The sequence below is a fragment of the Equus quagga genome, chromosome 7 (genome assembly GCF_021613505.1).
Source record: "Equus quagga isolate Etosha38 chromosome 7, UCLA_HA_Equagga_1.0, whole genome shotgun sequence".
Lineage (NCBI taxonomy): Eukaryota > Metazoa > Chordata > Mammalia > Perissodactyla > Equidae > Equus > Equus quagga.
The window spans coordinates 82,380,461-82,524,639 of record NC_060273.1 but is presented as its reverse complement, the minus strand read 5'-3'; the positions used below and the strand labels follow the sequence as shown (position 1 = coordinate 82,524,639).

The following is a 144,179-nucleotide window of genomic DNA, read 5'->3' as shown; positions in this document are numbered from 1 at the left end:
TCACTTGAGAACGTCATTATTTTGCTTTCATTTCTGAAGGATAGTTTCACTAGAAAAAGAATCCTGGGCTGGCACTTCTTTTCTTTCAGCACTTTAATGACGTCGTTTCCCTCTGTCCAACCTCCATGATATAAAATCAGCCTGTTCTAAGTAGTTGTTCTCCTGTCCATGATATGCTGTTTTCTCTAGCTGCTTCAAAGTTTTATTTTTCTTTGTCTTTGGTGTCTGGCAGTTTGATTTTGATGTGTTGGTGTGCTGTTCTTTGCATTTACTCTGTTTTGGATCTTTTTGACTTCTTTATTCTAGAAATATATGTTTGTTTGTTTTACCAAATTTGCCAAATTTGATATCGTTTCTTCAAACATTTTTTTCTGTGCTAATCTTTATTTCTTTCTCAGTGACCCCAGTGACCTGAGTGTTAGACCTTTTAAAATTGGTATACAGTTTCCTAAAGCTCTGTTCATTTTTTCCCTCAATAATTTTACCTCTGTTCTTTAGTTTGAATAATTTTTACTGATCTGTATTTAAGTTCACCAGACCCTTTTTTCTGCCATGTCCATCTAATTATTGAATGTGTCAAGTGGGGTTTTTTTTTTTTTTTGGGTGAGGAAGATTGGCCCTGAGCTAACATCTGTGCCAATCTTCCTCTATTTTTTATGTGGGATGCTGCCACAGCATGGCTGATGAGCAGTGTGTAGGTCCATGCCCAGGATCCAAACCCATGAGCCCCAGGCCGCTGAAGCAGAGCACACAAACTTAACCACTACACCACCAAGGCAGCCCCAAGTCCAGTGGTTTTTAAATTTTCAGATATTGAATTTATCAGTTCTAAAATTTCCATCTGATCCTTTTTCATAATTTCTATTTCTTTGCTGAGCGTGTCTAGTTTTCCATACGTTTCAAGAATATTTATCTTTACCTCATGGAGAATGAATATCTAGCTACTTTAAAGACTTTGATAATTTGATTCATCTTGGTGTCAGCATCTGTTGATTGTCTTTTCCCTTGGGAACTGGTCAGATTTCCTAGTTCTTGGGATGCTGAGTAATTTTGTATTGTACCCAGGGCATTCTGTATATGAAGTTGTGAGACTCTGGGTCATGTTAACATATTCTGGAGAATGTTGATGGTTTGTTTTAGCAGGCCATCAACCTGATTAGGTACAAATGACAAGTTCTGTCTCACCTCCTGTGGGCAGACTTTTCTGTGCCATTTGAGTATGTTCTGCACATATGCAGCCTGGGGAGTGAGCTGGGGTTTTGTTGGTTTACATACGCAATTAGGGATCACCTTTCCTGATCTTTCCTCCATAGGGTTTCCTCCATGCTCTCCAGCGCCCAGGGGCTCTCTGTCCTGGTCCCCTGGCTAGAAAGCTGGGGTTCTCTCAGTGTTTGCTGACACTGTTGCACAGTTTTGCTTGACTGGGCCCCTAGAAAAGAGTGAAGTGGCCATAGAGATGAGAGGGAAAAAATAGTACTCTTTGCACAATGGGATTCCTGTTTCCCAAAGGGACAGGTTTTTGTCAGGGGTTTTGGGTGTCTTTATTGCCACCACTGCTCTGGTAGTGCACTTCTCGCCCTGAAGCTGGCTCTGACTCAGGGCCAGAAAAGAAAAAGGAGGCTAACAACAATGGGGACTCCTCCACACTCTCTGGCTTGTAGAGGCTACATTGGTCCAAAAGGGGCGTTTCTTGGAGTTTCTGCTTCCTGAAACCACTCTGCGTTTCCAGTTTGACTCACCCTTGGATTAAGGCTGCGAGATAAAGGGAGAAAAAATAGGAACATATAACTCATTACCCGCCTCCTGACTGTACTTTGAGTTCTGACTTCCCTCGCCTTCCACTTGCTGTCATTTACTTTTCAGGATCCTTGAGGTAGCTGCTTTCAGAATTCTGTATGGCATTTTTAGTTGCCATCAGTGGGATAGGCTGCAGTAGGCTTACTCCATCTTCGTTGGAGCTGGAGTTAAACTGGTTTTTACTTCAGTGCCTTAGCCTGTAGTTTCTACATTTCCCAGCTCACATTTGGGCCCAGACACCTGCGTGGTTCATGCAGACTCAGGAAACACAGGCAGGTAGGGAGGAAGATCCCGTTTCTATACAATAAGCAAGTACGTCCTTGCCACCTAGATTTGTGCAAGGTTGGTTCTCATCTCATAAGTAGACTGTTGCTTTGATCTGTTTGTGTCAGGGCCTTAGAAATTAATTGGCATAGATCTCGTTGTTTTCTGGGACAGATCGAGCCAGGAAGACCAAGTACAAGTCTAGCCTCTGCCACCGACTAGCTGTTTGGCCTTTGAAGGGCTGCTTTACTTCTCTGAGCCTGAATTTCCACATCTATGCAGTCTTAAATGAAAATGCCTGACTTGAAGGCTGTTAATTCATTTAACAATTATTTAGGATCTGCCATGTGCCAGGCATTATTCTAGGCACTGGGCATATAGTAATGAAAAAAGCAGGCAAAAAATTCCTGTCTTCATGCAGATTATATTCCAATGGTGGCTGGTGGACAATAAAAATATGAGTGTGGGAATAAAACGTAATTTATTAAAAGCAAGACTAGTAAGGGCTCAGTAGATGCTCTCCATCTAGATGTGGAGTATTAAATGGCACATTCTTCACTGTGTGGGTGCCAGTCAACTTTCCCTAGCGTTAGTGATGAGAATTAAAATAAGCCCCAATTAGGCTTGACTTCTCTGACCATCCCAGTCATGCACATACCTCCTGCTTATGTCCAGAAACGGAAGTGCTCCAATACTGGACAGACACCCACTGGCAGCACTGCCTGGCTGTAACTATTCCAGGCAGAGCAGTTATGTGTAACAGCTGAGGCTTTCCTTAGAAAGAGGGGCCTGGAATAAAATCAGAGATCACTGGGGACAATGGGCTTTTTTAATCTCAAGACTGACTGAAAGGTCATCCTGGGTCCATTCTTGTGGCACCTGTAGCTGAAGAATAGATAACCTGTGTTCACTGATTTCTAGGTAAGGGCAAAATTACAGTAAGTTAACATAAGTCATTTGCTGTGTATACAGCAGCTTTTAAGGCACTTTCCTATCCATGATCTCCTGGAGTGTCTACAATATCCCTGGAAGGAGAAGGAGAAGAAAGAGAAGAGGCAGAGGGAGGAGGAGCAGGAGGAGGGAGAAGGTGAAGATGGTGATGATCCTGACAGCTGTCATTCATGGAGAGCATGCTATGTCGTAAGCCCTTTACATGCATTGTCTCACTTAATAGATGGGCAGGATAAAGATTACTATCTTAATTTTACTGCAGAGAAGACTGAGGCTGGGCAATCAGTGGCTGGGATGGGTCTAAGCCCCAGGCCCAGTGCAGCGCTCTCTCCCTGTCCGCTGAGTCTGCCCTGAGGTTAGGCAGAGGCAGGTTCCTGTTAGTCTGTGACTCCAGCCGCCTTCCAGAGCACCCCTCCGGGGAGCTACCAAGCCCTCCTCCCTCCTTCCCACCCCGCCTCCCACCGTCTCAGGCACAGGCAGGTTCACAGCAAGACCCCTCTGATGCACATGTTTCCTGGGTGGTGACCTTGCCCCCAGTCCAGAAGCACAGGCTGTGGATTAGTGTTAACACCCAGGGAAGTATTTCGCTGGGCATTTTGACATGGCTGATTCAATAGTACCGTTCAGAAGCATGACATGTTGACTTGGCTGTTTTGACACTGGGACATTTTGACATGGTCTAAAGAGAAACATTTAAAAATATGTAAAAATTTCAGCTTACAATGTTTGTTTTATTACCTAATGGTGTGAGCAGTGAATGTCCTTGACTCCACTCCCATCCCCTGAATATGAGGTTCTAGTTGGAAGAGGCTCTGGGTTGGGGTGGGAGTGAGGAGGATGTGATTAACTTTTTTAAAAACCTTATTTCCTGGTGATGGGTAGACAGTAAGACTTGGCTGATTTCTTTTTGGAGGCCACATCAAAAAGCCCCACATCCTTATGAGAGGCCACTCTTTGCTGAGTATCCAAAAGACAGGCCTGGGTGTCTAGGCCCCAGCGGGAACAAGGCCAGGGTGCCCCCTGACTACCAGAAAGGAGGCTCCAGGCCATCTGGATACTGGCTTTATCCCTTCTGCCCCAGCCCGTCCATATTGCCGTCCTAGATCTCTGCCGTCTGTCCCCTCATGGACTTTCCCGTGAGAGCACTGGGATACAGTGTGGGCACAGACATTGCTCTTTCTTGAAACTGCTTCTTTGGTGTTTCAAGGTTTTGATTGCTCGCTTTGGCTTTCCTCAGTGCATGCACTGCATTAGTCAAAGCAGAAGCTCAAATGGGGAGGCTGTCTCAAATCCCAGCTTTATTGGTGGGAGATATTGTCTACCGAGAACGTGAGATTTCAACTCATGAGGGCAAGGGTTTAGCCTGGCCTCTATCACTTAATTGATCAGATTAACTTCTCTGAACCCTAGTGCTGTGTGCTGAATTGTATGCCCCGCCATATTTCTATGTTGAAGCCCTAGCCTCCAATCTCTGATGGTATTAGGAGATGAGGCCTTTGGGAGATAATTAGGTTTAGATGAGGTCATGGTGGGGCTCTCTGATGGCATTAGTGCCTTATAAGTAGAGCCACCAGAGAGCTTGTCTCTCTCTCTCTCTGTCTTCTTCTCTCTCTCGCTTTCCTTCCACCAACTCCCCATATGAGGACACCGCGATAAGGTGGCTGACTACAAGCCAAGAGGAAAGCTCTCACCAGAACCCAACTATGTTGGCACCCTGATCTTGGACTTTCCAGCTTCTAAAACTGTGAGAAAATAAATTTCTGTTGTTTAAGTCCCCCTGGTCTATGGTATTTTTTTATGGCAGCCTGAGCAGTCTAAGACACTTAGTTTCCACATCTGTAAAATGGAGGTTATTTATATGTACTTTGTAGACTTTGAAGAATTTGAACTAATCGTATATGTGACTAGTGGGTTGCATGAACTAGGCATTTCTTTTCATTAATATCATCACGATCATCATCATGATAACTATAAACAATAATTTTAGGGAATGAGGTGTTCCACTGAAGTGAACTATTGAGATAACACGAGTTTACTTTCTTAGGCAGCAAATTCTAAAACAAAACACATTTCTAGACCAAATCACGTGTGTCACATTTTTTCTGCCTTCTTAAAAAGTATGAATACCTCATAGTACATAACATTAGTCAGAGTATGGTTTTATGAAAGTTTTATTTCGTGTATTTATACGTGAAACAGGAGTGTGCTGGAATGTGAGTACTGAAGTGTGGTAAAGTATACTTCTAACGACATAGGATGTTGAGCATCTTTTCGTATGCTTACTGGCCGCCTGTATATCTTCTTTGGTGAGGTGTCCATTCAGATCTTTTATCGATTTTTTTTTTCAAAGTGTATTCCACCTTATTTTTAACGCTTTTTCTTTTTTAAACAAGTGATTAACATTTTCATTCAGTCTATGTGTCATCTTTGTGGTCACGTATTTTTATAGCTTATCATTTCCCCACATTTTAATATTGTTAAAATTTGTCTTTAAATTTTTCCCTTTTTAAGAAAATTAAATTTAGAAGGTGTTTCAATCAAGACCAATACTGCACAGATCTGTTACTACAATGGGGCAATATTTAAATCTTGAAATATAATTCTCTTTAATTAATTAGTTTGGGGGGGAGAAGATATTCTTTTTTTTTGCCAGTTTTATTGAGAAATAATTGACATACATCACTGTATGTGTTTAAGGTATACAGCATGATGGTTTGATTTACATATATTGTGAGATGAGTACCACAATAGGTTTAGTTAACATCCATCATCTCAAATAGATAAAATAAAAAGAAAAGAAAAAATTTCTCCTTGTAATGAGAACTCTTGGGATCTACTCTCCTAACAACTTTCCAATATATCATACAGCAGTGTTAACTATGATCGTGTTGACTTTCCATTCTTAGTACTTATTTATCTTATAACTGGAAGTTTGTACCATTTGACCACTTCATCCAATTCCACATTCCCCCACCCCTGCTGCTGGTAATTACAAATCTGAGCTCTTTTTCTATGAGTGGGTCTTTTTGTTTGTTGTTTTTTAGATTTCACATATAAGTGAGATCATACAGTATTTGTCTTTCTCTGTCTGAAGTGTTTCACTTAGCATAATGCCCTCAGGGTCCATCCATGTTGTTGCAAATGGTAGGATTTCCTCACTTTTTATGTCTGAATAATATTCCATTGTGTATATACAGCACAACTTCTTTATCCATTCATCTGTCAATGGACACTTAGGTTGTTTCTATGTCTTGGCTACTGTAAACAATGCTGCTGTTAACATGGGGTGCAGATATCTTTCCAAGTTAGTGTTTTCATTTCCTCTGGATATATTCCCAGGAGTGATATTGCTGGATTATATGGTAGTCCTATTTTTATTTTTTGAGGAACTTCCATACTGTTTTCCATAGTGGCTGCACCAATTTACAATCTTATCAATAGTGCACAAGGGTTCCCTTTTCTCCACAGCCACACCAGCGTGTATCTCTTGTCTTTTTGATGATAGCCATTCTAACAGGTGTGAGTTGATATATCATGCTTTTAATTTGCTTTTCCCTAATGATTAATGATGTTGAGTGTTTCTTCATATACCTATTGGCCATTCATGTATCTTCTTTGGAAAAATGTCTATTCAGGTCTTCTACCCATTTTAAATTGGATTACTTAATTTTTTGCTATTGAGTTGTATGAGTTCTTTGTATATTTTGGATATTAACTCCTTATCAGATAGATGGTTTGAAAATATTATTTCCCATTCTCTAGCTTATTTTTTCACTTTGTTGATACAGATCTTTTACCTATCTTAAAAATTGGGTTTTTTGTTTTCTTATTGTTGAGTTTTAACTTCTTTGTATATTTCGGATATAAAGACTTAATCAGATATGTATTTTGCAAATATTTTCTCCCAATCAGTGGCTTATCTTTTTATTCTCTTGACAGTATTTTTGACAGAGCAGAAGTTTTAAATTTTAATAAAATTCAACTTATCAAGTTTTCCTTTCATGAATTGTGCTTCTGGTGCTGCATCTAAAAACCCATTCCCAAACCTGATTAACCCCCTACATGTCAAAATAATTGAATTTAAAAATTCACACGCAAAGAAAACCCCAGGCCTAGATGGTTTCATTGTTGAATTCTATCAAACACTTAAGGAATAAATAATAAGAATCTTGTACTAACTCATTCAGAAAATAGAAGAAGAAGAAATACTTCTCAGTCCGTTTATGAGGACAGCATCGTCCTGATAACAAAACCTGACGAAGACGTAAGAAAAGTGTGGATCAATTGCTGTCATGGACACAAGAATAATGAGGCATATTAAAGAGACAGAAATCCTTCATATAACTTTATCAAATCAAATCCAGGTGTGTAAAAAAGAATACCACATCATGACTGAGTAGGATTTATTTTAGAAATGCAAAGTTAATTTAATATTTGAAAACCAACAGAATAAAGAGAGGAATACCATTTTAACAAAAGAAAGGAGAAAAACCATTTGATTATCTCAAAGACATAGAAAAAGCATTGCCAAAACTCAACACCCATCATCAGAGTGAAAGCTCTCAGTGACTTAGAGAAGGGATTTCCTCAACCTGATAAAGGACATCTACCTTAAACCTATAGCTTACCGGTTTACACTTAATGGTGACAAATGAAACACTTTCCTGCTAAGATTAGAAACAAGATAATGTTGTCCACTCTCATCACTTCTATTCAACATTGACCTGGAGATCCTAGCCAGTGCCATAAGTTGAGTAAGAGAAGCGAGGCATACAGATGGGGATGGAGGAATTAACATTGTCTTTATTTGTGAATGATGTGATCATGTATGTAGAAAATCCTAGGAATTTTGAAAAAGCAACTAGAACTAATAAATGAATTTAGCAAATTCAAAGGATGCAAGGTCAATTTACAAAGATCAATTTTTTCTATAGCAGAAAATAATTAGAAAATAAAATTCAAGAGACATTTTCTCTCATAATAGCATGAAAATCATAAAATACATTAAGGGAAAGTTTAACAGAATGTACATAAGACCTCTACACTGAAAACTACAAAACATTACTGAGAAAATTTAAAGAGACTTAAGTAAATTGAGAGATACGCCATATTCATGATGTGGAACACTCCATGTAGTGAAGACGTCAATTCTCCCCAAGCAATGCAGTCCAAATCCGTCACAGCACATCATTTTTGTGGAAATTGACAAGTTGATTCTAAAATTTGTGTGGAAACACAAAGGCCCTAGAATATCCAAAGCAATCTTGAAAAAGAAAAAGTTGGAGAATTCAAACTGCCTGATTTCAAAACTTACTATAAAGTACAGCAATGTCACGTGTGCTACTGATGTAAAGACAGACATATAAATCAAAAGAACAGAACAGGGAGTCCAAAAACAGACCCACATAGATGATCAATTCATTTTCAGCCAAGTTTCCAAGATAATTCAGTGGATAAAGGATATTGTCTTCAACAATTGGTGTTGGAACAACTGGATAGTTACATGGAAAAGAGAGGGCACCTGGACCCACTATCTTACACCTACACACAAATTAACTTAGAATGGAGCATGGGCTTAAATGTAAAGGCTAAGGAGAAAATCTACCCCGTACTAGGATAGGCTGAGATTTCTTTGGATACAAAAAATCACCAGTCATAAAAATTTATAAATTGGATTCAATAAAAATTAAAACCTCTTACTTATCAAAAGACACAGTTAATAAAATGGAAGGCAAGTAACAGGCTTGGAGAAAATATTCACAATCCAGATATCTGACGAAGAACTTTTAGCCAGAATACGTGAAGAACTTCACAACTCAAAAAGACAAGAAATCTAGTGTTAAAACAGGTGAGATATTTTGAATAGGCACTTTGCACAAGACCATATATGAACAGACAATAAGCACATGATTGTATGTTCAACATATTTATTTAGCAGGGACATTCAATGAGATAACTCATGGCTAGAATGGCTAAATTTCCATGATTGACAATGTCGCGTATGGGCAAAGATGGGGAGCAAGTAGGATGCTCATACATTGCTCTGTATGGGGATGCAAAATTATACAGACACTTTGGAAAAGAGTTGGGCTGTGTTTTACAAAGTTAAACATATGCTTGCCATGTAGCCCAGCAATTAAACTCCTTGTTATTTACCCAAGAATAATGAAAAAATTTGGAAAAAAAAGACTTGTACATAAACATTCTTAGAAGCACTATTCATAATAGCCCAAAATGTGAAACAATCTAATAACCATCTACTGGTGAATGGGTAAACAAAGAAACTGCCAACCTGTTTCCCAGAGAGGCTAATTCTATTGGTGTGCAATTCCAGGAAAGGGAAAATGATAGTTACAGAGAGCAGATCAGTGTGCCTGAGGCTCAAGGTTCAGGGGATGGGAATCGACTGCACGTGGGGCTCAAGGGGAACTCTGGGTGATGGACATGTTCTGTATCTCGACTGTGGTTGTAGTACATGGCCATATATAATTATCAGAGTTAATCAAACTGTATCCTTAACATAGGTGAATGTTATCGACGGTAATTTATATCTCAATAAATCTGCAAGTAAGAAAATATTTCACATGCAGAAAAAAAAAAAGCTGACATTTCCAAGCGCTAGTGAGGTTGTGGAGTAACAGTAACTCTCCTGTGTTGTTGGTTGAAGTGTAAAATTGTACAGCCTCTCTGGGAAACAGGTTGGCAGTTTCTTTTAAAGTTAAATCCACACTTTACTGTATTCCATTCCTAGCTATTTATTCAAGAGAAATGAAAACATATGTCCATCAAAAGACTTTTATATAAATATTAGTAGCAGTTTCATTCATAAGAGCCCCAAACTAGAAACAACTCAAAGGCTCATCAGTAAGTGAATGGATAAGCAAATTGTGGTACATTCATAGAATAAAATACTACTCAGCAATAAAAAACAAGTCTCTGACATACACAACGTCGTGGATGAATCTGAGAAACATTATGCTGAGCCAAAGAAGGGCACATCTTGCCTGATTCCATTTACATGAAATTTTAAAACCAACGAGACTCTGTGATTGAAATCACAGTCATCGCTGGCTGGAGGTGAGGGGAAGTGACAGCGAAGGGGTACGAGGGAAGTTTTAGGGGTGATGGAAATATTCTAGATCTTGACTGTGGTGGTCGTGACATGTATACGTGTGTGTATATACATATATGTGTGTGTGTATGTATTTGTCAAAATTCAACAACCTGTATACTCAGAATAGGTGCATTTTACTTTATGTAGATTGTGCTGGAAAAAAGATGCTAGCCAAGACCGTCAGCCAAGAGGAAGTTTTACCCAGTTCCTAAAATCAGTACCTAATTTAGATATTCTGATTACATTCCCATCCTCCAGCCTGATTTTAGGCATTCTAGCTTAAAAATAGGAGAAAAAATTAAAACGCTTTCTTTTAAAGGCATAGTTAGAAGGTAAAGTCACATCCATTATAAGGACTTTTCATTGCTACCATTTTAACACGAATTATGTACCTTCCCAGGGGTTCTCTTTGATGTGATTCCCTGTACGGAGCAATTATTGTGGGACAGAGAATTGCAGTTTTAGTTCTAAGAACTCATCTTGCTTTCTGCAGAGGCAAGGTTGTCCTTCCAACTTCTGGATGTGTGACCAAGGGCTGGCTTTTCATCCAGGAACACTAAGTCCGTTGTTTATCATTTTGTGTCTACTGCACACACAAGAAACTTGAGGACATTTAGATAATTTCCATGGGAAAAAAACCCCTGTTATTTCAATTATCTAGTGACAGTCATTTGAAAAATTATTTTACTTTATCTAGATAATTGACCCACTGGCCCACTTCGGGGCTGGTCGTGTAGATGTGCTATGTGCGGAAGTGGACACGGCTGCTGAGGGGAGGGGACAGATACTCATGGAGTACCAGTGATGCTCCGGGCATGGGGCTCAGTACTTAATGAGCATCCTCTTCGTTAATTTACCTTCACAACAGGCGTCTCAGGCAGCTCCCATCATCTCCGTCTTTCACCTGTGGCTGAGGGTCAGCTTGGGTAAGCAGTGTGGCCTTTAAATTGTGAAATAGGATTCAAACCTGAGATCTTACTGACCCCCAAACCCAAGATCTTACTGCCACAACTCAATACAGAAAATAAATTATGATCCAAAGATAGCTAAGGAAACAGTCTCACGTTTATCACATCTGAAATGCCATCTTGCCTGCATGTGCCTGGAGCAAGTTGCCTGCATGTTCCCATGGCACATGGGTACGGGGGACCACGCCAGGGGCAGCCCACAACACATCACCATCTCACAGCAGCCAGCAGGACTTGTCTCTGAAGTCCTTGAGAGTCTGGGCTGATCTGTTTCCCCCCTCATTTTGCAGAATGTGTGCTTCTCAGCATCTCGGCCCACCTGGAAGATCCCGCAATTTTCTTGTGAAAAGACCAACCCAAAGTTCTCAGGGTTTTGAGAGCTTGTGTTACCCGCTGCGCTACCAAGCCCATTTTACACTGGATTGAATTTCTCCTCTTTATGCAGGAACTCAGCCCTGTGCACCATAATACCATAAGAGTCGTGAATATTAAGAACAAATTTTTCTTTCCCTTTTCTCCTGCTGCCCCTGCCGTGTTAATAGGCAGCAGGACCAGGCAGGTGTGTAATTCTGCATGGGTCACCTGGGTTCCATGGGCTCCCATGGGCAGGGTGCGCTGGGCTGGGGTGTACTTGCCTTGCTGAGGCAGAAGAAATGCTTTTGTGCGTGTTTGGAGGCTGGGGGAAGGTTCATGGCCAGGTCATCGCCAGCATTCTTTCCTTGGCTTCAGTGGCAGGCAGTGCTGGGCCCCACCGGGAGAAGCCCGGAGGGCGGGGCTGGGGTCTTGGGGGGCAGAGCTGCAGCTGCTGTGTTTGGTTTCCCTTTGGTCCCAGGGATTTAGATAAAAGGGCTGCTTTTATTGACTGGGGAGACTGGGGGAGGGAGAGGACCCTAGAAGTCAGCTTTCGCCTTTTTGTTTTGCTAAGCAAACATTTATTGAGCATTTACTGTGTGCCAGGCGTTGTGCTAAATGCTTTTCATGCATTATCAGGTTGAATCCACATACAGCCCTGCTGTTACAGTCTCCATTGACTGAGGAAGAGACTAAAGCTCAGAAAGGTTAAGTAATCTACCCAAGGTCACACAGTTTATAAATGGTGAAGAGTGTGGGCCCTGGAGCCCTCTCTCACCTGGATGATTGCAAGAGTCCCCTTACTGCTCTCCTCTTTCTTTCCCCCCCGCCAACCCCCATCTACCTGCTACTCTGCCACCAGAGGGGTCTGTCTAGATCTCAGGCCGGCTCTGCAGTCATCAGTGGCTTCCATTTTCCCACAGTGCATAGTTCACACAGTGATCCAAGCTCTACTTATCCCTCCCCCAGGAGTCCCACTGAGCTGGGCTGTTTCCACCATGGGCCTCCCTCCTTCACACCTTGCCATCCTCTAGAATGCCTGAGCCCAGGCCTCCTGCCCATCTCTCGAAGCAGCTCTCCGAGGCCCCTCCTGTAGGGAGGCACCCCTTCACCCCAAGTCACAGCTCATCTGCCAACTCCTTCTGGCCCCCCGACATGCTGGCCTTGGTCAGATGGGGCTCCAGAGGTAAGAGGTGTATGTTGTTTGTCTTTCCACTCCAATACCTGCACGAGAACTGGCATGTGGTGGGCTTTCTGCTAATGCTTGTTACCCTGATTCACACGGGAAAACCTGCCTTTTTGCACCTTTGTTCTTAGTGCCCAAGGGGCTTCACGGTCTCAGGACTCTCCTAGACCCCTCCCCCAAATGGCACGAGCCCCATCCCCAAGGGAGGGCTGGGCTAAGTGGTCATTCCCTGCCTAGTAATAAAGTCACAGGAAGAAATGGGCCAGTGATTTGAGATGAAGGCACTGCCCTCCGGGTGGGTGGGCTTAGGCAGGCGGAAAAAGATGACCCGAGGGGCCTCCGTCCAGAAAGTTGAATGGGGCCTCGTCCTGGGCTGAGGGTCTGGCTGGGTTTGGCTGGCTCTGGACCGACACAGGAGATGCTGGGGTGAGATATGAGGGTGGCCAGGGACAGACATCAGACCCACACGGGTGCAGTGGGAGGGCAGGCGAGGGGGCCCTGGGAGCGCAGGTGTTCCCTGGTTAACGGGAAGCCGGAGGGGCAGGGATTATCCAATTTGAGATCAGGACACAGAAATGCACTGGATGCTACTTGCTGAAATGAATTAGGATTCCAGCTCGGTATTCAAGTCACAAAAAAAACTCTCAAAGTGGTATTAACTGGGGATCACTGTTACCCACTCTGGTTAATGAGTTGATGATGCTTCCGCAGGACCTTTCCACTGAGTCTGAAGGGGAAACATCGCTGGACCTCAGTTTCCTCATCTGGAGCACGAGGCCCCAGCACAGCAGCCCTTCTGCCACGCAGGTGGATGTGTCTAGGGGAGAGAGACCCTGCCACCCCTGGGCTGTGGGCAGTGATGAAGGGGCTGCCCGAATATGCATCTCTCTTGAATCCTTAGCATCAGCAGTCGCTCCACAGGAGAGGATAGAACCTGGCTATGCTGCCTCATTGCTGTCAGACGGTAACATATCGTTACGGGTTACATCAATTCTGAGTTTTAATAAGAGTTTCTGGGTGGCGGCAAGTCTCCTGCCATGCCTAACCTACATGTAGGACACGGATTGGTTCATTTCATTCCTAACAACCCTCGGAGCAGGACAGAGGTGGGGGGCTGATGTTCTCATTTCTAAAATGGAGCTGACGCTGCTCAGACAGGGCAGGTGACTGTCCCAAGGTCACACAGGTGAGTGGCAGAGGTAGGGTAGAAGTCAGACTTGGCTCACTTGCACGCTCGTGCCCCAGGCTGCTCTGCTGGCTGGCCTTGCTCTGACCATGGCCACAGAACAGGCCCCACATGTGTGCGGCGTGGGACATCGGGCTAGGGCGGTCTGTCTGTCCTCTCTCCCCAGCTCTCCCCGAGCACACGGATGGCAGAATGTACCAACCATGTTTCTCTGCACCCATCTCCCGGCAGATCATGGCCCGGATGGCCCTTCTCTTCGCCACCCGAGGGCCCCCTGTGGCCCTGGTGGTCCTACCCTCTGCATATCACACCCTGGAAGGCTCTTGGTGGAGGCAGCTTGGGGCAGCATTGCTTTGTTATAGTTGGTTTCCAAGCCTGATGCTTCAGATAAAAACAAAAGAGAGTGACACCTTTGGTGATGACGCTGGCTCACGAGTGTACATCACTGCTCACAGAGCATTTCCACACTAGCGGTCATGTTGGAGAGGCCCACAGGTCTGACTTCTTCACAGAAGGATATTGGAAGGTCATCTGGAACAATGACTGGGGCCTGTGGCTTGCTGACCACAACTGTAGGTGCCAAGGGGCAGGACTGGAGTGTGGGTAAGAGCTCAGACCTCAGTGTCAAACAGCCCGGAGCTGGCTCCTGACCCTGCCACCTCCTCCTGTGTGAGCCTGAGCCAGTTGCTTAGGCTCAGTGCCCCCACCTGTGACACAGGGGCGATGCTGCTGCTGCTGATAATAATAGACACAATTGGGCACGTGAGCCCCAGCCGGGACCCTCAGTCATGGACAGCAGACCCTAAGGACTGGAACTGGTTGTGGATTACTATTATGGCCCTGGTGGAAGTGGGTCCTCCCAGCCCCCTCCCCCAGGAGGCTGGGAGGAGGCCAACTGGCCAGCTGACCCCGCAGGACAGGTTCCTCTGTGAGGCGGGCCTTGCGCCTGCCCAGAGCCCCTTGTGCATGAGAGACACAGGGAGATCGTGTTAAGGCCCCCGGCGTCCGTCAATTGTTCAATCAATCAGGCTAATCTGCCTGCCCCTCGATAAGGGCAAGGATCAGGTTTCAGGGAGATTTTCCTGGGATTACTTCTGGTAGCCGCTCAGTCTAGACAGGCCTCTCAGTTACAGGGGTGCAGACAAAGGCGAGGACCGGGAGTGCCCGGCCACGAGGCGGGCCCAGAGCCCGGCCGGACCAGCCTCACCCTCCCTCCAGGCCCTGCTCTCTTCCTGGGGGGCCAGGGCAGGGAAGAAATCAGTTGGCTGACCGGAGGTCTGCTCAGTCCAAGTGAGGGTCCTGAGCCCCTGTCATGTGCCCAGGCAGGGCACCAAGGCACCATCCTAGTAGGAGTGGCTGACGTGCGTGGAGCACTCTCTGTGCCAGGACCACAAGGAGCACGGCTCATTCTTTATCTGGCTCGGTTCCTGCAGCCATCTCATGGGCCAGCCTCTCTTGTTGTGCCCACTTTAAAGACAAGGACAGTTAGGCACAGGAAGCGCCACCCTCCCCACCCCCCTCCCCAGCTAGAAAGTTTTAGAGCTGGGACCCAAATCCAGGCCTGTCCTTGGGGTTATCCTGGGAACTTGGGGCAGGGATAGGTTGGTGAGAGAAGGGCTGTCCCAGTGCTGAGGGGACGGACAGGCAAGGAAGTCTACCTACACACCTCACTCTGGGTCCCCAGCCCGGTTTTGCTACTTCTTTGCTCTGGGACCTGGGCAAGTCCCTTTTGAACATCAGTTTGTTCATCTGTAAAATGGGCATGAGATCTACCCTGCCAAATAGGAGCATGACGTGAGTCACCCGAGAATGTGTGTGAGATGATTTTGGAAGTTATGAAGTGCTATGCCTTTGCTAGTCCCCAATTCCTAGCATGCCATCTGCCAGAGTAGGCTGTGAATAAATGGATGGATGAATGAATGAATCTGAATAACCCTCGTTCTAATGTAGAATTGGTGAGTCTCATTTGTTCCCCTTCTCCACCTCCTGAAATCCTCCCAACCCTGGGAAATTTGGGGAGCAGCCCAAGGCACAAGGGACAGGGACCTCCAGGTACAGCTCCTCTCCAGTTTTCCTAGATGATTGGGAGACATGTCCTGCCCTCACTGGCATCCTGGGGACCTGCAGATATTGCTGTGTCCAGAAGGGTGTGCCTGCCCTGCTTGGGATTTTGGAGCAGAGCCTGGAGAGGGACCTTGAGGGAACATCCTTTGGAGGCTGTGATGTGAACTTTAATCATGTGTGTATGAGTGCGGGTGCGTGGGTATGTGAGAGAAAGAAAGAGAGATGAGGAGACAGACAGGTGTGCATGGCTCATTTCCTGACTCATCTACTTTGGGTTTGAAACAGGCTCTACATTAGTTTCTGGTTCTCGACATCTTTCCCCCATGCCCTCCCACAAAGTCAGAGACTTGGGTCAAGAGGACAGAGCATCATTCATTTAATGGATTAGCTTTTCCTAGAGCAGCAAAACCAAAAATCAAAACAGAGTAAAAAAATAATAACAGGAAAACACAAGTTCAATGAGACCCTCAGGCATTGCTCCTCCGTACCAATGGCCCTACCTCCAAGCTTTCTTTATTTTTAGGGCCTCAAATCGGAAATTGACCTTGTACATGAAACTTGAAGGGCAGAAGCTGCTCAGAGATGGCCTCGGGGCAGGGGCGGGGGTGGGGGGCGGGGCTGACATGCATCCCCATCCCCCACAGTTCTCCAGCTTGCACACTGTGCTCTTTGGATCCGAGTACATATGATCAAGGGAGCATAGGGAGGTGGGAAGATGAGGTCTCTATGGCGAAGGACCCTGGGGAGAGGCATGAGGATCTCAGAGTTTTGAGTCTCAGTGACCTGAGTTTGAGGCCTAGACCCACCATCTGCCAGCTATGTGACTTAGGCAAGTTGGTTAACCTCTCTGAGCCTCTGCTTTCTCTTCTGTGAAAAGGGGAGAATGATAAGACTTATGTTGTGAGGCCATTGTCAGGATTTGTCTGAGATGGCAGGTATGAAAGGGCTGTGTGGAGAGAAAGGCCTTCAAAAATGTTCACCCTTGGGAGGATGCGTGTGGGGAGCCATTGGCAGGGCTGTGAATCCACTGGCAAGGCCTTTGCTATGGGTTTTGGGGGTGTTTGACTTGTCCTGTGTAATCGGCCTTGGGCGCCTCGACTCATTTCCATTTTCACAAATGCATTAAAAATGCCACTGGGCTCAGAACAAACACCAACTTAACTCCGTAATAGAGTCTTGAATCTCCACCAAGCCATGCATGGCTGCTCCCAGCAAGATGAGCAGAATTATAATGAAATCAGCATGTGTTCATGGACGTTGACTGTGTTATTAGCATCTCTGGATTTGATGAACTCTAATCGTTTCCACGGTCCATGAGCGAACGATGTCAGTGAAAGAGAGGTGGGAACCATGCCCATGGGTGGAAACCAGCAGCGTGCGTTGCAGAAAAGGCAACGGCAGCAGGTCCACCACCTTCTTTGTGGGGAGACTGGAGGGAATCACATGACAGCTCTGGGCCTCAGTTTCCTTAATCTGTCAAATGTGATCATTCCTATTCTGTCTACCCACAGGGCTATTTTGAAGACCACATGAAAATCTCTACTGAAAAGAAGTTAAAAAGTATGGAATTTTGTACAAATGTGTAGGGTTGTTATTGATGGAAGAACATCGTGGTGTATAGATAATCACTGGCAACAGATGGTTTGTAAAATTTTATAGTTAAATTTTAGGTTTCTGAAATCTGAGTGACTTGGAAAATATGCCAACCGAGACAAGTGTTTACATTTCTAGGATCCCACACTTTGTGTGTTTTACAGTTAATCACACACCCTTCTATCTTCTTAAATAGAGCAGAGCAGACAAAATTTAACCTTTTCTTGTTGACCTGACCATTATAAACATTATCAACAATGATAGCTATTAGAGGCCAACACTGAATACACACTTTACCTCTATTATCTTATTTAATCCTCCTCACAAACCTGGGAGGCAGATCTGATTATTTATTCTGCTTTATAGTGAGGAAACTGGAGCTCAGAGGAGGGAGATGTCATGCCCCAAATCATACAGCTAATAAGAAGTGGGGGAGGACTGTGAGCCCCTGAAATCTATCGTCCTCTGGTATTGCCAGTAAGTCGATTAGAAATATTTGACCTTTACCCCCTTCTTCCCTTCTCCCTCCTTCCTTCTGCAATAATTCAGTCAAAAAGCCATTGGGTGTTAGTGTGGTGGAGTGAGAAGCTTGGCAAACCTTCTCCCCAAATAAAACTGGACAAACTTGTTGAAAACAACCATTTCAGGACTCTAGGAACTGACCAAAATCATACATTTCTGGTAAAAAGGTAAAATGGTACAGCCACTTTAAAAAACAGTTTGGCAGATTCTTAAAAAGTTAAATGTAAACGAATCTATTCAACCCGATATCCACTTTTCAGTATCTGCCTGTGTGGGTTTCCTATCATTGCTGTAACAACTTCCCATACACTTAGTGGCTGGAGACAACACAAATGTATTATCTTACAGTTTGGGAGGTTGGAGGTCCAGCAGGATCTCACAGGGCTAAAATGGGGGTCCAGCAGGCTCATTCCTCCTGGACGCTCCACAGGAGAAACGTTCCAGCTTCTTTCCCTGGCTCATGGCCTCCTTTCCCCATCTTCAGAGCCAGCAGCAGTGGGTTGAGTCCTTTTCATATCACATCACTCTGACTTTCTCTTCTGCTTCTTCTACCTTTAAGCATCCTTGTGGGTACACTGGGCCTACCCAGGTAATCCAGGATCATCTCACTTTCTTAATTTCAGTTGATTAGCAACCTTAATTCTGTCTGCTATCTTAATCCCCTTTTGCTGTGTAACATAACATTTTCACAGGTTCTGGGGATGAGGACATGGACATAATATAAAATAATCCAGGATAATCTTATTTTCTTAAAGTCAGCTGATTAGTAAGTTGGACGCCTCTGGGAGCTATTATTCTGCCTACCACACTACCCAAGATAAATGAAAATATGTCCACACAAAGACTTGTACATGAGTGTTCATAACAGCATTATTACAGAGTAGCACCAAACTGGTAATAATCCAAATGTCCCTTGACTGGACATTTAATGGATGAAGTATGACCTATCCATAAAATGGAATATGATGCAGCAATAGAAAGGGGCTACTGATGCATGTTACATCATGGATGAACTTCAAAACATTATGCTAAGTGAAATAAGTCAGATGCAAAAGATATATAATTCCCTTTATCTGAAATTTCCAGTAGAGGCAAATCTACAGAGACGGAAAGCAGGTCAGTGGTTGCCTGGGGATGGGGGTGGGCTGCAAATGGATGCTGGGAAGTTTGTTGGAGTGATGGAAGTGTTCTAAAATTGAATTGTGGTGATGGCTACACAATTCTATGAATTTACTAAAAAATCATTGAATTGTACCCTTTAGGTGGGTTAATTTTATGGTAAATAATTTAGAATTCACTAAAGCTATTTGGAAATAAAGAAAAAAAGTATTTACACAGGACTGCTGGGGAATATGGCCTGGCGCAGATTGAAGGCCATGTGACGTAGGTGGCTGAATGCGATGGCAGCCTAGTGGATTCGAGAATTTTGTTATACACAGGGGAACCGAGCAGATAAGCAAATAGATTGAAGATAATGGGGCTGATTTTCCCGCTATAAGAGGAGAGAGTCACAGAGAGGAAAGGGGAAAGTGAGGACGAACCCAGGGTTGTTGGACTGGAATTGGAGGTACAGGTGTAAACTTGTCGTTCTCAGTATAGATAAATATGACTAGGTAGTGTGGTAGAGCAGCCTAAGGTGCTGGATCAATATAGATAAATCTAGAAATTAGCATATATGTAAATGTGATGTATATATGCATATATATGCATATACAAAAATTGCTGAGTTCTTTCCACTGGGAGGGCCTAGAAACAATGCCGCCTATGTAGGAAATAGCACAACTAGTTGCTCAGGCAGTGGTTTCTAGTACCATTTTCCATTAATGGGGACCAGGATTCCTTCAAAAAATGTCTGATTCCAGGGCTGGGGCAGGAAAGTACATGATGAGCTGGAACCATCTTTTGCCAGAGTAAGGAGGTCATCAAAGAATGATGCAGACATGGCAAAAGAACATGGAAGCCAGCTTGAAGGGGCTCCCACTGGCACACTCTGGGACATCTGAGCATCAAAATATATAATTGTGGTAGTGGGTTAAAACCCATTAAACAGCAATCCGTGAGTCTACACTGGTATAACTGAATAAATGTGGAAGAAGAGAAATCTCCTCATCACAGTAGAATGCCCACTGATCAGTGTAGAAGAGTAGTGGGCTTAGAAAAATCTCCATTCTGCAGTCGTTATAATAATAGTTAATTCAAGCAAAAATTAATTAAAATTGTTTCATGTTAAAAAGATATATTTGCATGCGATGATGTGCCAGGCTATAATTCAGAACCTACTCAGATACGTGGTACTGTGCGTCCCTGCCCTGCATGGTCACAGTCTGCTTCTCTAAGTCTCTTTCCATCTGTTTTTATGGTTCTGCCTTCTTTCTCTCAGTGTGTCTCTGCTGTGGGTTAGCAGCTATCACTTTTTGCTGTCACTAATGTTCCACCTTTGCGTGGTCCTGCCTGACCTCACTGGCAGCTCCTGCAGCGACTTCCAGTCTGACGCGGCCAGGCTGCCATAGGAACAAGCTCGTTCGGGGCAGCATTGCTGGCTCTGAGGGACTCGCTGTGTGAGGAAAGGGCTTGGGCTTTCATGTGTGGGAGTTGTGACAACTCTTTTGGCTGCTCAAAGACCTCGTGGCCTACTTCCTGGCTCCTAAAACATTCTGAAGTAAGATTGCCTGAGGGTTGGGTCTAAGTTGTGACCACCTTTTCTTTGGGGTTACGTCTGGTTTCTTTTCTTAAAGCAGATTTGCGTGACAGGTCAATGTGAGAATGAGTGCCCCCTGGTCACCACTGGAGCCCAGAGGTTGCCAAATGTTAATAGATTGGCCAAGGCCACCTGCAGGGTGAATTGTCTGTTGGCAGCCATTTGTGAGGTGACTCCAGGGTTACCATTCCAGGGAAACAACAGCCACATGATTCTTTTAATGACAACGAGCAAATCCTTGGTTGTTAAGGAGCCAAGTAACTGCCTCAGTCACCCCTCCAGGCCTAGACCCTTTTGCTCAGAGACAAATGCTATTTCTTCACTTGCCAGTCCACACATTCCACAAGTCTCTCCATTTGCATGTTGGCTGGGCCATTGTGAACCGTGTAGCTGTGTCTGTCCTTCCCTCTCAGGGCCTGGGAGGAAGGTACTTCTGAGGACAGATCCCTAAGACAGCTGTCATCTATGGAGACCACATTGCCAGTGGCAACTCTGGGCTTGGAGGCGTGGGCAGGACAGATGGCCCTGAGCGCTGGGAAGCCGTCCCAGGAAGTTTGGTTAACCACCCACAAATTGTCATCCTGGAGCTGAAAATTAGGTTTCTGAACTCATTTTTATGTGTGTTTGTGTTGGCCACTCTCCTCAGGACAAGCTTGGCCAGCCGAAGAATGAGGGAAATCATGCTGTGTCCACTTTGAGAGGGTCGTTCCAAAAGGGATGAGTTGGCCGGCCCGGGGCTTTTCTGATAGGGCCCGGCATGCCCTGCTTGGCAGGGCTTGGTTTTGATTTGGGCTGAGTGCTGTCTTGGGAGTGGTAGCGGGGGTTTGCTATGCCAGGAGAGGCCCCAGAAGCCAGCTTGCACTATGTAGAAGGCAGTTTCTTCCAAGGTACAGCCATCAGGAGCCAAGGAGGTCTGCTTATGTGGCGCATGCATCAGAGCAGTCTGGATCTTTCCCTGATTCTTCTAGGCCCTGTCACATGGATTTGGGAAGTGCCTGCTCTCTGTGTACCCCCCTGTACCAGGTCCAGGCACATTTGGCCCTCTGTGATAGGAAACACACGTTGGGAAGTGGTGCTCTGGTCTCAAGTCTCACATCTGCCAAGAGAAGGAGACAACATATGCAAATATTTCCTCTCTCCCTTTTGGAGCCCAGTGTTCTCATTTGTTATCAAGGGGGCCAGATTAGAGGCCCTGTAAGGTTCCTTCCAGATAACATGATACCTGCAAAGCCACCTGCCTGGCAACTCTCCTCAATAAAGGTGTAAGTATCTGTCCCATGTGTAGACCCCTAGGCATGGAGCTCAGGCAGGGCAGGGGAGAGATTGCGTCCTTGCTGGCAACTTGTAAGATCTTTTCTTTGTCTTTGGGCTTGTATAGTTTCGCTGCAATGTGTCTAAGTGTGAATTTCTTTTGATCTATCCTACTTGGTATTCACTGGGCTTCCTAAATCTGGGGATTAACACCTTTTACCAATTCTGGAAAAGCATCTGCTGTTCTCTCTTTATTTCCTCTCTCACATTCTATTATCTTCAGGAAATCTAAAGAGATATATACTAAATAAACGTTCTCAATCTTTCCTTAAACTTTGCAGGAAAGTACTTAGAAACTTACTTTTTGCTCACAGATTTGTGGGTTGCCTCTGGTGGCTCCACTCCATGACTAAGGTTGGGTTCAGGTCTGATCTGCATGGCGCTGATCTCGGGACCTAGGAAGAAGGGGCATCAATTACCTGGGTGAATTCTTTGGCATATGAGAGGCCAAAACAAACCACAGAAGTACATTTAATGTTGTCATACATCATGTCCACTCACACTCTGTTGACCAAAGGCAGTCACATGGCTAAGCCCCAAATAGTGGGTGGGGAGTCTGCTTCACTCATGGAGGGGCTGAGGAAAGATGATTACGTGCTGAACGATAATGCAGTCTACCACAGTCTGTCCTCTTAGTCACAAACATTCACTGTAAGCCTCTAGCAAAATGCACTTCCTCCCTCCCCAAGACAGTCCAAAAGTTCCATCTAATCATCACATCAGCCTCAGAGTCTTGTAATTTACATCCGTTCTCTTGACTCAGAGGCCTGTCAACTAAAGACACGAGTATTTGTGTCCCCACCCCCCAAAAGCCATGTGCACTATATGCAGTTGAAGAGCAGGGACCAAGTAACCACAATTATCATTCCCATTTGAAAAGGGGAAGAGTGGGAGGCACAAAACAGTGGTCATAGTGGATTCTTCCTTCTGGGAAATACTGTGAGCTCCTCCAATCGTGGGGTTAGGCGGTTTTCCTTGATTGGGTCATGGTTCTGCTCTCTTGGAGCAGCATCCAGGTCCATTCTCCACGGCCCCTGGTTTCACCCTCTGAGAGTTCCTATCTTTTCCATTATCTTCTTTGCCTACCTCTGCAGAAAGTGCTAGAAAATATGCCCTCTTCAAGTGGCTGAGTCACTTTCTCAGCTTGCTCCCTGCCTGTAGAAATTTAGGGGGGGCAAAGACCTTTTTATATCAATGCTTTGGGCAGTATAGTACTCTCAAAATCATGTTTAAAAATGCATTTGACTTTATTATATTTTTAATATTTTATTAAATACCTTTAAAAATGCTTTTGAGTCCCAATTCCATATGCTAAAAGCCAGACCCACAATTCTTTTGAGGCCTGCCCCTCCCTCCCCCTCCTCTCTCCCTCTGTCTCTGTCTCTTCTCTCTCTCTCTCCCCTTAATTGCAGGTATTTTGAGTTAATCAGGCTTCCATGGGAGGAAAACCGGATTTTGTCCTTAATCTACCAGGTACGCCTTAATCCAATCAGTTTTCACTACTGTGCTGTGTGATGGCTACATCTGTGACTTGATCTCTATTCTGTGCCCTTGATCTGGTCTTTGACCTAGGACTGCCTCTTAGTGGCCACACCCTCAATTTGATGAGAAAACAGTTCCGTTTCACAGTTTTGCAAGTCCAGGGACTCCAGGATCCTCTCACTTCTGCTTGCAAACTGGCCAGTTCTTCACTGAGCTCATTTCTTTCTTGTAGCGCCCTATGCAATGCAGCTAGTAACACCAACTCACACAAGGAGTCAGCGTTTCTGACGCTTGCTCACTGGAAGCCATAAAGACCTTAGGTACACGTTGAGTTTTCCAAGGCTCATGGAAGAGTTTTACTGCTACTTGACCCAGGGGCCATTTCCAGCCCTCTTAGGTTTCCTGACCACCTGCTGCCCAGTCCCAAAGCCAATGCCACGTATTTTGGGTTGTGATAACTCCTCCCTTCTAGGTACCAATTTCTGTTTTAGTTAGTTCTTGCAGAAGTAATAATTCCTGATAACTCCAGTGGCTTACAACAAAAATACCTTTTACTCCAGGGTCTGTCTGCAGGTCTTCTGTTCTGCTCCAGGCCGTGGGTCAGGTTCAGATCTCTTCAACTCATTGTCCGTTCTGGGCTCCAGGCTGAGGGCAACCGCTACCCAGGGCCTGCCCCTCACATGGCACAGCACAGAGGGTGGGCATCAGCTTATTTTAAAAAACATTCCTTTCATTTCCCCCCTCCCATTCTATCTCTGTGCCAATTTCTGAATTGTTTCTTTAGTTCTTTTCCAGTTAACTAATTCTCCCATCAGCTGTATTTAACTGTTCATTGGGCTTCTAAATTTCATTTTTTATTTCCAGAAATTCTAGTTGATTCTTTTTCAAGTACGCCTGGCCAGTTTTAAAATTTTATTTTTCCATTATGCTTAAGCTTGCGGATCTTATTGTATATTTCACATCTGCAAATTTAAGACCATTGTTTCTGTTGACTCTGAGTCATGGTGGCTTCTTTCCTTGGATATTTGGTAATTTTTCAGGGTGAGTTCATATCTAGCTAATTGTAATCTGCAAAGTTCCTGAGGGGCCTGGGTTGAGCACTCACCCCTCCAGAGAGATTTGGTGAACGCTTCTTCTGGGTGCCCAGTGATGTCCCCTACCTGAAATCACTTTAAATTAACTTACCTGCTTGGAGTTTCCCAGGCTAAGAAGCCGTTGTGAATTTACACCCAGACCCGAATGAAGGCAGGCTGGGGCTGTGAACTCCCACGGGTCACCTCCTGGGTCTATCACGTTCAGAGCCGAGGCTGGAGACCACCAAGTTTCCCGGTAGTCTCTTTGTGCAGTGGCTGGATTGGAGGAGATTTATCTCTTCCAGTGGTCTCAGTCCAGACCTCCTCCCTTTTGTGGGCCAAAGATTTTGTTTCTGGGATTGGCAGGTGCCCCTGGGGCCGCCCACGGCTTCAGTGTTCGCATGGCTGTGGCCCCCTCGGCTACAGCTTCTAGCACTAGAGATTTCCCACACCTGTTGCCTCCCTTCCTCCTCCCCCTCTTCTTCCCCACCCCCATCTTTCACTCACTTAAACTTTGCATTTAAGTTTATACTGATTGTGTCTATCCAGCATTTCTTGGTGTTTACTGTGGGAGGGTGGCCTGGCACATTGCCAGGAGCAGGAGGTCTCCCCTCCATAGCACACGTGTCTCATTCCTCCCTGGGCAACACAGTGGGCCCTGTTCCTCAAGAGGCCTCAGAGGCACAGCCCTGGATTCGGCCCAGGAGCCATCCAGAGGAAGGAAAAGGCCCGATTTCTCTTTACAAGGTTCTTGTCAGAGAGCAACAGGGCGTACAGACACAAGGAGGTGGAAGAGGAAGTCATGACGATGCATTTATTGAGCACCTGCTGTGTGCAAGATCCTGTGTCACCGCCTTGCCTATCTACTCATATCATCGTATTTAATCCTCACAGCAACCTTCTGAAAGGCTCAGAAATGGCAAGTAATGTACCCGAGGTCATACATGTAGTAGGTGACTGGGCTGAAAAGCCAGGCCTACCTCCTTTTCACTGTCCTGTGCTTCTGCAGAGAACAAGGCACGGTGGGCCTGGCCAGCTGGGCCAGGCTGCCTGGGAAGTAGCGTGACCCTTCCTGTAGTGCTCTGCACAGCTGTGTCTCTGGCGTGTGTGTGCAAGCTGACGGTGGGCATCAACGAGTGGGGGCTTTCCCCTTCCTCCTTTATCATGATGGTTGTAGATATTCCAAAGGGGCAGAGAAGTAAACCTTTTAAATGGGGCATGGAGATGCTGCACTGTGCGTGATGGTAGAGGGCTGCGGTGTGGTTGCGGCTGGCGGGGCTGCCCAGCCACATTGTCTTTAAAGTTGGCATCTAGCACCACTGGTGACTGGAGTGTAGGTGCGTCAGGTTGAGAGAGGTGTGTGTGGGCACAGGGACTTGACCGTGAGGCCGTGCTCCAGACCTCTGTAGAGGTACTAGCTGCCATGTTGTTGAGTTGCTCCCCAAACGCTCACCAGCCAGGACTCACCAGACCAAGGATCCTTGGGTGTTTTTTTTTACCCCCTACATCAGGATTCATTTCCAAGGGTCACAGCAGCTTTATCACACAAGTCTGGACTTAAATCTTCTCCCCAAACCTACTAGTGTTTGCTTACACCTTTTCCATGGAGAAGGTCGCCTTTCCTCTCTTCTCCCTGGCACTGCCCCCAGCCCCCATGCTGTCTGTTCCTCTGCATCAGGATGTCTCCATCACTGAGAGGTAAGGCTCCAGGAGACGTCAGTGGCAGAGCAGAAGGAAGCTGCTCCTGAGGGCATACAGGGCCCTGTGCTGGGTTCACCTCCGCTTTCCCAGGCCAGCAGGGGCGGGGTGCTCTCCAGGGGCAGGGAGTGGTCTCGGGGAGCTCAGTGACTGCGCGCAGTGCCCTGAGCTGGCTTTAGGTTCACAGAGGCTTCCTGGGCACAGCAGCCTGGACGCTGGGACCTCTGGGTGGAGTTCTGTGATAGGAGGGGAAACACCAGGTCAGGACGGGGAGCACAGTGATCTAGAGAGTAGACCCTGGGGTCAGACAGACCTGATTCAAGACTCAGCTCCGTCCCTTGCCTATGTGACCTCGGGCAAGTTCCTTCACTTCTTAAATCCTCAGTTTCCCCACCTGTGAGAGAGTGATAATACGACCTGTTTCTGTGTTGTTGCTACAGGGCCCTTTGCACAGTGTCCGACACGTGGTAAGCAATCAGTAAATGCTGTCTGTTGTTGTCGTCATCGTTGTTGATGTTGAAGGGCCCCTGGAGTCCACGGTGCTGTGTTCTGTTGGCTCTGGTCTGAGTGACAAGAGGAAAGCCCAGAAGAAAGAGCCCAATAATTCCATGTGTCAGCGTAGAAACCAAGTTGCCAGTATTGCTGAGGTAACGGCCCTCCAGCCCTGGGAGGAGGTGTCTGAAAGGCCAAGTGGAGTGAGCAGGTGGTTGGAGGGGGAGGGCCCCTTTCCCACGGCTTCCTCGAGGAGCCTGGCAAGTGAGGCCCCTGCTCCCGACTCAGATGGGCTGGTCTGCGCCGCCTTGCCCCACTGCATCCTCCCGGCAGGCCAGGGAGGCTAGGGTTATGTACCTGCACCCAAACATGACTTGGGTTTCCAAGGGCCTTTTCTAAATGAGGGCTGTGGAGGAGCTTGGGTTGCTGGAATAGGAATCTGGAGAGAAAACAGGCACTCTACGACTCCAGAGAGAACTAGGAGAAAGCCACCAAGATCGATGTTTGTAAAAGGATAGATATTCATTCTCTAGGCTACACTGCGCCTGTGGCTGTGGCCGTGTTGGGGCCCGGGGGCTCAGCCAGCGGCAGAAGTCAGCATCAAAGCCGGGTACATGGGCTCCAGAGCCCTGCTCTTGGCCAGCACACTGTGTGGGTCCCGTGGGCCCTGCAGTGTACAGCTGATACAGGGGGCTGCCCAGAGCTGCTCCCTGGGCCCTCTGCGGCCCTGCATTGCCCATATTTCATGTCCCACTATGAATCTGCAGGATTGAGAACTGACTCAAAAATCTGGTGGCCTGAACTGGCATTTGGAGCTTTCTCAGGTGGTGCTCCAAAAGGTTTGAGAGGGGCACGCAGCCTCGTGTGGGAAGATTCGTGTTAAGTTGTGGAGGGCCCATGTCCTGATCACCATGAGGGCGAAGGGCATGCCTGACCCTGGGACCCGCCCAGCCATGTGAGAGGGGCCGTGTGCCTCCTGGGCAGCAGATGCCCTCACAGTCATATTCATAGGGTGACGCTGGGAGAATGAGCGCTTTGTAGGGAGAGCAGCAGTGGAGGGAGAGCCTCATCTGCTGGTTTCCTTCCCTTGGTGACACACAGATCCCGCCAGCACTTTCCTGATGGTGACAGTTCATCTTTCTCCGTTTCTCACGGTGTGAGGAGCACTTTTGCCCCGAGGGTCTATGGGAACACTGTGGTAGGTAGAACACTGCCCCCAACAATGTCCACATCCTAAATCCCCAGAACCTGTGAATACGTTCCCTCACACGGCACAAGGGCCTTTGCAGATGCGATGAGGTTAAGGATGTTGAGATGGGGGGTTGTCCTGGATTATCCGGTTGGGCCCAGTGGAATCACAAGGGACCTTACATGTGACAGGAATGTCAGAGTCAGAAAAGGAAACGTGACGACAGAAGTAGAGGTCAGAGAGAGGCAGAGGGAAGTTAGAAGATGCTCTGCGGGTGGCTTGGCAGATGGAGGAAGGGGCCTGAGCCAAAGCAGGCCGCCTATTGAAGCTGTGAGAGGCAAGGAGACCGAGTGTCCCCTTGTCCCCCAGAAGGAGCACCTGGTGACACCTTGATTTTTCATAGAGGGAGACTCCTTTTGGACTTCTGACCTCCAGAACTGGAAGATAGCTTGTGTTTGGAGCCACTAAGTCTGTGGTGGTTCGTTACAGCATGAGTGGGACACTAACTCAGACACGGAGACCTGCATTGGGCTGAATGAGCTAGTGAGCACAGGGCCTGTCCTAGGTCCAGCCCAGAGCCCTACCTCCTGCTGTCCCCTGCTGTCACACCTGAAGTGGGCCCCCGGCACTGTTCTCCTCTGTAGGTTGCCTGTCTCTTCCCCTGCCACTAGCTGACACTTGTGCTGATGTGTCTTCTGGAACATCCTCCATCCTCTCAGCATTCACTTCCCTCAGAGTCACGTCTAACAGCAGATTAGGAGCAAAGGGAAGAGGTATCAGGCCGCTGAGGGACCATCATGACTCAGACCCTTTTTCCCCCCGGAGTCACGGCGGTGAGCTTCTTTGACAACAATTTCTCTTCGTTCAGCTGCATTTCTTCAACAACTTCTGGCTCTCTGTCTGCACTCCACAGAGCAGAAGCTCCGGGAAGGCTGAGTGCGGCCAACAGAGGGGTTCCGAGCACTGGCAGGGAGCCACAGGAGAATTCACGTCACTGTGGGGTCTGCATAGAAAGCCAAAAGAGTGGCGGGGTCTGCGAGTTTTTTTCAGAAATACCTTTGGCTTTGATGTAGTCAGAGAGCGAGCGTTAAGCCAACCTCTTCACTCCGGCTTCAAGAAGAGCGCGCGATGGGCAACCAGCTTTGCAGAGAGGAACCGGCGGGCTCTGGTGATGGACAAGGGGAGGGAGGCTGGGGGTGGTCGGCTTTGGTGTTTTGCTTTTTTTAAGGCTGCGGGAATCTTCCATAAACAGCCAGCCTTCGCTCCCTCCTCTGAGAACCTGATTGATCCGAACATCCCCAGACCTTTGAACAACTTAGAAAAACAAATCAGCTCTTTGTCCAAAGAGGAATTTGGTACAGACAATTCTCATGGGATTTGGGCATTTCAAGGCTGTTCTAAAGGAGGGGGAGGCAAAGACAGAAAGGCAGACAGACTGAGACAATGATGCTGACCTTCCCAGCACTGACACAAGACCAATAGCTGACTGTTGAGCCGCCCCTCTGCAGCTGGCCTCAGTTTCCCCATCTGCTACTCAGATGTCCCCCACGGGTCCATCCACTTCTGACTTGTACCATTGGTTGATTGCAGGCTTGCACATCACCCCAGGCCCATGCTTTGCATGACTTTGTGCTGAGGAGTTCTTGATCCATTCAGAAAGAAGGAGAAACTATTTCATGACTGATTCCAAAAAGTTCTCCCAGAAAATAAGAATTCCATAAAGATGGCTGGCAGGCAGTCCTCAGAATTTGCAAAGAGATATCAATTTTCCAGATAATTCCAGACCAGGATATGGCAGGGAGACCAGTTCTTTGGGGGGATGCCAGGCAGTCTAGACTCCTGCCTGCACTCCCTCCCTGCCCCACCCCTCCCTGGGTGCACAGCCAGAGGACTTCTGTTGGCCTGGCCTCCATGGGCTGGGATGCGGCAGGGCCTGGCTCTCAGGAACCATGATTAGTTAACTGCCTGTGGAGTCAGGGTTTGACCTTCTACAGCAGATAATGAACCGGCCCCATGCGCTAGACTGACTCCCCTAAGCACTGAAAACATTATAAAACCGCCCCCTCTCTGCCATCGCCAACCAAACTAAGGAGCAACACAAACCGTGATGCTGAAATGAAAATAGTTCCTTTGTAGATTTGCTGATTACAAAATTCTAGGTAGGTTTCTTGACCCTGAGCTTTTCTCACTGATTTTGGGGGCTGTTTTGCTCCCCAGCCTGGGCGTTTGCACTGTAGCGTTTATGGTGGTGGCCCTTGGTGTCGGAGAAAAATGGGTTTGAAACCCTCTTCTGTCTGTCTCTCCTGTGTGACCTTAGGTAAGTCATTTAAGCTTCTCAATTCCTGTGTTCTCAAAAAGGGGAAAATGGGATCTTCCTCACAGAGTTGTTAGGGCTCTAAGCTACCGTTTATTGAGTACTTGCTGTATGCCGGGCACACGTACCATGTCATTTAATTCTTCATGGCAACTTCATGGTGGATGTGTGTGTTCCTATTTAATAGATGGAGTTATAGACTCAGAGAAGCTAGGTGACTCACCCAAGGTCACAGCTAGTAAGTGGCACAGCTGGGACTCAAACCCAGAAGTGGACCCAAATGTCTACTTTCTTAACCACTGAGATAATGCCCACCAAGCGCCTAGGAGGCCTTGCACACAGTAGAGGTTCAATAAAAATGAGTGACAGAGCTGTTTGCAAAGTCTACAAACCTGACCCTGAAGAGCGTGTTGGGTCTCAGGCGTGAAACCTTGATTCCCATGACCTTGGCCCGATGGCAGGCAGATGGCATCCTTGGGGATTGTTCCAGGGTGAGGCTGGGCAGGAGGAGGCCTTCTGGGATGCCCGAGCAGTCTCTTCCTCTTCCTCCTGGGCAGGCAGGCATCTCCGGAGTTGGAGCCCAGATCCTGGAGGCGGGCACAGGGTTGCTTAGATTTAAGGGGTAAGTTCAAAGCAGAAAGGAAGCTCTCTTAAAAATGAAGGGCAGCATGAGTGTCAGGGCCAAAGGAGGATGGTGGAGAATTTCTAGTAAAACTTTACAGCTTCCGCATTTCCCCTCCTCTAAATCTTCCCATGAAAACTGAGTGTCTGGGGGGCCGTCTTGGCTGAGTGAGGGCAGGAGCCACCTATGAGCCCAGTCACGGAGGGCTTTCCGGCTTCGTTAGTGCCCACCCACGGCGCTGGGGGACAGGGGCCTGCTAATTGGGCCTATGGAGGTGAAAAGAAGCGGCCACAGGTACCCACGGGAGCTGGGATGACACTGACGCTGCCCCCCAGCCCTGCTGGACCGCATGTGGGCGGAGGAAGCTCAGCTGTTGTCCCTTTTATGCGTATTGACTTAGCGGAGTGCAAACATGTCAAAAGTTCACTTTCTCCTTTATAGGAGTCTATAAAAAGGCTCTTAAACTGGAGTCCTAGGGCTTCAGTGAGACAAACGTAGGATCTGGCCTCGAGGAGGGTGAAGTCCATCCCTCTGCCTTCAGCACCATGGTGTGAGCCCATTGAGGATCTGCTCCAGCTTGAAGCCTGGAAGCCCCGGCTTGGCGGGCATGGCTGTAGCAGACTCGTGCCAGTGGGCAGAGGGGTCAGAGGCGGGGGCTGCCTGAGGCCTGCAGGCTGTTTCTGGTGAGTCCCTGGTGAAGGCTGGCTGGCTTGTGTGGCCCTCTGGGATGTGACAGCGAGAGAGTACCCTGGCCCTGGAATATTTCCCTGGGCCTGTGGTGGGGCCTGAGATCCCGGGGTCTCTAAACAAGCAGATACCTGTAGGAGAGGAAGTGTCCCAAGTCCCCAGTATCCGGCTAAGTGAGCTCAGCAATAAGCCTCCCTGGTGACCTGGGTCCTGGGATGGCCCATGGGGGTGAGCGAGAAGATGGGAGTTCCCCAGGTGGAGCTGTCCCTCTGGTGTCCTGTATGGCCTTTGGGCCACAGAGCCCACAGCACGCCTTGTCCGTGTAAACCGTTCCTTGTAGAGAGACTTGGTGAGCAAGCGATGAGCCCTGTGGGCGAGTCTTGGGAGGCAGTTTGCCAGCTTTGGGAAACTGCATTTGCTCCTCAAGGCTGTTTCTCCATCTGTCAAGTTGGGGGTCTGTCCCTGCCCTGCCTGCCAGCATCTCAGGGTTGTCATGAGGATACAGTGAGAGAGGGTTTGCGGATAGCGGAAGAAGAGTTTTGTGGCCCAGAGGGACCTGATCTGTTGAAGGTGACCCGGCACTGGGTCCAGTGCCTGGCATTCATTGGTTCAGTGAACAGCTAATGGATGGACGAGTGAAGCAAGAAGCTGGGGCTCACTCCAAGGGCTTGGCCACGGTCACCTTGTCCTGCTCTCTGTGCTTCAGTGTGTGCCCAGGCTATGGCTTTGAGCACAAATGTGTGAGCTGCTTCTGCTCACAGGCACACACACTGGGGTGTCCACCTGACACCTGGTGTCCCTTTGAGCCCTGCTGGCCAGACCCCTGCAGAGGACCATGCTTCCTGAAGGGGTTGGGCAGCACAGCTGAGGCCTCCATCCATTGTCTCCTCCCATGGTGCCTGGCCCGGGTGGGCCCAGTGAACAGGTCCCTGTGGGAACTAGGGGTGGTTGGTGGGGCCAGGGAAGCCCCAGTGGCCAGGAGTGGCCTTCACAGGTCTGTCCAGGGCATGGAATTCCAGCAGCAGCCAGGGCCTTGAGTGACCCTCAGGCCAGGCTGACATGAGTCTGAGCTTTCCTGACAGGAGGAAGCGTTCAAAGCTGAGTGAAAGGCAGGAAGGGCACAGATCCCTTTTGGGAAGAACACGCATCCCTCTGGGCACATCTAGTCAGAGCCCAGGTTCTCCTAATCTCCAGTACGAGAAGGGCAGCCGCGTTCTGCATCCGAGCGGCCGGGTGGCTTTGAAGTCAGAGCTGCCTTTGCCTCTCAAGCTTGCTTGAGTTCCTTAGTCTCCCGGAGTCCATTTTTGTCATGAATAAAATGGTGATATGCCACTAAGTGTAGAGTATTTTGGGGAGAGTTAAATGTAACAATGCCTGTGAGGCATCCAGCGCAACGCCTGGAACATGGGAACGTTCACTACGTGGATATTGTTTCCCCATCATGATTATCCATCGCTGTCATGATCACTCTTGGAAGCAAAGAACCATTTGCTGGCTGAAATGCCCTGGCCGTGGTTTTTGCTCCGTACACTAAATTAAATGGTGTGGAAGCTTGGGGCATCACTCTGAAGGGCTCCGTGGACTGATATTCTAGAAAAGAGTTACCCAATATGGTAGCCACATGTGGCTACTGAGCACTTAAAATGTGGCTAGTGAAAACGAGGAACTGAATTTAATTTTATTTAATTACTTTAACTTTAAATAGCCACACATGGTTACTAGCCATGGTCAATGGCTACCATATTGGACAGCACAGTTCTAGAAGGTTCCCTCCAAACTGGACATTCCTTCAGCTCCTCTCTGAGCTATGAGAGCACCAGATGGAGAAGGGCTTGCCGATGACTCCAGCATCCTCAGCCACATACAGGAAAGGTTGGGTTGGAGTGCGCATGGTGTTGATAACCACCTGGCCAGGTTCCCTTGCACTTGGCCCACGTGGAGATGAGCTGGCTACTCTCAAACACTGACCACAGCCAGAGTTTGGCTGCTAGCCATGGGAGGTATACGGCTTCTAACATGCATGGGAATCATAGCAATAGAAAGAAATAGCTCACGTTTATTAAGCATTTGCCCCTGACGCTGTGCTGCCAGCTCTATTTTACAGACAAGGAGACCCTGCCCTCAAGAGGTGGGGCGACTCACCTAGCTCCTTATCCCCTAGCAATTCCTCAGACTACAAAGATAAAGGACCAGCCAGGTTTGTACTGACAGAACGCCAAATCACAGAGGCTCAAGGGCCCAGGCTGCAGCGCAGGGCTTTCCTGGCCGGATGGGGAGTGGCTCCCCATTTTATAGCTGTGGGAATGGAGCTCAGAGGGGTCAAGGGGCCTGCCCGAGATCCCACAGGGAGTTGCTCAGTCCGCCAGGAGGCAGGACGGAGCTCGGGGCCTGGACGTCTCCAAGCCCGCTTCTCCCAGCACGCTAGTCCTCCCTGCCTTGCTTCCACTTCCTGTGGCCACTCTCGGAGTGGACAGGCCACCCCCGTGGGGCACATCCACATGAACTGGAGGTTGGGTAGGGCCCAGAGTGGGGTGGTCCTGCCTCAGTGGGGCAGGGTGTATGGGTGGGGGGCTGACAGCTGACAGCCTTAATAGGCACATTGTCCCCTTGCTGCCGAGAGCACCGCCCGGCCACTTCCTCACACGCCGGTGCTGGATGAGCTCATGTCTGAGGCTTGGGCGGCGCGGGCGGCCGGGCCGGGCTGCAGGGAGGCCGCGGCCGGCCGAGCGCACGGGCTGCCTGGCAGAGTCGTGAAGCGGAACGTTGTAATGAGCGACGCCGGCTGGATTTATGGGGCCGCGCACGTGCGCCTGGCCTTCCTGCGAGGGCCTCCGCATGGGAACACAAACAGTCCTGGCCCGAGAGCGGCGCGACTGGGTCTTAACAAGAGCCCACTAATTACTGGAAGGCCCCGCCGGGTCCCTAGCCCATGGAGGAGCCGAGCTTGGGGCTGGTTCCTGTGTCAGCTTAGGCTTCACTGGATTCCTCTGTCTCTACCCAGGAGGCCCAGGAGGAAGCCCAAGGCCTGCCACTTACTAGCTCTGTGGCTTTGCATAAGGTGCTGATCCCTCTCCTCACTTTTTCTCATCTGTAAAATGGGACGTTATACCTTTTGAGGCCTTTGGGAAGCAGTGTACCAGAATGAATAAGAATTGACTTCAGTTACCCATTCCTGGCTTTGAATCCTGGCTCTGCCAGCTTCCTGCTGTGTGCCCTGAGCAGGTCACTTCACCTCTCTGATCCAAGCTCCCTCACCTAGAGAGCAGGGATAGTAGTGTTTACTTTGCGGGATCATTAGGAGGATTCAATGAGAGAATGTGTGTCGACTCCTTCGTGTACCTGGTACTCACCCCGCTGCCGCCTCTCAGTGCACGGTCACTTCTCTGGCTGTGTTGTCACTGTCGTTCTTCCACCCAAGCATGGAGGTGGCAGATGGGGTCTCGTGGGCCCTGCGTCATTGTTGTCCTGCCCCTGTGCCATGGCAGGCAGGTGGCAGAGGTTGGACGCACATCCCATCAGGGGCACGTTGGAGGCTCACAAGGGCCCCTCTGCCTCTGCTCGTGATCACAGGCCTCTTTCTGCTGGTGCAGGAGCCCAATGGGACTGCGGCCCAGGCTTCGGACTGAGCTGGCAGGAGGATCTGATCCTCCTTCCCAGGGCTGGGGCTGTGAGAAGAAGCTAGTCCTGACTCAGGCTTGAGTCACCAGAACGTTCTGCTTGTAGCCCACCAAGGATGCCGCCCCATGACCACTACATTTGCCGAGATAATTTGTGCGCCCAGGCTCACTGGCACGCTGGCATGGGCTTTTGGCTGCCATAACCTATAGGTTTCTCTTGCAAACATTTTCCACTGTTTTCCTTGTTTATTGATACCACAGATTTGGCATCTAGCCCATGTCTCATGTCCCACGTCCCATGTCCACTCCCTTTTCATATCAAGAGCCAGGGAAAGCAGAAGCCCCAGAGGCCATGAGATCCAGGCTGTGGTTAGCAATGTGACACGAGGGTCCTGAGCTGGAGCCTGGTGTCAACATCAGACTTCACTCTGAAGCTGCCGTGCGCCCACAAGAAGTGAGAGGTCCAGTTGGCTGTTACCCAGCTGACTTCTACAGGGCTGGAGTGTCAGAAATAACCATGTGCTGCCCGGTCTCCCCACTGCCTTCTCTGAGTCAGGCACTCTGCCTGGTGACTGGCCTTTGAGGTCGTGGCAGGCTCTGCTTGACCAGTGATTCCTACAGCCGCTGCCCCATCCTACCCCAGGCCCTCTGGGCAAGGCACTGAGGGTGCCACAGAGTGCAAAGGCCGTGGTCCCTGGCCTGGTGGAGGAGGGTAGGGTCTCCTCTGCTTGCTCACTGCTGTGTCCCAGAGCCTAGTACAGGGACCAGCCCACAGGGCTCAGGGAACTGGTGTGAATGGACGATGCTCACTGTCTCATGGGGTGACAGCCATGTCAATGCATGACAGCTGTCTAGGAGTCCCAGTGCTGCGACTGGTGGGTGTGCAGGAAACACTGATAGAGAGCACCTAGCCCAGATAGCAGAGTGAGGGAAGGCTTCCTGGAGGAGGCAGAAGGGAGGTCTAAGAGCAGAGACCTGGGAGTTGAGCAGGATTACAAATAAAAGCGGCAGTAGTGTGTGCCTGAAAGCAAGATAAGGGTGGCCTGAAACAGAGTCAGCACAGAGGGAAAGCAGAGGTGACGGTGAGGCTGCAGAGGATGCCCAGGCCCGTGTAGACGTCAGAAGGCAGCTCCTGGACTTCCGTGGGCCCCATTCCCTTATCTGGTTTATAAATGGAGACACCCACACCACCAGCCCAGGCGTTGTGAGGATAGGATAGGCAGTGTGCGTGCAAGTGTCTTGCATGCTGTAGAGGGCTGAGTGGGGTGTGGTGATGGTTTCAGGGTGCTTCCCTCTGAGAAGCCCTCAGCTGACTGGGGACACATGAGGAGGCACAGGAGGGTTCAGGGTGATGGCCTCTGGGAATCGAGTCCCTTGGGAGTCATCTCAATGGAAGGCGTCAACATCCTCCCCATTGTTTGGATTTGACCGTAATTAAATCCTGGAAGGGCTGTCAGTGGCTGTTGACAAGTATATCGTAACCACTTTGGCTAAGTGAAAGTTCCTTGAAGTTGGCCTAGCCCTTGCCCAAAGTGGCATTTCCCTACAGAGGATGTGCCAAGTGCATCCTCTCCTGGGGTTCAGAGGCCGCCTCAAGGTGGGAATCCATAGCCGGGAACCTACGTGGGACCTAATGAGGAGCTGCCGGGGTTCAATTATGCACCCGGCCTGGCTCTGCGCCGTTTGACTGACAGCTCATTACCCCGCTGCCATTTTTGGGCGGTGGAATTTAATCTCCCAGATGGGAAGCAAATCAATTTGCCCATCCGCTGCAGCTGAGCCTATCTGAACTCAACTCTAATTTATTCTCCTAAGCTTAGGAAGCCTTGTCGTTTCAGGGGACAGGAATATCAGGTTTCCCAGTTGGCCTGGGCATGGAGTGTACCAGCGGACCTGTCGAGAAGGTCGAGCCTGGGCCCAACCTGGGCAAGCCGTAGTAGTCAGCAGGGGCTGTGCCATCAGCCCGGCTCAGAGGAGGCTGGTTTCTTGCCCAGTAGGCTGGGCTAATCGATGGGAAGATTGTATGTTGGAACAGGGGAGGAGTTGGGGGGGTGGAATGATGTCACATGTCGTTGGGATCAAGGACGTCTGCCCCATGGGCTCAGAGGCAGAAGGGACTCCTGCCAGCAAGGCACATATGACCAACTTACATGTGTACTAGGACCAAGTCCTTCTGTGCTGTGATCGTGGCTCTGGTTTCTGGGCTTTGACACAAGAAGATCTGGAGGGTATCATTCTGGGACTCTGAGCTTTCTGCCCCCTGTAAAGTGTGGTCATAAACCCGAGGCCACAGCAGTGGCCTTTAACTTGTGACCCTGGGACAGTTTTCAGGCAATCTGAGGCCTCTTCCTCAGTGAGCACATGACTGGTGGCAGGTGCTCTAGGGCACATCAGTGGTGCCCCCTCCCCGGGGGGTGCCAGGCCCCAGCAGACTCTGAAGGGCAGTCTGGGCACCCCCTCTCAGCACTCTCATGGGGCTGTTAGCAGAAGAGCCACATTCCCAGGGTCACACAGGCCACGGAGGGCCTCTCCAAGGAGAAGTTCCTGCTGTTCTGTAGGAGACAGTCTAGGCTGATTTGCTCGTTAGGAGGGTGTTTCTCTGCACGTCCCTCCGCTCTGCACGCTGCTGACACAGAGGGCTCTGGAGTCTCCTTAGGAGTACATGAGTGGGTGTGTGTGTGAGCATGGGTGGGAGGGGTGTGTGTATGCATGAGCATGGAGGGGAGGGGTGTGGGAGGAGTGGGGGTCGCTTTGGTGGGAGAAGGGGAGCAAGGAGGAAAGTGCCTTCTGCGGAGTGTTTCTGAGACCCTCTCCTTCTCTCTCTGAGTCTGACAAGGCAGCCCCAGCTGGGTTGGTTTTTGGGGTCAGGGAAAGGCCAATCTATTTACACACCTTTGCAGAGGCGCATGGAGGGGCGGTGATGGGGCCGGGATTAATGAGCAGTTTTATTGCCTCGCCTGTCAGGAGGGTCATTTGATATTATTTTGATATCGGGGCCCCCAGAAGCAAACACAACAGTCTAGGTTATAAATAGAAGAAAAGCCAAAGAAAACTGGCCTCACCCCTTGCCATTGAGCGTTTCCCTTTCTTCTAAGCCAGGGCTGGGCCCGGGACCCCCCCTCCCACCCCTGGAGCCTTCAGGTGGATCGCTCAAAGGCGGCACCAAGGCTAGCTCCCAAGATAACGTTGGCCGGTGGCGCCGGACCGTGCAAATTAAACATCGCAGTCACTGATGAATAAATCGGCCATGCCATCCCCCCAGCCACTGCTGCGTCTGATGAGAGCAGGACTGCTCACTCGGGGGACTGACGACGCAGCCTGAGCGACAAACCAGGAAACGAGAGGACTGCCTGCCTCCCACAGTGACTGGCCCAGTCCGGTCTTCCACCCTCCTGAGAAAGAAAGGCTGACTGGAGAACAGAACAGCCGTGGACCCCGGGATCAGGAGGGGCATGACCGGATAAGAGAGGGCAATTACTGCCCATCTTGGTTTTTCCTGTTTGCCTTGGTGTAAGCCAATTTCTCTGTTGGGGCTAATGGTAGATGTGACCAAACACAGGCAGCTGACCCTGAACGAGAGGGAGGAATTCTGCCAGATAAACGAATCCACGGGCGGACAGTTCCACCTGCTGGGGATGGGGCTGGTGTGGGGTGCACCAGTGGGGTGCAGACCTGGGCCCTCAGCAGGGGGGACACAGATATCTCTCCCAGCTGGGGCTGAGATGCCTGCGTGCTATCTTGCCATCTATCATCTATTACCTTGCTTTTTTGGCCTTGAAGATTCCAACCTTTCCTACCGAGTCTAGCTTCAGGTTATCTGTTCTAAGAAACCCCCCCCGAACCCTCTGAGCCAGTGAGTTCAAAGCTCCCCTCTGAGCTCCGGCCCATTGAACAGGCACTTCTCTGGTCCCCTACTCTGCTGGACAGAGGCAATGTCTCACTTATCTTTGCAAGAGGCACGGATCTGAGGCCCCATCCATAGTAAGTACCCAGGAAATCCTCACTGGCCACTGGATTGCTTTAGATACATGTTTTTATTTGCCTACATCCAACAGGTTCTGTTTATGCCGCCAGTGCCAGCCACACAGGACCTGTCAGTGAATAGGCAAGAAGCCCTGCCTAACTGGAGCAGAGTTTGGGGGTGCATCCCAAAGGAGAGGCCAGCTCCGAGGGTGAGCAAGTGGGGAGAGCTCTGACAACTAGGTTCAAATCCAAGCTCCACCATTGCTAGCTGTGTGACCTTAGGAGATACGCTTCAACTCTCTGTGTCGCAGTTTTCTCATGTGTAAATTCGGAATAGTGTTCCCGACCTCCTAGGGTCGCCATGAGCAGTAGGTGAAACGATGGATGTAGAGGACGAGTGTGTGTGCGTGCGTACACACACAGGAGTTATTATCACCAGTTTAGTCCCAGGAGGAGCCACGGCGCTGTGTTAGATCGTAGAGGTCATTTAAAGGGGCTCACAGAGGAGCACTCAGGAATCGTCTGGATTATTCAGGGCAGAGCCCAGCTGTTGAGGGCGAGGATTGCTCCGCAGAAACAAGTGAGGGGTGGGGTGTCATTGTCTGCTTAGTGCTGCTGTCAGATCACAGTGTGGCATGGCCCCGAGGTCGGGTGCAGGGCGCTCGGGCACGCGGCAGTGTGACAGTGGCGTGAGCGGCTCTGCTCCATGGCATTCACTGTACCTCTGCCTCTGACACAGCTTATAGCAATAGGGGAGGGCTGGGGACAACCGCGACTCTCCAGAACCTTCAGGTTTCTCCCCTCACAGAATAATTTCATTTTTTTGTCAATTTAACTGCAAACTTGTCTTTTGAATAGAGACGTGTGCAGGTCAAGCGGTTCCTTGCAGTTACACCATTTTTTTTTAAGTAATGAGCTGTTTTCTTTTTTCCCTGTAAACACGAGGCTGACATCAGAGGCCAATTTCTGATCCCAGTTTTAAGAACTAACTGGGTGGTTTAGACCCGATGGGAATCCTAGGCGGCTGCTTGGCTCTCTTTCCCTCGGTTTAATTGAAAAGAATTTCTTCAATGAGCTCACATCTCAGGGGCATCATGCACTTTGGATTATTAAAAGTTTAGGAACATTTAGGTGATTATGGTAAATAATTCACGCAAATCCTGACAAACGCGATTTATTCTTTCACGCAAGCACAAGGAAGAGCAGAAACTGGCTGGCTTTCCTCTCTTTACTTCCCAATCCTTTTAGCGACATCTAGTGGATGATCTCTGCTAAATACAGGATTTGTTCTACGGTGTTCCTTCTCCAAAGTTAAGGAAATGCAATTCACGCAGAAGCCATTTAACCCTCCTTTCCCTGTGTTTCAGTCTCCAACTTAGAACCACCAAGCCCACATGGACTCTTTTGTTGCTGATGAGAGTGTGCCATCAGGGGCCCTGGATCCCAGTGGTCAGCATCTCTGTGTTTGAATCTGGCTGTCACTTATTAGCAGTGTGATCACAAGCAAGTTACTTAACTTCTCCCAGCCTCAGTGTTCTCAGCTGTTAAACGGCTCTAATACTAGGACCCTCTATAGGGTTATCGCAAGGATGAAATGAAATGATGCCCAGAAGGGACTCAACACAGCGGCTGGCACACAGCAAATAACCAGCATCACCAGCTAACAAGGGCACCCTACGTGCTGCAGATTCCACCTGTAGAAGCCATGCTCTCGGGGGAACGGCTGCACAGCACGGTTTGTCCCAGCAAGCGGTTTGCAGATATTATTTATAAAGTGATATCATTTTGAGATGCATCTTTTTAAAAAGACAATGATAAACTTTCGCTCTTTTTGCCAAACCCTAATCAAAAAGTAGGACTATGTAATCTAGACCCAGTAAAGATCTTAGAGACAATGTCAAAGTCTTCACACCTTACAGTTAGGAAACTTGGAAAGACCGTCTCTCAAGTTTACGTTAGAAGTAGTCGGCCTTTCACTGAAAAGACTGGTTGTGTGAAGGCGTAGGACTTGATTTCCTCAGGCACAGTGTGGAAAGGAAAAATGATCCTTTACATTCATTCACGAGATGCAGTGCGCTGCATATTTCCTCCTGGTTAAAGTCAGCTTTAGAAGCAGGCACGTTTCTTTTTAAAGAGATAGAGTAATCTTTTCTACATTTTAGGCAAATTTACATTAAAGGTGAAAGTACATTTTGAAGCAAATAGCATCTGTGTTTTGCTAGCAGAGTTTAGGTAACAAAGTTTAGGTACTCTGGTTCAGCTGGGATCTTTCTAAATAATCTACATCCCTAAACACCCACAGCTGTGAGAAGGCATGTAAAAGTTGGAAGCACATCTTGGGAACCTTGGTGGTGGCACCTTGCCCTTAGAAAGCTCCTGGCACCAGTGACCCCATCCTGTAGGAATGACAGGCCCAACACAGCCCTGGCAGAGGGCTCGAGGTTTCTGCAGCTCCCTCTGGCGAGTGGCCCAGAGCCATGAGCCAGAGAGACCATCAGGAGGGGGCAGATGGCAAGAGAGAGCTGGACTCAGAGGCTGAAGACCTGGGCTTGAGTACCAGCCTGCCACTCACCACCCACATGGCGTCCAGGGTATCTGCTTCCTCTTCCACGAGCTGGTATAACATCCTTGCCACAAGGAGGAAAGGAGAGACATCACATGACCTCCCTCTACCAGCCACTGGGGGCTGAGGATACCCCTCCCCCAAGGCTGCAGTGGCCACTGTGGTGCTTCCCGGGGGGGGGGGGCTCCTCCACCCAAGGCCCCTCATCTTGTGACAAGAGCAGCCAACTTAGGGCTCAGGGCACAGTAACTTGAAACACACCAGTCACAGCAACAGTTTAACATTTTACTAAATCAATTCACACAAATTCCAAATTGCAAATATAATTAAGGTCAACAGATTCTGTTCTGCCTTTTAAATCTTTCATTTCCAAATCCAACATTAACACAAAAAGTAAACAAAAATTAAGTCTGCTGCAAATTCATGATTTTTCTTCTTGAGAAAAAAAAAAAGGAACATTATAGTAAAAAGAACGACACTGGGTGTACAATAAAGCACCACGACACACGCTTACAAAATGGGCTTCCCGGATCCTGCCCCACACAGAGGACACTGCTCTCCCCAATGCTCTGCGTCAAGCAGGAGTTCATTAAAATAAACTATAAAATCTCCTAGGTTACACTAAAGTCAGACATGGTCTGGAACACAGTGCTTAACAACAGTAATGCCAACTATCAGTGCTAACGTAAAAACATATTAGAAGGTCAAAAACAATTAAACTGGAAACCAAAACCTTATTTTCCCTAGATGAGCAAAATTGAAAAAGAAAGGGTTCCCGCCTCCCGACAGGAGTGAAGGGGATTTTTTTTTTCTTTTCTTTCTTTCAGCGGGAGGCGGGGACATGGTGTGGGCTCGTTCTGTAGATCCTCTGCCTAGTTGGCGTCCAGCTTGGCCATTTCCTGCACGTAGATGCCTATACTCTCGCTGTCAAAAAGCACGAAATATACCGTTTTGATGGAAGAGGACATAGTTGACACAAAGTAACTGGAGATGGCCTTCAGGATCAGCTGAGCTGCCGTCTGCTTCGGAAAACCGTTCCTGCGGGAGAGAGAACAAGTGTTCAGCGACTAGAGAGGCCACAGCAGCCGTGGCACCCATACCTCCCACCCGCCCCCGCCCTCCAGGCCATCTGTGCTGCAGCTTGCTGCCTGACAGGTCAGTGTCCCCTAGCGGTATTAGGCCCTGTGGCTGCTCATACACAGGCATGAGAAAGCCCAGTGCCCACCACACAGGGGAAGGACAAGTGGGTGGAGAACTGTGACCCGAAGGAGAATGTTCCATGTGCTCTCAGAGGAAGGAGGCAGGCCAGGAAGTTTTCTGAAAGGCACAACCAGCAAGCAGACAAGATCTGAGTTTCAAGGCGCGTGGTGTGCATTAGTCTCCCAAGGGCAGTGTGACCTCCTCTGTTTCTTTTCCCAACATCACTGTGACTAGCATGGGCCTTGGGTCTCAGCCCCAGGGGTCGGCTGGAGCTTCTCCAGGAAGGCACTGGCTTCCGTGCACATAAGCAGGAAGGTTATGCCCTTCACAAGGCCTTTAGATTTTGTGGGTTTGGGGCCGCTGGCCAGGAATCCACCCCCCAGCACACACCAACGTGTACCACACCAAAGGCCAGGATGTCAGGGAGCCATGGGGCAGGGGAACAACTCCAGAACAAGCAGGCTTTTCATCTCAAGGGATAGCATCCAAGTCCCCAAGCCCAAATGATGTGAATTCACACACAACATCTATAGTAAATGTCATGTGGCAATTTTGGAGGTAGGGGCTCAGAACTTACACAAGAGTCTGAAATCAGGACTAGAAAGACTGGTGGGCCTTACTCCATGTGTGCCCGAGGCTGTTCCTGGTCAGCTCTGCAGGTGCAGGACCCAGGTGGCCCATGAGGACAGTGGTAGTAATGGGGCAGCTTGCCTAGTCTGTTGGAAATAGTGTGGCCTTTGGAGCCAGTGGCCCTGGAGTCAAATCCCTTACTGACCCGTTTACAGTGAAGGGTACTGAGGGTGAGAGTTTGGGGCCAGTTTTCAAGGGCATTTCTTGTTCATTGGCAGATTACAGTCTTCAATCTGCCCCGAGCCTGTGGACCCATCGGTATCTGAAGTGCTGGGCCAACCTCCCAGTGTCAGCTGGGCTTCTCTTTCAGATGTGGTACCTGCTGGCTTTCAAATGTGTAAGGCGTGGGATTTCTTAGAACACTCCTAGCCGCACTTCCTAAGTGCCTGTGAGTTGAATGACCAAGCTGGTTCCCTTCAAGAGCAACACTGGTTCTAGTGTCATCAGCGCCCAGAGCATCTCAGCGCCACAGGAGCAAACCATTCTTGTGACTTGCTTTTGGTCAAACAGGGTTTCACTCGGCTGATAATGGACCCCTCGTAACTTCTGGATGCTTCAGAAGTGAAGTTCATTCTTGAAGGACAAGGGGTGTCACCCCAGGGCATGTTCCCAGCCTGTGCAGAGGAGCCTGTGGGCAATAGTGGGGTGTGACCACTCGCTCACACACAGACGGCTCCTCCTTGGCCGTATGGCACACCTGCCAGGCACACACAAGACTGCCAAGGAGGACCATGATTCAGAGGCTGAATGAAGAGCCTCAGAAGTATTCCAGCCAGGACAGTGCTATCAGACAGGCATAGCTTCCTCCTGAGGAGACCCTGGGCAACCAGAGGGCAACCAACAGGTGGGCTGGCATGGAGGGTGGTGGGGACAATGCAGGAAGAAGGGCTTTGCTGGGACTGAGGAAAGATGGGGTCATTCCCCTCACACCCCTTCTCTCTCAGCTCTGCAAGCTCAGTCTGGAAAGAAGCTGTTCTCACCACACGTGGCACGGCTGCCTCGACTACCTTCACAAGAGTCGAGGAGCACAGAAGATAGGTTGTCCAGAACAAGACACATGTTGGAAAGTGCTTCAGGAAGTAAACTCGACCTTCCATTTTGGGGAGCATCTGTCCGATGAGCATGTTCCTGGGGGAATGAGTGTCATTGGGATCCCAGCTCACACCCTCTATGCGGTGTGTGGGGGTGTAGGGGCTGTCTTTACCTGGCCCCACTCCTGAGAGAGGGACCAGGGCCAGTTTTTGGGGAGGGCTGTGCAGGCACGGGGTCACGGGGCCATTGGGCTATTGGCCGATTTTAAGTGTCTCAAAAACAGCAAATGTTTCTTTTCCTGCTGTATATACAGCGGCCACCCAACAGACTCGTCAGATTACAACCATTCACTTCATCCTTAGTGAGGAAAGCCTGAGGAGGAGGCAGTGAGTAGCCAGACATCAGGAGTGGGGACCTTCCAGAAGCAGCAGCAGGACAGGCAGCTCAGCCAGCCGGAAGAAGCCTGCACTGGGGCCAAGGGAACTCCAAGGGCTTCTGGACCAGGCAGAGCTTGGTCTGTGGACAGGACCTGGCGGGGCAGGGACTGAGCAGAGCTGTTCAGAGCTGCTTTCTGCATTGGAAGCCCCAGACCATGCTCCCCCTGTATCCTCCAGGCAGGGTGCTCTCCTGCCCGCCTGTCTCTGCCTTGCACCTGCACAGGTGAGCTGGGCTGAGGTGAGGGCCATGGAACCTCCCTGAAGTCTGTGGTGTGGCCTGATGGTCACAGCTCACCTCCTCCTGTGTTTGCCCAGCCGGAGCCCCTGGCAGGGCTTCATTAGCAGCCCTCGGCCTCCCTGCAGCTGGTCTGCCTGGGCCCCGGTGAGATGTGGTATGATGCAGACACTCTGGCCCCTCTGCCCTTGCTGACCCCAAGGGCCTCCCTGGAGCACCAAAACCATGCCAGTTCCTCCTTCCTGGGCCCAGCACTTTCTGACCCAGACCTTCTCCCACAGCTTTCCAGTCCTCTGTCTTAGACCCTTGAAAGGAGTGTGTGAACTTCCAGCGAGGGGATGTTCGTTCCTGTTCCTCTACATCAATAGTTCCCAGTTTTAACCTGTATCAGCACCAGGGAGGGCCTGTCAAAAAGCAGGCTGCTGGGCTCCACCCAGGGAGTCTGATTCAGTAGGTCTGGGGACCACTCTTTTGAGAAGCACTGTTCTATATGCAGCCAGCGTGGACTTCATAATGTGAGCTCACAGAGGGGGCCCAAGGGTTAAGAACTTGCAAGTGGGGGAGACAGGTGGGGTAAGGGTTTTAGACCTGCAGGGCCCACACCTGCATAGACTACTGTTGGTGGAACACGGGCTGGGCTGGCCTCATCCTTCAGGGTTGCTATTGGGTGAATATGAATCTGATTGTCTCCAGGAAATCCTCTTGTTGACAAACCCATCCCTCTGTCCTAGGCAGCCACAGCCTAAAGAAGAAATCTAGCCATGGGACTGGCCACTCTGCAGGCTGCCAGGAAGGACTGGCAACGGTAACAGCTTTCCTCATGTTTTCAGGTGGGGCTCCAAAATATTTTCTAGTAGCCACCGCTGGAAATGTTTGTAGCAAAAGGAAACGTATAGGTAGATGCTCTCACAAGAGTGCTTTACATGCAGAGCCCTGCACCCTCAGGAGAGGGGCAGCTGTGGTGCACGCAGTGGCCAGGTAGCCCCTGCTCTCCCCAGGGCAGAGCAGCAGCATGGGCAGGAGTGCAGGCCCCAAAGCGGCACAGGACTGGAGTCTGGGCCGTCTCTGGGCCTTGTTTCCCCAACCAGGGAAGAGGGGTAGGTAATCAAAGTGCCTGTTAACTGGGGAAGCTGTGAGTGCTGAACAAGATAATGTCCAGAGTCCTCAATCAGAAGTGTTCTCTATAAAGTGGGTGGTCTCCAAGGGTCTAAAGGCTCCCACAGTGGAAACTGCCCTCCCTCAAGGCCCCGTGACAGCTGTGGCTGGGTGACTGCCATCGTCATTGCAGTTACCCTGTGCTGACAATGTCGCAGCATCAGGCCCCCAGAAAGCTGCCGTCTGGGTCTGTAACCCAGTCTCCTTGGAGGGCCGACAGCCTTAAGTGTAGGCACGCTGCGGTGTGGCAGGGCGACGGAGGGCTTCCCTGGTGCAGCGCCGACCAGCTGCAGGAGAGCCATGGCCCACGGCGCCTCACTCATCGTCCGGCTTCTCGGCTGGCTGGGGTCCCTTGTTGGGTGTGTAACCACAGCCCCTCTGAACAGCCATCCCTGCTTGGCCAAGTCTTTGTGCCTTCCTCCTCCATCTCAGGCCTGCTGCCTCTGTGACAGTAACTCTGTCCCACAGCTGCACTGTGCCTGCCTTCTAGACAAGACCAGATAGCCCCTCCTCCAAGGGGCAACAGAGCCAGAAAGGACAAGGGCCTTTGCTCTAGAGTCAAAATCTGGGTTTGAATCCCCGCTGCCCTTGGGCAGGGTTATTAACCTCTCTAAGCATTAGTTTCCTCGACTGGAAAATAGGTGCCTCAACAGTACACATGGTGATGAGGACAATGGTGGTGATGGCAGAGATGTTGCTTTCCCCAGAAGATGGGTGTCCCTCATATTCCCTCTCAGCCCCTGATCTAGTCTGCTGTGAGCTGTGGTCACAGAGTGTGCCTTAAGTTCCTCTGCAGCCAAGTATCTTTTTTTTTTAACCTTGCCTTAAGCAGACTAAGGAGATGTCTGAGCTTCCCCTGAAGTCACTCCAGTTGTGTCTGGAACAGCCTCAGTTTCCCTAGCCTGGTGCAAGGGGACCTCCATGGGCTATCTGTTTGGTGCCCTCTTGGGTCAGCCTGCTCAGTGGTGGCTAGGGGCCGCCCACATTGGTTGCTTGGCCCACCATCCCACATGGATGGCAAGGATTCTGGGTCCAAAGGGCCATATCACAGAAGAGGTTTTAGTTCCCCCAGCCCTGCTGAGTCTCCTCCTCGTATGGGGCATCACCAAGCGTCCCTGCTCCCAGTGAGCTCATCCTCCAGGGCCAGGCAAGGCAGGCACCCAGGAATCCAGCCAAAAGCTGTGTTGAGCAGGCCGCTCAGGGAGCCTGGAGATTCCTACAGGAGAGGCTGTGTCCTGAGGGTTGGGGAGTCCAGGGCAATTTTCTGGAGGAGACAGACTAGGAGCTCACCTCTGAAGGCTGGGTAGGAGTAAAGGGAGATTCTGGACAGACTCTGGTTTTCTTGCTGGGCCAGTCCACCTAATTGTCTCAGCTGTTTGGGAGATGGATAGGGCTGGATATCGTGGAAGCTTGGGTGACACAGGGCAAATGTCTGTCACCCCATGTGGACACCCTTCGGCTAAAATTAGGTCTCCCTCACACTGTGCTCCTCGGCCCTTCCATTTCCCCATGTTCTCTCTGGCTTTGAGTAACCGCCTGTCTGAAACTGCCCCAGCCAGAGGCTGCGCCATCCAAAGGTAAAGATCAGGCCCTCGGGGTCCTGGGCTGAGAGCTGTGGGCTACAAGAGAGAGCAGCTAAAATTCAGAAGGGGCAACGATGGGCCCAGTGCCCCCTGCAAAGCTGGAGAGGGGCCAGGCAGACAACCTCAAAGTGGCCTCTCACCTTCGCTCGCTCCAGGGCTCACGTGTTTTGGGTTAACAATAATTCTCCCCAATTCAGCGTGTGTCTCTCCTTTCTATTCCTCTTCTAAGGCCCATGCCGAGGGGCAGAAAGGCTGACGGCTGGGGCAGGGCAGGAATTCCAAGCCTGCCTAAAATGCCCCCACGTAGAGAGCGCTCGGACAGTGGGCAGTCCTCCAGCAGGATGCGAGGAGGTGGCTGCATTGACCAGCAGGGACAGGAGGCAGGGGTCCCATGTGCCTAATGTCATGAGCACCAAAGCCAGGATCCTCTGATCAAAGTCTGGCTCTGCCAAGTACAAGCTGGGTGCCCTCAGGTGAGTGGATTCACCCCACTAAGCTTCTGTTTCTTCACCTTTGAGGGGACTTGACAACAGTGCTCACCTCATGGGGTTGTTGTGAGATGATGCAGATAAAGGATTTAGTACAGTGCCTGGGACTCAATAAATACCCACAAATCGTAGCTTGAAAAAAACAAACTGGCTTTTCTTTTAAGCTCATAAATCTAAGGAGAGTTTAATCAAAGCCCCAAACTAGCTATTCCCTATGTACTGCTCCTCCAGAGAGGGGTCGCCCCTAATGTCAAACAGAGCTGAGGGAGTGGGGGTGTCCATAAATATTGTGACCAGAACGCCCAAGGGCACAATATCCAGATGCCAGAGGTGGGTTCCCGGGGTCTCACTTGCCTCCAGTGCACTCTGAGACTGGCCGAGGGGCTGATGGGCGGGAGGGAGGGAGTGGAGGGCTGTGGTCATCCTCCACATGCCTGAGACGCTGGGCCTTGGCTGAGAGAAAGTGATCCCACAGCTCTTTACTGATATGTTTGCATTTATATTGTTTTAATTCCAATGTGACTTTTATGCCGGAGACACTGGATGCCACAAACAAGCTGTTTTATTTCCCCTCCTAAAACCCACTGTGATTTACTGGCCGGCTCTGGGGTAATCCCATTCCTTACTCATGAAAGAGAGGGCAGCTGTTTACACGGCTCTGTGGGGCAAGGTCTGCCTGACAGATGTGGGACCGGGTGGCTGTGCACATGTGCTTGCCTTTGGCATTCTGCCCTCTTAAAAGCTTTCAATTGATTATTTTTTAAAACTTTTTACTCCATGAAAAATGTAAATAAGTTTGTAATAACAGATGCTCTTTTAAGAGAATTACTTTTATGCTTCATTTAAAAATACCCCAATAGCCATATGAAAGAGCGTGAAATTATTACCTCCAATAAAGGCTCCTATTGCTGCTCTCTTCGGAATCATCTTTCATCAGAGTAGATCAAAGTGCATCTGAAGCACTAATTAACTGAGTCTCAGAACCGTGTGTGAGGAAGGACAGTCCCCACAGCCCCACTCGCTGATAAGGCAGGCCAGGGACAGAGACGTTGAGTCATTTACTAAAGGTCACATAGCAGCGCAGTGCCACAGAACAGACCTTCCACTGTGTGGGAGGTGGGGGGATGTGAAGGTAGTGGAAGTGGGAAGCTGGCCGCTTGGGCTCTGATCCAAAAGCACTTGGGAAAAAAAGGTCTTGAGTAGACTCTGGGACCAGCCCTGGCACCTGCTACACATCTCCACAGTTCTGCGGAAAGTTCAGTCCACTGGGTGCTTGCCAACCACCTCACAAAGGATGCTCATCTTTGCCAGGGGCTCTGAGAGCCAACTGAAAGGGCTTTTAGATGCTCTATCTCTGTTAGCTTTTCTTTTAATATCCATTTAAACAGTGTTTTAAAATGACGTTCAACGTACGCTCTTGGCAAGAGACCAGAATGAAGCACAATAGTGACTGGAAGTGTAGACGGCACTCCATAACAACGTGGGTGGGACCACGCCAGCTCTGGATGGCTCCGCACTTCGGCGGCGAAGTGGACTGAGGGTACAGGACAGCATGCGTGTGCGCATGCGTGAGGGCGGTGCACCCGCATGACTGCTCGTCTTCTGCTCAGAGTCCCTCCCCGCACACACCGGGATGTGGATGTGGCCGTTTTGGTATTCCGGCTTCCTTTTGCTAGTAAGGCTAAGGAGAAAGCCTGCCCTAACAGCACCGAGGACCGAGGGGCCTCGCTCACAGGAGCACCTGGTATGGGAGCCACGGCTGCCCAGAACTGCAGGGCCAGGCTGGGGAGGGGAGGGGAGGTGCCCACAGCCCTGAGGGGCCGCTGGGGAATGCTCGTTCTGCTGTTGATGGAAGTGGGCAGTGACAGAGGCTCCAGAGGAGGATCTTTCCCCACATTAGATCCTCTGGTGGGTCCTGCCAGTCGTGCGTGACCTCCGTGGCCCACAGAAAGCCCTGGGGCATGGCAGTGGGCGGCTGTGGGCAAGGCCTCCTAGGTACAAGGTCTAAGCTCTGCTTGAGGAGACATCCCAGGGCGATGTGACAAGAAGCCCACCCAGGGCTAGCTCTGTCACTGTCACTTGAGACGTGGGACCTCAGTGATGGCAGTGTTCAGGGAGACAGAATTATGAGGTCTACCCAAGATGAAAATAGCAAAATCCACATTCTATCCTCATCAGTTAAGAAGGGAAGTGCTTTAAAAAGAGCAGCTTTCTGTACATACAAGGAGTGGTCTGCGGAGGTTACTCCTCCCCGAGGAGGGCGCAGCCTGTGGTATCACACCAAGTCAGTGTGCTGGGAACCCGCACTGCCACTGCACAGCCCTGCCTGCCTTGTGTCTGGGAGGGACCGATGGCAGAGACCCAAGGCAGCTCATGGTCTGGAGAGGAAGCCCCAGGTGCAGCCACCTGCCAATCCAGAGCCCTGGGGTGTGGCCCCTCTCAGGCCCAAGATGCCAACAGCTGCAGCCTCTGAAGGCCGTTTTCCTTTGCCTCAGTGCCCAAACCAGACTGCAAGCCTTCCAGAGGCCTCCAACTCAGACTCTTGGCAGGGAGGACCCTGGTGACATGATGGGTGATGGGACATGACCTTAGAGGCAATGCTGCCCTGCCAGGCCCTCACATCTTCAGCACGGTGTAGAGTTCGGAAAGCCCTCTCCCTTCTAAGAGCTCCTTTAATTTCCAGAGAAACCTGAGATGTCGCTTGGGGACGCTATTAGGCCCATTTTATGGAGCAGGGGTTTGGGCTCAGAGTGGGGTTAACTGATGTGCCATCACTCAGCTGGGTAGTGGCCAAGTCAGGATTCAACCAGGCCCGAGCCAGTGCCAGAGTGCAGTGTTGCTCTGACAGGCAAGGACCCAGTGGACTACGTGCTGGCATCTGGGGGTGCACAGCCAGGGAGGTGGGGTGGTGGGGGTTGCTGCTGAGTCCTGCCTGCCCCAGCAGCTGTTCAAGGACCTCACTCTCCCATGGTGTCCCTCTTAGGAGCAGTCATGCAGCTCCTCAGCGCCTCGGCGAGTCTACCTGGGGATATTTCAGGGCTGCCTGGTGGGGGAGGCCCAGCCCTGTTTCACTGTCACATAATTCTCCAATCAGCCCACCAGGTCCCGTCACCTCATTAGCAGGGCAGTGACACAGAGGGAGAGCGAGCAGGTTTTGGAGAGGTGAGGATGCTCCGGGAATACAAAGGTAAGAGGCAGAGGGCTTTACCCCAAGAATGCTGCGGTTTGGGGGACAGAACTGTAACAGCTCCAGGCTGGTTCTGGGAGGGGCACCCCCTTCATTAGGATCCCTGCATTCACACCTCCCAGTCCTCCCCACCCTCTCAGTCTTAGCGTCCTTCAAGACTCACGCTCTGAGCCACTGTCTCTGATGGTCCCTGGACACCTGAGGTCTCCTTGTGCGATGACGTCTGCTGTCATAACTGAAGTTTTATATTGTCCTCGGGCTTCTTGTCTCACTGCATCTCTTCAACTGTCCCCCACCATGGCTAATGTTTGCATCCTTACCTATTTTGTGCATCTGGTCTCCTGACGAAGGCAAGTGCCTGAAAGCAGCCTCAGTCGACCTTGCACTCAGGCAGAGCTCCACAATCATGGGCCAAACATGTGGAGAAATACATCCCCAGCTGACGCGGTAATGAGCCGGGAGCCCTTACCTGCCGCTGCCAATGGATGGAAAAGCAATGGACTTCAGCTTCTTATCATCCGCCAGGGCCAAGCAGTTCTTCACTGTTTTTTCCAGAAGTTCCTCACACTTGTCAACACCCCAGACCGGACTGTTACAGTGGATCACAAACTTGGCGGGCAGGCCATGGCCTGCGCTGAGAGCGGCTGGAGGGGATGAAACAGGAACAGTGAGTTCTGTCCCTCTGCAAAGCACACGGCACAAGATGCCAACCACAGACCCACTCTCCAGCCAGAGCGCATCTTCCTGGGCCCACCAATGGCCTGTGTCCAGGAAGGGCCACAGCTGCCCACCGCGTTGTGATTCCAGAGTAAGCTTGAGCTGGAAACTGCTCATCAGTATTCTCCAGGAGACGCCAAGCCAAGACCCACCCTTGGAAAGTTGGCCTTAGGATGCATCACCACCAGGAATTTTAGCCCCGATTGTAGTGAGCCCTCTCTCTACCTGCCCAGAAAGCAGAGCCTTAATCATCGAACTTGATCGAATGTGTTAGAATGTTTGTAGTCTCAAATTAATTGCCTTTTGGGGTCTCCAACGCCCTGTCCTCAAGTGGATTCACGTGCAGATAATTATGACGTAGCTGTAAATCTCCCAGACACAGTCCACAATAAACCTATTAGGAAAACAACTGGACTAGCATCTCTGTTGCCCTCCTCTTCTCCCTGACTGACTGATCCTGTTTCGTTCTGAAAGAATTCGACTGTTTTTAAGGATGGAACTTAGCTGCACATCTCTACAACAGACCCACTTCTCCAGGTCACTCTCAACCTTTATCCCTTGTCAGATATAAAGACACTGGCCTTGGGTCTGCCACCCACCAGGAAATGTAACAGGCCAGAGCATGTTCCAGGATTCCTGTCCCCAAAGAGGCAACACAAAGCAGGGGGTTCTGGGTGCAGTGGCTTTGAGGAGTGTGCTGGCTATAGTTCTACTCAGGAGCACACTAAAACCTCCACCCATTCACCTAAGACAGAAAGACACCCAAACCTGTTTGTTTGCTCAAGCATTTCCTAAGCCCATTTTGTGAGGGACCCCCGTCTTCACTATCCGAGGGGTATGGGTGGTTAAGGTCGCATCACTAGTACATGATGGAAAGGAGTATCTGGTGGACCACATCTCAGGGTGCAGTAGAAACAACTCTGCATGAAGAGTCACGGGTCTGAGTCTTGGCTCTGCTCACTGACTGGCTCAAGAACTCTAGGCTGAAGCATTGACCTATAGAAACCTGAGATTGGAGGGTTTAATTCACTGGTCTGGCTGCATTAAGAAGTCACTGCTAAACTATGCCTGGGAAAAGACTGGAAAGAAACATGTTAACAGTGATCATCTTTGGACAGTGGAGCAAGGGTATGTTTTATTATCTTCTTTAGACTTTTTAAAACATTTTCTAAAATAGATCTTAAAATCAAGAACAAAATGTGCTTTTGTTATTAAAACAAGCAAACATCTTTAGCCACGCTAAATCTAACGGGTTCGCACCAGCTGTGGCTGAGGCTCTACCAGCTGAGTCTGGTGTATGGCAACACCAGGGCAGCCTCTCATCACACCTCATGCTGAGGGTCACCAATGGGCTTGAACTAGAGCACCAATGGGAAGGATCTCTGAGCTAGCACAGATTGGTGCTGCGAAAGGGCTGAAGAAAGGCCAGGAGCCCCTAGCTGGGTAGTTGATGCTGTGTGTGCCCTTCTTTGTTCAATGCGGGACTTTGGTGGAACTACCTGGAAGAGCTTGATAATTGTACTGCTCCAGCACCCCCCACCCATGCCATGCCCTCTGCAGGCAAAAGAGAACTGGCAGAGCAGAGGTCAAAGGCACAGATCAACAAAGGGAATACCACCCTCTGATCCCCACCAGGCCCCATGACTAGCCCAGGAAGAGAGGTCATGTGTAGTCCCTGGGGAGAGAGGGTCACTGGTGTACCCTCAGGGAGTGCTTGTGTGGCTGTCACATGGTAATTGTTGGTGCCCACATTAAATAAGATTCATTCTGAAAACAGAAACAGGATTTGAAAGACAGAATGGGCTTTGGGAACCATCTATGAACAGAAAATCAGAGCCCAAAGAGAGGATGGGAATGGCCGGTCCTCACACAGCTGGTGGGGTGAGCTGAGCCTTACCCACTGCTGGGACTCCCTGGCCCTCAGGTAGCCCTGTGTCCTGCACATCTACTGACCACCTAAAATGCTAAAATCCAGGCTGGCAGCAGTAAGAAGTACCCTGCCTCTGGTTGTTAGCAATAATTCTCCCCATGACAGATTCCAAGTCATTTTCTTACCCCTAGTATTAGGAAAGGTGTAATTGGCAAAGGAGAAATATGTATTTTTATTTTTCCCATTAAAAACACAGATGGCTGAACGAAAATGATTAATTTGCATCTTTCACCAGCAGTTTTGCAGATGGCTCAGTATCACTGTCTACAATTCTCAGCTCTTAGATTTGCCAAACTTGGCTTCTGTAATTCCTTAAAATTTGAGGTCTAGACATCAAACATTTAGAAGGTATTTTAAGTAATAAAAAAAAGAATGGGAGGGCAGTTTTCACAATAAGCTCTCCTGACAATCTGCATGTGATAAAAGTCTAGTTGTAAAGCTAATAGGCTTTCCTCTGCCTGCATCTGAGAGATGCGTCTGCAGCGCCACGGACCTCTGAACCTACGCTGTCTCATAAGCTGGTTTCCCTAACACTGACGTGCCATGCCCAGTAAGCACAGCGCTTCCCCATCTCACCTCCAGCTACTTCCAAGGGCCCGTTCTTTTTCCGGAGTTCCAGAACAGCTTCCACAAACTCCTTGCCACCTTTCTTCTCCAGCGTGTTTCCTAGACAAGGAGAGGGCGAGGTCAGATTGCCATTCTTGTGTCTCAGGGCACACACAGACACTTAGCATGTCAGGTGATTGCATACTTTAAATGATCTGACCAGCTAAATTTCCATATGGCTGCAAAACAGGAACTAAGCCATGAGTGAGTCAGAAAAGGGAAATTCAGAAGGGATTCACCATCAGCCAGTTACAGCTCCAGCACTGCTGCTTCACCAAGCTGTATTTGCTGGCCCTTTTTTGGGAGTGATGCAGGGTGACCCTGGATGTGCCAGAGATGCAAGGGACATGGGAGACGCCTGTTTTGCATGCTTTTCATCAGCGTGAGAAACCAGATAGTGCTGGCTTCCAAGGCTGATGCCTCCCCTGGATTTTCTTCCCTATCTCTGGGGAGAAGCCCCAAATAAGGAGGTTTTAGAAGAAGCATACCATGCTCCCATCAGACAGCTAGCTCTCCTCTTGGCAGCAGGCCCAGGAGAAAGCATTCAGATTTGGCCACCTTTGGACCAGCATTATGACCATGCTTAGTTCCTGTTTTGCAGCTTTGGTATCATATGCGAATACAAAAAAAAAAAAAATGGCCTCAGACAGTATTTCCTTAATCACACTAATGGTTCAGAATCATTTTAGGCAAAGGAGACCAACATCAGAAGCAGAGCTTAAAGATGAACTTGTATTACATATAAGCTGGAAAGAAGGATGACTAACTGTTCAGGACCATAGTTTTCAAAAAAAATCCAAGGGAGGTAGGGAGCGCTTTTTCTTGAATTAGGGTACTTGCTAAGTAATCAATTCCTGCTATGAAAACCAAGTCCCCAAACAAGATTACCCACACCTATGTAGGGTCTGTGGGTTAAATGTCTCCTGTGGGACAGCGAGCAGAAATCAATGAAGGACAATAGCCAGAATGGGGTCTCAGTCTTCCTTAAGCCCTGATTCCTCAGTTTTGCACATTTTAAAGTACTTTTCCTCACAAGAGGATAAAATACTCCCCTTAAGATTCACCATTTGTCTTGGAAAATTCAAGGTGCACCTGGCACATTCTAGTTTGGGTCAGTCAGGGTGCGTTAGAATGTACCAGCCCAAATTCTCTTGGGATTCACCCTGTAGTGACTGGGTCTGATTATCTTAGAGAAACCTGCCTTATTTGCATGCTTGTTCTGGAGGGGTGAACTAACCCCAGGAAGTGTCTGGAAGGAAAAGCAGACGGCCTGGGCACTGTCACAAGCAAGCAGCACCAGGGCTAATGGCAGGCATGGACCAGGAAGCTGCTCCACTGTAGGAAGCCTGGGGTGTGTGAATGAACATGACCAGCAGGCCGTCACTCACAGAGAGGTCTCAGCCATCTAAGAGAAGGTCCGGGGTTCAGAGAGAGATTAACTTGGGATCCTTCAGGTGGGATCCAGGGTTCCTCCTCACTAGCCCAGACTGCCCTCATGCCTTCACTTGTCTTAGAAAGCAGTGAAGAAGGCTGCAAATGGCAGAGGTGTCAGGAGGGAAAACACATCCACTCCAGCAACTTTTACCTGCTGCAGCAGCAATGGGGGCTGCTACGTGTTTCTGACAAAGTTCAGCATCAGAGACAGCAGCTGAATGGGCTTGAGGGAGCAGGTACGGGCTTCAGGGCTCAACTCCACCCACCAGGCAGTGGAGACTTTGAGGATATAACCTAGTTGAGTGAGGCCCGATTATAGGTTCACTTGAAATATCCATGCAACTGAGAAGGATAAACCTGAAGTCTGAATCCGCGGGATCCCAGATGCTGCTGGCCAGCTGTGCCTGGTCTAGCCTCCCCTCCTAACCCATCCTCAAGCTGGAGGGAGGGAAACACATGCTCTAGGCAGGACTATTTCAGGTCCACATTCTCTATCATATCTACTCTTTGGGGAGAACTGGGAAATTTGGAAGGTAAAATAAAATCAGTACTGTACTAATTGATACTACCAACTCCCCTTTAAAATATAAAGAAAATGTGATTTATTATTAAAGGTGTTTTATCTTAGGAAGAGTGTTTACTTTAAAATTTTTACTTATAATTAAATCTTGCTTTAATTAGAAGTGAAATTTGCAAGTTGCAATACACTCAATGCATTTCCCAAACTTAAATATTGAATCCTAGATTGCAGGCAATCAACCCAGTCAGGACTTGACTCCTACACACACATACGTATGCACATGTTCATGTAGATACACGTGTACTTTTTAACAAGAAACAGGCCCATTTCAACTGTATTGTCGACACTCTGAATATAAGACTCTTGTTTTTTAGGCTTAACTTCAGGGTTAATCATAAAGCAATTGGCTTATTTGCCCCCAAGCATAAACATGTGTTACTCCCAGGAGAACAAGAACATTATTTCATGCTCAGAAAGCAGGCATAAGTATTCAGTGTTCAAAACAGCCTAAGCGAAAATTTAGGCTTGGACAAATGTCAGGCTAAGCCTGTGGTCTATTTCACTGTTAGAAAGAACTTTGATGGGTAAAAGTTAATCACTGGGGCTAGGCATTCCTGCACTCGCATTCCTTCTTCCAGCAGTCTCGGGACTCAGGAATTCACACCAAATATGAGAAATGGAGTGATTACCTCCTAGCTTCCTCTTTTCCCCTCTCACACATCAAAGTGGGAGCTGGAACCAATTGAGACCACGTACGAATCGAGTTTACCATTGTTTTGGTATTGTAAAAGATACCTGGGTTCAGTACTGGTTTGGACTGATCACTGAGAAGCAGCACTGAGGTGGGCTTTGAAGACCTGGGTTCTGGTCCCGGCACAGTCTTTCCTCCTTGGCCAGTCAGGCTGTCTGGACCTGCTGAGGTTTTTTCCAGCTATGACAGTGAGTGAGGTGCAATGTGACCTTGGGCAACGTCGGACCCAGGTGACTTACACTTTCATGTCACCCATGCTAACCGTGCCTGTCCTGTGCATATCAGCAGGGTGAGGGCAAGCACCTCAGAGGGAAAAGCATGAGCATTGTCATTATTCCAAGGAGACCAGTTCCATTCACGGGGTAGAGGGGGGCATAGTTGGCTCTGCCTGTCACCCCCAACTGGCCACCACCGGTCTCAAAGCCTCCAGCTCTAACTCCTGAGCGTGGCTAATCCTGCTGAACAGGCGCTGTCCACGGCCGCGGCAGCTCGGCCAACTTCCTCCTCTCCCTGGGCCTGGGAGAGATACTTTTGCCCAGGAAGTTGCATCATTTCCATTTCGCCAGAAGTCCTGGATGGCAGGGTGAACCCAGGCCTTAGTCAGTCCTGGCTGAAAGATAAGCCCTTAGCTGTTCATTTATTTATTTTCCTCCAAATAAGTACTTCCCTCCCATCAAGTTTTCATTGGGTTAAGAAAGGAAGTATCTTTCTCTTAAGTTGCCTGACTTAGGAGCTCTTAAACTCCTCCAAAACCTTGTGAAAGAGGAGTTTATGTTAATTGCCTACAGCCTGATTTCATTTTGGCCTGGCAGATTTGGCGAATCCTGACTTTCCATCCAGTTTGTCTTTCCATCCATGTCCAAAATCCAAAATGCCCCAGAGAGCAATTAGCCCAAATCACAGCGGCCGGGGCAGACTGTGAACAGCAGGCTTTGCCAGTGACACTAAACAGAGCTGGACAGCCATAGCTTGCTAGGCTGTGGCCGTCCGGTGTCCAGGACACTCATGAAAATCCTGATAGCCTCTTCCTTCAAGATGACTTCAACTTTTGCCCTTATTGGAAATGTATCCATTCTCTTCGGAAGCTGGTGTTTGAGCCTACACTCAGAATGCTGCCCTCGGGACCAGCACTACTATAACAATCCTACATACACCAGAGTGAGAGCATACAGTAAGCACCAGTCATGAGCCAAGCACAAAACAAGGTGCTTTCCTTCCATCTGTTAACGTAATTCTCATTATTACCACTATTTTACAGATAGGGAAACCAAGGCATCAAGGAGTTAAGTGACGTGCCCAGGCCCCATTACCAGTAAGTGGTAAGGTCAGGATTCAAGCTCCTTCTAACTAGCTCCAGGTGGACATTTTTGCCATCACACCTGGATGCCTCCTCGTCCTATAAGTGCCTCAGTGTATTTTTAAAGTAGGGCACTGTCTGATGATGCTGGTGCAGCAAGTCCGCAGCCACAGCGCTAGGCACCCGGCACCCTCAGTGCTCCTCTGCCTCACCCTAGCCTCAGCCATTTAGCTCCAGGAGCGAAGTGAGGGTGATGCACGTCAGCTGCCCGGGGAGAGGAAGGAGCTTTCGAGGTCTAGGAGAGTGTTTCTCAAGTGTGGTCTAGGGACACCACATCAGATGAGGTGACAGTCATGCACTTAAGGTCTGAGAGCCCCTGAGGGTGGGAGAGTGTTCTGCGAGTGTCCCGTGTGCACCTGAGGCTTTAAGACCATTTTCAGGAATGAGTGTGCTTCTGACACAGAGAGAGAGGTGTGTGGGGCAGAGACCTGTGCACAGGCATTCATTCCTGTACGTCTGGGGCACAGAAGTGATCTTGGATACCACTCTGCCGATCTGGCTGCATCCCCCTTACAGCTGAAATCACGTGTGAACCCAGTCTCCAACACAGCTGTGCTTCGTGAATCAAATGAAGAAACGATGTTGCTGAACCAGTTTCCAAACCAGAACTGTGCCCATTTGTGAGCTGCATGCTGTACCCTGGCTGACAGCTAGCTGTATTTCTTCAGTTCACAACCCGGGGGCGGAAGACCTTGGGAAGGTCAGGACAGCTGGAAGTGTGAAATGAATGCAGCCTGCGTAGCTGTCAAAGGATCAAGCTGTCTGCGGCGGCCGACTGACCATGCACACACATACTCGGCAGCACCCGCTAGGCATTACCTACTTCACCACCGGTGTAGAAGTCAGTGTTTGTCGGGTGAACGACAGCGTCACTGTCGATGGAGGCAATGTCAGCCTGTACAACTTGCAACTATAACAGGTAAACAGATGGACATCAACTGTGCTGGACCGGGACCGCGCACAGGCACATTCACTAACGCCCCGAGGGCAGGGCCGCCTACCTGGTCGATTCCAACCCACGAGCCAAAGGGGCAATCAGTCCACCAAGTGCGCACACGTGGACGGGGGTGAGGAGAGGAGGAGGAGGAACATCAAATGTGACATGTTTAAATTAAACATTTGAATGACAAGTCCAAAAAAAGAGAAACACACACATGAGATCATTTCCAAAGGTTAAAAGAAATAAAACAACGAATGCCCCATTTCACTTGGCAAAGCCTATAAAACTGGCACCCACTGAGAAGGCTACTAAAACATGGCATCTGTTTTAAAAATATGTAGACTATCAGGCCACCCAAAACAACAAGTTTCTCCATTTTGTCGGCAGCAGGCAACGCTCGGGGTTTTTTATTCTTGTGACAGTCGTCATTTTGAAAACTGAGAAAACAGTAGAGCTTTTATTTTTTTCCCTCAAGGTGTAAATATATTTTTCCAGGCTTACCTATTATCCTAGTCAATTTTATTTTTACGTATTTTACATACAAATTGTACTTTGGATAGAATCCTTGCTTTTTCTAGCTTGTGACCTTTTTTTTTAAAGAAGATATAAGGTAGTTGGAAAACCAGTTGAACAGGGCATTCTTGAGTCCAAGGTCCCATGTCTTCAGCCCATTCTTGGACCCAGTTTGTGTGGGTCGGGCCTGGGTTCTGAATGAGCATTTCTCCCAGGAAATATGCCCTCTTTACAAAAGCTGGGAGCCAAAGGCACACAAAACACACCTCTGTCAGCACCAGGCACGAGTCTGCCTTGGGGGCATCTGCTAGCCTGTTGCCCCTGGCAAGGCTCACAGCTAAGAGGACAGGAGCATTTATTGTGCCCCTGAGCTGTCCTTTATGCAAGAATGGAGCCAAAGAACAGGACACCTGAGGGGTACCTCCCAGCTTGCCCTGAACCATCAACCCTCCTGAGCCCGGAGACACTATGGCTCTGGGGCAATTTTCCTCCATAGGAACTCACTCAGAAAGAGAGATTGCCCTTCTGTTTACTATCATCCTCTAGCCACATAATTCATGAAGGTGACACTCAGTCATATGCTGTTTTCAGTTGCAGAAAAAGTTAAAAAAAAAACAACAGTGTGTGGTAAATCTGGGGGAAAGCAATTTGCTGGTAGATTAAAGACAGCTTAATGGTATACTGATACAACTTAATTCTCTCCCTTTTTAAGTGCTTTCAAGCTTCATTTGAGTGTCACTTCTAATTAAGGCTTAAATGGAGAAACTATCATTTTGTAGTTACCTGAGATTTTTCAGTTCTAAAAAAAAATACAAACACATTTTTTAAAAATCCCCCCCCCAAGTAACCAGCAGTCAGTACGATCATTATGGAAGAGAATTTAGATGGCAATATATTTACAATCAAGGGGAAAGTAGCCCATCGCACTTAATGAAACATCAGATTGTTTCCATTTGGAATGGGTTGGAGCAAGCAGACATTCAATGTCTATACTCAAACGTTAATCCCAAATTTGGGAATTTGGCTTGACCATCTGAAGTTTGAGAAGATGAAAAGCCTAAATTCTGGATTCCATAACTTTTCATCTGACAGCTGGCAGTGCCAAACCCCATCCCCAATTACCTAGGTCATCTTTAAGGTCAATGTCAGCATTGGTAGGATTGATTATGGCCTCCACCTCAAAGCCGGCTAAATTACTGATTTCACTGTGAATAAGGTTCAGCTGAAAAGAAAAGCATGAGGTGGGAAATAACAGGACAGCCGGGAGTCACAGAGAAGGGAGCCTTGGGATACAGATGAAGGACAGTGGACACTCCAAGTCTGCTGGGCACGAAGGGGAATGGGGAGTCGCTGGCTAAAATGAATCCATTTCAAACAAAAGACTCAAATGCCGCACGGGATGCTGAAAGGAAGCAAGCTGGGCCAAGGGTCTAGAACCTGGTGGGTGATGCTTGGGACAAAAGAGGCATAAGCCAGATTGGACTGGTGGATCCACCTCCCTTTAAAGCAACTTGTGATCTAGGGGCCAAAGTAAAGCAGCCGTCAGGACCCAGAATCAGAATACTCATTGCTGGGTGGGTGGAGGTGGTCTATGTGACTCTCCTCTTCTTTGAGGGCTAGAATGGTGAAGTCCGATTTGTTTTGGGCAAACCCTTAGTATCTCTGCCATTCTCCTCCAAGAGGCCATGTGTCTCTATGGCTGTGCCCATCACAGTGACCACTGGCTGGCTGGCTCTCCTGCCCCGCTCAGGGATGGCAAGGAGCTAGAATGGTCTGTTGCTTAGTAACATCTAATTTTATATGCCTATTAGTCATGTAATGCTGAAGGTCTGGTGAAACCCAGGAACAGAAATAGCAGTTCTCTAGCACGGCAATGTGTCTTTTAAACTGTTTTCACTCTGTTGGTGAGGTTACTATGGGGCCCAGAGGGTTGAGCATTTTCCTTGAGTGAGTTTCATGAGTACCAAGCAACTGGCTCTTTCTGAAGAGCCACTGAATGTTCTCCCTCTCCACTGTTATCCTGTTGTCATAGTAACCCTCAGTTTGTGAGGAATCCTAAGTTCTAGATTCAGCTGTCAGAGGGGCAAGGGGAATTAGCTGGCCCAGGACTACTGTCCTAGGTCCTGTTCCTCCCCATCCTGTTCTTAGGTACAAGTGCCTGCAGCAAAGCACACACACCTTCTCTCTCTTTCAATGAAGATGCTCATTCTTCAGTGACATAAATTCCTAACAGCTGCAGCAAAGAGCAATGCCTAAGGAGCCCCCAGAGGAGCAGGTGCCCAAGACCGACTGTGATGCAGGCTGGGGGCCCTGACTGCAGCCTGCCAGGCCTGGCAGGGCAGGAGCCTTTGTCCGGGCGCTCCCTCCGAGGAGAGGGCCGGGTGCAGACACTTGGCAGGGAGGCTCTTGGCAACTGAGCTCCAAGTTGCTGGATTTCTAGGGCCAAACATTTTGTTGAAAACAAAACCAAACAAAAAACCTGACATTCTATAAGCATTAGAAATATAAACCCGCATTTCTGATTCCCAGAAGCAGTCAGTAGATTCTCAAAAAAGGGACCCGCCTGGACTTAAAGTCATCCTTTGTGAGAAAGGAAATAAATTTGGTTGCATGGCCAGGGAAGGGCTCTGGCTAGGCCCTGCCACAGGGCAGTGACCCTCACTCTTCATTAGGACTCAAAGGGAGAAGAGGAACAAGTTTTCCCCACTTGGCCGTCCCAGGGTTTGGTTCCCAGCATAACGGGGTGATTCAGGGGCCACCCACATCCCTGAAGCTGAAGTAAGCCACTGGGGTGATCTCACGGCAAAGCCCTCAGAAGCCCAGGGCCCTGGTGCCAGGACAGAGGCAGAAAAGAGAGACAAGCATCGGGGCCAGGGTGCCCACTGCCGCACACAGGGAGAAGGGGTGAGTGGGCACAGACTAGGGGGCCTCAGGGTAAAGCAAGTGAACATTCAGGACAAGGTAAAGGCTTTGATTCTGACAGCTTCTAAGTATTGCACTTTACTTCTAGAAAACAGTTGATAAAAACTCAGATTAAGCCCATAACTCCCTGCTCCCACCAAAAAAACCCACAACAACCCTCTCTGTGCAAAGAGGTAGGAGGTTGTTGGGCAAGGAAGGAAAAGGAGAAAAAAGGAAAAGAAACACTTGGTATGGTGTGGATGAGTATACTTTTAAGGAATCTGAGATTCCTTTTTTGTTTGTTTAAAAACCATACGTGTTCAAATCCTTAAAATTCACACTATTTTTTTCCCAATTGTATAGATGCTTCTGGATTTGTACTCGAAATGCCTCATTGGAAAGTCAGCTATTTCCATGGGCTCCAATTCAACTAGCCGGGAAGACCCCGGTAGCCTGTCTCTGCCTTGGCCTGGGGAGAACCACCCCTCTGTCTAGAGGAATGGGCTCTCTCGGGAAATGGGGCTTCACGGCTTTGCGGAAGCGAGGGAGTGGCTGCAAACAGAACTCAAGCTCCTTGGAGAATTCCCAGTTCACTCTGGACTCATCACCTCCCCTCTGAGCAGAGGCAGCCCCGTTCCTGAAAGCACAGAATTCTGCACCTTAGGGAGCCACTTCCACCAGCACTGAGAATTCCCAACTAACCAAAGGGCTGGTTCACGCTCACCCACAGCTGAGCCTTGATTTTCCAACTACGCTCTGCTGTGCACCAGGTTCAGCAGAAGTCCTCAGGGAGAGGGGCTGAGCCACAAAACAGTTTTGCTGCTATTAAATATGTACAAATAAGTATGTTTTAAAAAATTGTCTGGACTATAGAGCAGGTTTGTTTGGCAGAGGGATGGGGATGGGAGAGGACAAATTGCTTCAGGCACTTTGGAAAGACAAATGGGTAATCAACTTGGCTGGGGCAGGCTGAACCAGTGAGCAGAAGCTAACAGTGAGAGGATCATGAACAAAGATGGCAGCTCCCCTGGACAGGAGAAGAAAACCCATGAGCACAGGGCACAAATGGGCCATGTGTGCACATGTCTGAAAAGGATCCCACTGTTTATGGACACACATATGCATAGGTCTGGTAGGGCTAGGATGATGCCCAGTCCTGGGAGGTCCCAGGATCCAATCCAACTGGGCCTCTCAGCTGAAGGGCAGTGGCTGTCTCAAGCATATGGCACAGCAGGAGTTCTTACAGGCTGGGAAATCAGATTGCTGGGGAACTGTGAAAATTCTCAAGTTTAGTCTGATCTTCTGGGAGGGAGGAGGGTCATTAATGATTTCAGAATTTGAATAAGGTGACTACTTCTTTGTCTCATCATTGAAAAAGATGGAAAATTAAGTTTTGAACCACAGCATGGGGAGTTTAAAATATCTGTCAAGACTGTTGGCCACTGGAGAGAGTGACCAAAGGGTACTGCCCGTTATAGAGCACAAGGGGATCCCACTGGGCCGCGGAGCTGGGAGAAAGAGACCTAGCCAAGTGTCCTTCAAGCTCCCTTCCCCCACTGGGACCTGATGACGTTAATCCCAGCTGGCTCTGCTGTAGCTCTGATGCCCACAGTACTTGAGCCCTCCCTCAAGTGGTTATGCCTGCACTAACCCTTGTTCTCTACTGACGATGGAACTCCTTAGAGAAGCTCCTCGAAGGCAGAGAGTAGGTTGCCGGCTAGCCCCAAGTGCCACGGAACGCCCAAGACAGTGCTCGGGTTTCTGCTGGCACCCAGATAGAGTTGGAACTGAAGGTCAAACATCCTTACATAACTCTGAGATGAAATGAACACCCCCCTTCCCTTAAAGCAGGGCTAACGGAAACACCAGAGCTCAGGAATGGAGCCTTTGGCCTGGCTTGGACCTGAGGTGGCTCAGAGCCAACCGGCCATCCTGGAAGGGAGGCTGGCACCTACCATTTAGGGCAGGTCAGGAGGAGGCCCGCCAATGACAGGGAAGGAGCTGGTGGCTTGGAGCTACTGGATAGGCCTCTGGCTGCCTTGACATGACCCACTTGGCGACAGGACATAGTACAATCCTATTTTGTTTTTACATAATATGATCAGAAATTCAATTTTAGGAAATTAAAGTGATTGTTAAAGATTATCTGACTGACATGTTGAGTCTAGCCTGTAATTGTCAGATTTTGGTGTCTCTTATGCCTCATAATGGACAAGGAAGGAAGAAGACTGGCTGGTCTTATTTTCCTGTGTTAGCCACATAAAATGCAACTCTTTTCCTGTCTCCAAAGTCCACTTCAACTAAGAAGGATGGAAAGGGCATGTCTTTCATAGAATTGTTTCTAAATTCCTCATGGAGAACCGTGTTTCTCTGTGGCCCAGTCTAGGGCCCGCTCCTGCCCTTGCCTCTGAGATGAAGGGGGTCCTTCATCTGTGCTATGCTGCCCACCTGCATGCATCCCCCACCTCAAGCCTGGTGGTGGCATCTGGTAGGTTTCAGGCTAGAATGTGTCACACAAAGGTAAGGACTCATGTGGGCACTTCTGGAGCCTCAGGAACCGAGTCACCACTCTTCATGGCTTCGCCAGTTTCCTAAACTTCTCAGAAGCCAATCTTCAGCCATAGGGTGGAGAGCAGGTAACGGCCCTCTCCTCTTCATTACTGCTTCAAGAGCTCCCTCTCTCCTTACAGTTCCCAGCCTCTGGGAGGGGAGTAGGGTGTTTGGATCCAAGGGAGAAAACCCATGCTACCCAACCCCTGCCTTTAGTGGCCCACAGGGCTGTGGCTGTGATCTTGATATTTGGGAGGGTGTAGACTCATACCCTCCGTACGCTGCCTTTCCAACAGTTTCAAATAACACTGACCCTACTGAGGAAGCCTAAATCATTTACTACCACTGACACAGGTTTATAGAAATAACACTTTGGAAGTATTTTTTTGGAAATAAAACCATGAGGTTTTTAAATCTCTGAAAAGAGGCTTGTGAACCACAAAGCAAAAACATTTAGTGGATTCAGACTCACAGCACTGTTTTCTTTTGAAAAACAAAAGAAAACATTTCTTTTCTAATGAGGGCGATTACTCCTGAGACTCCAGCATGTGAAATACATCATCAACAACAATTAGATCCCAGGCTGCTGAGCCCAGGGCCAGCTTCCCCTGTGAGTAGCTTAGCAACCATGCCTTCCAGGGCTGGAGCGAGTACAGGATCACCTGTCTCCACCTCAGCTTGCTTGCACTATAAAAGCATAGGTTTCATGGTCACCGATGGAAAAATAAGATCCGAAGAACACAGGGTACCATCTAGTAATCATTCTAAAGTACCCTTTTTGAAATATTTCCTAAAGTCCAAGTCAGAATTAATGTTTGTAATCATAACACTTTAAAATGTGCTTTGTGTAAACATTTGTGTGTGTCAGTTTTACGACTCTTGCCCCTTTTGCACTCTATGCCATGACTTTCACCTGACAGCAGCAGCCAATAAGGGCCAGAAAGCACTGCTTCAAAATAGTGCTCCGAACTGTAGCATTCCCCCATCTCACGCTGCAGGGCCAGAGCTCCAGACAGCCCCTGGCACCTGTTTCTATTTTCCTGCCCAGGCTTACTTGAGATGCTGCTTTATTCTGTGAGGCCACATTTGGGGAGAGGCAGTTTACTCGGCTAAGGGGAGTCTGCAGTGCTGGATTTGAGGGTACCTCATCTGGATGTGTGAGTCTTGGGTCATTAAGCTGAAAGCACATTTAACTCAAAGGGCAGTCTCACGGGAGCTTGGTGTTTGTTCTCAGCACTAACGCTTAACTGTGTGACATGGCAAAGAAGGCGGGGGTCTGCGTGGTTCTGCACTCAGCCCCTTCTCTTACAGCTGACCATTTTACAATGGGTTCCAGCTCAACCACTCCTTTCAGATTCTCCCTCCAAAAGTCAAGACATCAAACAGAGTACATTAGTTTCATCGTCAAGTCCACTTCTTCCATGTTCCTCTATTTCTTAAATAATATTAGACGACATCCCTGTGAATTATTATAGAGCATCAATACTTCTCTATAGCTTTTTGGAGTCCACCTCCCCAGCTCTGAGTGGGGTACAGTCAGTATTAGCAGAATTTGTACTTCCTGGTACTTTTATGCCTATGGCACCTGGTCCTGAGGCCTGAGATCAGGGGTACCCAAAACGGAGGAGAAGACAGCACTGCTTGGTTGCAGAGGAGCTAGCAAGATGTCTGCAGCCTTTGCTGCCTCCCTTCCAGGGCTCACGTGCAGCAGAGCCCAAACAAGGCCCTGATCCCAAGACCAAGAAGTACAAGAAGGGCATCTCCATTTGTCTGTGGATATTTGTACGGCTGAGTGCTGCTATTTTGGAAATATTTGAGTTCATCCAGCAAGGGGCTGTGAGTTCTAATTTGAGGTTGGCTTTGGGGTGGCCAGCAGGAGGAAGCAAGAATACAGGGAAGGGAGCGGCCAGGGTCAGGGGACCTAAAGGCAGGGAGGGGGAAGGAGGAGGGCGAGTGTGGCCCCAGGGGCTGAACTATTCTACTTGTTTAACAGGCCCCAAGTCCTGACTAATCATCCATGTCAGGGATCTAAAGCACACTGGAGATAGTCCTAAATAGCAGGAGTTTTTCACACTTTAGTTCAAACCAAAGCAATCTGGATGACAGGTCACATTAACTTTCAATATATTACCCAAAGGACACATTAAAGGGTGTGAAAGTAGACCCAGGTGGTTGCCTTCACTGTTGAGTTGCAATTTTTTAAATAAATAAAAAAATATTTTAAACAAAAACTTTTAAACACCCCAGACCTTAAGATGACAACTAGTGCTGGTTATTTTTCCCTTTGAAAAATGCATACAGAATACAGATAATGGTTATAAATGTAAACTGTAATGGAGATTTGCTGGAACATAGAGTCCACCACAGGAACTGCGTCATGAGAGCCTGAGCACAATGAGCGACAGGGGAGGGGGAGGAGCGCTTGCAGTGACGTGAGCAGGACGGGGTCACTGAGGTGCAAAAGAAAACTGACAGTGAGGTTTTAAAAATGATGCAGCTTCAGAACCACGTTGTTAACCACAATCAAACTAGACAAAATTGACAGGGAAGGTCAAATTCATGCCTTTAATTTTTTTAATGTAGGATAAAAATGTTAAGAAAAGTTTAATTTTCTCTCTCTCCACTTTTTTTTTTGGTGTTAATAGAGAATTATTAATTAATTCTCATTCTCAGTTCTTAACGGCCTTTGCATCATTTTTATTTCCAACAAAAGTGAATCATCTTTTACAAAACCATGGTGTCCTGGCAAAGTTGCATCACTGGGGCAGCTGAAAATGTATTGTCCATGGTCAAAAGAAACCAACAATTGGCTTGAGGTGTCCCCGGGTAGCTCTGCACCCGTTGTAGAAGTCTAGAAACAATCCAGCCCCCTTGATCAGGGGCTCTACCTTCAGTGCCCACTAGAAGTGAGTTGCCTGCTTGATCATTCCTTTTCCAGGACCCAGTGTGGACTTCTGGCTGTTTTTCTGGCCAGTGCTATATGATGACCAGGTTATCCCACAGAAGCAGCTCCTCCCACAGACTAAGCCCCAGGGTGTTCCAACCCCCCAAGGAAGCCTTTTTCCCTCTTCTTTATCCTATCTCCTCTTCCAGCCTGCCAGTCTCCCGGCAGCTTCTCCATCCACTGCCCTCAATGAGGCCACTCCTAAAGCCCCAGCCGCCCACTCTCTCCACCCACACCCGTGAGGCCTTCTTGCCACTGGGACAAGTCTTGTCCCCATCTGTCCAGGGGCCCACAAGCAGACCAAGGCTGCATATCTGCCTACCTTCTGGCCGAGGAAGAGGCTCTTGGTGGAGAGGACCGTGAAGCCGTCAGCAGGTGTGCCCTCGGTTGTGCTGTCGGCACTGGCTGCCTTGCTGACTTCTCCCTGCTTCTTCTTGCACAAATAGAAGAGTCAGTCTAAGGCCCACAACAGACAGAGACCACAGGAATCTGGGCTTTCTAACAGGGAGGCGACTCACAGCCCTTACCCATAACACCCAAGAGAAAACCAGAAACCAAACCACAACGAGTTCTTGGCATTTCTCAAAGTAAGGGCCTAAAGGCTTATTTTGAAGTCCAAGAGTTCCATGAAGAGTGTTAAATTGTATTTTCATCACTTTTTATCTAAAAAAACTTAGCTACTTAAAGGCAAAACTTTACAGTGATAATTTAGAACAGAACAATTTTCATAAATTTAGACCAAGTAAATGTCTCCTAATTAAGGGTCTTTACATTCTAGATGTCTGTACACTATTCAGATTTAAGGGGGAAAAACAAACTGTTCAAGATCATCAGTTCTGAAAGAGCAAAAACGCAGACCAAGGACCATACCCTCTAAATCTCCCCAGGCCAGGAGGTAAGACCCCCAACTCTCCTTCCTTAAAACCAGGCTTGGAGAAGGATCCATATGGTGGCAGTTGGTGAGCCATCTGTCCCCCAGGGACTCTCACACCTGGTAGTGGGCATGGATCTCAGCATGCCCCTGGGCGTCATGCCCAAGCCTCATGCATCATTGAGACTGAAGTATGGGTACCCTGGGGTTCCCAAGAGCCATCCAAGGGGTATGTTGTACAGAGAGGTTTAATTAATTTCCAGATTCTCAACATCTTCATGTCATTTTCCTAAAATTGATCTGCTCTAAGAGTTATCTACACCTGTGGTCAAGGTTTCATGTCGAGTCTCCTTGCATGACCACCCCTCTCCCACCTGCTAGAGCAAATACTAGTGTGGTACACCACCCCAGAAGCATGGATGCATATATCTTTCCTAGTCTTTTATACGTATTTCTGTTAAGGACAAGGCTTGTATTAGAAATGGCTATTTTTCCTCATTTGGGGATTTTCTGCATTCAAATACATTGTAGAGTAAATAGTGAGACCAAAGGCAATTTTTGTCTAGACACTTTACCTTTTCCCTTCCCCCAATTACTATCAAACATTACATCACTCCTGAGGGATGGTTGAGCGGGAACAAATCAAGAAAGTAAGAAGTGAGAAATATTACAGATGCCACGCCTTCCTGCAGGATGAATCTGGACCATAAAGTCGGGGCAGGGCCTATGCGCTATCCATTTGCCCATTTAGGATTCAAACTCATTAACACAGTAACATTTTACTTACAATGAAAAGTAAAGTCTAATTTTGCTGAGTGCTTTCACAATAAGGACTGCTTTGGTATTTAGGTTACATAGCTAACCTGGAACATTTTCCATAAATTAAGTGAGCTAAATCTGAAGCTCCAAAGTGTTGATATAAATGATAAGACAAGAAGCATTTTATCAAGAAATATGGTATTAGCAAAGATATAATAAAATTATCACTATTTTGGTTTTCTTAATACTTTGTATCAGATTTGACAAGTGAAAGAGAAACAGTTATAATCAACAATTACATGGTAAGTCTTAGTAAAGCCTTTTTTGATAGACTTTCCAGGAAACAAGAGAGGGAAAGAAAGGCTGGATGACAAATCCTTTCACAAGTCAGATGTTTCTAATTCTGTGCTTTCAACAAAACTGAAGAAATACCAAATTGAGTTAACAGCTGATAGATCATTAAAGAACAAGATTGATGAAGTTTAGTTAATAGTAGTGTACCAGTGCTGGTTTCCTAGTTGTGACCATGTACCATGGTTATGGAAGATAATAACAACAGGGAAACTGGGTGGGGGATAGTCGGGAACTTTCTGTACTGTCTTTGTAACTTTTCTGTAAATCTAAAATGATTCTAAAATAAAACATTTATTTAAATAAATTGATGACAGATTACTATGTGATTGTTGGCACACAACTCGGAAAGAGTTCAGAGTGATGTCGCTGTAACAAAATCCTTTCTATTCTCATTTAATGATTCTTGTGAACAAGATTTTCCAGACACTTATAGATATAAAAACATAAGATGCTGAACTCCATCTCATTTTAGCTATAAGTAACATTCATCTAAGGATACTTGAGTTAATTGGAAAAAGTCTATCTTCATCCATCACATTACGAGATATAGTTCCAAGAAAATTTTACATTTTCCTTAATATTTATTACAATTCGTTAAGTATTTGCCATTTGATCAATTATGTACTATTAATAAATGTGGTAACTATCCAATTCTGTAGAATCCATAACGTTTAGTGCTTTTATGATCACAAGAAATTTTTTCAAAATAAATTTAAATTTATATATGTTCTTTTTGTTGCAGAGATCAATAAAATACTACAAGCATAAAAATGTGTTACATTAGGATAAAATTTTGTGAGGCAAGTGAAAGAGAAATAAAGGGTTCAAGGAGAAAAATCACGTAAATGTTCGAACTTATGATTGAGATACAAAAACTTTCAAAATTGTTTTAGGAGGTATGCAAGCAAAAAAGTTTGAAAACCACTGCTCTACCCAGTGAACACCATGCATACAGGACATGCTTGGTAAATGCTTGGGAATGGGATGCAGCTGATACGTACACAAGGATTTAGTGCTTCTGCCCAAGGATACTTGGATTTTAAGAGGTTAGAAAGCCCTAACTAATAAAATTTCAGGCATCTGGGAATAGGAGCTGGTTTTACTGGGAAGAGGAGTCCTGAGAGCTTCCTTATGCCCCTGATACAAGTCAGCAGCCACCTATGCAGGTCTAAGGCTTAACTGGTGATAATTAATACAGGTAATTTTCAGCAATGATTCACTTGCTTATGGCCTCCTCCATTAAAGATGTTGCCCTACACTGTAAACTGGTATAGCCACTATGGAAAACAGGAAGGAGGTTCCTTGAAAAATTAAAATAGAACTCCTATATAATTCAGAAATTCCATTTCTGGGAATATATCTGAAGGAAGTGAAAATACTATGAGGAAGTGATATCTGCACCCCCATGTTCATAGCAGCATTATTTACAATAGCCAAGACATGGAAACAACCTAAGTGTCCATCGGCAGATGAATGGATAAAGAATTTGTGAGATACACACACACACAGGAATATTATTCAGCCATAAAAAAGAAGGAAATCCTGCCAGGAAGACCAGAGAGTTCCAAATAAGATGAACCCAAAGAGATCCACACCAAGACACATTATAATTAAAATGTCAAAAGTTAAAGACAAAGTGAGACTCTTAAAAACAGCAAGAGAAAACAACTTGTTTCATACAAAGGAACCCCCATAAGACTATCAGCAGAAACTCTGCAGGCCAAAAGGGACTGACACAACATAGTCGAAGTGCTGTTAAGTCAAAAACCGCCAACCAAGAATATTCTACCTGGCAAAGTTGCCCTTCAGAATTGAAGGAGAAATAAAGAGTTTTCAAGCTAAGCAAAAGCTAAAAGAGTTCATCACCACTAAACTGGTCTTACAAGAAATGTCAAAGGGACTTTAAGCTGAAAAGGGCACTAATTAGTAACAAGAAAACATATGAAAGTATAAATCTCTCTGGTAAAGGTAAATATGTAGTAAAGGTGGTGGATTAATCACTTATAAAGCTAGTATGAAGGGTAGAAAGACAAATAGTAAAAATAACTATAACTACAATAATTAGTTTAGGAATACACAACATAAAAAGATATAAAATGTGACATCAAAAACATAAAACTGGGGTGGGGGAGGGAGAGTAAAAATGTAGAGCTTTAGAATGTGTTCAAACTTAAAATAGTTAGAAATATAAGTTGTTATATGTAAGTCTCATGGTAACCACAAAGCAAAAGCCTATAGTAGATATGTAAAAGGTAAAGAGAAAGAAATCTAAGCATACAATTACAGAAAATCATCAAATCACAAAGGAAGAGAGTAAGAGAAGAGGAAAGGAACAAAGGAACTACAAAACAGAAAATAATTTACAAAATGGCAATAAGTGGATACCTATCAATAACTACATTAAATATAAATGGACTAAATTCTCCAATCAAAAGACACAGAGTGACCAAATGGATAAAAACATAAGACCCATCCATATGCTGACTATAAGAGACTTACTTCAGATGTATGAACACATACAGACTGAAACAAAGGGGTGAAAAAGATTTTCCATGAAACAGAAACCAAAAGAAAGCTGATGTAGCTATACTTAAGATAAAATAGATTTTAAAACAAAAACCACAATGACAGACATTGAAGGGCATTACATAATGATAAAGGGGTCAATCCAACAAGAGGATATAACATTTGTAAAATTTATGCACCCAACATAGGAACACATAAATACATAAAGCAAATATTAACAGACCTAAAGTGAGAAACAGACAACAATACAGTAATAGTAGGGAACTTTAATACCCCACGTACATCAATAGATAGACCATCAGATAAAAAAATCCGTAAGAAAACATTGGCCTTAAATGACATGTCAGATGGCCTTAAGAGATATACAGAAAATTCCATCCAAAAGCAGCAGAATACACATTCCTCTCAAGTACACATGGAACATTCTCCAGGATAGAACATATGTTAGGCCCAAAACATGTCTTAATAAATTTAAGAAAACTGAAATCACATCAAGCATCTTCTCCAAACACAATGGTATGAAACTAGAAATCAATTACAAGAAGAAAACTGGAAAATTTACAAGTATGTGGAAATTAAACAACATGCTACTGAACAACCAATGGGCCAAAGAAGAAGTCAAAAAAGAAATTTAAAAAATACCTTGAAACAAATGACAATGGAAATACAATATACCAAAACTTATGAGATTTGTCAAAAGCAGTTCTAAGAGGGAAGTTTATAGCAATAAATGCCTACATCAACCAAGAACTCTCTCAAATAACCTAACTTCACACCTCAAGGAACTATAAAAAGAAGAATGAAGCCCAGATTAGTAGAAGGAAGGAAATAAAGATCAGAGCAGAAATAAACGAAATAAAGACTAAAAAGACAATAGAAAAGATCAAAGAAACTAAGAACTGGTTCTTTGGAAAGACTGAAAAAATTGACAAATCTTTAGCTAGGCTCACCAAGAAAAAAAGAGAGAGGACTCAAATGAATAAAATCAGAAATGAAAGAGGAGACACTACAACTGATACCACAGAAATACAAACGATCATAAGAGACTACTATGACCAATTATATGCCAAAAAATTGGACAACCTAGAAGAAATGGATAAACTTATAGAAACATATACCTACCAAGACTGAATCATGAAGAAACAGAAAATCTAAACAGACTAATTACTAGTAAAGAGATTGAATCAGTAATCAAAAACCTCCCAACAAAAGTCCAGCACCAGATGGCCTCACTGGTGAATCTACAAAACACTTAAAGAAGAATGAATACCAATCCTTCTCAAACTTTTCCAAAATATAGAAGAGGAGGGAATGCTTCCAAACTCATTTTATGAGGCCAGCATTAGTCTGATACCAAAACCAGACAAAGATACCACAAAAAAAGAAAATTACAGGCAATATCTCTGATCAACATAGATGCAAAATCCTCAACAATATATTAGCAAACCAAACTCAACAATACTTTGAAAAGATCATACACCACGATCAAGTAGAATTTATTCCACGGGTGCAAGGATGGTTCAACATCCTCAAATTAATCAATGTGATATACCACATTAACAGAATGAAGGATAAAAGTCAAATGTTATTTCAACAGATGCAAAAAAGGCATTTGACAAAATTCTACATCCATTTATGATAAAAACTCTCAAAAAAGTGGGTATGGGGGAATGTACCTCAACATAACAAAGGCCAGGTATGCTAAGCCCACAGCTAACATCATACTTAACAGTGAAAAGCTGAAAGCTTTTCCTCTAAGATCAGGAGCAAGACAAGATGCCCACTGTCACTTTTATTCAACATAGTATTGGCAGTCCTAGTCAGAGATTTTAGGCAAGAAAAAGAAATAAAAGGCATCCAATCAGAAAGGAGAAAGTAAAACTGTTACTATTTTGCAGATGACATGATACTATATATAGAAAACCCTAAAGAGTCCACCAAAAAAACTGTTAGAGCTAATAGACAAATTCAGTAAAGTTGTAGGATACAAAATCAGTATAGAAAAATCTGTTGAATTTCTATTCACTAATAACAAACCATGAGAAAGAGAAATCAAGAAAACAATCCCACCTACATCTGCATCGAAAATAATAAAATACCTAGAAATAGATTTAACTCAGGAGATAAAAGACCTGTACACTGAAAACTATAAGACATTAGTGAAAGAAGTTGAAGAAGACACAAATAAATGGAAAGATATTCCATGCTCAAAGATTAGAAGAATCAACATCGTTAAAATGTCCATACTACCAAAAGCTATTTACAGATTCAATGCAATCCCTATCAAAATTCCAATGGCATTTTTCACAGAAACAGAACAAACAATCCTAAAATTTGTATGGAACAACAAAAGACTCCAAATAGACAAACTAATCTTGAGAAAGAAGAACTAAGCTGGAGGGATCATGCTCTCTGACTTCAAATTATAGTACAAAGCTACAGTAATCAAAACAGTATGGTATTGGCATAAAACAGACATATAGACCAATGGAACAGAATAGAGAACCCAGAAATAAGCTCACACATATACAATCAATAAATTTACCACAAAGGAGCCAAGAATATACAATGGGGAAAGGACAGTCTCTTCAACAAATGGCGTTGGGAAAACTGGACAGTCACATGCAAAAGAATGAAACTGGACTATCTTATACCATACGCAAAAACTAACCCAAAATGGATTGAAGACATGAACGTAAGTCCTGAAACCATAAAACTCCTAGCAGAAAACAGACGGTAAGCTCTTTGATATCAGTCTTGGCGATGATTTTTTTGGATTTGACACCAAAGCAAAGGCAACAAAAGCAAAAATAAATAAGTCGGACTACACTAAACTAAAAAACTTCTGCACAGCAAAGGAAACCATCAACAAAAAGAAAAGGCAATGTACTGAACAGGAGAAAATATTTGAGAATTATGTATCTGATAAGGTGTTAATATCCAAAATATATAAAGAACTCATACAACTCAACAGCAAAAAGACAATCTGATTGAAAAATGGGCAGAGAATCTCAACAGGCATTTTTCCAAAGACGACATACATAATGGCCAACAGGTACATGAAAAGGTGCTCAACATCATTAATCATCAGGGAGATGCAAATCAAAACCACAATGAGGTATCACCTCACACCTGTTAGAATGACTATTATCAAAAAGACAAGAAATAACAAGTATTGTTGAGGATGTGGAGAAAAGGGAATCCTGGTGCACTGTTGATGGGAAGGTAAATTGGTGCAGCCACTATGAAAACAGTATGGAGGCTCCTCAAAAAATTAAAAATAGGGGCTGGCCCCGTGACCGAGTGGCTGAGTTCACGTGCTCTGCTTCGGCCCAGGGTTTGGATCCTGGGCGAGGACACAGCGCCACTCATTAGGCCATGTTGAGGCAGCATCCCACATGCCACAACTAGAAGGACTCATAACTAAAAAAATATATATACAACTATGTACTGGGGGGATTTGGGGAGAAAAAAGCAGGGAAAAAAATTAAAAGTAGAACTACCACATGATCTAGCAATTCCACTTCTGGATATTTATCATAAGAAAATGAAAACACTAACCCAAAAAGATGTTTGTACCCCCATGTTCACTGCAGGATTATTTACAATAGCCAACATATGGAAACAATCTAAGTGTCCATCGATGGATGAATGGATAAAGAAAACATAATATTTATAATAGATATAATGGAATATTATTTGGCCATAAAAAGGAAGCAAATCCTGCCATTTGCAACAACATGGAGGGACCTTGAGGGCATTATGCTAAAGGAAATAAGTCAGACAGAGAAAGATAAATACTGTATGATCTCACTTATATGTGGAATCTTAAAAAAACATGAAAAACCAAACTCATATTAAAATGAAATCAGACTTGTGGTTGCCAGAGGCAGAGGAGCTGGGGAAGAGGAACTGGAGGAAGCTGGTCAAAAGGCACAAACTTCCAGTTATGAGATAAATAAGGACGAGGGATGTAATGTACAACATGACAATAGAGTTAACCAACTGTACGGTATATAGGAAAGTTGTTAACAGAGAAGATCCTAAGTGCTCTTGTAACAAGGAAAAAACTTTTTTCTTTCTTTTTTTGTATGTATATGAGATGATGGATGTTAACTAAACTTATCATGATAATTATTTCACAATATATGTAAGTCAAATCATTACGCCATATAACAAATGTATACAGTACTGTATGTCAATTATATCAACAAAATTGAAAAAAGAATGTTGTAGAGGGTGAGAGGTGGAAATTCTAAGCAGAATATATATTGTGAATGCACAAGTAAATTTAATGAGAGGCCAGAATGTGATATTAAAAAAATTTGGGGGGCTGGCCCGATGGCACAGCAGTTAAGTTTGCACATTCCGCTTTGGTGGCCCAGGGTTTGCCAGTTTGGATCCCGGGTGTGGACATGGCACTGCTTGTCAAGCCATGCTGTGGCCGGCGTCCCACATATAAAGTAGAGGAAGATAGGCACAGGTGTTAGCTCAGGGCCAGTCTTCCTCAGCAAAAAGAGGATTGGTGGCAGATGTTAGTTCAGGGCTAATCTTCCTCAAAAAAAAAATTTTTTTTAAGCTATTGCCCCACTCACCCTGCAGTGGGCGGTTTTACAGCCCTCTACCATCAGAACAGAGCAGCTTCTGCTAAGGGAAGTGGTCCATAGTCAGAGGACATACAAGTGACACTATGCTGAACTCTGAAGTTCTGTATTTGTTTCCTGGTTCAGAACTAGCTGCGTAACCTTGGGCAAACTGCTCACCTTCCCTAAGCCTTAGATTCCTCACTGGGGAAAAGGAGACTAAGGTGAGAGACTCCTGATTAAATGAGCAGCTGAGAGAAAGTGGTTAAACCTTGTGTAAGACAAGCCATTCCTTCTCCATCTTCTCCAGTCCATCTACTGTGCAGATAATGCCTTCCTGTTCTCCCAAGGTTCCCAGCCCATGACAGCGGTGCTTTAGGTCCGCACAGGTGTCTTAGGAGATGTCACTACATTCAAGTCACAATAACTGCGCCCTAAATTTTTCATAAAGCTTGTAGTCTGGGATTATTTCCATCCCTAACTTTTCGGTATTAAAATGCCCTTTCTTTTATGAAATAGTGATAGTAGGTGGTAGATTCTTTTCATATCCTGGCTTGGGGAAGAAAAGCTAGCAAGCAGTAGTCTTTGTCAATCCCCAACATAATTGACTTTATAAAATTTTATATTGTTCTACAAATCCAAAAGCTCTCATGTATTGTACACACACCCAGCTTTGCTCGGAGCAGCTGAAAACCTGTAAGGTCAGAGTCAGTGGGAGACATATTTAAGAATCTGTAGAACTGAGTGTCCAATAAGACTTATGTGAAATCATCAACCTAAGATTATCTCTGCCTAGTCTCTTTCACTCTGATGTTTGAACTGCTGTAAATTTCATTAAAAAGCCAGCAAAATTTTGCAAGGATGGCAGCTTCTCAAAAGAACCAATCCCTTTCTTTGGCATCCCTTACCAGAACATTAATCACTCAATTTGCAGTTTAAATATTTATTCTCAAAAAAGAACAAGGCACTCTACCAAAATCATCTTGGGCTTCCTTCCAGGCAGTGAGGAGCAAGCATATCTTCATGATCCAGGATGGTGGCTTTCCTATAGGAGTGGAGTTCAGTTGGGGTGGTGTTGCGGGTTTATGTTTGAAAAATCCTAGGTGAGATAATTTTTTATCCACATTTTTGGCAAAAACTATCTTCCTGGAGATCCCCTAACGATTATCCTATGACTCTTAATAAACCTTCTGACAAGGGGTCATAACCTGGGGGATTTAGGCATAAATAGTTTCCTTTGAATCTTCACTATTTTACACATTTGAAAAACCTTATCTTGAGAAGCATCCCCCGGCTTCTTCAACTGCCAAAGGCATGCATGTTAGGGACCCCACATACAAGTCCTAGTAAGTTCTCTCTGGGAGGAGCCAGGCATGCTCCCACCTCAGGGTCCACTTGCTCTCCCTCTGCCAGGAGCTCTCTTCTCCCAGGCACTTGAATGCCCAGACACCTTACCCCTCAGGTCTCTATTCAAGTGTCACTGACCACTCATGTAAAATAACACTGCCCATGCCACTGCTCTGCTTTATTCTGTCACAACACTTACTCCCCCCACCTTCTATGATGACTCTCCTCCCCTCACCTGACCAAAGCTCCCTGAGCATGGAGGAAGGACAGGCACCCTTGGTTCACTGAGGGTAGTGGTACCCTCACTACCAAGAACAGTAACGAGCACAAGTAGACTCGATAAATATTAATCAAATGAATTCATCTTCTTTAAACAACTTCGTCTTAGATGTTAAAAGAATGAGGCAACTTCTGAAATTTCTTAATGAGATAAAATGCTCTGTATGTGAGCAATAGGTACCAAAGTTGAAAATACACTATCTACCTCAGCAGGTGCACCTCGAGGACTTTATCCTGCAGATACACTCGCACAAGAGCACAGAGACGCCCATACAACGATGGTCACTGGGGGCCTGTTTGTGAGAGTGAATGCTGGGAGCAATCGGAACTCCACTCATAGAGAACTGGCTACGTTGGTTTTTTGCATACCACGTAAGTGACTGGAGTCACACCATGAAATCCTAAAGCAGCTCTCCACGCAGAGATATGGGAAAACTGCCAAGGTGGTAACAGCAGCAGCTAACATTCGTGCCACCGTTATAAGCACTTTACATGAATTCTCTTTCAAACCTCCCAACCACTTCGTGTTATATCTCCATTTTACAGATGTGGAAACTGAGATACCAGAGAAGTTAAGCAACTTCCCAAGGTCACAAAGCCAGGAAATGGCAGAACTGGAATACAGAGCCAGGTGAGCTGGCACCCTTAACCACTATGCAACACTGCCAAACAGTGGGTAACATTTTATATATATACATTTTAAAGGCAGGTAGGATGGGCAAGGCTTTACATATCTATCTGCTTTTACGTGCACAGACTTTCTGAAAGGATACATAAAAACTCACTAGAGAGACTGCTCTGGGGAGAAGTGGGGGGACTGTGGAGGGAGTAAGGTTTACTCTTTCTACTGTTCAAACTCACATGTATCACCTAGTCAAAAACACATTATGCAAATATTCACCGAGTCATTGAACTGAAAGGCTGGTGTGGACTCCATCATTGTCTGAGGGGGGGGTAAACTGAGGCACAGACTTGCCTGAGGCCACCCAGGTAGGAAGGAGGAGCCCTAAGGTACTGCCAGGGCCCCAGACTCACAGCCCCCCGGGGTTTTGTTGCCTTCTCTAACCGTCTCCACTATAGCTGACTCAGCTGTCACAACTGGAGACTTTCAAAACCTTCCAATTACATAGAATTGGGGGAAAAATTATGATTTGGAATTCAAGTGTTGACACTTGAAAAATACCAACTCCCTTTCACTACAAGTGCTTTAGCATGTTTCTCTGCGTGTCTCTGGAAAGGTTATTTTCAGAACATTCCACTTAAACCTGGAGATGCAGGGCTCTCCGCTGTTTCTGGGAGCTGACACCACAATTTACATTAAACAAATGTTTTGAAAATTAGCTGTTCACGGTTCCAATTTCAGCTTCCCCCAGGGTTTAATGTTAGCCAAATACTGGTACAGTAAGCAGACAATGTGTTTTATTGTGTGGAAGAAAAACAGACCACCATAACAGACTTCCTGCTTTTGTAATCAAGGGAAAAGTTGAGTGTTCGAGTGATTATTGGCATATGGTTATTAGAAACACTGAGTTCCAAATATAGCTACTAGGAGCTAAACACACACACACGCCCACCTTTGTATTTCAAGTCCAAAAAGAAAGAAAAAGCATTCTTAGTGTTTGGTAAATTGGGAAGCTCAGAAAGTCATGGGGCAAAAGCCACTAGGAGAAGAACAGGGGTGACGGGGAGCAGGGTTCAGCCCAGGGTTGCTGCAGGGGCTGCTCAAACACCAGCCAGCAGTGGGCCTGCATGAACGAGGGCCAGGGCTCTGGCCACAGCTGGAAGGAGGCTCAGCCGAGCGTCGCGGTTCTGCCCCGGCTGGCTCCCAGCGCCGAGCACCGAGGGCCCCGCTCTCTGGGCAGCCAGCTCCCTGGGGCCCATTACCAGAAGATGAAGGATTTGGCATCTTCATCTTCTCTTTTAACATATAAAAAGGGCTGCACAGGCACTTTTCCCCTGTCTTCCCTGTTCTGCTCCTCCCCTCGACTGTAAATGTTGAAAGGGGAAAAAGAAACAGTTCAATCTGCTAATTTTATAGTTAGCAGAATGAGTAACGGAGCATTCTGTGAAATCCCAGCCTGGCCCCGAGCCTCCTCCAGGACTTGTGAGCTAGGTGGAGTGCAAGCGTCTGGAAATAACTTACAGGACACTCTTCAATATCGGGTTTCTCTCTCAGAGAGCTGGGAGTGATTCTGAGCCGGGTGGGGTGGGGTGGGGTGGGGTGGCGTGGGGTGGGGTGGCGTGGTGGCCTGTCGGCAAGAGGAGTTTAGATTTTGTTGTTTTCAAGGAAGCGTTTGTCTACACCCAGAACAAAAAATACAGCCTCTTCTACCTCACCTAAAGGCGGCCTGCAAACAGCATGGATGGGAGGTTAGAGGTCACCCTTGGGGTGAATACTTGTCTGTCCGAGGCACAGATCAGCAGTGGGCTGCTCTTTAGACCGGCTCAGAGGAGGGGACACGCTGGGAGGGCGGCAGGAGCCTATGTTCAGTGCTCCTGGACTCCATCCGGGAAGGTGTCCTCACCGCTCACTCTGGTAAGAGGGTTTGGGCTCTGGTAGGAAGAACATCCTGAAATTGCATCATTAAACGCCACAAGGAGTTCCGGGAAGTTAATACTGAGGGTCTTACAAAATAGGGAGGTCACCTTCTTTCTGCCAGAGGTAATTTCCTCTAGTCTGGCTGGAGGCGAGAAGGACGACTCCTGAGGGGGCGCCTCGAGGCAGGGCTGGGCAGCCTCAAGGTTCCACTGTATTGAAGCCAGAGCTTTAACTGCACTGTCCTTAGTTTGCTGGTCCTGGAGGCTGTGACAACAGCTGAGAGGCAGGGCCCAGTGAAGGAGGAACACAGACATCTGTTCCGGTTGCCTTGGAGCCTCCTGTCGATGCTCAGACAGGTGTGTACAACCACCCCAGGCCTGGACCTCGCAAGGGCGGGCTGCTGCTCCCCCGCACTACGAGGACCACGGCTCCGGATTAGTTGGCTTGCCCCATGCGAGAAGACGCTGGGTCACACTAATGAGAGGGTTTGGCTCACTACAAAAACAGCAGCACCTAGGACCTAGCCTCAGTCCAAGCTGGGTCTGGCAGGAAGCACCTGAGGAATGCATCTGTTTTCCTCCTTAATAAGGCAGTCATTCTTAAAAGCAAACTGTCTGAACCGTCCCTGCTGGAACATGCTCGGAGGAGGACATGCAGCCCTGGCAACCCAATGACAGTTCTGAGCTTCAGAGGCAAGCGGACAGCTGGCACCTCAGGCAGGACTCGATGGTCACTGTCCCTAGCACAGGGAAACTCCTGCATGCACAGATCCCCTGCCACAGGCGTGGGCATCTCCCTGGAAGGCCAGGCACGGGGGGAGCCTCCCCACATTCCCCTTGCCCGCAGGAATCCAGTCCCCCGATTGTGTCTAGACTCTGGCCACTCGAGCTAGACTAGCCCCTCCGTAACCAGCTCCCATCCGCTCCTCCCCCGGCTTCCCTGCACCACCAGTGGGATGAGCCCTCAGCAGGAAGGGGACCCCTCCTCACCCCACCTACCTGTACCCCCCGCCCCACTCCACATGCCCCAAATCACATACCTTGGATTTCCGGGCCCCTTTCTTGCCTCCTGCTTTCTTAGACACGGGCTTCTTCTGCGATGGAGACTTGGCCTTTTTGGCTGGGGGTGGCGTGATGATAGCTTCCAACTTCCCTTTAGATCCTCGTTTCTTCGCTAGCAGCTCCGGGTGGATATTTGGTAGCACCCCCCCACTGGCTATGGTGACTCCTTTTAGCAGCTTGCAGGAAAATCAAAGTAGCACATAGTGAGGAAGACCACCCTGTTCTGACCTTCCGAAAGTCAGCCCTGCCGACCCACGCTCCTGCTTTTCGTTGGTGGGGCTCCTTCCTGCGTGGCATCTACAAGGATGCTGATGGGACCCAGCCTCACTACACAAGGAGCAAGTCCTCGGAGTCCCTCACTTGGGTGGAATTTTGATAATATCTTTCCTCCAGGGAGAGACAAATCCCTTGTTTCATTCACCACCTCCCCCTTAAAGCCTTGAGGAAAAACTGCCAGGGGCAGGGAAGCTGCCAATAGTCCAAAATGCAGTCCATACCTTTGATAGCCAGCCATCACCAACCTCCCTCTGGACAGACAGCTGGACAGCTCTGCCTGTCTGCTCAAGTGTCTTGGGTCTGGGGAGGCGTAGGAGAGCCCCATACCTGATTTAGCTCTTCGTCATTGGCCACGGCCAGCAGGATGTGCCGGGGCGTGACCCGTCCCTTTTTGTTGTCTCTCGCCGCGTTGCCAGCCAGCTCCAGAATCTCCGCTGTGGGGAGCAGAGAGGAAGAGCATATGGTTATGTGAGAGAATCAGAGGACCGTGCGCGTCCTCCAGTCTGCCTGGTCCCCCTGTTCACAGTGCTGGGAATGGGTGCAGACAGTGGCTTCAGGAAGCAGCTACCCTGAAGGACCAAGCTGCAGGTGGTCTGCCTGGCAACGCTTTGAGCCAAGTCAGAAGTGCTGACTGGAAAAGCTGAATGGGACAAGGAGGCCTCCCGGTCCAGTCCTTTGTTTTGGAGATGAAGACACTGAAGCTTAGAGAGGAGACGGGACCTGAAGCTCCCTCAGTAAGAAGTGGTAGAGCTGAGATTTGAGCCCATTTCCCAGAGTGTGGCTGCCTGCAGTTGGCACTTCACACGTCACCAGGACCAACCCTGTGGAGCCAGCAGTGTGTCCCCCCACAGTGAACTGTGCACCTTGAACAACAGGTCATGCATGGGTTTATAGGACTTCAGGGGAGGTGGCACATTACGGGTGCTTCGTAAATCTCTGTTGAGCAATGTTGGGATCAATGTCTGCACATTTGGATTCAAAACTAGAAGGATATGACTTCACAAAGTCAATGTCATAAAAACAAACAAAAAAGAGAAGGAGTGTAGTAGATTAAAAGAAGCCAAAGAGACATAACAGCCAAATACAATGTGTCAATCCTCGATGGAATCCTGATTATATTAAAAAAGCTAGGAAAGTCGTACCAGAAACAACTGAGGAGATTTGACTGTAGACTGGAGATCAGACACGAGGGAATTATTAATTGTCTTGGGCGTGTAATGACATTACACTCTATAGGGAACATCTAGATACATGCTGAAGTACTTAGGGGTGAAGTGTCCTGACGTCTGCAATTCACTTTCGGATAATTCTGAGAAAGTCTACAGAGTAAAGCAAATATAGTGAAATGTCAATAGGTGCTAAATCTAGTGTATGATGGAAGAATGTTCCTCTTTCAGCATTCAGTATGTTTGACATTTTTCAAAATAAAACTTAAAAACTAGAAGGCTATGAGCCCATTCCACAATTGGTGCTAAGTTACAGTGTATTTACCTTCCTTTGGGGCAGGCTCTCACTGGACAAGAAAACAGATCTTCCACAGCACTGAAGATGGGGGAAGTTAGGAAGTGCCCTTTGGCAAGAGGTTTTTTCCTCCTGGTGGCACAGTTCTCTTCGTAACCGTCAACCTCCTCACCGTCACCTCATTTGCTTAACGAGAAACGAGATTGTCCCAAAATGTGTCTTCCACCCTCACTTGTACAATTCTGCCCATGCTACGGCCCTGCCTGTGATGTCCTTCTAGCCCACCCTTCTGGGCCCAACTCAAGTCTGACCTCTTCTTGGGACTAAAGAATTTCTAATATTCCAGGTTGTCAACAGTAGATGTCTCCATCCACGTCAAAACTCCGAATCATTATAAAATAACTAGGGAATAAATTCTAGCTATATGAAAATCATGTATTTAAAATTTATAATATTAGATGGTATACATCATTAAGAGGTACTAACAGCTGAACCCAATGCAAAAAGTGCTCCGTGTGAGAACCTGGAACATAACTTGGCGACTCACGTCAACCCTCACATTGGCAGGAGGGAAAGATCAGTGGTGCCCGGAACAGCAGCTTCCCCTAAATCCAAGGCAGGAATTCATTTACTCAATAATCACTGCACTGATGATACACGGGGACCAGAGGTACCTGCTTGATGCTCCCAGGCTACAGAGTCCCTCACCTTGAATTTCACATGGAGAGTCACTAGACTGAGGCCCAGAGGAGGAAAGGGAGATGATCAGAACATTTCCCACACTCCCCATTAGTCTCAAGAGTACTGTTCCCCATATGGCCGAGTAAGGGTCGGGGAGATGGCCCACCTAGCACTTTCAATGAAGCTTCCCCATAAGTGATCATGGCAGTGAGTCCCAACACCCAGCGGAGATGGACCTATCTTGGCCAAGCAGAAAAAGGTGCTCGGGATGCCCAAGTTACCATAGGCCCCTGGTGCCATGAATGCAGAAAGGTTTGCCTGGCCAGCCCAGCTTGGCCTTCATTCTCCTCTGTTCATGGAGGAGGCAGAACATATGCAATGCTACTATCCTGCCCACGGCCTGTGAAGAAGCTGAAGCAGGAGTCGGTCCCGATATGAGCACAGACGCTGGGAATAAGGGCACAAGAAGGAGAGCCAGCCACAGCTTTGCTAGTCTGCAGCCCATGTGGCAGGAAGGCCAGAGGGAGGCAGCTGGCACCATGGAGCTGTAGCCCACTTGGCTGGCTTCCTGGCCTCCGCCCCGCCCCCCTCCTCTTCTGCCTTCCCCCACTTTCTGAGGCCACAGGGAAACACGGAGCCATCAGTATCTGCAGAGCCAGAATATACAGAAGGAGGCTGGTGGATTATAACCTTTTCCTCATAATGTACTAAGATGCTTTACCCAGCCCTCATCAGAAAGAGAGAGCCCCACAGTGGTGCTCTAAGCCCAGCCCTTTGGCAAGAAGATCGTTTGCAATTACAGTTTCTCAGGAAAGAAGAGGTGGCCTGTTTCCTCTTCCTGCCAGATTGGTGGTGGAAGGCTCTCGCCATGAGAAGGCACGGTGGCCGTTGGCGGGGGGGAGGGAGGGCAGGAGAGGAGGGATGTGGTCGTTCTATTTTCGGCAGTGCTGCTTTAACTTTTTTTGTACAGGGAAGATGGTGATGATGGATGCAAAGACCTGGAGGGAGGGGAGGGGGTCACCAGAACTCTGAGTGTGTTTGGGCCCCTGATTTGGGTGGGGGACAGGCAGCATGTAACACAAGGGAAAAAAGCAATGGAGTGACCTGTACGTAGCACTCATGGCTGAGAGATCTGAAGATCAATTCTCCAGGAATTCCTGACTTCCACAAGCTTTTTTTTTTTCCCCTGCTCTCTCACTTTGTGGCTGAAACTTCCAACAGCCTGAGTTTCTCCACTTGGGAAATCTCAAGGACTGTGCTCACTTACTGCTAATTCAGCCTGGATTCCAGAATGCCAGGCTGGATCCACCTGGGAGTGACAAAGAGGCGGACGGAGGGGCCAGGGGAATATGTGTGGTGACAGTGGAGGAGTGTTTTGGCTCCTTGGAAAGAGCTGGGCAGGGGTGTCATTCCTCTGCCTTCTTCACCAAGGAGCCAGAGAATCCAGGACTCCTTCCTGCAAAACCCCAGCTCACCTTTGATCTTCGAAGCCCAAGATAACTAGCCCTCCAGCCACTACCCAGAGAGGGGGCCCTCAGCCCTGTGGGGAGGGAGGAAGTGGTGTCAAGTGGGGATAACAAAGAGGGGCATACATTCACACTCCAGCTAGTTGAGCAAGAGCTTTATCTTCTGTTTACTCCTGCATGTTTTCCAGACGGATAGTTACCATAGCAACTCCTCCGTCAGGAACACACAAGACAGAGCACCTCAGAGACACACCTTTTGAGAAGTGTGTTCCATGCCCCGCCCCTCCCCTGCACTGCAGCAGACGAGGGCTGGGGCAGTTTACAGCAGCCAAGAAAGATGGAGGATGCTCTGACTGCTAACAAAAGCAGGAACCCAGAGCACGAACTGCCCCCGTGCCAAGTGTTCAGTAATACCCACCCTTTCATCCTCAGTCCAGTTTTAGAGACGGCAATCGTAAAATGCTTTCCTGGCGAAGAGAGGGCTGCCCGCTGCAGGGGGAGAGGAGAGGTGCAAAATGCCAGCAACTCGACAAGATGGAAGCGTTCCCTTCTGCTCTCCAGGGCACGCTGGAGAGATGGAGCAATTACTGCGAACTAGGGCAGGGCACACGCCGCGGAAGGAGATTTCCTGAGTAAGTTTTCTTCCTAGTAAGTGATCCTCGGCTTTGCAAATGATAGCAAGGGCAAAGTCACGGAGTCGTAGGCTCAGGGCTGTCCATCGGTTCCTGCCACTGCACCCCACGCCCCCACCAGCAAGGGGGGCTCCCTCCTGGGTTAGGCCAGAGCCAGCCTTGGCTCTGCCTCAACTTGAATGGAACCCATGCCTTCCTACAAGGGAGGGTTTCCTGCACTAGATTCATCTTGTATTTTGGAAGGTTTTGTGTATCTCTAAATTTTTTTTGCCTCTGGCTGGTTTAAGAGAAAGGGGAGTCTGAGAAAGAGAACCAGGATAGCACCAGATCTACAGACACAAATCCTTTTCTCCACGGTTTCCAGAACTCAACGCTTAGATCCTCCCTTGGAGGGAGTTTTCAGGAGCCACAGCCCTGGGGGCTGTAACCCAAACAAATGGAATCCATAAGAAACCACGGAGGAAACTGGGGAATAGTGGTTAGGAGAAGAAACAGACCCCCTCCCGGGTTCTCCTCCCCTTCAAGCCAAGTCTTCCTGACCAGTCACAGGCTAGTTCTGTTACCAATGACCAGCACTGGACTGGTTTGGGGCCCAAAGCACTTGGGGTCATTGCCAGAGAGAAGGTTCCCTAACTATAAACTTGGCAAAGCGGACAAGATGAATGATGAGCAACATTGGGCAGCTCATGAACTTTTTCCTTTTTTTCTAAGATCTTTTTGTTTGTTTGTTTTAAGATCTAATTTGCAAAACACCCAAGCGTCTCTGGCAAGTAGTGAGCCGCTGGCTCCATCATCTGTCTGTAGTGGCCTGGACCAGCTATGTGACCTTATTCTCTCCTCAGAGCAGCAAGAGCTGCAGAGGCACCCCTGGGCCCAATGTTTCCCAGCCTCACTGAAGGTGATTGTTTTAAGGCCACTTGACAAAATTCCCACAGCCTTGAATAATGACATTATTTGGCAGCCTTTTCAGCTATAGACCAGCTGTCTGAATGTGAATACCTTTGACAGGTCTACTTTCCAAGTTCACCCAGAGACCAAAGGCTTAGAGTCTTTTTTTTCCCCCAAAATGTCTTGAACTGAACCATATCTGTTGTATTGAAGCATTCTGTCTATCTTCCTTTAGGGAGATGAAGTCATGGTTTGCAGAATTAGCCTCCTAACAGCTAACAGGTGATGTGTGGAGGCTGCGCCAAACTCTAAACACAACCTTGCAAAGGAAAAAGTCCGGGGCTTCTCTAGAGCTGTTTGAAGCATCTCCTCGAACAAAAGAAATATTGAAAATAACAACCAGAAATCAAAGAAAAGCAAACGTTCACGTAATCCCAAGGAGAAAACAGATATTTGCTACAAAGCCAACAACATGACAAGGAATCTGTTTATTGTATTTCTTTCAATTCATCAGGCTTCCATGAGCAGTTCATTGAGTTCAGAACTGTTTTACACCATTCCGGAAGGCCTTAACCCAATCAACCCCAATCGGAGAGTGATTGCTAAGAGTTTCCTGCATCCTGACTGCACCACAGTTTCCTCCAATTCCCTCAGCAGCCCAGAATCCATCGGCCCACATCCCACCTCTTCAGGAGATGAGTGGCAGGGTCTGCAGCCTGCTGAGCCATCATCCTGGAGCTCCGGGCCTCCCTCGTGGGCCACAGCAAAGCTCTTCAGCCTGCCTGTCCCAGGGTCTCAAAGGAGCCAGGGACTCCACAGAGAAATAAACCTACAGCAGTAATTGAAGGTAGTATTTTCTGTGTAGAATACAAGGCATTTTGTAAGAATGAGCCATTCTGTTGCTTTTCTGCAGATGTTCCAAGTCTGACACAAACTCGACCATTGCTGCTAAGCCCACATTACAGACCCCTCCTAAGGGCCCATGAGCCAGGGGTCCAGGAGGCGGCATGTGGTCCAAGTCTCCCAATAAGATAGAAACAAGGCTTAATTTGCAAGTTTCTAAAGTAAGCTAATTGTTTTGCATATTTCAAAATAAAAAATAAGTAATTTTGCATTATACACATTAGCAAAAAGGAGATGATATGATTCTTGGCAAACATCATCTTCATCTAATCAGCCAACACAGCCCAGTGTGTGAAGGCCTTCGGCTTCCTTCCCCAAGTCTCCAGCACCTCTGTGAAAGCTCACCTCCTCGGTCTGTCTTCAGTGGAGTGCAGCAGCCACGAACGGCCCTGACAGTAGAGCTGGGGGTCTGTTGTCAGACAGCCTGGGTGAGAACCCCAGCTCCTGCACGTAGCAGGTCAACACAGACCTGAGCCTCGGTTTCCCATTCTACAAAGTGGGGTGATAATCAAGGTCATCTCTACGTTTGTGAGGATTAATGAGTTACCAAGTTACATGCTTAGAACACTTGGTAAACGTAAGCTACTATTATCGAGGCTACAACTACACATGTTATCTTTTAAAAAGTATGGCAGGCTTGTTTTCTAGGGGAAGAAAACGATAGTTTCTTTTCCTCAGTTTCCTCTATCGAAATAACTGGCTGGCTGGATAGCTGGATGTGCGTGAGCGCCAAGAGGAGGAGAAAAGCAATATAGAAAACCTGGTGTTTCCTCCCCCGATAGTTTACTCTTTGCTGTTATACTTAACAGTTTACATATGTTTGAAAAATGCACTTGAACCTGATTAACCTCGGTGCTGCCAGACTTGCCTTGAGAGAACGCAGCACCCAGGGCGGCCCCACAGGCGGTCTCTACCTTGGGAAGGGGTCTGGGGCTTTTTCTGACCTCAGCAGAGTTTGCCCCGGCAGAGGCAGGACCAAAGCCATCTGCTGAGGCTGCACAAGTTGAGGCCCCAGGAAGGAAGGCAGAAGCACGAGGTGCCTGGGGAAGGCCCAGAGAAACCTGCTCTGACCCAGGGCCCAGCTGACAGCTAAGCAGGGCCCTCTGCCCCCATCCCCCCAGTCACTCTCTTCCAAGGACTCAATTAATTTACAAGGAAATGGTTAATATGTATTTTGTTTTGATATGGAAAATCACAGCCGTTTGTTCTTAATTCATCTCGGGAAGGGGTGAACAATCAGAGACGTCCACTGAAATGAAAGTATTTGAAGAGAGTAAAGAGGAAACTAATTTAAAGAGCCTGGCATGGTGCCATTTCCCAGATGGACTCCTCAAGGGGAGAACGAGGAGTGGAGCAGTATGCCTGGTGGGCTGCCATTGTGTGGGGAGCGGATGCCACGCCTGTCACCCGCACTGACACACGTATTCACGGAGATGTGGCATGGCTCTGCCTCCTGGGAGTGGAATCAGGGACTGGATCAGAGGGAGACATTTTGCTCTACCCTCTTTTGTGCTGTCTGAATTTATCTTGTGCACAATTTATCTTTTCAAAATGTAAAAAAATGAAAATCCAGCATAAAAGAGGCAACTATGCTCTATGCCACCCCACTGGCCATCGCAAGAACGTGTCACAAGCACCCTCCTGCCCTGACATCTGTTCCAGCCTGCTGATCCTGCTTCTCGCACAAAAGTTCTGAGCATATGAAGACTTTTCAGGTCCTTTTCGTGACTGAGGGTTTTTAGAGCAATGAGTGTGTCACAGTAGCGCAGGCCCCCAAGAGACACTGCCATGCCTGGGGTCACCTTTCGCAGCCTGGCCCTGGCTTTGTCTGCCCAAGGGGGTTCCTGATGCTGAGGGCCACCTGTCTAAGGATTTGCCTAAGTTCTGTCACCCAGGATTCTACCTCCCCTTCACTAAGGGGACAATGAGGGGACATCAAGCAAAAAGCATCAGGCCCTCCAGTCCACCCTCAGTGCCGCTGAGTGATACAACCTCCCCACACCCAACCAGGCATGGCCGTCCCTCTATGAGGACTCTGGCTGCTCACGGCAGCCCTCAAGCCACCTCTGGCCATCTGAGAGCTTCTCCCCCAGGACCTCATTTGTCCTGCTGCTGCTAGAACCAGCACCCCCAACACTGACCCGACTGCCCCTTCCCTATAGCCCAGCACACATCACTCCAACGGGCATCACTCCCCTCATGCTCACACCCATCTCCTTTCTGCAAGCCCTCGACTTTCCTCCTCCGTCTCAGTGACTACTTGTCCTTCGAGGCCCATCCTTGCAGGAGCCGTGTCCTCTTTGGCCAAGCCAGGACAGGACTGTCTCCAACCTTTGCAGACCCACACCATGTGCCCTTTGGCAATCACCTGTGACTGCTCAGGGCCTGACCCTCTCAGGAGTCCAAGTCTGCCTCCTCAGCCAGGCTGCAGCTCCATCAAGGACAGGAGCCAGCCTTGGAGGACTTAGCATATATCATCCTCCTGAGATGTCTTCCACCACAGACAAAGGAGATGCAAAGTGGACTGAGTGATCCTAAGTCCCAGTTCTCTCTTTTAACTGTTAAGCTTTCAGCTCCAGGTGACAGCCTGCAGAAAATGCTCTGCTAGAGATGTTTACTGTGCTGAGTGACCTCGGAGAAGTTTAAACTCTCTGAGCCTCAATTCCTCCTAAGCAAAAGAGGTAGTCTGAGGATTCAGTGAGTTACCAAACGTAAAGTTCTCAGCCAGTGCCTGGCCCATAGTAAGAGCTCAATATATGGCCAATGTTTTATTACTGAAACTGCTCCACCCAGCACTCACAGCACTGCCCACCATACCCCCAAACTAACATTACAACAAACCACAGTCTGAATCTGGAATAGAGACTGCCCGGGCCTGGGGTGGAGGTGGGAGGGAAAAAAAGCAATGCTGCTCAAATTAAGTACGCTCATTTTCTGAATGGACAACTGATGTTGACTCTCAGCAGTCAATATCCAGATTTACAGAGGCAACAGATAAATGTTAACCAAAGATGACCTCAGTCACCAATGACCACAAGCAGCATCAATCAGGATATCGACAGCAAGGGAAGCCGATAGATGAGCCTTTTCCAGAGGCCCTGGATTTCTACATGGTCTCCAAAGTTCTGCAGGCAAGAAAAGTGAGCTCTGGCAAGAATGAGCCTCCTTCTATAAGCAGAATATTTATAAATGTCTCCTATACAGGCCATTCTACAAATGTCTCCTATAGCCCTATGGGGGTGACATCAATCCCGCAAGATTGATGCTCAGCAGCAGGCGCCATTGAGACCTCTGAAGTACCAGGGAACACACATTTTCTAGCCATTAGATGGAAGGCACTTGCCTAAAAAGGAAGAAGGCAGGGTGGGAAATGAAGAAAGAGAGGGAGGGAGGGAAGGTGGGAGCCAGGGTGAGAGCTGCCGGCTGGCTGAGCAGCTGGCACATCCAGGAGAGTTTGTGTCATCTTCTTGGCAACCAGAACTGGAGGGGGCGGCAGGAAGAGGCAGACAGGGGGATGGAGGGAGGCTGACCATGGTTAATACCCTTTGGGCTTGTCTTCTTGCTAGAACTTATTTATAGCTCTGAGGAGCGGCATTTTGTTTTCATGATATTTTACTCTGGGTTGACTAGACATAGAGGCCCTCAGGCAGGGAAAGAGAGCAAGAGGACTATAAATATGTTTTATTAGTTGCTGATATTTTAACAGGAAGATATTGGGAGAGAAGACAGTTGTAGAATTCTTACCCACTTCCTTCTCCTCACAGTAAGTAAGCAATTCTTTGAAGCCATTCCTGATGGTCCTCCACAGGAGGACTGTGGGGTGCATCTAGCACCCCTCCTGGGATGCCGTTATTTTAGTCAATCGGCAGCTCCTGGCTTCCTCTGCTTTTTCAGGCATAGCTGAGACATCCTCAGTGGCTTTTGTGGCAGAAGTGAGAGATCAGCCCTGAAACACTTCCTACACCTCCTGTTTGCCACTAGCAGTTGCCCTGCCTCTTGCCTCTCCTCAGGTAGTCTGGCCCACTATGCCTTGATGTTAATCCTAATTATGCTTCATTAAAAATCCAGGGTTCTAGTTCAGCTCTCATCCTCATCGATTTCCTGGTAGCGTCTGACATTACCAAGATTCCCTCCTCCTGAAACTCATCATTCCTCCAACGAGTCTTCTTATCCTTCAATAAAAAACTATTTACTGAGCAGATGCAGAATGTCAGCCCTTGTGCTGGGACCTTAGTACATAATGACGAGGCAGGGGTGGCAAATGTGCAGTCCCAGCCCTGGGGGACTAATATGGCCTCTGATAGGCCTGGCCATCCGAGACACTCCATACAAATCTGCTGAAATCAGCAATGATTCTTTCAATCCCCAGCACCCAGCTCGGCACCTGGCGTCTGGTCAGAGCTTGGTAACTCATTCACAAATAGGTCATTACAGACGAATTGCTAAACAAGTGAACCAAGCATGGCAGCATTCAGGCAGTGATGAAGGATGGAAGGGCAGGGACATTCTCCAAGGCACTGGCCTGGTTTCATGTATTAGAACAAACACTCAGGATCCATGGCAGGCAGTGCGAACTACAAAGCTGTCACCTCAGGGTAGGGCAGGCCCATGATGGCCCAGGGTCCAGGCAGACCTCCCCTCACAGTCTCGTCAGGACTCAAAGTTGGCTGAGGGGACCGGGCATGATGGGGGGAGTGCAGGGGCCAATCAAGGATGCTCAGAGTCTCCCAACCCAGACTTTAGCTCAAACAGAAATGTCAGTTTCTGCATATCACATGTGCCCATTATCCTGATTTTACTATTTTTTGCCATTTCATTCTCTGGATTTATTTTGAAATAAAAAGGGAGAAGAAGAATATCTTTAAAAAGATATGTAACATATATAAGAAACTAATAATATTGACTGTCTCCTAGGAGGAAAACCAGGTGTGCAAAAGAGCAGGGAGGGAATGCATGTCTCACTGTATGTCCTTCGGGAACATGTGAATTTTACCATAGGTATGTATTACTTATTACAGAAAATAATTACTTTCCACAAAAGTAGCAAGACAAAGACCTACCAGATATGAGAAACATATTATAAAGTACATCACTAGACAGACAGACCAATGAAACAGAAAAGAAAGTCCAGAAATAACCCTAATTATATCTAGAAATTTCATGTATAGTAAAGGTGTAGGATCTCCAATCACCACGGAAAAGATAGAATATTCAATTAATTGTGCTGAGGTAACTGGGTAACTGTCTGGAACAAAATTAAGTTGATCCCTATCTCACACTATATATTAGGATAAATTCCAAATGGATCAAAATAAAAATGTAAAAAAATTAAACCATAAAAATACTAAGAAAAGCACGAGTGAATTCCTTTGTAACTCATAAAGACTTCAGCTATTAGGATTATTCAGATAAACTTGGTAATCATTTCACAACCTAAATGTATACCAAATCATCACATTGTACACTTTAAATATATACAATTATTTTTGTCAATTATTCTTTAGTAAAGGGAAAAAAGAATTACCGAGATAAACTTATAATAACTATGTGTAATATATTTAAAGAAAACTTTGAAAATGGAGAAAACAAGAGTATAAAGAACAACCAGACATATTCAAAAAAGAACCAAAGAGAATTTCTAGAAATAAAAAGTATCAAATCTGAAATTAAAAATTCAGTGACTGAATTAAATAGCAGGTAAGATACAGCTGAAGAGAGAATTAGTAAACTGGGAGATAGTTCTAGACAATAGATCAGAAGTAATTATCCAGAAATTAGTCGAGAGAAATAGAAATGGAAAATATGAATGAGATGAACAGATATAGAAGACAGAGTGAAACACTGACATATGTTTAATTTGTGTCCCGTAACGAGAAAGAGACTAGAATAGAGACAGTGAGGAAATAACAGCTAAAAACCTTATGGATGAGATAAAGACATGTTCAGAAACAGAGCCTGGGAAAGTTTACCACCAAAAGACCTCACTATATGAAATTCTAAAGGATATACTTCAATCAGAAGTAAAGTGATCCCAGATGGAAGGTATGACATGAAAGAGCCACACTTATTTTTGCTCACACCTTTTTCCTCGCCTGAATCCAGAAACAGGTTTTGTACTGCTGTGTGCTTTTCCAGTGGCCCAAGACAAAACAGAACCCTTGATATGGATCTTGTCCATGTATTTTAGGTCCCAATGGCAGAAATGAATGTTGCATGTTACCCTTCAAAGGGAAATCACCAAACCACAGTGAGACTCCTTGACCATTGAGGATTCCTAGGCAACGCAGTTTATCTTCAAGAAAGCAGAGAAGTTTTCAACAAATGGTGCTGGAAGAATTGGACATTCACACGGAGAAATGTGAACCTAGACACAGACCTTACAGCCTTCACAAAAATTAACTCAAAATGGATCACAGACCTAAATGTAAAACGCAAAACTATAAAACTCCTAGAAGATAACATAGGAGAAAATCTAGATGACCTTGGGTTTTATGATGACTTTTTAAATACAGCACCAAAGGCATAATACATGAAAGAATTGATAAGTTGGACTTCATTAAAATTAAAAACTGCTCTGTGAAAGACACTGTTAAGAGACTATGAAGACAAGTCACAGACTGGGAGAAAACACTTGCAAAAGAAAGCAATGATGCCTTTCTTTTCTCTGTTTCTAAGTGATGTAGTCCAACTCCCGGCCCTGGGAGACAGGGATATGTGGCCGTCATTTCATGAAGTGGGCCCAGGTCACATTTACACTTTCGGGACAACCTCATGGAGTCTCTAGAAGGACTAGATGAAGAATAGATTAAAAACTCAGTGTTTGAGCTCAACAGCAGATTCATGTGCCCCTGGGAGAAGAGCGTCCTCAAGCTGTGCTGCCACCTCCGCATCTTGGGTGGGGTAGGGAAGAACTGGGGAAGTCCACCCATTGGTGGTTTCCACGTTCTAGCCTCAAGCCCTGAGGTCTGACCCACCTGGGCTGCTAACTGGCCGGCCATCTGACGCCACATCTTCAGGGAAATGTCAAAGGCCCCTAGTGCTAAACTGGTGCTTTTTCAAGTACTCCTTGAATGCTCATCCACCATGGAATCATCTGTCTCCCCTGGGAGAGTGAAGGAGGGCTGAGGATGTAGCATATGTGGGGAGCACTTCTCTAATTACTCCAATATTTGCTTTGTGAGATTATGTATAGTGATGATTTTCTGTGATTGGCTATCAAGGAAGACCCTTAATAGCAGATATTAATCAAAGCAAATAATTAGACTAAAATATAACTCTCTCATGCATGTATACATACACACAAAAGGCATTCAGTACCAGCTGCTATCTCTGGGCAGTAGGATTATGAGTGAGTTTTATCTTCTTAAATTTTCAAATACAAATTACTCACATAACCAGAAAATGGAATATGCATTTAAAACACGTCTGGACACACTCAATATCCAGCACACTAGAGCTTCAACTTCAGTGTTCCCAACTTTTTCCTAGTTGTAACCCTCTGGGTCATTAAAATCCTTAGCCCTTCCTTTCTTGTGTGGTTTTGGCTTTTTTTAAAAGGAAAATAAAGCTGGTGAAGGTCTTCACAGACCAATGAGCATTGTGGGGTGCCGAGAGCCCCAAGGCAGCATGAATGCCCAAGAAGGTGCTAGCAAGAGTTAGCTGGGTCCTGACCTGAAGTGTTAGTCAGTCTAAAGTAGGGGTGGTCACGTAAACAAGCAAGAGACGTAGGAATTCAGAGGGCCTCGGAGAATCAAGGAGCCAGGCTGACTGTCCTCTTCTTTCTGCCCTATTTTTAGCTGTGTGAGCTCAGGACACACTTGGGTGTCCCGGATAGGAAAGTGATAAAGAGGCCAGGTAAGTGACAAAGCCAACTGTAGGCTCTGCCTACCCTAGTCTTCCAATCTGGTCAGATCCTTTCTTTCCCAGGCCAGAAACGCCAAGTGTGATGGACGTTTGCTGAAATGAGTATCGGTGTAACAGAATGTGCTGCTGACAGGAGAGGGCTCTCCCTACTGCACTTACAGGAGATGGGGGTGGGGATGGAGTGCAGCCCAATGTCTAACACCACAGGGATATGCAACATCTGACCCGAGCTACAGATCAGAAATCAAACAAGCTGAAACTTGGGATGAGGACAATCACTTTATTAGGCAAAACCAGGCAGCAAAATGTATTTTTAACAACTATCCCTTTTCCTTGAGGTTTTATTACAGGATACAGTCAGACACAAGGCCTGGGCCTCATCAAGGCTGTAAAGTGGCCATAAGTTCACCCAGGGGACCCTGCTTATTCCCCAGTCAGAAGCTGGCCCTGTAACTTCACCACAGTTAGCGAAGTGCTGCAGGCAGCTTCAGACTGAAGCGCTTGCTAGGAGAGGACGCCAGGTCTATTAGCAGAGAGTGGCGGTCTGTCACTGCCAAGAGATAGGAGAGGGAAGACCAAGGTCCGAAACATGGCGGATGGGGAGGGGCAGGGCTTGGGAAAATGGAGAAGGAGTGGAGATTAAGAATATGCAAATCCATATTTGCATATGATGTCTTCATCATTTTTAGATTAGATCCAAAGAAGACAGAAAAAAATTCTAACCACAGCCTTATCCTGTGAGAGGTGGAAATGCAATACTGTGACACTAGGTTGTTAAAGAGACCCGAGCTTAGGTACCCAAATCCCACAGTGGTCTCCTTGGGAGGGTCTATACTTATTACAAGGTGTCAACATTCAGTCTTGAGAGCTGGCAGCCAGGGCTTTCCATCCTCCTTACTGTCCAGGAATCCTCTGAGCGTGGATTTGATTTTTACAAACAGGTTTAAGTCTTAGGAGGTTAGCTGGTACAATAAGGTGTGTGATCTGGCTATGTCACAGGCTTTCTGAACCAAAAAAAAAGAAAACGATGTCGTCACATGCCTTTTCGGGTTTGATGAACAGAAACCAGGCCTGTTCCGTCAGGGGTTGGGTAAAATGGCGCCAAAGGCACTTCCTGCCAGAGTAAGTTCCTTGGGCAGGGACTTCTGTCTTGTATCTCAGTGTCTAGCACAGGCCTGGAGAGTGGAGGGCCTCCCGCGAGCCAGTGCTTGAGCAACTGAGCTTGGCAGAGTAAGTGCACGGCTTCCCAGACTCCCATGGCACTTAGCAAATACTGAAGCACCTCCCAAGTTTTGGGCCCCGTATGGGGAGGAAGACCTACGCCTCCCGATTAGTCAAGCTTTGTGCCTCAACGCCACAATCAGCCAACCGAAGTTCATTCTTTATGGTGGCTTTTGATTTTGTTTCTTCACTTACCACTCCTCATAGTGCCATTTCTTACAGGCTTAACCCACAACAGTGTCCCCAACACTGTATTCTGCAAGGTGTTTCTAGGTGTCCCTTGAAAGGCTTTTGTGATAAAAGTTTGGGAACCACTACATAGTACAGTTCCTTCCCTTGGGGATCCACAGTGACATCAGTATTTTAAAGGCTCTGAAAAGTCCTCCAGTAAAGAAAGCTGTTTCTCAGTGGTTCCCAAACTAGAACAAGTTCCTTTACTGAGGAACTCATCAAAGTTATTCATATATCCATCTCAAAAAAGGGAATGTGAATCTAGTCATTTCCTAATGTCAGCCATAGAGCCCTATTTTTGGGGTAGATTACCTCTTAAATTTTGCCAAACACCTCGGTTCTGCTGACCACGTTTGAGCAATGCTGACCCAGAGTGCCCTGGATCCATGGCTTAGGACCATCAAATCACAAGTGTGCTTGCTCTTTGCTCTTCCACACACTTCTCATTCTCCCCGCACTGCGGGACTCAGATCCTTCTAACTTACCCCTTAGATCTGCCCTATTCCCTTACTGGTCTGTGGGCTTATGTGTCCCCAGCATCAATGGAAATTCCACTGGGGTAAAAGCCCTGTCACGTGTTCCTCAGTTCACATCTCCTACCCCTTCCAGCCCTGCACAGTGCTGCGTAGGCACAGGGGAGAGACTCCACAGAGGCCTTCTGAGGTGAACTAAAGTCAAGTTCCCTTTCAACATAATTTAAGAAAAAAGAACCACAGTGCTATGGGGGCAAAGATGATGCTTCAAAGGAACAGCCCCAGTTTCCCATAATGATACTTACTTTTATCTATCTCTTATTGAGAGTTTACTGTGAAAGCCGGTGACTTTCATGAGATGCAGCACCAATCCTCAAGCACCCCAAGAGGCAGGGCTGCTATAATCCCCTAGGCTGGAAGGTCAAAGGCAAAGTAGAGAATGGAGAAAGGCCCAGACAGTCCTGGGGCACGGAGAAGACACACAGACAACATCACATTCCTCAGGAAGAGCTCTGAGAAGAGTGCGGCAGGGCTGCGGAGCCAGGCGCACAGAGATTTGGGGAAGGAGCTGTCTGGTCGCCAGACTCAAGCTTATTCCAGATGTTTCCTTTTCCTTTTAAGTTCAGCAGATGATTAGGCTCTGCACCCAAGAGGAGAAACAGATGCCAGCTTCACATTTCAGAGCAAGACGCAAGGTCACTACCTCCTCCCCACATCCACCCTAAGGAGGACTACTTGCATGGTCCCTCACCCATGAAAGCATGCTCTTCACAGGGGAGTGCGTAACTGGGCTCTGATGGGCCCTGGCCTGCAGGGCTGCTGCCTGTTCAGACACTCTTATGCTGGCCTGGCCTCGGCTGGGCCCTCACACAGACCCAGGGCTGGGCATGCTCAGCTTGTGGCTAACTGGAAAATCCTTCAAGGTTTCAATGAGTTGAAGGTCACTTCAGGACAGAAGTGGCCTTCAACACCACACAGAAGAGTTTCGTAACAGGGCATCCTAGTATTGAGGGTAATACAGGCTTAAGGAGGAGGAGTCAAGCAGCAGTTTGAAACAAACCAGAGGGAGTAGGCCTGAAGCTGTCAAGACATTCTGCAGGTGCCTGGTGAGGCCCAGTGGGTTTTAACCAATTGGAAGGACAACACACATAAGTGGACAGTGACAGCTCCCATCACCATCCCTAAGGGAAGTGGGCAACCCCTCCTCTCCTCAGCAGCCAGAGCAGGACGAGTGGGGACTCTGTCCTCTCTTTGCCTTACCCCTAATGTTAAGAGCATTTGGGCACTTACACTGCGCAGGCATGGAAAAGCACTTCACATGCATCCTCTCATTTCAGCCTTGTAATAACCCTATGAGACAGCTATTGTTATCACCATTTTACAGATAATCAAGCTGCAGCTGGGAGATGTTAAGTGACTTGCCTAAGGCCACAATTAAGAAATGGCAGCTCTGACACCAAGGTCCACACTCTTAACCACCCAGCTCTACTACCCCTACCTGATTTCCACTGAATATCACGGCATCCCAAGTAGTCCCCAGGGCTGGCCACTAAGGAGATATCAGCTCCCTGCTCCAGAGCCACCTAGTCCCAGGTGGGCCCACAGCTCAGGAGTCCCATTAGCAACCCCTGAGCATCCAGACACCTCCTCCTCTCTCCACTGGGGCCTTCTGAAGGCAGGAGGCCTGGCCCAGCCATCTGAAAAGGACATCATGTGGCACACCCCCATCACCAAGCCCGCAATTGTGTATGCCACCTGTAAGAGGCTGGGCCTCACAGAGAGGAAAACAATCCTCCCACAGGGCCCTTCAAGTGACAACTAGACGAGCAGGGCAGCTCTGGTTAACTGGTTAACAAGTATCCTCTAGAAAACGTTTTCTGACACCTTGCAGTACATGTGGTCCTGCATCACCCACTGCCTTTTTCTTGCCTGTATCTGACTTTGGACATAAAGCTCTTTGGGGTGGGCATAGGTCTTGTTCTGGCTTGTATCCCAGTGCCAGGGACACTGTAGCTCTCAGTGAGGACCTGCTGAATGGGTGATCTCATTCTCAGAAGACTTGGGTTAGAGCATGATGTCTGGGCCACATCTTTGACTAGGCCCTAAGATGCTTGAGGGCTGGTACCTGGGCTTCTCCCTCTTTCCATATCTTCCCCAAGCTCTGGGAAGAGGGTGGCACCCAGTAGGTGCATCGAGCACAAGTGAGTGGATGACAGAGCCCCTCTTCCAGCTCTCACAGGGCTGATTGCCCTGCTCTCCTTCTCCAGGTCTCAGCTGATGTCACCCCTCAAAGAAGTCTTCCCAAGCCAGTTCATCTCCAGGCCCCTGGTGGCCCAGGCCACCTTTGGTCTGTCTATGTCCTCCACAGCACTTATCATAGCCAGTAACCATGGCTGGTTCTTTCTCTAATACTAGACCGTGAGCTCCATGGAGCAGAGACCATTTCTGCCCTAATCATTCCTATGCTCTCACACAGAGCCTAGCATGGTGCCTTGCACACAGCAGGTGCTCAACAAGTTTGTGGAATGAACGGGAAAGGGTCTTCAGTGAAACAAAAGCAAGAGCAGAGCAGAAAGAGAGCTTGTTCACCTTTTCTTCTAGCTCAGGGACTAAAACCAAAGTTCTGAGTGGGCAGATGCCTAGGTCTTCAAACATCCACATGCTCCCACATCCCAGCCCAAGGGGCTTGGGGCAGGTCCCCCTCCGAGGGCAGTCGGTGTGGATATGTGGCACTGCTCTGAGGAGTGGAACAGAACAGTGTTTTCACTGGACATACTTCAGAGCTCAGCTCCTATCCCATCAGGTAACAGGACACAAGTGACCACAGCAGTGACTGAGTATAGCACCAATGGCTCAGGAGGTCGCCCAAGGTGCCCATCATGCAGGCCAGGCACCATGCTGGGGGCAGGCACTGGGCAATGGTCATGCCGAAGACTCAGCGCTGCATGTGGCCAGAGGAAATGGCTCAGTTTCAGCTAACTATAGCTCTGCTGGAAGGACTTGTTAAAACTTAAAAATAGATATTATTCTTTAATATACAGGGGTCAATGTGGCCAACGCCAGAGTAAGGACTTGCCTTGAGCTACTTTTCCAGCTCTAGTGATGGGCTGCCCTGATCATTCCCACACCCTTTGTGACCACTGCCACACACACCATGACACCCGGGGACAGGCATGATGGGTGTGGGTGCAAAGAGAGTCAAGGTCTCTGGCTCCCATGAGAACAGGCCGCTGACCTCGACCTCATGAGCACTGTGCTCAGTTTCAGAGCCAGCCAGGCACAGACAAGAAAAACACATAGATGTTCCACGTGGCACAGAGAGCAGCTGCCTCAGACACGATAGAGCAATGGTACTCCTACCCCATACCCTGTAAACTGAAAAGAGAAAGCTTGATGGAAGAAGTGATATTGATAGTGTACTTGACCTAATGACTGTCTGTGGACACCCCAATGACAGGGGCATCATGGCATCTGGGAACCAAGAAACATGGACTGCCTGAGTTTGCACATCATGTCAGCTTTCCCATTATGCTCAAAGAAAGCCCCTTTGGCTCTCACAGCAGCCTGGAGTTGGTGGAGCAGAAACTGTTGTCTCCATTTTAGTTGTAAGTAAATTAGGATCCAGGGAGGTTAAATGACTCACTCTAGATCACACAGCATGTAAACTGCCAGGCCAGACCTAGAAAATGTCCTCTGATTCGTATCTAGTGACTTCTTCCCTGGTTTCCCTGGCTGACTGCCAATGCTATACATGGCTTTGCTGGGTGTGTCACATAAATTCTGAGCCTCAGTTTCCTCATCTATGAAGTGAGAAGAATCATGCCTAGCTCACGCTACCAGGCGTGCCATCTATAAGAGTCGCTAACAAGCAGAGGGTCAAAAGCCCCAGTATATGGACAAAAGTCTTGCAATTCTAACATATCAATTACTTTTTGTGCCTAGATGCTTTTGACAGAACACAAAAACTTTATACCCCTCCTGACTGTGTTCTTTATGGGGAACCCTTGGTCCTGCCTTACTGAGAGACTTGGGAGAACAAGAAGTGACCCAGCTCTTCTGCTGCCTGATTCTATCACTGTGAAGAGGTACCCTGTCTTGCAGAGTCTCCCCTTTCTGGCTCTAGGAGAGGTGGCTGCATGAATCAAGGGTACCCATCCTGCCACCTACCCTGCTCGTATATGGAGCAGCAAGTGGTAAAAGCATTACAAGGGGACAGCAGGATGTAGGTCCCTTCTCAAGTCCCTACTGGTTATATGTGACCCCAGGCAAATCCTTTTATGCTTTGAGGCTGGTTTTCTCATCACTAAAAATGGGGGTGGCATCCCCACCCAGCTGGCCTCCCACAATTGCTGTGGAGCCACCAATAAGATCAATCAGATTATATCTGTGCAAAGGACCAAGGACCTCCCAGAGAGATGCCTGATTGCAAGCCTGGAGCAGGGAAAATTCAGGGTGAGATTAGACTATCTCACTACGTCAGAAAGCAAGGAAATGCACAGAAATTGATGGAGACATGGCAAAAGGTCATAAGGACCAGCTTAAAGGTCAAACTTGAGAGAATTTAAGCATTATAATGAGTAATGCCATGATAGTGCATAACCCACTAAATTAAGAAATCTGTGAACCAACATTGATAGTACCAAAAATAAAAAGGGAAAATCAGAAGGAAAGCTCTTCTTTACAGAAGAATGCCAACTAACAACTGTAGAAGAATGACAGAAATGGAAAAATCACTATTTTATAACCACTGTAGTAATAACAAAGTCAGGTAAGATCGAGGGATGCTAAAGCCACTGGGTGAAAGATTGTGACTCGGGATATGCAGAAATCTGCAGACACAACCTTAATCCAGTGATCAAACTATCACCAAAGACAGGACAAACACACATCAGGTGCCCCCGGACATGATGCATCACATATTCAATTCTCCTACAAAAAACGTGTAACCTGAATCCAAGCACAAGACCAAACTAGACTGAAGGACATTCTGCAAAACAACTGGCCTGGACTCTTCAAAAATGTGCACGTCATGAAAAATTAAAAAAAGAAAAAACAAAGCAGGGGGAATTGTTTTAGATTAAATAAGGCTAAAGAACCCTGACAGCCAAATGCAATGTATGCTTCTGAAATGGATCCTGGATCAAGAAAGAAAACCAAAGAAAATTATAAAGGACATTATTGGGACAATGGAGGAAATTTCAAAATGGACTGTATAATATGTAATAGACAAAAATAAATGTACACATGCACGTGCACACAGACACACACACACACACACACAAGGTGGGGGAAGATACAGCAAATGGAGCAAAACGTTAACAACTGGTGAATCTAGGTGAAAATGCTCATTGTACTATTCTTGTAACTTCTCTGTAGGTTTGAAAAGTTTCCAAAGTAAAGGAAACCAAAAAGGCCCTACAAGTCCTTGGAAAGCTGTCAGAATTGCCATAGTCTGAGCCAGTGGTGTCCGTGGGGGTGTCCGCAGTGACTCAGGTCCACTCACCCGTCAGGTACTCCAGGACGGCGGCCATGTACACAGGCGCCCCCACTCCAATCCTGTACTTGGGGTGGCCCTTCTTGATGTACCGCAGCATCCGCCCCACGGGGAAGATGACTCCTGCCTTCGCAGACCGGGAGGTTTTGGTGGACTTCTTCTTCCCACCCCGGCTCGACATGGCGGTGGCCCTGGAGGTGAGTCAGTAAGCACACTGTGGAGGCAAGAGGCACAGCCGTTAGGATCACTGGGGACAGTGTATCCTCCCTCTCCCCATACATTCTGGCCCCTGGAAGAAACAGGTCCTGCCAGCAGATGCCACTGCCTGCAGCCACTGAGCCCTTTGAACCCATTTTTGCACTCCGCTGGAGCGCTTTGGCCCTGGAAAAGAGAATGGCCTAGCTTTTCACATTTTATAGCATGACATCAATTTTATCGGCCACTTCCATTTAAATGTTACTCTGACAATGACTGCTTTTAAGTGCCTTGCCTTTATGCCACATGATGTAAAAGAAAATGGGATTTCTTGGCTACGTTCTATATGCTTGTTTAATAATTGCATTTTCATACACTTGAGACCAAGGCTGATAAATCTGCTGAAGCCTTCATAAAAGAAAAGAAAACCATGTCACCTGCCCCTAGAATGAAGACGTATCGACGCCTGACACCTAGGTTCTTTGATGAAAGGAGCATCTCTATCTTACGCTCCTTTATCTGTGAGAGGCAAAAGCAGCACAGAGGAGTTCAGCGGATAGCCAGGCTGGAACAGGAGGCCCTCTGAACACTTACAGTCTGCTACACGGGCCTGTCCCTAGACAACAGGGAGGAGTGTTTCCCTTCCCTGTTGCTCTCCCAATCCCCGTCCAAAATGCCACTCAGTCCAGAGGAGGCCCCCTCTTCAACACCTCCTGTGGAGTCATCTCCTCTCAACCCCGACTGTGACTGGATCCAGGTCATCACTATCCTAAGAAAATTATCACAAACATCTCCTGTAAAGGTCTCCCCACCTCTGGCCCCACTCTCCTCTAATCCACCTGCCCTCCACAGGCATGGCTATCTTTGTACACATAAATCTGAATACGCCATGGCCCTGGCCTTAAAGTTTTCCCTAGCTGCCACAACTCCCACATAAAGTTAGGACCCTTGGCCTGTCACACAATGCCCTAGAAATCTAGGCCTGGTACACCCATTCTTGTGCCACTTGTGGTGTAAACTCAGATACAGGGAGTCACGGTGGTTCCCCACAAATGCCCTCCTCTGTGGTGGCTGTGCCCCTTTGCCAAGACCTCCTTTATGCCTCACCTTGCTTTCTGCCCTCTGCCAACCCTTCCCCAGGTGCTAAGATCTGGCTGCTCCATCCTCTGGGCTCCCATGTGCTTCATACCACAGCAATGATGTGCACGTACTCCCATGTCTCCCACCATACTGCAAGCAAGCTCTCGGAGGGCTGCTCTTGACTGTATTCCTAGTGTGGCATGACACAGTGAGGTCTCAAATGTTTGCTAGAAGCATTCAAGTCATTCACGCACTCACTTCAGGAAGTAGGGTGGGGAATGGAGACAGCAGTACACAAGACACACGCGGTCTCTGTTCTTCTGGAGCTGATGGGGACGACAGACAATAAATAACCCTCCAGTGACTTAAACGACAATGATGAAAGGCTAGTGCAGGGTGGTGGGAGAGGGGCTGTGAAGAGGCCTCAGCTTGTTCTGGGGCACCATGCAAGCCTTCCCCAGAGGACATTCACGCTCAGACTTCTGAACCAAATGGGTAGGTCTCCCATTTACTGGTAAACTGAGGTCAGGCTCCATGGTGTGTGGGCCCCTCCCGCTCCAACAGTCTGTTACTCTCATGCCCAATCCTATATTCAGGACATGTCATGGTCCACACCTAACATGAGTGCAACCCCCAAGATCATCTCAAATCATCTCCCTGACAGAGAAATGGCCAAAATAGCAGAGAGCAGAATTCCTGGACACTCTGGGGCAGCCGTGCTGACAGGCAATGGCTCAAGCTCTGGTTCTGAGTTTTTCTGAAACAATTAGTTGGCTCCATTTCTTGCTGTAATGAGCTGCAAACAGGTGCCCATGCTCACTCTGAGCAGGGAATGGTACGTGTATATGTGTGTGCACATATGTTTGCAGGGAAAGCTGTCACTGGGTTTCCAAGCAATCTTTTGCTTCACAATAACATGTGTTTCACAGACCAACCCAATGCCTTTGGACTAAGAGCTTTTAGATCTGAATGTTTCCCTTCTTTCAGCAGGAGAGTCCCATGATGATTAATGCAGCTCAGCTGCACTCTTCCTGGAGCACAGACTTCAGCTCTGTCTCTGGGTGGATCTGTCTGGGTATGTATGTTTTGGGCTGCAACTGTGGGAATTTCTGCCCCAGAGAGGAGCCGTTAGCACGCAGGGACCTGATGGGTCCTAGACACGCTTATTCCTTAAAAGTGATGCTCCTGGTGCTTTCCCTCCAACTCTAGCCAAGAGTCTTTACCTCAACATGCTGGTGACTTCAAGGTCTCTAACCCAGTGCAGCTCTGGCTGCTGAGCCCCAGAGCTCTGTTCTGACTGACTGTGGCAAGAGACCACTTGTAAGTCCCATGGGCACCTTGAACTCCTCTGGGTTTCTCAGCGCCATCAGTGGTAACATCATGCATCAAGCTACCAAGAAGAGTCAACCTGGCCCCTACTTCTCTGCCCACCTCCACGACACCCAATCATTAGCCAAGCTCTGTTGAACTCACCCCCATGACTTCTCAAGCCTCTTCCTTCACCCTCCCTGCCTCGGTTCAGCTCTCTCTACTTCTCACCTATTCTCCCCAGCATCAGTCTCTCTCCATGGACACCAGAGGATCGTTGCCCACTTTGCTGGTTCCCCAGCACCGAGCCAGCCACAAACAGCATCCTTCAACGACTTCCGCAGCACTGCTTCCTGCCACCCCTACCCAGGCTCAGATGTCCCAGGCCACCCCTGACTTCCTGACTTGTAATGCTGTGTCCAGAATGTCGTTACACACGCTGGTTCTCCTGCCTGTCCTCTTTCCAAACTGCTGAACTGATGCTCATACTACCCCTCTTCTCTGACCTGACCACAGACTAGAATTGCTCACTGCTCTGTGTTCCCATAGCATACATCCCAGCACACATCTGTGTGCCTGCCTCCCCAGCTCGAATGAACTGCAAGCTACTTGATGCGAGGTACTGTAGACAAATCCTTCCTGGGGTCCTTAGGTCCCAGGAAAGATCTTAAACATCATGGATCCTCAACTGCCACTCTACTGATAGAAGAACATCCTCACATCTCATTTTGAGTCAGGCTCCTCTATTCCTTGCCCCTCTCCATGTTTTCTCTGCACTTCTAACTATAGATCCCTAAGCCACAACTATGAAAGAATTCGGACTAAGCCATGCAGCCTCATGACATCCAGTAATGTGTGGTGATCTTAAAAACATAATTTGGAAAATCACCTTGTACTGTGCAGTCTCCAAATAAACCCATGAATGTGCCAGGTCCAGCCAGCTCTTCAGAGGTCTATGGAGATAGAGGCAGCTACAGGAAGGTACCAATGTGGGGAGAGAGAGTGGCTGTGATGGAAGTGGCTATTGAACATTGTGGTTAATAACTTGAATTCTAAAGTCAGACTGACCTGATTCAAGTCACGACTCTGCCACTTACTGCCTAGGTGTCCTTGGACACATGATCTCACTCCCCGAGCCTATTTTCTCATCTGTCAAGTGGCGAGGATGACAGAATGGACCTCAAAGAGTTGGTGGGAGATGTAAATAAAAGCATGTATGTAAGGGCCCTGACACTCACGCATTGAGTGATGGCTCAGTAACATTAATAAAAATGACAACAATGAGTATAAGATGAAAAAAGGCTACCTTCTTGAAGAAGAACTGATATGGGATATTTGTATTGGTGAGGGTAGCACTCACTGCTGTAACAAATAAGCCCCTATAGGTTATTTCTCATTCATGAAAAGTCCAAAGAGGGTTTCCATAATTGGCTGGTGCTTCTCTGCAGGATGATTCATGGATCCAGACTCCTCTCACCCTTCAATGCACAGTTCCCAGGGTTACCACAGAGGGGAAAAGGCCATGGAGGATAACACATGGAGGTTTTCAGGGGCCAGGCCTGGAAGTGGGGCACATCACTTCTGACCATGATCCATCGACTAGAACTTGGTCACATGTCCACACCTAATTACAAGACAGGTTGAGAAACGTCCTCTAGCCATTTGCTTAGAAGAAAAGAGGAAACAGTCTCTGTCACGTGACAAGCCAACTTGAAAGCTGACCCTAAAGCCAGGGTCTGAGTGATCAGCCAAAGCCTGCTGCCCTGTTTGACCCATGCCCTGCCTCCAGCCTCTTAGGAGAGATGCACAGTCCTACATCATAGAAAAAGTGGCTTCTTACACAATCAGCTTCTCTTCTGGGCACTGACATTGCTCACAGGAGAAACAGCTATACAGTAGTTCCTCCTTATCCATGGCTTTGCTTTCTGTGGTTTCAGTTACCCGAGGTGGACCATGGTCCAAAAACATTAAATGGAAAATTCCAGAAATAAACAATTCATAAGTTTCAAATTGTGCGCCATTCTGAGTAGCATGATGAAATCTTGCACCATCCCACCTGGAATGTGAATCATCCCTTTGTCCACAGTATCCACGCTGTATACGCTACCCACCCGTTAGTCACTTAGTAGCCACCTGGGTTATCAGATCTACTACCGCAGTATTGCAGCGCTTGTGTTCAAACAACCCTTAGTTTACTTAATAATGGCCCCAAAGCATAAGACTAGTGATGCTGGCAACTTGGATATGCCAAAGAGAAGTTATTGTTGTTAATCTCTTACTGTGCCTAATTTATAAATTAAACTTTATCATAGGTACGTATGTATAGGAAAAAACACAGCATATATAGGGTTCAGTACTATCCACAGTTTCAGGCACCCACTGGGGGTCCACTAAGAGGGAACTACCATACTATCCTGTCAAACTGACAAAGTTGTGTCCTTCCTTCTTAGAATCATTGTCCAGGAGGGCACCCCATTCAGTAAACCCAGAAGCCCTCTCCCCTGTAGAGGGCCCCACATGCTTTGAAGACAGTGATGGGTCTTCAGGCAACCTTGGCATCTGTTCATCATTGTACATTAGCTTGGCTGCCTTTTTGACTGTTATCAGGCCAGGAAATGAAGATTCTGTGGTTGATCCAGAAGGGATCTGTGTGGTTTTCATCTTTGCAACTCCTCCAACTATAAATCAGTCACAATAGACATGAACCTTGTTTGCAGAAACCCAAAGCTTACCCAGAGACACACTGTTGGAGAGGGGCTATACAGAGAGAGGAGCCAGGCTTGAGTAAGAAGCACGTCTCTGACCACAGCCCCCTCAACAACTGAGATGTGACTGGGACAATGGGATCTGTCCTCATAGCACAGGACTAATGAGAAGCCTGGCTGTGAGGATCCTGTGAATAAAAATGCACATGAAAACAATAAGCCCTCTACTACTAGGAGGGGCAAAAGAGGTGAGGAGGGCAAAGGGCCATCCTACTGACCTACCACATCATTCTTCTCCTCCCCAACAGGGCACCCTAACAGGCTCCTCACTGCTTTGCAAACCGCCTTCATTCTTACCTCCTCCCTTTGGCACACGCCACTTGCTCAGTCTGGAACACTCTCTCCAGCCCTCTGTCTGGGACAATCCTACCTAGTGGTTCCAACACCTTCTCTGGTGATGAAGATCTATCAAAGAGTTCCCTCCTCTGCATTTCTGCTGTGTGTGACTGTGCCTCGTGGTGCCCAGTCACAGTCCAGTTTGAAGCAGCCCCTTGCCCAGACTCTAGCTTTGCACACAAGGCCCCACTGACCACCAGCCCATCTCTCCCTATTTACTGCAACCAGGGCTCCACCAGGCTGAATTGCCCCCAGTTTCCTCAGTGAACATTCCTGCTGTGGCCCCTGAGCCAAGCTAAAGATCTCTTATAATGTCCCCCAGCCTGCCACCATTCTTTAATATGTTCAATTGCTTTTCTCAATCTTATGTAAAGTGCTCCAGTCCTTAATTCCAACCTGACTGCCTCTCTAGATCCAATTTATATGAACCTTCTAAAGCCAACTTCCTCACCCTGGGCACTCATCATCACTGTGTATTTCTTTGTCTGTCCTGACGGGATGGACCAGTCGGCTCTGCTCACCACTGTATCTCCATAAACCACCACCCTGCCTGGTACCTGGTGGGCTCTCAGATGCTGGCTGGCTGGTGACTGATTAGTTGGCATTTACAGTGGATGAGTTCTCCTGACAAAGATGAGGGCAGCATTTCCAAAGGCCACAGGACTCACAGATAGGGCAAGTGAGACACCAGTCAGGAACCTTCTCTGGCACCATTCATGTACACATATCTGGTCAATCACTGTGGAAGCCCAGACCCTAAAAATTCAGAGAGCTTGTGGAGCTGACTTGGGAATTCCTAAGAAGGGAGCACTGCAATTGACCTGATAGCTGAGGTGGTAGCCATGCAGAGGCCTCTGACTCCCTGACAATTCTATAGCTCTAGCAACTTCTCTGCTTGCCACAAGGTCAGCTCAGTAACTCAGACCAGAGGAAAATACTTACCTTCCTCACATCTGTAAGAGACTGACCTCTGTAGGACACTCACAATACCAGTGGAATGGTCAAGTGTGAAGTTTTTTATTATCAAAGCAATGAATGTGTGCATATCGATCCTGAAAGAAATATTGATCAGAGCTGCCAAGGAGCTGCTGGTCAGACAGCCCTGTCTCCAGCACTCAAGGGTGGAGGAATCTGAGCTATCAGTGCTCAAGTCGCTGTTGCCGAGGGAGGGCTGCCCCATCCACTCCCTGCAGCTGGATAAATACCCACGTGTCCACATGCATTTGTCACCTTCCCATCAACTCCAATCCTAAAGGCCAACCTGAGACACTTAATTCTAAAGCATAGGACACTAATCCTGTTTACAGCATTCTCTTCTGTTTACTCCGATCATACCAAATGATTAATGGTGTCACTGCTGTCATGTCCCAGAGGCATGTGGATATACTACACAATTATCACTCTCCGAGCTGCACTAGCTGCACTCTGATTGGCTCAGAACAGAGGCTGGCTCTGATACTCTAGCCAATCAGGAAAAACATCTCTCTCCATTCATAAAACACTACACCAGAAAGTGAGCCAGATGATTATGGAACTTACAGTCCACCCTTAGCGAACCAAGGGCTTGCAAACGGAGAGAAGGATAAATTGAGATAGTAAATAAATCCTAAACCGCACATTTTGTTCCAGCAGACATATCTTCCTCATGTGTTAGGTTTTCAGTGGTGGGAAAAAGCAAAACCCAAACACCAGTGTTATTCACCACAAGCAGGAAACAGTTTGCAGGAAGTTGGTCCGGGATTAAAATTTCACCTCTGCAAACCCACTCCGTGGAGTGCTTCCTGAACTGCACTAAAGGAACCAGCACTATAAGTCAACAGCAAGGCACCATCTGCCTGTTTCACAAGGAAACGTTCCTTCACACCTCCTCTGTGTAAGGTTGTACCAAACTCTAACATAATCACTCCAACAGAAGACCATCAAAGGAAAAGGCAAAATGGGAGCCTCAGAAGGGGTAGGAACCTGGTCAGGCTTGGCATCTAGAAGCCATTCAATAGTCATTGAATAGGTGAAGTGTTCCCAAAAGACTAAAGAATATCTGACCACATCATTCTCCTGCTCAGAGCCTTCAAAGGCCTCTTACTGCTCTCAGGATGCAGTGGAAATCCCTCAGTGTGTTTCTGAGCAGGATCCCCTGAGATCTGGCCTGTTTGACCCTCTAGCTTCACCTGATACCTCTAGGATGCAGCCATCCTGAGCCTCTGGCAGTTCCCCCATTATGACCTCTATTCTCATTGTTCTAAGACTCGGCACATGTGATTCCCCAGGCCTCAAACACTCGTCCCCACCTGCCCTCCTTTGCCCAGCCAACTCCTACTTGGCCTTTCCCTACCAGGTAAAGACTTGCTCCTGGCTGGGATACTATCCCGGGGACCACTATGGGAGCTACTCTGACCTCCTACACTGACCTCACGATGGCCACTTGCCCGTTTTCTCCTTCTCACGTCAGCTTCCCATGGACAAGGACTGGGCATTTCTTGACCATGGTTCTGTCGCCAGTGCCTGACCCAGAGTTGATTCTCAGGAAATATTTATCGAAAGACTGCAAGTCACCAATTTGGCAGGTTGATCCAAGCAAACAAGCTATACAACTCTGGAACGAAGAGCTGACCCACTTGGGCTCACTCTTAAGAGCTGAGGTGGGGCCCAATGTCCTCCTAAACCTACAGAACCTGGGGAAGACCCATAGGACAAGTATGGGCCCCACTCACCCCTGCCCCTTCCCACCCTATGTGCCCAGAATGGGGCTGGGAAAAACTCAACACAAATCCAAAGGCACCCTCAAATGAGAACGAGACGCTGCTGCAATCTTGATGAACAGCACATATAGATTCTTGTTGGGTTTTGTCAGCTTGGGGTTTCAGTTTGCGCTTTTGTTTCTTTAACTAAGTCTCCTTCAAATGACTTGGGGCAGCATTAGCTCTGCAGGTATTAGAGGCAGGTCCCAGAACACACGTACTCCCGGCCTCAGCATGGGGAAGGGATGAGGGCTCTCCCTGAGTTCTGCTGTCTGCAGGGCCAGAAGAAATGGCAGACTGAGATGCACCACTCCCCGATCCTGGCGCATTTGGTACAGACCAGCCCAGTGACTTGCGGTTGTGTATTACAGCGTCACGTGTGGTATTCCAGATAACTCTTAAAGTTTAACCAAATGTGAGCCATCCCTTCCTCATTCTAAACAATTTTCACTTACTTTAACCCCTTCCCTCCTCCTTACTGCCTTTATCTAGGGATTAGTATTAACAATGGTAACAGACTAAAACAAAATAAGAGACTGGAGAGATTTCCTAATTTCCTCTTAAAACTAGAGAGGGGAAGAATTTAAAGTCTTAAGGTTTAGGAAAAAAAAAAGGTTCTAAAACATATTTATCCTCATTGGAGAGCGTCTTGTGCCAGACTGAGATGCCGTGGCCCAACTTTAGTTAGCTGTGTACAAGGGGTATTAATTCCAGTGCGGGCATGAGGTGTCCATTTCAGAGCTAATAACTCCTGAGAACAGACCAGTACCCTAACGGTGGCCTGCAGTAGGTGCATTCCCCCTAACCTACAACTGAAGTCTCCCACTCAAACCTACAGCTGTTCAAAATTCCCCGGGGGGGTTCACTGGAGCTGGGCGCCTTGGAACAAAAGCACTTTCCCTCCTTTTTAACGGTAAAACCTCAAACCACAAAGGTGCAAGAAAAAGAGAAGCTACTTGCAGGAGTGCCCCTCTAACTGTCCATTCTTATATGCTGTTTATTGGATCATTAAAATCTTACAAGGGCTTTCTGGTAATTGTTAATTGTTGAATTCAAGGTTTGTCTCAGCTGTTTGCACAGAAATCGTTCACTTTCAAACTTAATATTTTCCGTAACACCTTGTCTAAAAGAACTTTCCAAGCAATCTACTGACAAGATCCTTGAGTGATTTGTGGCCTCTGCAGGAGCGAAGGTAGGGCGCGCCAGCCGGCACACCTGTTGTCAGGTGACAGGGCCTGCAGCATCCTGCACACTCGCCTCCCCACTCCACCCCACCCCCAGCGAGTCTCTTCCCTCCTGGCCTCCTCCACCCAGGGAGCCTACAGCCTTCCGGAGTCACCTTAAAAAAACTCCCAACCACAAAGCAAACAAAAGGCCGATCGGGAGGCGAGCGAGAGCAGCGGGGGTTCCCGTGGCCTTTCTCCAGCCAGGCCCTGGACAGCCCCCTCCCCGCCCCTGCCTGGCTCCAGTCCCGCGAGTAACCCCCAACCCCCCACTGCCCTCCCGGCAGATACCAAGCCGGGCGCCTACACGCCTGCCACCGGGGGCTCAGGCCCCACGTATTGTGCCGGGCCGGCGGGCGCCTCACCAAGTGCAACTCCGGGCTCAGCAGCTCCTGGGAGCCCAGGCCCAGGCTGGCCAGCCAGCGCCGCGAGGCCTCCCCCTGCCTCTGGCCCGGCCCGGCCCGGCCGCCCGGGAAGGGCCGCCGGAGAGGGGCCCGAACTGTCTCCTTCCCACAAAAGCGCCCAGGAGCGGGCAGCAGGACACGGTTCTAAGAGAAGTTGGCTTCCGGGTTTGCTTTTTGAACAAAACCAAAGGGATCCCGCGCGGCCGGGCAGGGCCTCGGGAGGGCGCCGTGTGTGCGGGGCCCCGGCGCGGGCCGCACCGAGCACCGCAGCTCGAGCCCGGCCGCGCGCCGCCCGGTGCGCGCCAGGCCCGGCCGCTCCCAGGCACCCGCGGCCGGAAGAGCACGGCGGCCGGCCCCGGGCGGCGGGGACGGGGCGCGCGGCGAGGGGCCCGCGCGGACTTACGGGGCGGCTCGGCGGCAGCGGCAGCAGCAAGGTGTCCGGCCCGTGCCCTCTTGGCCGCTCGCGCCTTTTCTCTCCGCGCTCCTCGCTGGCCCGCCCGCCCGCCCGCCTGCCCGCCTCCTCGCTTCCCGCCCGCGCGCCGCGCGCTCGCCCCCTCCGCCCGGCTCCGCTGCCGAGTGAACTGGAACCAGTCGCCGCGGCCCGGGATTCCCACAATGCACCGCGCGCCGCTCGTCACATCCCATCCCGTCCCCGCGCGTCCGGCCGCCCCTCCCGCGCCACCCGGGCGCCCCGGCCTTGACCCCAGCCCGCGGCTGCGCGCGCGCGCGCGCGGGGCCCTCCGCGCTCCGCCGCCCGCACGTCGGTCGGCGTGTCTCCCCGAGGCCCGGGCGTCGGGCAGCCCGCCCGGACGCTGGACGCAGGGTCCACCCCCAGCCCTGGGCGCGACCTGAGCCAAGTCCTTGGAAAGGGTCGGGCCCCCGGCAAAGGTGCTTCTCCAGCGCGTGTCCCAGCCTGTGTCTCCAGTGACACTTAGTAAGCGCCTACTGTGTGCCTTGCCCTCAGCACGGGACTTTCGCTGCCTGATCCCTAGAGGTCTTCCCTTTAATCCAAGGAGGGAGGCACAATTGCTGTTTCCAGTAAGCACTTTCCCTTCCCCAACCGATGCAAACCTCCGCGTTCCTCAGAACCTCCCGCTGTCTCTAAATGCAAACCCCATCCCACATGGCCCCCCGACCAACTACTGCACATCCGGCTGCCCTGGGGCTCTTCATAGTGACCCTCAGAAGGCTGGCTGTGCTTTGCGCATGGAAGCCGTTAGCTACTTGGATTCAGCAAAAGTCCCCTACTGGACCCAAGTGGGGATTTATTAACATAAACAGTGATTCTTCATCATCACGCACATTTTTTAAAACTGCAGACAAGCAGAAAGAGGAAGGGCCGCCTCAAAGCCGGTCTACGTATCCCTAAATTGGTTTCTCGCCCGAAGGCCTTAGTGGTCCATTCTGGGTACGTAAATAGGAACCTCCCCTCTACTTCCCTCCTCTCCAGTGTGAAAGGGGAAGCCACCTCACCACCCTGCTGTGCAGCACATTTAGATAACAATACACACAGGGCAGAGTTGATGTGAGGCTTAATGTACCGCTGCAGGAGGGGATGGGGGGAGATTATGCAAGACATCAAAGACTCCTCCGCCCTCAGGCTGCCCGTATAGCAAGAGTGGTAACCTCCTCCCCTCAAGATGCTGCTTTACGCCCACCAAACTTTAAAAGTTTGCAAAGCAGTACCCAGTACATGCCATTCATGCATTCATTTCAGTTAAGTAATGAGGTTATACTTTGTGCCATGCACCAATTTGGGTGATAAAGATGAAGCCGTGAACAGAACAGGTAAAAATCTCTGATCTCCTGGGCTTTGCAGTCAAGTAGGGAAAGAAAGACAATAGACAAAAGAGGTGTGTCCGATGGTGTAAATGCTGTGGAGAAAAATAAGGCAGGACAGGGGGATAGGGAAGGTGAGATGGACTGGGGTTCCAAATTTTAGAGAAGGCCTTCCTGAGAAGGTAACATTTAACCAAAGACGTGAAGGAATTGAGGGAGCAAACCATGTGGATATCTGGGGGAGAACCGTTCTAAGTATGAGGAACAGCAAGTGCAAAGACCTTGAGGCAGAAGTGTCTCCAAAATTGTCAAGAAATAATGAGTGTGTTCTTACCACAAAAAAGAAATGATATTTGTCCTTCATTTTTCTTTATAGCTGAGTAGTATTCCATTGTGTGTATATAGTATATATACCACATCTTTATCCATTCATCTGCTGGTGGGCACTAAAGGTGTATAGGGGCACATTTGTATGGTGACAGATGACAACTAGACTTTTGGTGGGGAGCACTATGTAGTCAATACAGAAGGCAAAATATAATGATGGACACCTAAAATTTATACCGTGTTATAAACCAGTTACCTCATAAGAAATTAAATTAAATTTTAAAAAGATAACTGTGATATGATAGAGGTGTTAAGTAACACTAAGGTGGTAATCATACTGCAATATATAAATGTATCAAATCAACATGTTGCATCTCTTAAGCTTACACAGTGTTATACGTCAATAACATCACAATAAAAAAAAAAAGGAATAGTGAGTCTGAGGATGGAGTGGAACGAATGAAGGGCAGAGACTTACAGGAGGTGAAACTGGAGAAATGATGATGCTTTGGGTCCCAAAATAAAGTATTGTGATGTATACGGATCCCCCAGGGAAGCTGCAGAGGGGTGTCAGGGAGGGTGCAGAGACTACCCCACCTCATTGGTCTGTCCTTCCCTGGGTCCTTGGGGAGGTCTGTCACATCTGCAGGGGCCAGCCATCAGGTGAAGTTTCTGTGGGCCACAGCAAGTTGGAAGGATGCCAGACTTCATTTATTCACTCAACAAACTCTTGCTGTGCACCTGCTGTGTGCCAGGCCAGTGCCGGGCTCCTTCCCAGGGAGAGATACCTCGGTGTGTTGCCAGACTGTCCAGGCCCTGGTCCAAAACGTAAGCAGTACACCTGGAAACTTTAACAAGAGAGAAGCAGTGGGCTGGGGGGAAGGCCAGGCCTGTGTGGAGAGGGGGAGGTGCCTGCAGCCTGCCAGTGCCCTGGTAGTGGACAGACCTGAGGCTTCTTCCCAGGTCCTCAGTAATGGCCAAGGCCAAGTGCAGAGGATGATTGTCCAATAGGTCCCAGTCTGCAGCCCTAGGAAGCCAAGAATTAACTCACTTACCTCCATCCCAGCATTGGTTTCTGACTCAGTTGATTTTTCTGGTGACTTGGACGTGGGTAATGCTTAAAAGGTCGTCTTTTACTGTCCATCTTATTGCACACTTGCCATGTGCTGGATCACATGTATCCCATCATTTCACCCTCACAACAGCCCCAGCAGGCAGGCTATTTCTGGGACATTTCTATCCCCGTTTTACAGATGAGGACACCATAGATTAAGGAAGCCAGGAAATTTGCCTGAGATCTCATAGAAAGTAGGCTGGCACTGGGGTTTGAACCCAGGTTCATCTGGGACCTGAGCGCTCATGTTTAGGCCTGAAGAGAGCCCTTCTGGGGGCTTGATTTCCTCTGCGCCTGGCACCCATCCTCACCATGCCCCCTAGTTCAGAGTGGATCTTTTTGTCCCCACTCAATCATGAACCCCTGTCCTTGGGTTAGTCTGTGCTGCTCCATAAGCTGATCTTGGTCCAACTCCACCCCCCACCCCCCTCCGTAGCCTTCTCACAGAACTCACTGGGAATGTGGTCCCCTGGAGCTTTTCATCGCTGAGGCCCTGTCTCTACCTCTCTCAGAAGGCTCCACCCTCTCTCTCTCCTGCAATTTGCACGCCCTGTTCTTCTTCCTGGTCACCTGCCCCCTTTCCCAATCTTGCTCAGGGGGCTTCATCAGATATCTTTTTTTTCCAATTGCAAAATAAATGCATGCTCACTACATAAAACTTGGAAAACAAAAACATGCAAAAAATAAAAATCACCCTAAGTACACCACTAAAAGAGAACCAGTGCTCCCCTTCCAGCCTTTGCAACCATATCTACTTAATATTAAATGTATTGGGGTTCCTACTGCATTTAGTGCTTGTCACCTGTTTTTTAAACTTAATGGTCTTTTATGAACATTTAACCAGGTAGTTATGCTACAGCAGCAGTTCCCAGACTATTTGGGTTCAAAACTCCTTTATCCTCTTAAATTATTGAGGTCTGCAAAGAGTTTTTGTTTGTGTGGGTTATAGCTATCAATATTTGCTCCATTATAAATTAGAACAGATAAATGTTAAGTATTTACTAATGTATACATTTTTGTTCATAAATAAGTTACATTTTAAAGATGTTGTTATGTGTTAACATGAATAATGTATTTGTATGAAAAATAATTATATTCTCTGAACAAAAAAAAATTTAGTGAGAAGAGTGGCATTGCTTTGCAATTTTGCACATTTCTTTAAGGTCTCGTTTCATAGAAGATAGCTAACTTGTCATGTCTCCTGTATTCGATCAATTGCTATGTGTTGTTTTGTTTGAAGTATATGAAAAAATCCAGCCTTACACAGATATGTATTTGGGAAAACATAGAGGATTTTAATAGTCTTTTCAGATAATTTTGATGTTCTTCTTTGATACTACATCAAAATTCAAGAAGTAGTAGTTTCTTAAAGGTTAATTACAATGTAGAATCTGAAACCAATCAATAAACTTTTGAACTTGGTAGCATAAAAATCCATTAATCTATCTTATATCCTGAATGGATCTTTCAGGCATGCGTGATTTGGTAAAATCATACATTGGTCGTTTGGAAAATAGTGGTTCACTGAGTTGTATAGATCTTCCAGTCTTCCAAATGTGAACACTCCTTCATTGTACAACATCAGAAAATCACGTTTCTTAATATCACCACTGATATCATCAGAAGATTATTAAGTATCAGGAAATTGTCAAGCTCATGGGGCAGATACAAGTTTCCCAGTGCTGTAATTTTTGCTTGAAAATTCAAATTTATCATTGGCAACATAATGTCACAGTTATTTTCCTTGAAATGACAGGTTCATTTCATTCATTTTCAAGAAAATGTCTACTATGTACATAGGGCTGCATTATGACCTTCCTGGACCTTAGGCATTTTTGCCTTCATGGGCCCCTTCCTCCACTTAAAAAAAAACAACTGCATTAGTGTAAAGGTAAATATATTAACATGGTATATTAAAACTGTACCTTATAGAGAATTCAGCCCTGCACACACCCAAGTCTGAACAACCATAGCTTGTCTGTCAATCAGGCCCAAATTCTCCATGAGGAACAGTACTGAGGCCCACCCGACTTTATGGGCCCGTGAAAATGTTTTAATTTCTTTTAAAATCAGAAGAAGAAAATGAAGGTTAATTCTTTTAGGTCAAATAAAATATTTTAATATACAACAATATTTGTCTTTATACCAATGCAGTCATAAAATATAATTTTTATGTCTTTTTATAGAGGAAGGGGCCCACAAAGGCGAAAGTGCCTAGGGCCCACAGAAGGATTATGATAGCCCTGCCGTCAGTCATTGTTTCAAGGCAAAAGGGTGCTCCATGTAAAAAACACCTAGCTCGGTGCACAACTCAAACACACAAGCGCATTTCCTGAAGGCAGCCACACTAGTGCATCAGACAGCAGACACACTTCATAGAGACTTCCTACACAGTCACACACAACAGTTAAAAATCGTCCTGAAGCATCGAAAGTCAATAAAATTAGTACTTTTTACTGCTTCATCAAGGACATTCTTAGGTGAAATTGTTGGGGTTTTTCTGCAAGTGCTTGGCAATAACGAATAAAATGATTATTACTACAGTTTGTTGCCATCGCTGATCTGTGCTAAGTCACTAGCAGTTTTACCACTATTGTTTTTGCACCAGTGGTGCAAAGATCGAGACAGTGAGAAAGCTAAATAATATCTTAGCATTATTCTGGAAAGTTTGGGCCTTGTAGACCCCCAGAAAGGGTCTCAGTAACCTTCAGGGCATCTGCAGACCCCACTTTGGGAACCACTATTCCAGACGTTCCCGGGGCTGTACCATTGTTTGTTTAACCAGTTCCTTATTGTTGTTGTTTTTCTTTCAGGCTGTTTCCAACTCTATTATAAAGATCTGATGAATATCCTTAGAGATACCTCTTTGTGCATATCCGACTGTTGAGGATAAGTTCTTAGAAGTGGAAGTGCTGGATCAAAGATCCACGGTTTAAAAGCTTTAACACAAGTAGCCAGATGGCCCTCCAGAAAAGCTGGGACAGTGTACCACCCAGCCGGTGGGCAGGACTGAGCATTCCTGCATTTCCCCAGCCCCTCTTTGCCCCACCCTGAGTGTCCTCCAAGACCTTTGATGATCTGAGGGTCAACAGTGGGTGTCACCGTTTCCCTCGGTTTAGTATGACCTTGTTTGTGGAAGGGCAAGCAGTGGGTGTCCAGTTAGTCCCTAGACTTTTGATCAACGCACATCAAGCCAAGGGGAGTGTGTGTGTGCTGGAGGGACTGGGGGAATCCCAGGAAAGAAAGCCTCTGGCAAACCTCTCCTCCACCATCCTCTGCCCCCACAAACAGATGTGCTCTTTTCCACGGAACAGATGCATTCGTCAGCCTTTCTTCCTTATTTGATTACTTCGGAGATAACTTCTCTCTCTTTGATCTGCAATTGGCGGAGACATCTGACACTTTCCCTTGTTTTCAACAACCCCACCCCCTCCTGACTTTGTTAAGCAGTTAATGCCCTTCTCTAAGAGAAATACAGGTGAATATTTTCCCTTAATGAGGAATAACAGGGAGCCAAGGAAAACCAGGCTAGGGTGTATGTCTGAGGGAGGGAGGTCTGTATTACCTCTTCTTAGGCCTAGAGAGATCTCTAGATTTAAATATTTTTTCCCCTGAGGTTAGAGCTGTATGGAAAACACATCTGAAGGATTTATGCTACCTGTAGAGTGGCAGTACTCAAAGTGTGGTCCATGGACCCCCGTGGGTCCCCAGACCCTTTAATGGAGTCCGTGGGTCAAAACAACTTTCATAATAATTGTAAGGCCTCATATGCCTTTTTCACTCCGTTGACATTTGCATGTTAACTGATAATACAAAAGCACTGGCGGGGTAAAGCTTTGTGCCTTAGCATAAAAGTGGCCCCAAACTGCTAATAGTCAAGGGATTCTTCACCACACACACACACACACACACACACACACACACACACACAGAGCTAGTTTCACTTAAGAATTAAAAGTGTCTTTAATGAAGCAGATTTAAAAATTTTTGAAAGCTTGTCTCTGCCTGCATGAGCTTGACAGCTTCCCAAGACTTAAAACTTTTCTGATGAGATTGGTGATGGTATTAACTGATATGATTCTTTGATGTTGTACAATAAAATCTGTTAACATTTGGCAAGCTCTTATATATTTCCGGGATATATAAGATAGTATGTCTTAGTGGACCAATATTTTCCAAATGACTAATGTATGATGCTACAACATCATGCGTAGGTTTTAAAAAAATCCATTCAAAGTGCAAGATAAAGCAATGAATTTAATTTCACAGAGTATAAAAAGTTCAGTGATATATTTTAATATTCTCCATCACTACTAACCCTTAAGAAATTACCATTTGTCAAGTTTTGGTGTAGAATCAGAGAACAATAGCCACAATTATCCGAGAAGGTTATTGTGATACCCCACCTTTGACTACGTTAAAAACAAAACAAAACTTTTGCATGGGCAAAAAAAAAAAACACCACAAGAAAGTCAAAAGACAAATGACAAAGTGGAAGAAAATATTGGCAAAATAGACACAGATAAAAGCCCTTGTCCCTGTCTTAATCTGCTTGGGCTGCCATAACAGAATACCATAGACCGGGTGGCTTGAATTACAGAATTTTCTCACAGTTCTGCAGGCTGGGAAGTCCGAGATCAAGGTTCTGGCACAGTTCAGTTTCTGGTGAAAGCTGTCTTCCAGTGCACACGGCCACTTGTCCTCGCATGACATTTCCTCCGTGCATGCGTACGGACAAGAGAGAGAAAGAGAGAGAGAGCATTTTCATGTTTCTTCTTATAAGGACACCAATCCTGTTGGATTAGGGCCCCATCCCTAGGACCTCATTTAATCTTAATTACCTCCTAAAGGCCCCATCTCCAAATACAGTCACCTTGGAGGTTAGGGCTTCAATATGAACTTTGAGGGGACACAATTCAGTCCATAGGAAAAATTTAAAGTCCTATTGAAAAAATGCTCAAAAGATAGGAACAATTAACAAAAAGATATAAAAATGGTGCTTAAAATATGAAGATGTTCAACTTCACTCATAAGGCAAGTGCAAACAAAATGACACCTAGCTATCCTTTCTCACTTAGCAGACTGGCAAAAGCTCCAAAGCTTGAAACTACAGGCTGCTGGCAAAGCTGTAGAAGCAGGCTCTCATACATCACTGGTCGGAAGACCAACTGTGACGGCTCTTGGGAGGGGAATTTCACAATATGTAACACAGCTATCTCTGCCTTCACCCTTAACCAAGCAATTTTTATTTTAGAATTTACCCTGAAAATGTACCCAATGATATGAAAATGCCTACCCACAAGATTATTTGTTGCTTCATTATTTGTAATTGCAAAATATTGGCAAATACTTAAATATCCAAGCATAGGAGATTGGTTGAATCGACTATGATACAAACACACAGTAAGCACTATATGCTGTAAAAATGAATGGTAAAAATCTCCATGAACTGATTATGGAGTGATCTCCAGGAGATATTGTTAAGTGAAAAAAGTAAAGTGAAAATGGGTATATATCGTATGCTACATTTTGTGTAAGAAAGAAGGGAGAATAAGAAAACGTACATATATCTCTACAAATAAAAACACAGAAGGGATAAACCAGAAGACAATGAAGATAGTTACCTATAAGGTGTGAGGGGCAGGAAGAAAGGGAGACAGTGACATTTCTCTGAGTATATTTTTTGCATACATGTGGCTTTACGGAAGCATGCTAATATTCTATATATTCAAAACCGAAAATCGCATCTCTAAGAATAGACAGGGAGAAAATTCCTAAAGCTGAAATCAGACTAAAACCACTGAATCCAATTATATTTCAAATGAAGACCATAATCCTACTGAAGGAGGGAAAAGAAGTAATCCACTTTATTTATGAACACAGGATTTGATACTCTCTGTTTGTGATGAGAAAGGGATTCAGGGAAGAATTGCAAAGGAATCCTGAACCATTTTTGTGGAGTTTGCATTCTGTAGTGTAGGGGAAAGTCAATTCTAAAACAATTTTGCATCTATTATAGGTTTTAGCAAACGAGTAAATGTGTTGATGTTATTGGGAGTCAAAGTTCTCGCTATAGGAAGAAGGGACATATAAATATGGAATGCAGGAAGGCAAGAAAGAACCCTGTGGGGATTAACTGGGACTGGAGCCATTAGTGTGAACTCATTTCTAAAATAGGTATATGCAAGGGCTGGCCCAGTGGCCTAGTGTTTAAGTTTGGCATGCTCCGCTCCAGTGGCCTGGGTTCGGTTCCCGGGCGTGGACCTGCACCACTTGCCAGTGGCCGTGCTGCAGTGGTGACCCACATACAAAATAGAGGAAGACTGGCAACAGATGTTAGCTCAGGGAGAATCTTCCTCAGCAAAAAAAATAATAATAATAACAATAATAAAATAAAATAGGTATACACAAATGTGTATGTATATATACCTATATATGTGTACACACATGTATATATGCATGTGTGTATGTTTATGTATGTATACATACATATATTTGCTAGCTCTATCTGTGAAAGGGTCGAGAAGACACCCCTGTAGCAATAAACATACCTGGCACCCAGATCTTGGTTTCTAATACCATTTCCCACTAAAATGAACCAAGGCTCCTTGGAGAAATGGCTGATTCTAGGGCTGGAGCAGGAAGAATGCAAGATGAGCCTGGGATATCTTGTCACGCCGGGAAGTCGGGAAGTACACACACACACACACACACACACACACACACACACAATGATAGGGGTGTGTCACAAGAATAAAGCAGACAGTTTGAAGAGGCTCCTATCGGTCAAATCTGAGGGATTCTTGAGTCCATACTGAGAATAAAGACATTTATATAAATATATATATATATACACACTCATATATAATACATATAAAATATATTTGTCTATAAAGGTGGGTGGAAGAAGTTCTCTTGCTGTGGTAGAATGGTGAATGGCAACCAGCAAATGTAGAGGGAGTGGTGGGGTTGGAAAAGCAGCATTTCGCAACCATCATAGTAAAGATCAGTTTCAGCAAAAACGATCAGTGATACTATACTAGTTTCCTGTTACTATTGTAACAAATTACCACAGATATTCCAAGACGTATCCTTGACATTTTACCAAGAAATCATTTTTCATGTCTTCCCAATACTTTTAAGAACTTAGAATATTTTAACTTAGAATATTTTACCTCCCTCAACTTCTCATTATTGTCATGAATCTTCTATTTATATTTTAAACTCCACAATGTCACTAGGATGATTCTGTACAGCTATATTAATCCGTGCTTACCCACATATTTACCCTTTCTGGAGCTCTTCATTCTCCCTTGCATATTTATGTGTCCATGTGGAGCATTTTTATTTTTCCTGAAAAAACTACCATAATGCTTCTTTTAATACAGACTTGCTGGCAATTAATTCTCTGTTTTTTAATTCTTTAAAGAAGTCTCAAAAACTTCTGTATTTCACTAACAAGAAATTCTGTTATGGAGAAATTCAAACACTTACCAAGTAAAGAGGAGAGTATAGTTAACTCCCACAGTATTTGTCACCTGGCTACAACAATGATCAAATCCTGCCATTCTTGCATCATCTATACTCCCCACAACTCCCCAACTTGATAATAATGATTTTTAACAGCACTTTTATTTTAAGGTAAAATGTACATACATGGAAGTGCACACATCCTCTCTTGACTGGCAGTTCTCAAACTCCAATTTTTGTTCCTGTAACCTGATAAGAGACTGTCAAAAGTCTACTCAGCTTCTCAGCTGCCACTTTCTGATTAGCTTTTCAACTAAAAAGTTCATATTGGCAAATATATCAAGGAGAAAAGGGATGCCAAATATTGGGCTCAGAATCCTGGGTTCCCCTTCTCTCTGAGGTCTTGCTTCTAGAAATTCTTGGCTACTTTTTAATGCCAGCAAACAATTTAAAAGATAAATTTCTGTCCTCTTTTCTAGCTATTTTTGTCTAGAAGCTTGGTCTGGTAAAAAGCTAGCTCCCCATTCCAGGAAGCAGAACTCACAACCCTGGGTTTTAATAGGAAACCACAGGGATCTGCTAGAGAAACTGCTGTTTCCTTACAGACTCTTGCATGCCCCAGGCCCATCAGGAAACAAAATGAGGTTCTCTCCCGATGTGTACCTCTTTTTAATTTTTTTTCTAAATATCTTTGTTTTCTAACAGCTCTATACATTTGGATGTTTCGATAGAAGGTAGCTTTAGCACAATTTTTCCTTGCCTCAAGAAGCTGAATCTTTCAGCTCGAGAATTTTTCCACATGCAGAAAATATACAGGCAGAGTCAGTCCTTCGAACAATTGCAAGGGAAATGGAGGTGGGGGGCATGCATCTTAAAGACACTTTCCTTACTGTCCCCCATCCCATCACCTAGGGACCTTGCCACAATCCTGGTGTCTACCTCCTGCCTCTTTCCATAAATGTTGCCTCCATTTCTCCGTTTCATGGTGATTTGAAGTTATCATTATGTGCATCAACTATTATATAGTATTGCCCTCTGGTGGTACAGAACTGTTAGCCCGTGTATTGAATGGGTCCAGAATGTTGCTATTCTGAATTCTGCCAACACAGGAGAAGACAGAACAATTTTTTAGAAAATGACAGCCAACTCTCACATCTTATAACAATGAGTCTTTCCCCTTTGATCTCTTGCCCTAACTCACCTGGGACTGGCAAAGCGTACCTGTTGCAACTGTTTCTGAATTGAGTCAATAAGCAACAGGCAAGAGGACACTTTGGCTTCTCAGATTTTTAAAAATCCTTTGGATCTGACTCCAGGTTGAGAAGGTAGGGGTGATTGGGAGGATAGGATTTGCCTAATTTCAAAATGGCTCTTGTTCTATTCAGGGTAGGCTAACTGCTGTAACAAATAAGCTATGTGTGTCAATACTTTACACAATAAAGTTTATTTCTTGCTTGTGCAATGTCCCAGCATAGGTTTTCCTGGTCAGATGACTCTCCTACATGGTTCTCCTCCACATGATGTCACAGGGACACCACGCTCTGTTGGTTTTATGGCTCCGCTCTCTACTATGGCCTCAGAGAACTCTCCAATTGGCCAGCAGATAGGAAAAGGTAACCAAGGGTTGTACATGGGGCGGGGCAGGGTAGGCGGGGTGAGTTATGGGCCAGACTTGGAATTTGTATCCATCACTTCTGTCTACTTTGGGCATTCCATTGGCCAGTATCCAGTCAAATGGCTGTAACTACCTGCAAGGGAGGCTGGGAAGTGGAGCCTATTTACCTATTCTAGGAGGGATAGGTAAATAGGTTGTGAATAGCTATCAAGTCTCTGCCACAGGTCTCATTTACATGTGTATGTGTGTGTGTGTGTGTCTGCCTTCTGAAGGGAAAGTAAAAGGAATGTCTTGACTTTTGCAAAAGAGCCCCCAAACCTTCTTGGCTCTTTCATCTCCTCAGTTTACTCAAACCCTGGGTTGAGAGTAGCACTGGATACAGTTTTTTCGGCCTCTTAAGACTAGAAGGAAGATACTTTTTAACTAAAACATGGAATATTTTCCTGGTCCTGGGGGAGGTCCAATCAGCCGACATTATTTTTAAGTAAGCTTTTTATTGAAGCTTGACATAATAAAGAAAAATGTACCCAAACCCCCACCCGCAAAAGCCCATAAGTAATCAGCTCAATGAATTTTCACAAGGTCAACATAGCCATGTGACTATCACCCAGATCAAGAAATAGAACATTACCACCATCTCAAATACCAGCTGGTAAGTGTGGGTTGAGGAGTTCTTGGTAATGAGGGAGGGTATTTTAGGGGCCCGGAGTTGCTGGTACCTCATTTGGGCTATGATGCCTCCTCCATTAAATGTTAGCTCCAAAGTTGAAGAGAGGATGAGGCAGCCTCCCCTTGGTTTAGCCATCTCAACGACCTTTGGCTGGTTACTTCCTCTCTTAGAATCTCTATTTCTCCATATGTACAATGAGAGGCTTGGATAAGCAAGCCACTAAGGTTTCTCAAGCTGGAACAACATGGTTTTAGGACTTGCATCAAATCCCTTAGGATGGGGTGTGGTGGGGGGGCATGCATTATGGACCTGGAAGGAATCCCTGGTATAGGGAGATGCCCTAGCTTGTTGTCCTCAGGCCTGCTGGAGCCATCTCCACTGAGTTCTCCAGGCTGGGGTCCTGGGAGTTGGTCACCAGTGCTGTGCTGGTCTATTCACAGTCTATTCAGTATTCAGTCTATTTGGCTTAATCCAGCTCTGGGTGTGCTGTGAGGGGCTGCCAGACCTTGTAGGGTCAGGGAGGTATGTGCACAGCCAGGGGCTAAGAATTTCAGAATACGGACTTGGGCAGACTTGGGTGCCAACTCTGACTTCCTAACAGGCTGGTTGTATGAACTTGGGTGAGTCATTTAAACTCTCTGGGACTCAATCTCCTTATGCATGAAATTCAAAGGAAAGTCACCTACCTTATAAGTTCTTGTGCAGATGAAATGAGCTAAACCTTGTAATCCGCTTGGCTTGATGCCTGGCATCTAAGTGCCAGTGTTAGTTGTGAGTATTGCTCTTCCATGCTACCCCTTCAACAATGGTGCCGCAAAAACTCTCCAGGCAGGGAGTCAAGAACCTGTAGCCTGGAACGGGGATCTAGGAGGAAACAGGTTTGCTCTGCGGTTAAGTCCAGACTGGTCATGTTTATTTTCTTTCACAACTCCCTTCTTTACCCTCTCTCTGCTGATACTAGAACAGTTCATTTCTCACAATTGCCAGAGTCATTATCTCCGTAAAGTTCAGAGTAATCTCTTGGCAATTTAATCTGAGGTCTAATAATAGACACCAGTGTAATTATAATTAATAGAAATGCTTAGAATATGTAAAGTGCTTTTTCTCCTGAATTCCCTAGAAAGCAGTGAGTAAGAACAGGCTTCAGAGTCCTGCAAACTTGGGCTCAAGTAATGGCTCCACTACCCACCAGCTGTGTGACCCTGTACAAGTGTCTTAACCTTTCTGGATGCAACTAAAAAATGGGGACAAGAGCCATGCTTGTTCTTAACTGCACCCTGTTCCCTAGGGGAGCATGGAAGACTCCCCAGATTCCCTTGCAGTGGAGTCCTGTTTGACAAGGAAGTTTCACTAGTTGATGGTTCTTATGGGAGGTTTGGAAGGTGGAGCTGAGGAAGGCCTTCTTCCTCCTGTTGAGGTTGCTGGCAAGCTTGGTTGTGGTGAGTTTTGAGGCAGCCAAGAAAGATGGTGACTAGCTTCAGGGTGGGAGAGGCAGTTGTGACAGTGGCTATGGTGGCAGCTATAACAGCTTCCTGATGTCCCAGCCTTGTGATGGGTCCTTGTATTCCACAGCTCATTGTCACACCCTTGCACATGCTCCTCCGGCCCTTACCATAATCTTGTAAGCGTTTGATTTCTAATACAAAAATCCTCTTTTGCTCAAAATATCTAGAATTACTTCTGTTTCTTGCACTGAACTCAATTGACACAGGATGATGAGACTGCTAATTTTTCAAGGATTAGGCAAGCTATATTTAATATTTAATATAAGAAGAAGCACTCAGTCAATGGTAGTCACTAATGATTGCAATAAGACTAACTGTTTAGCTGTTAAAATTTTGGGCAAACCAGTTCTGTAAATTGCATCTTGCCGCCCACCAGTGTTAGAAGGATTATTTTCCCACTTTGGTTTTTCCAAGCAGTCAGCAGGCATCTATAACAAGAGGAAAATGATCCTTGGCTAATGTTGCTTTCCACTTATGTTCTCGCCAACAATTCATGTTGCCTTAAGAGATTAGGCCTTTTTATTGCTTGCCTCATTGCCCTGCTGTCTGCACCAAAGTTACGTCTTGGCTGGCTGGGTGTGTCCTTCTGATGGAGTCCAGGCCTGTTGCACAGAGAGCAAGGGGGTTATTTGATCTCTTAACTGTGGCTCTTACAAGTCCCATTGAGAGTGTGCTTACCCACAGAGCTCTGCTATGCTAATTGGCCTGGTGTAGCCGAAGAGGCAAAATTCCCCCTGAAGCAGTGAGTGTTTCTTCTGGCAGGATTTGGCATTTGGGAGAGGGCAGCCTTTACAGGTCAACTCTGGGTCCCACCCAACCCTTCTCACACTGTCAGAAGCCCCACAGCTTCTTGATCAGGTTGATGGCGGGGCCTGAGGGGCATCGCCTGCCTCCAGAGAGATTTCCACTCATCCCACACTCAAGTCCTGGAACACAAGAAACCCCTCTGCTTGGACATCTGTCAAGATGGCCCTGAAGCCTGATAGCTTGCCCACCAAGTGTTGCCCTGTAGACACCGTTGGTGAGAATGCAGAGAAGTCAGTCTCCCCACCCTCGACTCACGTGGTTTTTCACTAAAAGCTGCATGGCACTTTTCCCACTGTGCGTTCTCATTATGGCTCTTCCTAAAAGGCCAAGTGGTCCTACAAAGCCAACCCATAAAATCCTTGGCCCCTGGAGAGAGGTTCAGACTCAATCCCTTCCACTGACGAAAGCCTAATGAGAGAGGACCCCTGTCTGTAGGCTTCCCAGCTCCACCGTCACCACCCCTGTGCCTCTGCCACCAGCTCAGTCATGCTTACCTGCCCAGTCTGCTCAGACCTCAGCTGGCCCTTCAACTCCCAGACTCTTCAAGTGTGCTTCAGGACTAGAGATGCTCTTGATGGGCCACTGAACTTAGCACTAAGAACCAATGTTTGGTCACCAAGAAAAAGAAGAAAATTCATTCTTTAAAAAATAACACAAACCCCCTTCCCTTTGCCCTGAGTTCCTGTCTCTCTCTGTTGAGTGTTCTGTCTCCTTTATGCATGGCAGAGTTCTCCAACTTTACCTGGAGAAAACCACAATGAGAAAGCACTTCACACCTACTTAGGATGGTTATAATAAAAAACATGGAAAATGACAAGCGTTAGTGAGGATGGGGATGAAACCTTCGTGCATTCATTGCTGGTGGGAAGGCAAAATGGTGTGGCTACTGTGGAAAATAGTTTGGCATTCCCCGAAAAGTTAAACATAGAGTTATCCTATGACCCAGTCATCCCACTCCTAGGTGTATACACCAAAAAACTGAAAACAGGGATTTGAGCTGATACTGGTACACCAATGTTCACAGCAGAATTATTCACAATAGCCGAAAGGTAGAAATCCAAGTGTCTAACAACCGAAGAATGCGTAAGAAAATGTGGTGTATCCATACAATGGAATATTACTCAGCCATAAGAAGGAATGAAGCTCTGATGCGTGCTACCATGTGGATGAAGCTTGAAAAAGTTTATGCTAAGTGAAATATGCCAGAAACAGAAGGACACACACTGTATGATTCCACTCATCTAGAATAGGTAAATTCGTAGAGACAGAAGGTGGATTAGAGGCTACCAGAAGCTGGAGGAAATGGGTTACTGTTGCTTAATGGGTACAGGGCTCCTGTTTGGGGTGATGGAAAAGTTCTGGAGACAGTGGTGGGGATTGTATAACAGTGCTAATGTGATTAATGCCCGCCACTGAAATGTACATTTAAGAATGGTTAAAATGGCATATTTTATGCCATATATATTACTGCGATTTAAAAAACAAAAAGAATTACCAGAAAGCTTGCTGAAATGCAGATTCCTGGAACCTGCTCCCAGACTTGTTGAGTCAGTAAGTCCAGGCTGGGGCTGATGTGCCTTTTCAACAGGCTTCCCAGGTGTCTCTGATGTGGGTAATCCAGGGCCCATTTTAGAAACGCAGACATATGTAGGCTATGCCAACTTTCTTTCTTGTGAAACACAAGAAAACAGATGAGAAGTTCTTGCTGCTCTTCAGAGCTTGTCCTGAAGGCAGGACATTCATGCTCTGCATGTTGGGACAGAGGGAGGGAGGTCCCTCTGTGCGTTGGCTGAGTCAGATGGGCACACTGGTCTACCCAGGCTGCATCCAAATGTGACAGTCTTGGGATCAGAGGACTAGCAGGGATATGACATCCAACTCTGTGGCCCTGAGATCCAGGGCCTTGCATGGCGTCTATCCATCTCTATGTCAGCATTCAGAGCCCTGTCCTTCCTCCTTCTCCAGCCTGCACTTCCACAGCCAAGTTCTTCTGCTGGGTCCAGCAAAGGCCAGGGGCAGGAGGTGACTTTGGGTTCTGACCACTTCTTGAAGTTGGTCATGCTGTCTTCCTTCTGCCTAATATTCCCAGTGCCAGGGGTGGGTGATGCTTCTTTTATCAGTGGTACAGGATCCCACGTCTGATATCTCCTCCCAGTGATCGACACAATTTGCTCTACTTATTGATTAAGTCGCTCCTTGCATGTAGTAAGCAAATTACTAGTATGGAGAATGACCCTGAGCAATTACAAAACATCTCAGGGCAGATGTTTGAGAACTCGTGTTTGTGTTCTTTTGTTGCCTGGCCACTCAGGTATTCTTGAGATTGGTTCACACTTCCACTCTGAGTCCCTAAGACTCATTTTCAGAAACTATTCTAATAATGTCCCATCCAGAGAAAAGCATAGAAAAAGCTCAGCCTAGAAACACAAATGTAAGTATTGCTCACCTTCAGAAGGGAAAGAGGAGGAAGGAAGGAGGGTCACTCTTTCATCCCACTGATTTTTATTGAATCCCAACCAGGTGCTGGGTCTGCACCAGTCCCTTGGGAAGTGGGAGTGAATGAGACACAGCTGGTGGCCACAGGGAGCTCTGTCCTTGGTGGATGGGGGGATGGAGGTGGAGAACAAAGGAAAACTGCCAACTATAAAATAGTTGATCAGCAGGTGGGGCAGGGGTGTAGAGGGAGGGCCAGTGGCTTGGCTTGAGGGGTCAGAGATGAGAGGACTCAGGGAAGAGTTCAGAAATGAGGGAACACTTTGAAAAGACTCTTGAAAGATGAACACATTTTTGTAGGCAGCAAGGACAGGGTTAGGCTCCATGCTTTCCAAGCAGAGTGAAGAGGATTGTCGATGGATGTGGGGGGAGATGAGGCGGGAGAATGGAGAGTGACCTAGCCCCTTGGGCTGGTATGAATGCATTTACAGGTCTGGACTGGATCCTCTAGACAGTAGGGAATACCAGAATATTCTGAGCAGGAGAGCAATGTGGTCAGATTTGCAGGGTCTTTTGAATGTATGAAAAATTTCATAAAAAGTGAGAAAAGAGTATAATAAGCCTCCATGAATCCATACTTAAACTGAACAATTATTAATGTTTTTCCAAATTTGATTAATGTATTTATTCTTTGCTAAAATATTTTAACACAACTCTAGACGTCCTAACCATTCCCCTCTAAAAACTGCAGTGTGAATCCTTTACAAACAAGCATGTTTTTACACAACTACACCACCATTACCACATCTCACATAATTAATAGAAGTTTCTCAATATCTAATACCAAGTTCATATTCAAATTTCTCAGATTGTCCCCAAGATGTTGTTGTTTCAAGGTTGACCTGTATGAATCAGGATTCAAATCAAGTCCACATATTGCATTTATGACTTTTGCTGTAGAAAGATCACACAGAGAAGGTGAACTATGGAAGACTCCTCTCTCCTGGCTTGGGAGAGAGGCCATGTTGCATTGTCTCAGTTGGAAACACGGGTCTGGAGTTCAGGAGGGCAGGCTGGGCTGGAATCATCTCTGGTTCCTGGGTGAGAAGAGAGTGGGGTTCAAGCCTTGGGGAAGACCAGCCCTGAGGGGTGGCGGGCATGGAAGTCTGTGGCAACCTTTTGAGAGAAATGGGGGTGCTTGTCTACGGCAGATGTGGCTGGGGGTCAGGTGGACTGAGCATTGAAGAAGAACCTTGACATTTTGTTCAAGGGGGGTTTATAGTAGCTCTGGGGGCAGTCTCAGGGGGGGGGGGGGGGGGGCAGTCCTTCTGCTGTAGCCTGAATGGTGAACAGGGAGGAGGGTCCGGGGAGAGGGTTGTGGACAGCTCTTTCAGGAAGTTCCTCTGAGAAAGCATGAGAGGATGGGCCATAGTGAGAGAGGGAGGCCAGGCAAAGAAGGGCGTCTTTAGGGATGGGCGGTCCACAAGTCCCTAAAATGCTGAGGGGCCAGAGCTTTTCACCAGAGAAGAGGGTGAAAGGGCCAGGGGTCGGGAAGGGTAAACCAAGACCACTTTCTGGAAGACAGTCTAATGGTGTGAATCAAGCTTTTAAAGTGGCCATAACATTGAGTTTGCCCACAGAAACTGATGCTAAGGAGATAGTCAGAGAGGCACAGAACAATTTATCTAGGAGGTTTGTTGTTGATTTATTAATAACAGGAAAAGCTGAAAGTAGCCTGTGTGTGTGACCATAAGGATATAATTATCTGGGGATTCTCAGCCTCAGCACTGTTGACATTTGAGGTAGATAATTCCTTGCTGCGGGGGCTGTCCTGGGCATTGCAGGATGTTTAGCAGCATCTCCGGCCTCTATCCACTAGATGCCAGTCAGCACCACCATCACCCCCAAATTGTGACAACCAAAGATGTCTCCAGACATTGCAAAGTGCTCCCGACGGAGGGGCAAAATCAACCCCGGTTGGGAACCACCAGGTTAGAGGATGACCTGCCATGTGGTGGCATGTTACAGAGTCGTGAGATAGTCTTCAGGAGTCATTAAGGATGCGTTTGAAAACCCTTACAACATAATATTAAGAAAAAAAGTTGTACATATAATTTTACATACAAGAATAACACTAAATGCATAAAATAAGCACACATCATCCATGGGAAAAGGTGGGAAGGAAAAATACTAAAACATCAGAGGAATTCACTCTGGCTGGTCGGAAGTGACCTGTTTTGAATTTTCTACTTTAAAACTCCCTCCCCACGTTTTCTACACCTAACATGACTGTTTTATATTTATTTATTTGTGCACACAGTGTTGCCATGGACCCAATAATTTATTTTAAGGAAATTTATTATTGCATGTAACATGCGTACGGAAAAGTATACAAATTTTAAGTGTAGGCTCAGTGGATGCTCACTAAGTGAACATACTGTGTAACCAGCACCTAGGCCAAGAAATGGAACATCACCAGCCCTCCTAGAAGTCCCCCTGTGTCCCTTCCAGTCACTACCACCCACAAGGATGACCCATTTCCTGTTTTAAACACCATAGATTCCATCTGCCTGTTCTAAAACTTTCTATAAATGGAATCATGCAGTGTGAACTCTTTTGTGTCTGGTTTCTTTTGCTCCACGTTGTTGGCGAGATACATCTATGTTATGGTGTGTGGTTGTAGAATATTATAATGAACATACATTATTTTTAAAATCATAAAGCTACTTTTAAAAGATGGCAGACAGCAGCTATTAAAATCCTGGGACACTTTCCACTTGCTGATGAGTGTTCTACAGTCCTTCTGCTGGGGAGCTAGTCGTGGCCTCCAGCCTCTGACTCACTGCCCTCAAGGTTGTCCCTCCCAGCTCCTTCTCCAGGTCTTGGAAGGATCTGTGTTGATCCCACCATCCTCTGACTCCCCTGTCATCACCGGTGATGTATATTTGTGTTGGAGCCCCTCGATAAGGAGACCAATCAGACAGGATGAGGACGGAGGCAGGTGTGCACTGCACAAGGTGGAATAGGAAATGGGGCCGTCAGTGTCCCAGATGGCGTCAGGTCCTCCTGAGGGGATGGTCTTCACCTCTGTTCCCGTGATGACTGTGGCTGACATGCCACTGGCAGAGAAACAGAAATTTCCTCCAAAAGGCTGCTTCATCTGGTCCCATGGCTTGTCACATCCCTCAGCATAAAGCACCTCACGGACACTCGTTTATTCCCCACAACAACCTTATAAAGAAGGGGCTGTCATGATTCTCAACCAAGAGACCGAGACTGGGAGAAGTGAACTTGCATAAGGGCATGAGCTGGGCTTTGAGCCCAGGTCTGTGTGACCCTAAGCCCAGTTCTTAGCCCCAGTATCCCTTCTCAAGGCCGTCCCCCTGCCCCTTCCATCACTGGCTGAGATGGGGAGATGGGGTCATGACAATCTCCAGTGATGGGCTCAGTCTTGTGGCCAGGTCCCAACCAACTGTGTGGCCAGGCAAGTCATTAGCTCAGACGATGCTTCCATTGGTTTGACCATAAAATGGGCAGCTCAACACCTCCCTTCTTCTTGCTCCAAGTCCCACCTCCTCTAGCCGGCAGGAATCTCTGGAAAAATGTTCTGGAAAAACGGAGGCATTTTTATGACTCTCTCCTCACCTAAACCTGCTGGGCCAGGACAGAGCACAGACCCTCGGGCTCTGACCATTATCCTACACTTTGGACCTGGCCGCCCCGAGCTTTGATGTTGTCTTGGTAAATGTCCCTGAGTCACTGGTAGGCTCTGATCTCTCCAGCACCTAATAATTCAAGCAGCCTGGGGTAGTGAGCAGCTAATCAGCTGGGCAGCCCTTGCAGCTGCACAATGGGGTTGAGGAGGAAAGGGGGTCCCTTTCATTCTTAGGGTCTCATTCCACGACCTGATGGCCAAGGCAGATGCCACTGTCCGCTGGCCCAGGGGGGAGGTTAATTCCTGCAAGGACCCGGGCGGGCATCTGCCTGGCTGAGGCAGCCAGTTGCATGGTGTGAATCATGGTTGTCCCGGCCAGACCATCGGGTGGGAATTAAAATTTAATTTAGAAAGTCCTGTCTCTGCGGCCCTGGTGGCCGTCGTCTGGGTGATTGACTGGCTGGTTTCTTTCACCTTTGCACGCCTTGGGTTTTTACTGGCGGAGGAAATGAAGGCTGAACTGGGGCAGGAAATTCCATGTACACAGGTGTTTCTGGTTAGCCCGGTGCACCTCGCCCGGGGGCACAACTCGGGGCTAGGGATGCCTGTGTGAGCCCGGGGCCTCTCTGGCCCGGCAGCTGCCGCAGCTTTGCATCTAGGGAAGGCTGGGCAGAGCACTCAGGCAGCCACAGAGCAGACGGAGGTACCATCGAACGGTCCCCTGCCTGGCCCTGGGAGCCCAATGACCGTCCGGCACTGATGCAAGATCACATAGGCAACTTGGCAAAAGCCACCCCAGCCCCTGTGCCTGCAGTGGGTGGCTGGTGGCACCAGGGCCTGACCTGGGAGATTAACAGCGCCCTAAGGTGGTGTTTACACATTGTAGCCAGCACTTCATGTGGCTGACCTGCCCCCATTTTCACATCTTCTGAAGGGCTTAGAGATCCAAAAAGCACACCCTCCCTTGCTTAAAGGGTCTCTGGAGGGCTTGGGGAGCGCAGCCCTGGGCTTGGTCTGAGATGGCCATCTGCAGGGTTTGTTTCAGAGGCCGAAGAGGCAGCTGTCCTCATCCCATAATATCCCTGGGCTGCCAGTGGGGCAATTCCACCTTTAGTTATTCACTGCCCTGGATAGAGGCACTCTGTCTCCTGGTAAATCCAGGGAGGGAGGGAGCATGCTAAGAAACGGCACAGGTAGACATACGGTGTGGCTCTGCGCAAATGTCCACCCCACTCTACCCACCTCAGTTTTCTCATCTGTAAAATGGGAATCACAGGAATGAACTCTGCTGGGTTGCCATGCAGATGAATGAGGTATCCTTCATAAAACTCCAGGCCCACGATTTGTGACCAGCACACAGAGAACGTTCACGCAGCTCTCAACTGGGCCTCCAGCTTCTGAGAACATCCCCAAAGGAATTGCTCAAAAGGAAAGTTATTTTATGAATGGTTTAGGGTATTACTTCAAACATAGCAAAAAAAAAAAATTGTAACCAATGAAAATGCCCATCAATTGATTATAGACTGAGGTGTGTTATTGATGCAATAGTGAATAGCCAGAAAGATAAATATGCCAAGTATGAAGCCATGTAAAATGCCCAGGAAATAACTGGAGAAACTGAGTGTATGCACCCTGATTACAACTGTGGGAAAAAGACTGGAGGGAGATTTAAGTAACTGATTATTTAAATATATTTAACTCATTCAAAACATTTAAATGCAAAATAAAAAATGAATATTAAGTAAGAAGAGAGGGAGATATGAATGTGTCTAAGTTATCTAGTTCTTACTAGGATGAGACCTCTGTGTCATCAGTCCAGGACAAGATGGATGTGGTCCCAAAGGCTGGAGAAAAGCCTGCAGCTGGGGTACTGCCACTGTGGGGGACATAGAAGCAGAATCATCACAATCAGTGTGGCCACCGAATGAGGTTCCAGGTTGGGTGGGGTGTCCTGGGCATCCTGGGGGGAAATGGGGCTGAACTCCCGCCACAGTCAGCCTCCTTTAACAGCCTAGGACCCCACAGACTCCCCCTGCCCCTATAGCCTGGAGAGGGAGCTGGGCCCCTGAGGAGGGGTGGGAGTGTCCTCGGGGCTCTGACCGGCACACGGCTGCCCCTAGTTGTAGGGTGAGAGAAATGTGTTTTCATTGCTGTCGGGAGTTCCAAGGCTGGGCACCTGGGCAGCACTATAGAAAGGACCTCTTGTTCTGAGTGAAGCACAGATGAATGGCTGCCGTGTGTGGCTGTGTAGGTTGGGAGGTGGAGGGGGCCTAAAGCGAGACCCCTGAGAGCAGGCTGCCTTGTCCTCGGACCCCTGCCTAGTGAGCAGCAAGGCATAGAGGGTGGGCGTCTCTCTCCATTAACAGACTTCCCATTGTTCAAGGTACAGCTTCATCCTACTGCTACCAGAAACCTCTTCTGACAAGACCCACCCTTGCCTGTCTGAGCTCAGAGCCCTTCTAGAATCTGGATGTGGTCCTGAGTCCCTGGAGGGCAGGAGCCAGGCCTCGCCCTTGCTCTGCTGCCCCTCCCGCTCCCCGCCCCCGCCACCAGCATTCAGAATGGATCTCAGTACATTCTGATTGAATTGCCATTGATGCAAAATAACGGTTGCAATAGCAGCAATGATTTGTGAATTTCAATTCCTCTTCTGAAACCACTTGCAGATATTTCTGCTGCTTTCTCCCCTTCCCCTCCCACCTCTTCCTTCCCCCCAGACAAAAATTATGAGACAGTAACTCACATCCCCTCCCTTTGCATCTCCCGCTCCTCTTGTGGTCGTCAGTACGGTTACTTCAGGGGATAAGCCTGGCTGTGAACCACCTTCCAGCCCTCTAGGTTCTGCAGGCACCATTAGATAGGGGGTTTGTCATCTTGGAAGGCAGGGCAAAGAAACACCCCTTCTGAACACTGAGCCCTTGCTGTGGGTCAAGCATTGTGCTAAACGCTGCACTGCATCATCCCATTTCATCCTCCCAAACACCCTATGAGGTGGGCGACAGTCCTGCTTTACAGATGGAAGAAACCGAGCCTGCGAGAGGTTGGTCTCTTGCCCAAGCTCACGGAGCTAGAGAGTGGTAGAGCTGGGACCCAGACTTCAGCTGTTTGACTCCAAAGTCCAGGCTTCTCTTTGCTCTAAATCCATCCACTCCACCTTCTCTTTTGTCTGCGGAATTCTAGGAAGTGTTGGTTCTGTTTCTTATCAGCAGGGCCTCATCCTCCCCATGGAGCAAAGACTCTGGGCATTTGCACATCATCCCTGGAGGCAAACCTTGGGTGTGCAGAGCCTCAGCTCAGGGTCCAGGATGTCCAGAACCAGCTGGAATCAGAGGCCTTCTGGCCCCTTTCCCCACCACATGGAAATGTCATCTGCAGTCAGCCGGCTGCAGTTGGAGAGCTGCCTTTTAGGTGCAGTGAGTCAAAGGACCACATGGAAACACTTTAGCGTGAGCCGGCACTGGAGAAGCTCTGGCTCAGAGCCACGGATGGCGGCAGGTCCAATAACACTGAGCTCCAGGCATGCATGTTGCCAAGAAGCAAGAGGGGTTTGGAAACTGACCAGCTCCTCCAGCTCACGCAAAGGCCCTGCGCTGTGCTGGGCTTGTGGGTGCTTAGTAACGTAGGTTCCTGTTCTCTATAAGAGAAGGAAGGCCTTGGTCCTGTGGGCTGAGTGTCTTGGTGATGAAATGCTCTGTGCTTATGAGGTGGGGGTGGGGGGAGGGGGTCCTAAACGAGGAGACCATGGGCCTCTGAGGTGGTATGCAGGTTTATGCACGTTCCTGTGTGCAAAGAGGAGCCATAGCTTTCTCTGCATTTTCAGAGGTATCCAAGGCCCACAAAAGGCCAAGACCCCACTATCCAAGAGGCTGCAGCTGGAACCAGGGGATTAAGCCATTCAGCATGTCCAGACACACACAATCACCCCTGGGACAGCTGTTGGGGGTAGATGTGCCAAGCTGGTGCAAGTATGTGAGGATGCAGAATGGGTACCCAGGTCATGTTGGCTCTCTGAGCACAATGGAGCTCCTCCTGACTCCCATCACACCTTGACCACACAGGCTGCAGAGAGCAGGCCCCCATAGGCCTTTGGGGAAGATGGCCTCCCCCAACATCATCTGTGAACCTCATCTCCAAGCTTAGAGCTTCCTCCTCAGGTGGGGTTGCCCCTCTCTGAGCTCCAATTTCCCCATCAGCCTGGGGCCGTATATCTTCTCCCTCTTTCTCCTGGCTGCTTTATAGCTTGCTGGAAACACCTTCCTTTAGCACTTCGAAAAGTATCACTTGAAAGCATCTTAATGTTAACCAATATGATTCTTTTTTAATTTGAAGGGGCTTATTTCTCCGAATGGCTTTCCTGATCATATAGGAGGGCATGCTCCCTAATATTAAACTTTTTCTTTAAAAAGAGCAAAAAATGACTCACATCTGTTTGATATTTAATTCAAACTGAATGGCAGGACAGGAATGAAATTACACTGCAAAAGGCCATAAAGCGTGATGCTTAAAAGAGCCAAGCACACCAAACCTACAGGCCAGAAAATGTGAAATGACACAGAATTGAGGGGACGTGGGCTGGGCAATGGGGCGTCTCCTATCCAGGAGCCAGAGGGCTAATAGCCAAGCTGGGAGAAAGTGGGAGGTGGGAGAGGGGCTCACTTTGCGTCGGAAGATTTTGCAGGGACTGGTTTCCAGCCGCATGTGATTTTTGGGTCTGGGATCCAAGCCTCAAGCAGGGTCCTGATCCTGTCTGGAATCCAGTGCCAGTCACTCTGGGTTGAGGGTGGCCTGTCTGGGACCCCCAAAGGGCTGCTGGGTAATGCTCACGCACAGCCTGGGTGGCCAACCATGCACTGCCCTGCTCTCACTGTCCAGGAGGCCTCAGGGTTTAACTATGGCTCAGAGATGGAGTTTTAAAGCTCTTCTGCTCCCTGCAGATCAATTTACCAGGGACTCCACCATCCTGTGTCCAAGAGGGCAGAGAGATGGGGCGGGGCCCAGAGAGCTGTGTTCTCCTTCCTCAGGGAAGGAAGGAGGGTGGCCTTTAAACACCAGGTGACCTGTATTGCACTAAGCTCTGAGAAAGAGGTCCCAGAAAAGAAGTGAGTGTGGCCTCTTCCCTAATACCCCCTGTTGCACGTTTTAAGTCAGAGGACTGACTCCAGGGCCCCGGCACAAGCACTCCAATTGTGAGCCGTACTTGGCGACATCTGCTGGCTTGCTCACTTACCAGCTGAGTGAATCTGGGCATGCATCCCTTCGCTGAGCCTTAGTTTCCTTGTCTATGGCTTGGGGTGGTTTAACATCCTCGTAAGGCTATTTTGAATATCTAATGTTATAAATACAAACACATTCACTTTTAGATAACAAAACATAGTACAGGTCTCTTAGAATGGTCACTCTGACCTCTCCATGGCTTCTGTGTAGATATCATCCTTATTTCTAAGACATTTTCACACTGGTTATTTTGGTTCTCTGGCCCACAGTTGAGCACAAAGGGCTGGAACTTTTTCCACACAATAGTGGGCTGGAGCTGTCTCATAAGAGCTGACTGTTAAACGAGCTGTTACAGTCATGTGCCACGCAACGATGTTTCAGTCAACGGACCACATATATGGGATGGTGGTCCCGTAAAATTACAACGAAGGTGAAAAATTCCTATCACTTAGTGATGTTGTAGGTGTTGTAACGTTGTAGCAGGAAAAAGAAAACTGCAAGAGGAGAAAAGAGAACCCCCCAAGAAAATCCACAGTGAAGGGTTTAGCAGAAACTTCCGCAGACCCTCAAGAAGCTCCTTAAAAAGTTTGAAACCATGGACTTCATCACTGAAAGGTTCTCATTAATAGAGAGGAATGTTCTTGGTCCATTATCTGCTTACAAACAAATCTATGATGAGAAAAAGAAACAAACCAACAAAGCACCATGAGCATGTTGCTGAAAAGAGTGGCACCTCGTCAAGAAGAGCCTCAGGCAGGTTCTTTAGGAGGTGTGCCGAAAGAAGGCATTGTGTCATGGGAGATGACAGCTCCATGTGTGTTATAGCTGCTGAAGACCTTCCAGTGGGACAAGACGTGGAGGTGGAAGACAGTGATATTGATGATCCTGACCCTGCGAAGGCCTAGTCTAATGCGTGTGTGTTGTGTCTTAGTTTTTAACAAAAAAGTTTAAAAAGTAAAAAAAAAAAAAAATCTAAATTTTAAAAATAGAAAAAAGCTTATAGAATAAGGATACAAAGAAAAAATATTTTTGTACATCTGTACAATGTGTTTGTGTTTTAACCTAAGTGTTATCACAAAAGAGTCAAAAAGGTAAAAAAATTAAGAAGTTTACAAAGTAAAAAAGTTACAGTAAGCTAAGGTTAATTTATTATTGAAAAAAGAAAAGTTTTTAATATAAATATAGTATAGCCTAAGAGCACAGTGTTTATAAAGTCTGCAGTGTGCACAGTGATGTCTAGGCCTGCACAGTCACTCCACTCACTCACTGACTCCCCCAGAGCAGCCTCTAGTCCTGCAAGCTCCATTCCTGGTAAGTGCCTTGTGCGGGTGTACCACTTTTTATCCTTTATACTGTACGTTTACTGTATCTTTTCTATGTTCAAACATGTTTAGCTACACAAATACTTACCACTGTGTTACAGTTGCCTGCAGTATTCAGTACAGTAACCTGCTGGACAGGGTTGTAGCCTGGGAGCAATAGGCTACACCATATTACCTGGTGCATAGTAGGTTACACCATCTAGGTTTGTGTCAGTACACTCTGTTTGCACGACACACAATGTCAAAATCACCTGACCACACATTTCCCAGAATGTATCCCCGTCGTTAAGTGACACATGGCTGTATACACTTTCTCAGCACCAGGGTTTGTTTACATTATTTTCCCTACTAAGGACGCATCCTCCATCCCAAACTCTGTCCAAAACTGCTCATTTTCAAAGGCTCGGTTCAAATGTGACCTCGTCTATGAAGCTCTTTTCCTCTTTCTGCCCAGGACTATATTAAAAATTAAATTGTATGAACTTACAGTTAAATAAGTCATATAAATACAAAGTTAATAAATAACTAAAACTCACTGCTTCCTAATTATTTTACTCTATTTTACTATATCTGTGCTCTTAAAATCATTTATCTACATTGTATCTGTTTGGTAGAAATGCTATATAACAGTGTGCTCACTGTGCATCTGTTTCCAACTCTAAGTTCAGTGATGTCATCTTGACACCTTGAAATTGACCATGGTGGGAGAATTTACACCACGGAAATCAGAAATTGGCCAACACTACAATCAGAATTCCCCCACCACCAGAGAGCTGGTTATTAAATGTTTACCAGCACATCCCAGATCGTAGAAATTAGCGGAGATTTTGGTGACTTTCCCAGAGTCTTGTAGCCATGCTGGATGTTTTCCTCTCAACCCACTGCTTTCTCCATCAGACTTAGCTATGCCAGCATTCCCAGGACCTGGTGTCCAGGGCATCTGGCATTTCTTTATCCAAAACACTCTGGCCTCCTCCGAATGCTCCCCACCATTCCTCTTAATGAAGTCTCTCCTTGGCTTCTGTTCTTCCCCAGAGCTGAGCCAAAACATTCACTCTGGTTTGTAAAGCATGCTGAGGATCTCAAGTGGAGGTATTTTCTCTTGCTTTAACTGAGGAGCAAAACTCACAGCTCATAATTACCCTGTAGTTTTCCAACCAACACTTTACCTGGGGAGCATGACAGAGCCCAGAGGCAGGCGTGTGTGAGTGTGCATGTGTGTGCATGTGTTGGGGAGTGGAGCGGGGAAGGAGAAGTCAGACCACGTGAGGCTTTCCTGATGTTTTAACTTGAAATCTGCACAGCAACCGCAGGCCCAGGGGAAGAGGAACATAAAACTGAAAGACGGAGCCCCCCGATTATTAGCTTCCCTCCTTGGCCTCCAACAAGCGTCCACAGGGGACCACGTGTTCTCAGTAATGAGGCCCAGTGCTGGTCTGGAAGCCCCCGACTTCAAGCATCCAGCCTGCTGGCTTCCAGGGCTCGCGGGGCAGAGC

General features: G+C 47.4%; 1 protein-coding gene across 4 annotated transcripts; it reads right to left on the bottom strand.

Moving 5' to 3' along the window:
• Nucleotides 1-41,976: 41,976 nt before the first annotated feature.
• On the bottom strand, nt 41,977-115,363 carry LOC124243000 (core histone macro-H2A.1). 4 transcript variants are annotated; one of them, XM_046668526.1, is made up of 9 exons: nt 115,176-115,363; nt 104,733-104,937; nt 83,738-83,844; nt 83,113-83,310; nt 69,138-69,248; nt 59,787-59,877; nt 54,876-54,965; nt 52,122-52,296; nt 41,977-42,743 (listed from the first exon to the last, which is right to left on the bottom strand). In XM_046668526.1, the coding sequence occupies exons 2-9, from the start codon at nt 104,902-104,904 to the stop codon at nt 42,578-42,580; spliced, it is 1,110 nt and encodes a 369-aa protein (XP_046524482.1). In that variant the 5' UTR covers nt 104,905-104,937; nt 115,176-115,363; the 3' UTR covers nt 41,977-42,577. The 4 variants fall into 4 exon arrangements, with proteins under 4 accessions (XP_046524482.1, XP_046524480.1, XP_046524483.1 ...); XM_046668524.1 differs by lacking the exon at nt 59,787-59,877 and adding an exon at nt 61,543-61,642 and having other exon boundaries at nt 115,176-115,362; XM_046668527.1 differs by having other exon boundaries at nt 69,138-69,245; nt 115,176-115,361.
• Nucleotides 115,364-144,179: the final 28,816 nt, after the last annotated feature.

Bases quoted from the DNA above. Each gene is read 5' to 3' on its own strand.
- LOC124243000 (XM_046668524.1), bottom strand. From the start codon at position 104,904: ATGTCGAGCCGGGGTGGGAAGAAGAAGTCCACCAAAACCTCCCGGTCT. The intron at 83,845-104,732 runs GTGAGTGGACCT...TGCTCCCCACAG, and splicing joins CGTCCTGGAGTACCTGACGG to CGGAGATTCTGGAGCTGGCT. The intron at 42,744-52,121 runs GTAAGGGCTCCC...TCTCTCCCGCAG, and splicing joins CCATCCATTGGCAGCGGCAG to GAACGGTTTTCCGAAGCAGA.